Genomic DNA, 109,092 nt, shown 5'->3' on the forward strand with positions numbered 1-109,092 from the left:
GAAGACCCTAAACTGACCAGTGCCGCGAAGCTCGCGTGCCAGGGAGGCCAGATGAGTACGGGAGGTCGCGAATAAGCCCCCTGGTCTGGGGCAAGCACATGCGAGCCCAGGCAGGCGGGGGGCCCTGCCGCGCTGGGAACGCGCTCAAGGAGCCCGCGTGAGAGCGCAGAGAGATCCCAAAAAATAGCTCAGCTCTGACCGAAGGGGCCACAGAGCTGCTCCAAGCAGGAGTCAGACACAGGCATTAGACTCCTGAAAGACTCAAACAAACAACCCAAGGCCCTATAGGGTCTACAACTGACATCATCAGAGGCAAGCCCAGAAAGAAAAGTAAAGGACAAAAATACTTAACAGACTCTCACAAAAATGGGAAGAAAAGAAGTTCCCCTCAAATGAGTGGAAAAGGGGACTCCCCACAGAGAGAGCTAAATGAAATAGAGGCAAGGGAACTATCAGATATGGAATTCAAAACAATGGTTCTAAGGAAGCTCAATGAGCTCAGCCAGCTCAAAGATAACTATGAGAAACTGCAGAGAAACTATCAGGATCTTACAGCAAACTATATCAGCCTGGAAAAGGACATAGAAACTATCAAGAAGACACAAGAGGATATGAAGAATACCATTTCTGAATTGAAGAACACAGTAGAAGGAATCTAAAGCAGGCTGGATGAAGCTGAGGATCGAATCAGTGAGATGAAGGACAAGGTAGAAAAAAGCTCACAGAAAGAACAAGAAATGGAAAAACGGCTCAAAAAGAATGAAGATGCATTTAGGGAAATGCAGGACAACCTGAAACGCAATAATATCCATATAATAGGGGTACCAGAAGGAGAAGAAGAGGAGCAAGGAATAGAGAACCTCCTCGAAAAGGTAATGATGGAAAATTTCACTAATTTGAGGAGAGAAAGGCTCTCATGGATCCAGGAGGCACAGAGGACCCCACTCAAGAGGGACCCAAGGAGGTCCACTCCAAGACACATCATCATTAAAATGGCAAATGTCAAAGACAAAGAGAGAATCCTCAAGGCAGCAAGGGAGAAGGAGAAAGTACCATACAAGGGGGCCCCGATACGCCTAGGAGCTGACTTCTCAACAGAAACACTCCAAGCCAGAAGGGAATGGCAACAAATATTCCAAGCCATGAAAAGCAAGGGCCTACAGCCAAGGCTGCTCTACCCAGCTAGGCTCTCCATTAAAATAGAAGGAGAAATACGGAGTTTCCCAGAAAAGAAAGCTAAAAGAATACATCTCTACCAAACCAGCACTCCAAGATATGCTAAGGGGACTGGTTTAAGCAGATGAAGGAAAAGAATGAGACAGAGAGGAACACAAGTACACAGAGAAAAGATGAGTAAGTTTCTATCAGTAATATCTCTCAATGTGAATGGACTAAATGCCCCAATCAAAAGACACAGGGTAGCTGAATGGATAAGAAAACATGACCCACACATATGCTGCCTGCAAGAGACCCACCTCAGAGCAAAAGACCTACACAGATTGAAAGTAAAGGGATGGAAAATAATATTCCAAGCAAATGGACATGAGAAAAAGGCTGGCGTTGCCATAGTTGTATCAGACAAAGTAGATTTCAAAGCAAAGGCCATAAAGAGAGACCCAGAGGGGCACTTTATCATACTTAAAGGAAGAATCTATCAAGAAGACATCAACATTGTAAACTTATATGCTCCCAATATAGGAGCCCCCAAGTTTATAAGGAAATTGTTGGATGACTTCAAAAAAGATATAGACAGCAACCCACTGATAGTAGGGGATTTCAACACCCCACTGTCAAAAATGGACAGATGTTCCAAACAAAACATCAATAATGATACTGTGCAGCTGAATGACACACTGAACCAAAGAGACTTAACTGACATATATAGAACCTTACATCCCAAAGAAGCAAAATACACATTCTCTTCAAATGCTCATGGCAGTTCTTCAAAGATAGACCACATGATAGGACACAAAGCAAGCCTCAGCAAATTCAGGAAAATTGAAATAATACCAAACTTTTTCTCAGACCACAAGGCCTTGAAACTTGAAATCAACCTCAAAGAGAAACTTCAAAAACTTGCAAACTCATGGAGACTGAACAGTACACTATTAAACAATGAATAGGTCAATAATGAGATAAGAGAAGAAATCAAAAAATTTCTAGAAACAAATGAAAATGAACAGACAACTGTCCAAAACCTATGGGACACAGCAAAGGCGGTCCTGAGAGGGAAGTTCATAGCAATACAGGCTTCCCTAAAAAAGATAGAAACATTTCAAATAAAAGACCTAACACTACAACTTCAAGAACTGGAGAAACAACAACAAATAAATCCCAGAGCAAGTAGAAGGAAGGAAATAGTCAAGATTAGAGCAGAACTGAATGACATAGAGACAAGAAGAACAATTCAGAGGATCAACCAATCCAGAAGCTGGTTCTTTGAAAAGATAAATAAAATTGACAACCCATTAAGCAGACTCATGAAGAAAAAAAGGGAGAGGACCCAAATTAATAATATCAGAAATGAAAGAGGAGAAATAACAACTGATACCACAGAAATACAAAGGATCATCAGAAAGTATTATGAACAATTATATGCCAAGAAATTTGAAAATCTTGATGAAATGGACAAATTTTTAGACCAATAACAGCTGGGGAAATTGAAGCAGTCATCAAGAAACTCCCAGCACACAAAAGCCCAGGGCCAGACGGTTTCCCAGGAGAATTTTACAAAACATTTAAGGAAGAGCTAACCCCTGTCCTTCTCAGACTATTCCAAAAAATCCAAGAGGAGGGAAGACTCCCAGACTCCTTCTATGAGGCCAGCATCACCCTGATCCCAAAACCAGATAAAGACCCTACAAAGAAAGAAAACTACAGGCCAATTTCGCTGATGAACATAGATGCTAAAATCCTCAACAAAATATTGGCAAACCGCATCCAACAATACATTCAAAAGATTATCCACCACGATCAAGTGGGATTCATCCCAGGGATGCAGGCATGGTTCAATATACGCAAATCAGTAAACGTAATACAGCACATAAACAAAAGAAAAGACAAAAACCACATGATCATATCGATAGATGCAGAAAAAGCATTTGACAAGGTACAGCACCCATTTATGATCAAAACACTCAGCAAAATGGGAATAAATGGGCATTCCTCAACGTAATAAAGGCCATATATGAAAAACCTACAGCTAATATCATACTCAACGGGCAAAAACTGAAAGCTTTCCCATTAAGATCGGAAACACGACAAGGATGTCCGCTCTCACCGCTTCTTTTCAATATCGTATTGGAAGTCCTAGCCACAGCGGTCAGACAAGAGAAAGAGATAAAAGGCATCCAAATAGGAAAGGAGGAAGTAAAACTATCACTGTTTGCAGATGACATCATAGTGTACATAGAGAACCCTGTAGACTCTACCAAAAAACTCCTCTACCTAATAAGTGAATTTGGCAAAACAGCAGGATACAAAGTCAACATTCAGAAATCAAAGGCGTTTTTGTACACCAGCAATGCAATAGAAGAAGAAGAAATCAGAAAAAATATACCATTCGATATAGCACGAAAAAAGATAAAATACCTAGGGATAAATTTAACCAAAGACACAAAAGACCTGTATGCAGAAAACTATACAACATTGAAAAAAGAAATTAAGGAAGACACAAATAAATGGAAGCATATACCGTGCTCATGGATTGGAAGAATTAATATCCTCAAAATGTCCATAATACCCAAAGCAATTTATAGATTCAATGCAATCCCTATTAAGATACCAATGACGTATTTCACAGAAATAGAACAGACATTTCAAAAATTTATATGGAACCATAAACGACCCCGAATAGCTGCAGCAATTTTGAGAAAGAAACACAAAGTAGGAGGGATCACAATACCGGACATCAAACTCTACTACAAAGCCACCATACTCAAAACAATCTGGTACTGGCACAAGAACAGACCCATAGACCAGTGGAACAGAATAGAAAGCCCAGAAATAAGCCCAGGTCTCTATGGACATCTAATATTCGACAAAGGGGGCAGAAGCATAAAATGGAGCAATAACAGCCTCTTCAACAAATGGTGTTGGGAGAGCTGGACGGCTACATGCAAAAAATTGAAATTGGATCATCAGCTGACACCATACACAAAAATAAACTCAAGATGGATAAAAGACTTAAATATAAGTTGCAACACCATCAAAGTCCTCGAGGAGAACATTGGCAGGAAACTCTCAGATATACCACACAGCCATTTTTTCACTGATATGTCTCCTAAAGCAAGGGACATAAAGGAAAGAATAAACAAGCGGGACCTCATCAAAATAAGAAGCTTCTGCATGGCTAAAAAAAACATCAGCAAAATGAAAAGGGAGCCAACCGTATGGGAAAATATATTTGCTAATGATACATCAGATAGAGGTTTGATCTCCAAGATATATAAAGAACTCACTGGACTCTACTCCAAGAAGACAAACGATCCAATCAAAAAATGGGCAAAGGACATGGGCAGATGCTTTTCTAAGGAGGAGATACAGAGGGCCCAGAGGCATTTGAAAGGATGCTCAGCATCACTAGCCATCAGAGAAATGCAGATCAAAACCACCATGAGGTACCACCTCACACCGGTCAGAATGGCCATCATAAACAGATCCACAAACAACAGGTGCTGGTGAGGCTGTGGAGAAAAGGGAACACTAGTACACTGTTGGTGGGAACGCAGACTGGTGCAGCCACTATGGAAAGCAGTGTGGAATTTCCTCAGAAAGCTGAAAATGGAACTGCCTTTTGATCCAGCGATTCCCCTGCTGGGACTATACCTGGAGAACACCAAAACGCCAATACAAAAGAACCTATGCACCCCAATGTTCATAGCAGCACAATTTACAATAGCCAAGTCTTGGAAGCAACCTAAATGCCCATTAGTAGATGATTGGATCAAAAATTAATGGTACATATACACAATGGAATACTACGCAGCAGAAAGAAAAAAAGAACTATTAAACTTTGCGACAGCATGGATGGAACTGGAGAGCATCATGCTAAGCAAAGTAAGCCAGGGGGCGAAAGACAAATACCATATGATCTCACCTATAAGCGGAACCTAACCAACAATGCAAAGAAGCAAGGAAAATATGACCAGCAACACTGAAAGGAAAAGAAATCAACAGAGACAAGAGGGAAGGGGGGGCGCAGGGAAAGGGAAGGGAAGGGGAAAGTCAAGGAGCATATAGCAAGGACTCATGGACAAAATCAAAGGGAAAGAGTTGAGGGAGGGAAGGTGGGAGGGGGCAAGGGAAAGAGGTGGGGGGGAGGCAGAGACAAATATATTTTAAAAGTAAATAAATTTAAAAAAAAAACATCAATTACATCATTTAGAAGGAAATTGACATGCTGACAGATTAAAAAAGAGATAAAATAAATATTTAAATTTTTTTTCTCATCATGCCACTGATCAGAGAGTTCAGTTTAATTTCCCCTTATCTTACCTATATCCTTCTATTTAAATAAGTTTAGAGGATTATTGCATATCTTGTCATATGTGCTCCATGAATAATAAAAGCATTAACAAAAGGTTTTATAAATGTAGTTTAGATGTGTAGTAAAAATCTATACCAAAGTGATGGTTTGACATTTTCTCTATTTGGAACCAAGGGAATTAAAGGAGAAAAGCCCCACCAGGTATTTTCTTCCTTAACATGTATATTTGAAAATATTTGTCACTACATTTTCACCTGTTCATGTCACTTAACATAATGATATTTGTTAGTAGTATTTTTAAAATTTATTTATGTATTTAGAGAAAAGGGAAGGGAGGGGAAAGAGAGAGACACACTGATGGGCTGCGCGCCCCAACCGGGATGGAAGCTGGAACCCGGGCATGTGCCCCGACTGTTCAGTCAGCTTTGGTTTGCAGGATGACACCCAATCAGCTAAGCCACATGAGCCGGGGCTGTTGGTAGCATTTTTAGTAAAATATAAGTAAAGGTAATTTTTTGTTTTGGCAACATTTGTCTTTCTAGTATCTCAGAAGTAAGGGCAGGGGAAGATCTACAGTGTCTGGGAAAATTCTGTCGTGGTGAGAGGTGAAGGGTGGGGGTTCTCTTTAGCCCACCCGCGTCCCTCAGAATGCATTTTTCAGATTTACATGTGATAGTCAGGGCTATCTGGTCTATCGAACAGCATTTCCTATCCAGTAAAATATTTATATTTTTTATTTATTATTATTATTTTTTTGCCAAGTAAGCAATTTTATTCTTATCACTATTGATAACATTCTAATCAAATGACATGATAAAGCAGTTCTACAAAATAATGTATTGCAATTTCCTGTTGAAGGAAGATCCCTTCCTGGCCTTTCTCCACAAACTTTCAGCTCCCACAAGTTTCCTGTTGAAGACAGGGATGTTTCACCCGGCCTGTAGCTTAGGAGAAACGTATCAGGAGGAAGTTTCAATCACCTCCTTGTGATTTTCTGCAGTTTTCATTCTTCTACAGCTGGCAACCTTCAGGTGGAGACCACAGTCTGGGGAAGGCCTCTATTTCCTCTTGCGTGTATTCATCCAGGCGTTTGGGGACCTTTCGTGGTTGTGGCAGCTCTTCCACTAAATTCTTAAGAATGTCTCCTGGTACACTCTCATCAGGGAAAAGATGAAACCTCTGCATCATAGTCCTTCTGTGAAGGTTTTTTGGTAGCATGTCATAAATAGCTAGTTTTACAATAGCCACGGGATCCTGCTGGTGAAGATGGGCGGCTCTTACTTGTTTAAACCCACCCGGGTACCCAGTATGTGAAGAGTATACTTTTTGTTCCCATTTGTTTCCAGAAAATGCAATGTGTGTTGTGTTAATTATGACAACGTGATCACTGCAGTCACTCAGCTGGTGATACATAGGTTTATGTAATCCTTGAAGTTTGGTTGCTGCTATAGCAGCAAGTTGCCCCGGGGGGCTGCATTTTCCCATCTAAGAGATACCAAACTTGAGCAAATGTGGCCCATTGCTGGTGCGCCTTAGAGAAACTCGACATCTTTCCCCACTATCCCAACCACGATCCTCAAATACTTATATTTTTTAAATGTTCTTTAGATTCTGAGAATAATGGTGCAAATCATTTTGTTAAAGGTATCTTCCAACCTTTTAAAACTTTATGCCTTACTATTTGACCTTTAATGGATACTTTTATGTAGATTATAATATATAATCTGTAGTTTATGCTCAAGTTAGTACTTAATTATAATCATGTTTAACATTCTTTCATATTTAAAAAAAATAGGATTGTTGTGGCTACCACATAGAGGTGGGATGAACCTTCCCTTACCTCTCTATATTAGGTTTGGGCCTGGAGACTTTTTATGCTATATCTGTACCAAAAGGGTATGAAAAAGCTTTTATTTTATCTTTTTATCATGAAGTAGCTTTTACTTTTATTAAAACAATTTTGGAGACTCCCAGTCAAGACGGCAGCATAGGTAAACACGGCTCGCCTCCTTGCACAACCACATAAAAATCACAACTAAAATATAGAACAACCACCACTCAGAACCATCAGAAATTGAGATGAATGGAAATCTGACAACTATGGAATTAAAGTCTGGACATCCATCCAGACTGGTAGGAAGGGTAAAATGCAGAATGGGCTGGTTCAACATCCATGTGTCATGGATAAAAACTTGGGAGGGATATCTCAGGAGCAAGGAGTCCCAGCCCCACACCAGACGCCCTGCCCAGGGTTCCAGTGCCAGAAAGATAAGTCCCCATAACTTATAGCTGCAAAAACTAGCAGGGATTGAATTGATGGAAGAAATTCCTGGAGTCCCAAGCAGTTCCCTTTAAGGAACCCAAACACAAACTTACTCAGACTCACTCCCCTTGAGTTCCAGCACTGGGGTAGCAGCTAGAAAGGCACCAGCGGCACACAGGGAGGAACTGCAGTGGCTGGCATCTAGGCGAGAGCTGGGGACAGCTTTCTCCCAGACAGAAAGGTAGGTGGAGGCCATTGACCCTTTTCTGAACCCTCCCCTCGCAGAGCCACAGAGCTGGCAGGTGGGTGCCATATGTCAGTCTCCACCAACCTGGCTAACATGTTTGCTCTGCTCTGGAGATCCCCTGAGACTCTATCCACCCAACTTGCAGGCCTACCCAAGATGTGAATAGCGGATCTAGGCTCATGCTTCACAACCTCCTAAATCTTATCAAACAAGCAACAGCCTGCCTCAGTAAGCCCCTAGCCCCCAGCCTCCATACCTGTTGCTAAGTGGCCACAGACCTGGCACTAGCAGCAGCCAGCCTAGGTTGACAGCTTGGTTTCACATGGGAATCTCCAAGCCCAGCACAAGTAGCAGCCATCTCAGATTGTTTTATAGCTCAGGGAGGGTGGCCCCAGGCAGAACTTAGGTGGGGGCTGACCTTGGCCTGCACCACCCAGGAAACCCCAGAACCTGCACACCCAGGGGACAGCTACAGACCTCATTGGAACACCACCACTCTGTCCCTACAGCTGATCCTCCATGGAGGGCAGAGATTGGTGGTCAGTGGTCACAGACAATCCTTTGAACTGACTGGCCTGGGTAAATCCCTCTCATTGATCTGCCAACAGCAACCAAGGCTCAGCTACCAGAGGAGGGTATACTCAGCCCACACAAAAGGCGCACCTTGAGTACCCAGCTTGAGTAATAGAGGAGGCTGTGCCACAGGACCCTACAGGACACCTGCTATGTTAGGCCATAATACTAAGACAGAGAGTCATAGCAGTTCTACCTAATACATAGACTGCCAAAATGAGGAGACAAAGAAACATGGCCCAAATGAAAGAGCAGATCAAAACTCCAGGAAAAGAACTAAACAAAATGGAGAGAAGCAATCCATCAGATGCAGAGCTCAAAACACTGGTTATAGGGATGCTCACAGAACTTAGCGAGAACCTCAGCAGCATAAAAGAGATCCAGTCAGGAATGAAGGATACATGAGTTGAAATAAAGAACAATTTATAGGGAACCAACAGTGGAGTGAATGAAGCTGAGACTCAAATCAATGATTTGGAACATAAGGAAGCAAAAAACAACCAATCAGAACAACAAGATGAAAAAAGGATCCTCCCATCCCCCCGCCGCCCCGCCAAAAAAAAAAGAGAGAATAGTATAAGCAATCTCTGGGACAAGTTCAAGCATTCCAAAATTCACATTGTAGGTGTGCCAGAAGGAGAAGAAAAAGAGGAAGAACTTGGAAATATATTTGAAAAAAACTGAAAGAAAACTTCCCTAATTTGGTGAAAGAATAGACATGCAAGCCCAGGAAGCATAGAAAGTCCCAAACAAGATGAATGCAAAGAGGCCCACTCCAAGACACATCATAATTAGAATGCCAAAGGTTAAAGATAAAGAGAGAATCTTAAAACCAGCAAGAGAAAAGCAGTTAGTTTCCTAGGGAGGAGTTCCCATAAGACTCTCAGTTGATTTCTGAAAAGAAACTTTGCAGGCTAGAAGAGATTGGCAAGAAGTATTCAAAGTCATGAGGCATCTGGCTAAGATGAAGGCATAGGGAGATATGCTTCATTTCCTCACAATCCACACAATCAAAAGAAGGAGAACAACAAATTTAAAAACTAAAACAGCCAGAACTGCCAGAAAATTGACAGTATGGAAGTCCGACAACCAAGGAGTTAGAGAAGAAACATTCATCCAGACTAGTAGGAGGGGCAGAGACAGGCAGCCAGGGTGGAGAGGACCCACAGCAAGGTAACAGCTGGAGGACTGGAGGAGGTGGCTTCTGGCTGACCAGGCAGTCCCGCAGCTGTGTGCAGATACGCCTGGAGGAATAACGGGGGAGTGAGTCCAACCAGGGCTCCAGTGCAGGAAAATAAAGCCTCAAAACTTGCAGCTGTAAAAACCGGTGGCGGGGCGGGGCGGCGGGGGTTGGCAGCAGGAGAAACTCCCAGTCTCACAGAAGAGTCCATTGGAGGGTCTGAAGGAATCCTAGAATTTACACAAATCCACCCACCTGGGAATCAGCACTAAAAGGGTGAAAATTGCTTGTGGGTAGTGGGGGAAGTGACTGAAAGTGAAGCGAGAGCTGAGCAAGCAGCATTGTTCCCTCTCTAACCCCTCCCTCACATACAGTGCCACAATGTAGAGAGGAGGGTTACCCCGCCCTGATGAATACCTAACGCTCCGCCCCTTCCAGGTGTGCGGAGGCAAAGAAATATGGGCCAGATGAAAGAATAGATCAAAACTCCAGAAAAATAACTAAGTGACAAGGAGATAGTCAGCCTATCAGATGCAGAGTTCAAAACACTGAAAATCAGGATGCTCGCAGATATAATTGAGTACAGTTGCAAAATACAGGAAGATGTGAAGACTATACAATGTGAAATAAAGAAAAATACGCAGGGAACCAACAGTGAAGGGAAGGAAACTGAGACTCAAATCAACGATTGGGAGCAGAAGGAAGAAATAAACATTCAACCAGAACAGAATGAAGAAACTAGAATTCAAAAAACTGAGGAGAGGCTTAGGCACCTCTGGAACAACTTTAAATGTTCCAACATCCGAATCATAGGGGTGCCAGAAGGAGAAGAGAAAAAGCAAGAAATTGAAAACTTATTTGAAAAAATAACCAAGTAGAACTTCCACAATCTGGCAAAGGAAATAGACTTCCAGGAAGTCCAGGAAGCTCACAGAGTCCCAAGGAAGTTGGACCCAAGGGAGCACACACCAAGGCACATCATAATTACATTACCCCAGATTAAAGATAAGGAGAGAATCTTAAAAGCAGCAAGGGAAAAGGAGACAGTTACCTACAAAGGAGTGCCCATAAGACTATCAGCTGATTTCTCAAGAGAAGCCTTGCAGGCAAGAAGGGGCTGGCAAGGAAGTATTCCAAGTCATGAAAGGCAAGGACCTACATCCAAGATTACTCTACCCAGCAAAGCTGTCATTTGCTGGACAGAATGGAAGGGCAGACAAAGTGCTTCCCGGAGAAGGTCAAGTTAAAGGAGTTCATCATCACCAAGCCCTCATTATGTGAAATGTTAAGGGGACTTTTCTAATAAAAAGCAGCAGATCAAAAACTATGGACAGTAAAATGATAACAAACTCACAACTATCCACAACTGAACCTAAGAAGCAAAAACAAAAAGGGAAACAAACTAAACAAACAACTAGAACAGGAACAGAATTATAGAAATGGAGATCAGAGGGGGAGGGAGAGGAGGGAGAATGGGGGAAAAGGTACAGGGAATAAGAAGCATAATTGGTAGGTACAAAACAGGCAGGGGGAGGTTAAGTACAGTATAGGAAATAGAGAAGCCAAAGAACTTATATGCTCAACCCATGGACGTCAACTAAGGGAGAGGAATGTTGGAGGGAGTGGGAGTGCAGGGTGGAGGGGGATAGTGGGGAAAATAAAATGGGACAACTGTAACAGCATAATCAAAAAATATACTTAAAAAAAGAAATATTCAAAGTCATGAAAAACAAGGTCCTACAACCACGATTGCTGTACCTAGCAAAGACATCATTTAGAATTGAAGGGCACATAAAGAGCTTCCCAGTCAAGAAAAAACTAAAGGGGTTCATAATCACCAAACCATAATGAAATGAAATGTTAAAGGGAGTTAAGAAAATAAGATCAAAACTATGAATAATAAAATGACAATAAATACATACCTGTCAATAATTGAATCTAAAAAAACAAACAAGAACAGAGACAGAATCATGGATATAGAGAGCATTTTGATAGTTCCCAGATGGGTGCGAGGTGTAGGGGATTAAGAAGCACAACTAGGTAGTTACAGGATATCCATGGGGATATAAAGTCAGCACAGGAAATGGAGCAGCCAAAGAACTTAGAAGCATGACCCACGGACACGAACAACAGCGTGGGGACTGCTGAGGGATGGGGAGTGCTGGGTGGAGGGGGAGCAAAGGGGGTAAATTGGGACAATTGTAATAGCATCATCAATCAAATATAATTTAAAAAACAATTTTATTGAGGTACAATTGACATATAACATTATATTAATTCCCAGGGTACAACAAAATAATTTGATGTTTGTATACATTGTGAAATGATCATCACAGTAAGTCTAGTTGACATGTCACCACACGCAGTTACAAGTATATTTTTCTCGTGATGTGAACGCTTAAGATCTACTCTTTTAGCAACATTCAAATATACAATACACTATTAGTAACTGTAGTCACCTTGCTGGACATTACATTCCCATATCTTAGGTGTTTATAACTGGAAGCTTGTATCTTTTGACCTCCTTTACCTGTTTTGCCCTCCCTCCACCCGTACCTCTGGCAACCACCAATCTGTTCTTTGCATCTGTGATTTCAGTTCTATTTTAAAAAAGATTCCACACATAAGTGAGATGGTATATTTGCCTTTCACTGTCTGACTTATTTCACTTACTACAATGTCCCTGAGGTCCGTCTGTGTTGTTGCAAATGGCAAGATTCCACTTTTTAATGGCTGAGCAATATTCCATTGAATATATAGCACATATTCTTTATTCATTCATCCATACATAGACACATAGGTTGTTTCCAAGTCTTGCCTTTAGTAAATAATACTGCAATAAACATCAGGATACATGTATCTTTTTGAGTTAGTGTTTTTGAAATTAGGGAGCATGATGCCTCCAGCTTTTTTCTTTATTCTCAAGATTGCTTGGAAATTTTTTAAAATATATATTTTATTGATTATGCGATTACAGTTGTCCCATTTTTTCTCCCCTTTATTCCCCTCCACCTTGCACTGCCCCTCTCCCAACCTGCCTATTTTGTACCTCCTACTTATGCTACTTATTCCCTGTACCTTTTCCCCCATTCTCCCTCCTCTCCCTCCCCCTCTGATCTCCATTTCTATAATTCTGTTCCTGTTCTAGTTGTTTAGTTTGTTTCCCTTTTTGTTTTTGCTTCTTAGGTTCAGTTGTGGATAGTTGTGAGTTTGTTATCATTTTACTGTCCATAGTTTTTGATCTGCTGCTTTTTATTAGAAAAGTCCCCTTAACATTTCACATAATAAGGGCTTGGTGATGATGAACTCCTTTAACTTGACCTTCTCCGGGAAGCACTTTGTCTGCCCTTCCATTCTATCCAGCAAATGACAGCTTTGCTGGGTAGAGTAATCTTGGATGTAGGTCCTTGCCTTTCATGACTTGGAATACTTCCTTGCCAGCCCCTTCTTGCCTGCAAGGCTTCTCTTGAGAAATCAGCTGATAGTCTTATGGGCACTCCTTTGTAGGTAACTGTCTCCTTTTCCCTTGCTGCTTTTAAGATTCTCTCCTTATCTTTAATCTGGGGTAATGTAATTATGATGTGCCTTGGTGTGTGCTCCCTTGGGTCCAACTTCCTTGGGACTCTGTGAGCTTCCTGGACTTCCTGGAAGTCTATTTCCTTTGCCAGATTGTGGAAGTTCTACTTGGTTATTTTTTCAAATAAGTTTTCAATTTCTTGCTTTTTCTCTTCTCCTTCTGGCACCCCTATGATTCGGATGTTGGAACATTTAAAGTTGTTCCAGAGGTGCCTAAGCCTCTCCTCAGTTTTTTGAATTCTAGTTTCTTCATTCTGTTCTGGTTGAATGTTTATTTCTTCCTTCTGCTCCCAATCGTTGATTTGAGTCTCAGTTTCCTTCCCTTCACTGTTGGTTCCCTGCGTATTTTTCTTTATTTCACATTGTATAGTCTTCACATCTTCCTGTATTTTGCAACTGTACTCAATTATATCTGCGAGCATCCTGATTTTCAGTGTTTTGAACTCTGCATCTGATAGGCTGACTATCTCCTTGTCACTTAGTTATTTCTCTGGAGTTTTGATCTATTCTTTCATCTGGCCCATATTTCTTTGCCTCAGCACACCTGTTACATTGGAAGGGCCGGAGCGTTAGGTATTCGGCAAGGCAGGGCAACTCAGGTCGTTGCATTGTGGGGAGGGGTCCAAGAGAGAACAATGACATTTGCTCTTGCTCTTGCCCCTCTTTCAGTCACTTCCCCCACTACCCACAAGCAAATTAGGCCCTTCTAGTGCTGATTCCTGGGTGGGTGGGTTTGTGTATGTTCTGTGACCCTGTAGGTCTCTCCAACGGACTCTCCTGTGAGACTGGGAGTTTCTCCTGCTGCCACAACCCCCACGGGTTTTTACCGCCAGGGATTTTGAGGCTTTCTTTTCCCGCACTGGAACCCTGGATTACCTTGTCTGTCTTGCTCCCCGCTGCCCAGTCTGCCAGCCACCGCCTCGCCATGCATCCTCTCTGCCCCGGCTGCCCGTCTCCGCTCCTCTTACTGGTCTGAATGAATGTTTCTTCTTTAGCTCCTTGGTTGTTGGATTTCCATACAGTTCGATTTCTGGCAGTTCTGGTTACTTTTTTGTTTTTAAATTTGTCGTTCTTTTGGTTGTGCAAGGAGGCAAAGTATATCCACCTACGCCTCCATCTTGGTCGTGTATTGGAAATGTCTGTTAAGCACATAGGTGAGGCTTCCGAGGGAAAACATGGCAGCTTCCAAGCAGGTCCAAGGATGGCTTGAGAGGGCAGGGAAAGAAAACTGACTCTGCTTTTATTGTGATCAGGACATGGACCGGGGCTTACACGATTTGAACTTTCCTTCAGTGCAAAGGAGGATGCACTTTCTATCAGCTTGCCTAGATGTGAGGCAGAGGAAAGAAAGTGGTGGGGATTGAGAGCTATCAGCAGTCAAATATCTAAAATGGAGGCAGACTACTATAAGAACTAAAACTTTTAAAGTCTCATGTTCATTAATAATAAAATGTTTAATTTGAAGTTTATTATATTTTCCCCATGGTATTCAATAACATAAGAATATCACTTAAGCACAGTAAAGAATTAGTAGATGGTCTTAGAAATTTTAAGAACTGAGGAAAAGTACTTGAGATAGTAAAAATTAGTTAATAGCATAAAAAGGAATTTCAAACTGGCTCATTCAGAGGTTCCTTTACCCATAGATATAATGTGTATCTATATTTTCTCTATTAAAAAAACAACTTTTCCCTTAAAAAAAGTGAACTAGTAGCTCAGTGTATTATCTTTGTATTTGGCTTCCAAGTTTGAGATATCTAAATTAACTCAATTGCTGAGGACTACACTACTGCTGTGGTTGGGGTTTGTCTGGCCCCAATTAGAATGTGTGCCTTACCAGGGCTTAGGCTTGGAGTCTCTTGTTCACTGCTATTAAGTAGTACTTGTCACAGTAGACACATTTTACGTATTGAATGGAGGATGGATATACATGGTTAGTTCAAGTGAATTGCCACTAGGTGGCAATGTTTACCTGGATCTGTGCTGCAAATCTTTGCATCATCAAAACAGCCTCCGCAGGATCACATCAACTACAAATGCTGGAAACTCCCTCATCCAGTCCCCTCACTGCTGCCTCTTCATTCCCAACTTCCCAAATGCTGCAGGTCAGAGAATCACAAAATTTTTTCTTTGTAAGTAATCATAGATATCAGCTGTTCGAACTCCCCAATTTTTCAATCCAGCGTGGGCTGCCAAGCCTTTAGTGGTAGTGTAGCTCTCAGCAATTAATTTAGTTCAGATGTTTCAAACTTGGGAGCCAAAAAAAAAAAAAAAAAAAAAAAGATAACACACTGAGCTACTGGTTTATTAAAAGGAAAAAAACCCACCAGAATTTTCTGTATCAGAGACTTAACACCTCCACCACTGCAGTTGCCCCATTTCCCGTTCTGTTCTTGCTGGCCCGGAAGGTCTGGCTCTGCAGTCATATTTATGTTTTTACTCCTGGAGAAATTTTCTGCAAATCAGCTAGCTCTGGCATTTTGGTCCTTAAGCCTGACCTGTTTTTCCATTTGTCTTCAGGCCCAGCTGACCTGGCTTTTTTTCCCCATGACCCCTATGGAACTCAGAAGTTTATATTTTACCTAATCTAGCTTTTAAGAGCACCAGACCAGCTCTGCTATATCTGGTTCTGTGTCAGTCACATTCCCATGCATTTTAACAATTATTCTAAATGTACCTTTTCACATCGAAGTAGCACAAGCCCAGTCTAGCCATCATTCTCTCATTTGTTAAACATTTACTACATAGTATCACATAGAACCAAGCTCTGCATTTGTCTATAGAGACAAATAGGGGATTTCCATTCTCAAAAATTAGAAGTACAATCAAAGTACAATAAAATACATGAAAAGCATTGTTATACAGTGAAAATAAATAGCATGTCTTTGGTCAAACAAAAATGAAAAATTATTCTGGAATACAGATCACTGCAGCACTAAGCTTTTAGCTACAAAGTAGGAATCTAATGCCTACCTCCCAGGCTACTGTGAAAACAATGTGATTTAGTGCAGTTCCCTGCCCTCAGTAAGATCAATAAATACTAGTCCCCTTTCCCTTCTCTGTGACAGAGCTATAAACACAATTTTGTGGCATCACTGAGGAAGGAACAGTAACTATAAGAGTTTCTCGAAAACTCTGCAAAGAAAGTGACATTGGAGTTGGGACTGGAAGGATGAATGGGAATTTGGAGGCACAGAGGAAGGAGAAAGTTCCAGGCAGAGGGCAAAGCAAATAGTTAAGGCAGTGCGTCTCCCAACCTCTCCTGTCATCTGGGAAGGAGATGCTGAGTCTGAGTTAGGCGTGCAAGAGGCTTATTCGAAAGCAATGTCTGAAAAAACAAAAGGGACTGGGGGAGCAGCATTGAATGGGAGAGGCTCAGACCACACTGCAGATCTGACACTCTCTGCATCCAACAGGGGGCGCTGGAACAAGGTTTCCTTTTACATGAGTTCTGCACTTGGCAGAAAAATCCAGAAATAGCCATACTCTCCAAGGAAAAGCATGACCTCTGCTAACATGTCACGGAGCCTCAAGGCAGTAACAGCTGGAGGCTGTCAGCTAACCACACTCTTGGCAGCTGAGCAGCAAGATTTTTCCTGAAATGAGATCTGAGGGGCACACCTCCATGTGTGTCACAAGAGGTATTTCGTTCTACTTCCTTCTAAGATTTACAGAGTGCCACTATGCCCAGACACTGTGCCAGACACTTGTTTTGTTATTCTCAGCAGCCGTATGAGACGGGTAATATTTCCACTTTAAAGATGAGTAAAGTGTGTTTCAGTCCCAAGCTGCCGGCCTAAAGCAAGAAGGCCAGTGGCGGCTGCTGTCTGAATCAGCAGATGTTACTCCAGGGCATGGACCTAGGGTGAGATAAGGGTGCAAAGAAGCACAAGCTGAGGATATACTGGAACTGGCAGATTCTAGTTAAAATGGTAGTGACTGTGGTCATTTGATAACCTTGGAAGGAAAAGTTCAAAGGTAACATAAAGTGTAATTAGAATCACATAATTCTTTTATTTAAAACTTTCCATGGTTTCCCACTGGACTCAGAATAAAGTCAGGCAACTTGCTTACTACAGCCTCCAAGGCCCTGCCTGAGGCTCTAACCCAGCCATTCTCAACCAGCAGAGATGTTACATGCCCCATAGGGGACATTTGGCAATTTCTGGAGTTTGTCACAAGGGTGAGGAGTGTGACTGATGTCGTGTGAGTAGAGGCCAGGGATGCTGCTAAGCATCCTACACTGCACAGGCCATCCTAGGAACTAGAAATGACTGAGCCCCAAAAGTCAACAGAGCTGAGCCTGAGCAACCCTACCCAACCTCTTCTGCTGCTACTCTCCCCTCATTCACGACACTTCAACCACACTTCCTCAGATATGCCGAGGGCTTTCACCTTCCTGGGCTCAGCACATGTTGTTCCCTCTTCCTAGAAGCTTGTTTCCAACTGTGCCTAACTTAGTCTTCCCTCAGACTTAGTCTTCCTTCACACGCAACTTTGTCAGAGAGCTCACTGACAAGGGCCCAGGGAACGTCCCTCTTAACCTCTCCTTTCATTTTCTCTGTCCTCGGCTCTCATCACAGTGTGCAAGTCCAGATTTATTTCAATGATTTATTTATTGTCATTCTTTCTCTGCATGCTGTAAACTCCATATATTCCCATCAACTAGCAAAATGCTTAGTGTCTTGTACATGCTCAAAATGTACTTTTTGGATGAAGTAATAACATTATCCAGTAGATGCCTCGGTCTAGGGGGAAGGTAATTCCTAGGTGTATTTATAGAATTAATTTAACGACAGTTTAGTTACAATGTGGTGTTTGTCATTTATTTTATTCTAGATTGTCCCAAAATTTTAGTCATCAAAAAATTTTGGGGGAGATTGTTGTATAATATTTGCCAATGTAGAATATCTCATTATAAAAATGAATTATAAAATTTTAAAATGTAGACATCTTTTCATGACCTTTCTTGACCCCACTCACCCCGCTCCTGTGCTCAGCCAGCCAGCTCAGCCCGGGCTGCCCTCCACACACAGCCTCCCGCTCGCCGAGCCCGGGCTCCCCCCACCCCCGGCCTCTCGTCTGCCCTCCCTCTGTGCAGTCCCATTCCCTAGACCTCCCGCATAGGCCACTCTCATTTCAGGTCCAGCTCCAGTATCAGATATCCTTAGATAATTCTCTAGCATAATCACCGTCCTGCTCTCTTTTCTTTCAGAGCACATCCACTACTTGTTCTTTTGTGCATTGTTTGCTCCCTAACCACCATGCAAACTCCCCAGGGGCAGGACTTTGCCTGTCCTGCTCACCACTGCTTCCCTGTCCCTGAAGTCCCTAAGTAAATATTGTCAAATGGATAGGTGAATGTGAGTTCTGGATATAGAGAAAGGTACCAGTAATAAAAAGTGAACAACCTCTGCATAGCAACAGCTGTCCTTTCTATAAAAACTGCCTTCCCGAAAGGAAGGGGCAGATTCCACAGTTCCCTCCAGGATATGTAGCCGCCGTGTTCTCTGCTATGAAGAGCATGTTTCGAGCCGGTCTTAGAGTAACTTCTCATGTGCCCTGAGGTACCTCTCACTGCCTCTCTGTTGTGTCAAGAGGAGGGAGAGAGGTTACCTGAGCTCCTGGTGGCGAGGAAGATCCTGGAAACATACAGGACGCAGCAAGAGGCAGCTGAAAGCTTTCTCACTTTCAAATCCACTCCTGAGCATGGACCTCCTATAGTCTCAGGCCCGGTTCTCAGGACAATAAAACCCTCCATAACATTTTTCATGTCTTAAGCACATAAAATAAATTTAGGAAGACTTCCCTTATGAGGGAACTGTCAGATTAATTATGTCAAGAGTTCAGAACCGTGGAGAACAAAGTCTTCACAATGGCGTTTTAAACTGTTTCACTGTAATGCAAGGACAGGCCTGCTGCACTGCCCAGGGCAGGGAACGCTAGTGGAAGAAACGGGAGGATGATTTTTCTTCAGTGCCTTCCAGTCCTAATAGGGCCGCATTTTCTTTCTTCTGTGACTAAGTAGGCAATGTCAGATCTTCTATTCTTGTTGTCGAATGGATGTAAATTAGCGCAATACTATCCTATCAGCATTTCTGTCCAAACATAAGACAGTATAATGCTGAGCTGGAAGCTATATAAAAAGTAATTAACCACAAAGACAATTACAGTTTAAGTAGATGTTTAAAAATCTGACACATTGTGAAAAGTTACCATTAAAAACAACCTAAAATTTCCTGAAATATTTTGACCTTTTATAAAAACTAAACTACAATTCATGGTTTCATATCTATGATGAAATTGTGCTCTGAATTGACTTAAAAATATTTTCATTTCTTCTTTGAAGTTTCATGATCTTTGCAGGCTATATTAACAAAAGAAAAGAAAAGTAAAAATATCACAAAGCTATAAATTGTGCTTATGTCTTCTCGCTTTAAAAAACCCCCAACAAACCTGAACCACCATGACCAGGTTTTGCTTTCTTACTGCTAGAAGGTGCTAACAGTGACAGTAAACAAAAGTTCACTGGTCAAGTGTGACCAACTATGTGAAGAAGCCCAGTGAGCCTACAAAGAAATTTATCTTACAAGTTTGTTTTTGAAAAATCAACTGATCATAGTTTGATTTGAAAACACAGCATATAAAGGTCCATTTTTGCTCTAATGGGAAAACACCTAATCATAAATTTTGTTATTAAGAATAGTAAGCCAATTCCTGTTTACCTAGAAAGTTAAATGATCAGATCTTTTTACTGTCTAACTTTCTAAACAAGAATTCATTTACCTTCTATAGATTAATTCTAGCACTAGTTCCCGTGGTGTCAGTATAGGCTAAAGGGTTAAAATATAAACATTATTAAGGTCTGGCATATAGTAAGAGCTCAAAATATGGTGTAGATATAATAAATCATATTGACACTGCACACCACAGCTCTTCCTAATAAAAGATCATTTTTGTTTGGAACAAAGACACTTAGATAAACGTTTGGGTACATTGTGGAACTAGAGCCTCGGTGTTGATTGGATTAGTGTTTTACAGAGAAAAGGAATTGGTGCTTTTCAGTGTAAGGGCGAAGATGAGAAAAGGGGCAGTTGAGGGGAGAAGAGAGAGAGGACCAGTGGGAGAGGAGAGTATGAGAAGTGAAAAGAAGGGAGGGGAGAAGAGGGAAGTGGTAGGAGAAAGGACCTGGGTGGAGGACTGGAGGAAGGGAGTCTGCATAGGACTTGATAGAAATATCCAAGTCATTCTGGGCAGTAGGTGATATAATGAGCCCCAGCAACTCTATGAAGTCTATGCACTTTGGTTGGTAGAAAATGATGAAAAGGCTAGATTTCACATGTCTGTTGAACAGAGATGCTTGGACAGAGACAGCATGTGTAGATGCAGGATTCTTGAGACAAAGGGGATCATGAGACCACATAAATTTCCAGGAATTCGTAGAAATCTTGGACACCCCAGGCCATGAAACTTGGGCTCCAGTTCATTGAGATCTCAAGGGACAAGGGAGGGAGGGCTCCAGGTAGCAGCATCCACGTTACATAAAGATGTGTGTGGTGTGTGCACGTGTGTGAAAGAGAGAGAAAGAGAGGGAGAGGGAGTTAGAAGAGAGAGAGATGAAGACAGAGAGAAAGAAATTGAGAGAGGAAGCAGGTAGAGAGAAGTATCACACATATGGGAAGAGAGTTGAGGAGTGGAGATAGAAATAAGTTGTGCTCATGAAAAAGCCAACTGCTTTTATATCTTTAATCCTGTAATGGTCACCTTTCATGCAAATGACTCTCTTCTGGTTTCCTCATTCCTTCCGAAGAGTAGTTGAATGCATTGCCCAATATCTCTGACTAGCAGATATCTCCAGTCACAGGAAACTCAATGCCTTTGAGGGAAGTTCTTTCTGTGTTTGAAAACTTTGTGTTTAGGAAATTCTCCATGTTGAACTAAAAGTGTCATTCGTTTATTCACCTAATAAATATTTATTGAGCATCACTATGTGCCAGACACTGTTCTGTATATTGGGAATAAAAGGTCCTTGCTCTCATCAGACTTTGTAGTAGGTTCAAAGACTAAATGAATAAAAGAAATACACTATGACAGTTGGAATAATGACATATGCTAAGTATACTATGCTGACAAACACTAAGGAGGAAATAAATAAACCTCGGGGGAGAGTATGGACTAGAGATACTAATTAGTGAGCTGTGAACTCATAAATGCCTTTAGATGATGACTGCAAATGGTGATGGGAAGAGCCCCAAGGCACCCCAGTGAGAACATTTTGGGCGCTGTAGAGAGACTGGCAAAGCAGATATAAAGTTGCAGATTTCTGTAAATTCCATTTCTGTTCATTGGAATAGAAACTCTTCCCCACGAGGAGGGCGGTTTTTATATGTGAAGATCATTATTCTGCATGGTACCATGAAAATTTAGTACTTGCTGATTCTGATGGGAGCAGATTTCTTTCCACAGCCTGGGTGCAGTATGGTGGTGGGCAGTGCAGGAGAGGAGCTGCTGGAACTCTGCCCAGGCAGGAGCGGCAGCAAGGGCAGCAACCAGCAGGGGCAGAGGCCACAAAGCAGCAATGCCAGGTCAAGGCCAGCTGCTGAGGAGAGCTTTATTGGCCCCTGGAAGAAGGGGAATCCACCCAGGGTACCACCCAGGGGAAGGGATTTGCATGAATCTGGAGTTCCAGTAGTTAGAGTGACTAGAGACTGTTGTCATCATGATCCACTGTCCTAGGACTATATGTACTCCTCACACCCCACCCCTGCCCATCCCACACTTGCATGGCCAGGTTAACACAGCTTACACTACAAAACGCACCTCTGCAATTCTATTCTTGAGCTATTTCATGCTTTGGTGAGGTCAATTTAAACCACAAATCTTACCCATTGAGATCTTGAATCCTAAGACTATTATCTACTTACCTGTTTATCAATCCTATATTTCTCCCACTTGCAAAAATGCTGAGCAGTATCGTCATCCAGTCTATTCATTTTATTACTTTTTTTTCAATTACTGGTGACACTTCATAATCAAATCTATTCTTAATTAGAGTCACTAAAATATTGCAAAGGACACATTTGAGATCAGGCCCAGAGGCATCACCTCTTTACACACATTATCAAAATCTGCAAGGAGAAAAGAATCTTCTTAACAAATATCAAGTTCAATTGAACATCAGATACAAATCAATACCACTTATGCTATAATCCAGCCAATTGCTATCCATTTTGCCACAAAGATAGTGTCAGAGTCATTGCCAAGGGCTTTGATGAAATTCAAACATCTGCAGAGTTACCACCAGTCTCTGTAAGCTTATCAAAACAGGAAGTGGGTGTGTCAGATTCAGATTGTTCCTTATGATTGCAAACGACTTCATAACGCTCACTTCTAAAAGCTTACATACTACCCTTTGACTAATTCATAATAGAATCTTGCTTACGATAGTTGTTAGTTTATTTACTCTAAACTGTCTGCAGAAATTCTGTTCTTCTCTTTTTTGATAATTAGGATGTTTACTCATTTCCAGTTCTTCTACTCTTTGTATTTTCAAAAATAATTACATCAATGGTTAAATAATTTTTTTGTTTGTTTTGTAAAAAGTCATTTGTCCAAAATGAGAAATAAGAATTATTTAGTTGCTTTTTACAACCTCCTCATTCAAATTGACCGCTGTTTCCTTCTTATTCATATTTGCCCCATCCTATTCCCACCCCTTTACAGGGGATTCAGGCTGAACTGGAAGAAGCACTAACCGAGGAACTGCTGCCAGAGGATGGGACCAAAAAGCTGAAGCTACACAGCAGGACGGCCTAATTTAGTAGAGCAGTGAGGAAGAGCAAGATTGGTCTAAGCTACTGTCTATCAGGAAGGATAAAGAGTCTAATGCATTGCAAACAGAAGGTCAAAGTAGAGGTTCAAAAGCAAGTTGGAACAAAACAAGTGGAGTATAGTTATTTTAATAAATTTGGTGGTTACTAGCCACACGCGCTCCTGGGCACTTGAAATGTAAGTAGCACCACTAAAAACTGGATTTGTATCTATTTTTATTTTTTAAGTATATTTTATTAATTATGCTATTACAGTTGTTCCGATTTTATTTTTCCCCTTTGCCCCTGCCACCTGGTACCTTCCTTTCCTCCAGCAATCCATCCCTCAGTTTATGTCCATGGGTTATGCATATAAGTTCTTTGGCTTCTCCATTTCCTATACTATTCTTAACATCCCCCTGTCTATTTTGTACTTACCAATTATGCTTCCTAATACCTCTGCCTTTATTCTCTCTCTCCCCCTTCCACCTCCCTGCTGATAACTCTCCATGTGATCTCCATTTCTATGATTCTGTACCTGTTCTAGTTGGTTGCTTAGTTTGTTTTTGTTTTTATGTTTGGTTTTTTTTTTAGATTTGGTTGTTGATAGTTGTGAGTTTGTTGTCATTTTACTGTTCATAGTTTTGATCTTTTTCTTAAATAAGTCCCCTTAACATTTCATATAATAATGGCTTGGTGATGATAAACTTCCTTAGCTTTACCTTATCTGGAAAACTTTATCTGTCCAATTCTAAATGAGAGCTTTGCTGAATAGAGTTATCTAGATTGTAGGTCCTTGCTTTTCATCACTTTGAATACTTCTTGCCAGCCCCTTCTTGCCTGCAAGTCTTCTATTGAGAAATCAGCTAACAGTCTTATGGAAACTCCTTTGTAGGTAACTGTCTCCTTTTCTCTTGCTGCTTTTAATATTTTCTCCTTATCTTTAATCTTGGGTAATTTAATTATGATGGGTCTTGGTGTGCTCCTCCTTAGAGCTAACTTCTTTGGGACTCTGTGAGCTTCCTGGACTTCCTGGAAGTCTATTTCCTTTTCCAGATTGTGGAAGTTCTCCTTGATTATTTTTTCAAATAAGTTTTCAATTTCTTGCTCTTCCTCTTCTCCTCTGGCACCTTTAGGATTTGGATATTGGAACATTTAATGTCGTCCCAGAGGTTCCTAAGCCTCTCCTCATTTTTCTGAATTCTTGTTCCTTCATTCTGTTCTGGTTGAATGTTTATTTCTTCCTTCTGTTCCAAATCTTTGAGTCTCAGTTTCCTTCCCTTCACTGTTGGTTCCCTGTATATTTTTCTTTATTTTTCTTTGCATAGCCTTCATTTCTTCCTTTATTTTGCAAGTTCACTCAATCATTTTTGTGAGCATCCTGATTTTCAGTGTTTTGAACTCTGCCCCTGATAGGCTGGCTATCTCCACGTCGCTTAGCTGTTTTTCTGGAGCTTTGATCTTTTCTTTCATTTGGGTCATATTTCTTTGCCTCAGTACACCTGTTACATTGGAAGGGGGAAGCCTTCGGTGTCCCTCAGGATGGGGCAACCCACTTCACTGTATTTTGGGGAGGAGTCAGAGAGGGAACAATGCTACTTGCTTGGCTCTGGTCCTGCTTTAAGTCACTTACTTTGCATCCCACAAGTAAATTGTGCCCTTTCAGGTGCTGATTGTGAGTGGGTGGGCTTGTGTACATTTTAGGATCCTGTGGACCCCTCCAACGGACCTTCACGTGGGACTGGAAGTTTCTCCTCCTGCCGCAACCCCCACAGATTTTCACTGCCAGAGGGTTTGAGGCTTTCTTTTCCCATGCTGGAACCCTGGGTATGGCATCTGCTTCACTCCCCAGTTGTTCCTTCTGGCTAATCCACGCACAAATGTGGGATATCTGGGTCTGCCAGCTGCTGCCTTGTCACATGTCCTCTCCACCCTGGCTGCCCATCTCCGCCCCTCCTACCAGACTGGATGAATGATTATTTAATTCCTTGGTTGTCAGACTTCTATACAGTTTGATTTTCTGGCAGTTCTGGTTGTTTTTTGTTTTTATATTAGGTGTTACACTTCTTTTAGTTGGTGAAGAAGCAAAGCGTATCTACCTACACCTCAGTTTTGGCTGGAAGCCTCTGGATATAATTTTTCAACTATTTTATTTTTAACACTTTAGTTTGAGAAAAATTTAGACTTATAGAGGAATAATTAACATAGTACAAAGAGTTTCCATCTGTTCTTCATCCAACTTTATCTACATCACTGTGGTACAAGTGTTAAAAATAAATAATAAACGTGTACAATACTATTAACTAAACCACAGGTTTTATTTAGATTCCACCATTTTTTCCATTAATGTCCCTTTTTGTTGTTGTTTAAGCATCTTATCCATGGTACCACATTGTATTTAGTTGTTGGATCTTCTTTGTCACCTCCAGTCTGTGATAGTTTCTCTGTCATTCCTTGTCTTTTTTTATTTTGACACTTTTGTGAAGTACTGATTAGATATTTTGTAGAATGTCTCCTACTTTGGTTTGGTCTGATTTTTTTAAGTAATTAAAAAATGTAAATTATAGTTCACATTCAATATTATATTAGTTTCAGGCTTACATCATAGTGATTAGACATTTATATAACTTACAAAGTGATCACCTCAATAACTCGTACCCACCTGACACCATAGACAGTTACTACAGGTTCATTGACTGTATTTTACATCCCTGTGACTGTTTTAAAAACTGGCAATTTTTACTTTTTAATCCCTTCCCATTTTTCACCCATCTCCCCAACCCCTTAAGGTACGTAGACATATAAACTCAAATTTAAAAGCTAGTATAAAAAAAGCACACAAAAATTTAACAGGAGGAGCTTTTAAATACGGTTTATATTTGTTTCATGTTGTTAAAAAGCACTTCAAATGTACTGCTGGGAAGTTCCTCTTTATAATCGTGCTGGCAGTAATAACAGATTAGAAACTGAAAAAATAATTATTTTTATGGAATTAGCATGCTAACATTGTGATATTAAAACTTACTTGACTCAAGTTGATATATTATAATCTAAAAAAATCTGTTTGATAACCAACAAAGGTCTATTGAATTCAAGTTATGCATGTAAATTATCAACTCTGAGTAGGCATGTATGGTGAGGTCTAGAACCCATCTGGGTTGATGTTAATAATGTACTGGTCCATGCAGTGAAAGCCTCCTTGGTAACATTGTCTTTTGAGCACAGTGCACATGAAAACTAAGCGTTGGCATTCAGTTTTTCAAAGATACACTGCTCTTTCATGTTGTCTGACAGTATACAGCTTCACGTCCATAGATCTTATTCCCAAGAACCAGGATAAGCACATTAGAAATGGTTTCATCTGTCATTAGCGAATTTAGTTCTTTTGATTCTAACAGCCTTGCATGATCTGCACAATTCACCAGAAATACAATGTCACTGACAGCAAGAAGGCAGTTTTTCTACACTATTTTGAGCTGGAATATGTTCACCCAGAACAAAAGTTCTATAGGTCATGACTAGCAATGATTAGTATTTCTGAAGTGGCATGTAATGTGGGGACATGTCCAAGTCTGTCATCTTTCAGCATGTGTAGCAATGTTAAGCATGTTCAGAACAACTTGAGTATGTGATTCTGCTTTTTCAACTTTGAATTTTTTTAAAGCTAATACAGTTCAAGTATTTTTAGCTATTGGGTTGGCCAAATAGTTTATATTTTTCTGTAAAATAAAAGACACATTTTTCATTTTCAACAATAACTTTATTGATTTGGATATTTTGAGTATGTTGGGTATCTCCTGCATGGTATAATGTTGATTGTTCTCAATTAGTGTTTCAATTTGATCGTTATCAACTTCAACTGGTCTACCCGACTGTGGAGCCTCGTCCAGCAAGAACTCTCCAGCACAAAAATATGGCAAACCACTTTTGATACATTTGACCAGTCACAGCACCTTCTCCACACACTGCATAAATCTTTTTTTTTTTTTTTTGCATTTCAGTTGCATTTTTAACTTTCTTGAAGTAATTAGGCATAATATGCCAAAAATGTTGCTTATTTTCTCCCATCTTCAATATTAAAATGGCTACACAGAAATTCATCAATTTTTGTTTTTTAAAATAATGCACACTGATATGACAGTTGTCACAATACAATCTAACAAAATTGTTTCAAATGAAGTTAAAGACAAATAAGCGCTACTACAGCAATGTTATTTCTCTAACTAAATGAACCAAAAATCAAGTGAACTTTTTGGCCAACCCAATAAATTTAGCATCTGAATTGAGATGCGCTGTAAGCATAAAATACACAGAAGTATTGAAAACATAATAAACAGTAAAATATTTTTATATTGATTACATTTTGAAATGTAAATATTCTATATGTATTGAGTTAAATAAAGTATATGACAATTTTGCTGCTTTTTACTTTTTAAATAATACGGTTACTAGAATATTTCAAATTACATATATGGCTCACATTTTATTTCCATTGTACAGCAGGAGTCTAAGGCTCTTGACACAAAAAGTCTAGAACACATTTTTGTACCTACATGGGTACTTCAGCTACTTCAAAGACCCAGAGCCAGAGTAGACAGTTTTAAACCTCCCAGGTTCTACTGGTTTGTCAGCTCAAAACGGGTGCTGTGTTGTGCTGATACATGTTTAACAATTAGCTCTCTGGGGTAAAAAGCTCTTTTTTGTAGTATCTAATTTCCATGGTACAAATACTCGTACCATAGATGATTTCAAGTTACCAACTTGACATCACTGGGAGTTGGGAAGAGATACTGATAACCGGCCCTTGCCAGCAGGTAGCAGCAGTCTTCAGGACACCACTAGTTGGGACTATTTTTCTTCTTTGTTTCTGTAGGATCTTGCACACAGATCAACAAGGAGGAAGTCCTTTTTAAGTATTTGTTCAGGGAATGAATGCTTCTGCTACCTACAAATCTCCTGTAGTTTCAGTTTTTTCCTGATCCTTTAACCTTTTGGAAATGTACATTCCTAAAGTTGAGGGTCAATGTATGACTACACAAGCATTCTCTTCCTTGGCCATGGTAATAAATGGGTTGTACTGTCCAGATTCCACTTTAGCTTTGAGTCACTCATGACCTCAGCTATTTGGAGTATTGTCTACAATCTAGGTTGTAGGTCCTTGCTTTTCATCACTTTGAATACTTCTTGCCAATCCCTTTTTGCTTTCAAAGTTTCTTCTGAGAAATCAGTCCTATGGGAACTCCCCTGTAGGTAACTAACTGCTTTTCTCTTACTGCTCTTAAGAGTCTCTCTTTATCTTTAACCTTTGGCATTTTAATTATGGTGTGTCTTGGTGTGGTCCTTTTTCAGTCCAACTTGTTTGGGACTCTCTGTGCTTCCTGAACTTGTATGTCTATTTTCTTCACCAGATTAGGGAAGTTTTCTTTTATTATTTTTTCAAACAGGTTTCCAATTTCTTGCTATTTCTCTCCTCTTTCTGGCACTCCTATGATGTGAATGTTGGAATATTTGAAGTTGTCTGAGGCTGCTTACACTATCCATGGTTTTTTGGATTCTTTTTTCTTCTTGCTGTAATGATTAAATGTGTTTTTCTTCCTTATGTTCCAAATCATTGTTTTGATTCTTGGTTTCATATACTCTACTGTTGATTCCCTGTAAATTGTTCTTTATTTCAATTAGTGTATCCTTCATTTCTGCCTGAGTCTTTTTCATGCTGTTGAACTACCCACTGAGTTCCTTGAGCATCCTTACAAACAGTGGTTTGAACACTACATCTGATAGATTGCTTATCTCTATTTTGTTTAGCTCTTTTTCTGGAGTTTTGATCTGTTCTTTCATTTCTGCCACATTTATTTGTCTCCTTTGGTAGCCTCTCTGTGTTTGTTTCTGTTTTAGGTAGAGCTGCTTTGACTCTGTGTCTTGGTAGTGTGGCCTAACATAGCAGGTGTCCTGTAGGGTTCAGTAGCAAAGCCTCTCCTATCTCCCAAGCTGTGTACTCAAGATGAGCCCCCTGTGTGGGCTGACTACTCCCTCCTCTTGTACATGGGTCTTGATTGTTGTCAGCAGGTCAATGGGAGGGATTTATCCAGTCCAGACAGCTGGTAGGACTGGTTGTGATTCATGGCCAGGCACCACCTCCCTTCATGGCTTGTGGAGGTGGTTGGGTGGTGCTTCAACATGGTGTGTAACTGCCTACTGGGTGTGCAGGCTTTGGGGTTTCCTGGGTGGTACAGGCCAAGGTCAGCCTCCACCTGTGTTCTCTCTGGGGCCCCTTGGTGTAAACTATAAAGTGATCTACAGGTGGCTGCTGCTAGTGCCAGGTTTAGGAACACTCAGCAAAAGGTAGAGGGATTGGGCTCAGGTATTGCTTGTTTGAGCAGATTTAGGAAGATCTGAAGCCTGTGCCTTGCCCAGCCCTTGACTGGAAAAGCCACTGTTACCAGGGTGGGAGGTTTGCTTGGGTGGGCCCATAAGTTGAATGGGATGGACTCTTATTGCTCTCCTTTTCCACCCTCAACTCAAAAATTCTAAACAAAATTAAATCCAGCAATATGGGTCCAGCACAAATAACGCCCCTTTTTTATTATGAAATCTTTTATTACAAAATCATAAGCATGTAATTCTGTAACATAACAATAACACACTCAAGCACACCATATGACATTTTAGGTGAAATGTTCAAATTAAAACTATAAATTATTACACCCATATTATTACTCTATCAACCACACTCAAGCAGGCATTACTTCTGCCAGACCCTGTATATAATAAGAATATTACCTCATGACCAAGTGTAGTTTATTGAGAAATGCAAGGTGGGTTTAATGCTCATAAATTAATGTAATTCTCCATATTACAGAATGGAAAAGAAAACTCCATGGTCATCTCTGTAAATACAATTTATAATATTTTTATAATTTATAATAATAATTTAAAAAACCTCTTAGTAAAGTTGAAATAGAAAGAGACTCTCTCAATCTGATGAAGAGTATTTATGTGAAATCTATAGTTAACATTAATTTTTCCCTAAGATCAAGAATAAGGTGAGGAGGTTGATTCTAATCAAGTCTATTCACCATTGAACTGACTTGTACAACAAAGCAGGAAAAAAAATAAAAGAAATAAAAATCAGAAAGGAAGAAATATAATTTTTTATTATATTTTTAATATATTTTTAATATATAATAAATATATTTTTAATATATTTATTATATTTCATTGTAGATGACATGATGGTTTGCTACAGGAAATCCAGAAGAGTCTAAGTGACTACAATAAGTGAATTTAGCAAGGTAGCAGGATAAAAACTACTTATACTAAAATCAATTTTATTTCCACATATTGAAAACAAATGACTGAGTGTGCAATTTAAAAATACTATTAACAATTGAAAATTTAAATTAAAATTAGTATTTACAATGGCACCAAAAATCTGAAATACTTAGGAATAAATTTAACAAAAAATGAGATTTTTGTACTGAAAGAAATTAGGGAAAGCCAATAAATAGAGGGATATATCATACTCATGGGATAGAAGACTCAAAACAATAAAATATCAATACTTTTCAAATTGATCTATAGATTGAACATAATGCTAACCAAATTCCCAGCAAAAAAGATATTAAAAAAAAGTTCTAAAAGTTATATGAAAATTTAAAGGTCTTGTAATGGCCAAGACAATTCTGAAGAACAACAAAGTTAAAGGATATGCTATCTAATATCAATGTTTACTATAAAGATACAGTGATCAATACATTGTAGCATTGGCATAAGGGTAGACAAATAGATTCATAAAATGGAATAAAGTCCAGAAAGAAACTCTCAAATATAAGTTCAACTGATTTTTTGACAAAGACGCTAAAGCAATTCAATGGGGAATTAGGTCTTTTCAATAAATTGTGATGGAATAATACTTTGAGAAAAAATAAACCTTGGCCCTCAATTCATATCCTCTGGAAAAATTAATTTGAGATAAATCATCATCTTAAGTGTAAAAGCTAATGTCACAAAGCTTTAAAAAAAATAGAAGAAACTAGGATGTTTAAATAGGTAAATATTTCTTAAATGGCATATACAATGCACTATAGATAAAAAAATTGTTAAATTAGACTTCATCAGAATTAAAATATTCTATTCATTAAAACAAACTGTTCACAAAGGCAAAGTCAAGCCACCAATTTGAAGAAGATATTCATAAGTCACATATCAGAGGACTCATCCAGAATATAAAGAACTCCCTTAAATCAATGATAAAAAGTCAACCAATTCAGTTTATAAATGGATGAAAGATTTGAGCAAACACTTCACAAAAAGTGATATATAAATCATCAAAAAGCTAAACAAAAATATATTAATAAAAATATATTAAACATCATTAATTTTTATACAGAAATAAAAATTAAAAGCAAAATGAGATATCATTACAAACACAAAAGAAGAGCTCAAACTTAAGCAGTTGACAATACTAAGTCTTAGTAAGAATGTTGAGAAACCAAAATTGTTATATATTGCTGCTGGGAGTGTAAAATGGTGTAAATACTTTGTAAAAGTTTTTGGCACTTTCTAATAAAAGTAAATATACACATATTCAATGGCAAATACATGTCCAGGTGTTTGAACGCAACAGAAATGAATTCATAGATTCACTAACAGACTTGAACTGAAATGTTTAAAGCTTTACTGTTCATAAAGGATCAAACCAGGAAACCCAATTATCCATCAGCAGGAGAATGCATAAACAAATTACGGTGTATTCATCCAGTGGAATACTACATGGCGATTCGAAGAACAAACTACTACTTCGCTACAATGGGATGAGAATAAAAACATGTTAGAAAGAAGCCTTTATGAGTACACACCAGATGATTCAAGTTATATGAAGTTCAAGAACAGACAAATCTATGGTGATAAAAATCAGAATCATGGTTGAGGTAAGAGGATGGTAGATTTGATAGGTATTGACTGGAAAAAGGCATAAAAGAATATTCTTGGGTGATGGAGAATTTTCTTGATCCTAGTCTGGTTAATGGTCACCCAAGTATACATACTTGTTAAAATCCAGGAGCTGTTCAATTAAATTGTGTACACTTTAGACTACCTAAATCATGTTGTTAGAGTTATCTAAATTATATGTTACTGAAGAACCATCGGACAAAAATGAAAAGTAAGCCACCATTGCCCTGGCCAGGTAGCTCAGCTGCTTAAAGTGTCATTCCAACACGCCAAATTTGCGGGTTGGATCCCTGGTCAGGGCACATGCAAGAATCAACCAATGAATGAATGCATAAATAAGTGAAACAATAAATCTCTCTCTCTCTTTCTCTCTCTCTCTGTTCTTCTCTCTTTAAAATTAGTAACTAAAAAAATTTTTAAAACTTAAGCCACAATTTACAAGGGTAAACTTCATTAATTGAAAACTGCCTACATGAAAAATATTTATTTGTAAATATCTTCACCAGCACTTGTTCAAGGCTGATGTGGCTGTATTTTATTTGCAAGATAGAAAGTTGCCAACAGACAAAGAAATTCCTGGCATTTGCTCTCATTTTACTTTGGAATCAGAATGGCATGTTCCCTTTGTTAGATTTTACTTTTACTTTCATTTCTAGATTCCTGAGAAGAATCTTTATGTATTTTTTTAATTAAAAATTTTGAAAGTTACAGTGCAATAGCATTAGGTTGGCAGTTGTTACCACATTACTTTTATTTGAAATTTCTTCCAGAGAAAGAAGTTTTTAGCATGATTACCCTCAAAGGGAAAAATACTTTAAAGTCGATTATTTAATAATAGGATATTGACAACATACCGCTGCTAAGAGTTACCAAAATTCCAAACCGGGAATGGAGTGAAAAACCCTCTCACACACTTATACCTTACTTACACATTGACAGTAGAAGGAAACTGGAGAACTAGAGGTAGTAGTGGTACTATGTGTATACTTTGTCACTTTTCTCAAGTATTTCCTTCCTATTTCTGTCTCTAAAGGAGTAATTGGAGAGAAAATATATTTAGGAATATTCAAAGGATTAGAGGGGGAAATGTCACACTATTAAACATTTGGGTACAGTTTTAGAATAAAGTAATCCTAAGTGGATAGATTGACTCCATCTTTGTAAATCAACGATGATTTATTGAGCACCTACTATTTGCCCTGATAGTACTAGTATAATGCTGTGAACAAAATATATACAGCCCTTGCTTATATACAACTTAGAATGGTTACAGGTAAACAATTATTGTACTTTTTAAAAAATCAGCAATTAGAGTTGTGTAAAATGTTGCAAAGGAGACACATTGATCCACTCCAGGTCCTGAAAGGTCTCATCACAACAGTCATTATTAATTGGAAGAGCTTGGGAATCTCAGTTCAGGATTTCTTAGGCCATTGTCTTTAAATTGGGATAAGTGTTCTTTTGGGTACAAACTCTTTATAAAGATTTAACAATGTGTAAGTGGCAATTCAAAAAGGCTTCAGATAATTAACAATCTAATGTAATATTTGCATAGGCCAGTTTTCCACATATAATTTTTCCTAAAATTGATCTGCCTGAAAACAAGAGCTATGGTTGCCAGGTTTCTTCTGTCTTCTTACCAATGTTTTCACAATGATTTTCTCTTAAAAAAAAAATTACTGGCTCACCTCTCCCATTCTTGGTTTTAAAATGGGTATAAAATTTTCTTGGACAATTAGAAATACTCATTGTTAGTGTTGGGAAAATGAATGACTCTAACATCTGGATATAGAGTTGCCAGGTAAAACATAGAACACCCAGTTAAATTTGAATTTCAGAGAATCAATGAATAATGAGTTACATGATTTGTTGATTCTCTCAAGTTTAAATTTAACTAAGTGCCTTGTATTTTAATTTGCTAACTCTGAAAACCTGACATGGAGAGCAAAAGTCTGTTGTTTCCAAGTCACGGATTTAAACTAAATTGAGCTGTCTACTAATAATTAATTACATATTTGGATTAAAGATCAGTAAATGACTTTTGGGCCATAAATCAAATGTTCAAAAAATTGTGAGAAGATTGATATAACAACATCTTCTGGGCCTATCTACTTACTTATGTGAAAAAAAAAATTTCAATACTTCGAATCTTTAGAAATGAGAAAAAGGAACTGAATCTATGTGAACCCTATCATATTTCAGTAATAGGTACTATTTGTGAACACACACTTGAATAAATTGTTAAAATATAACCTGCAACCCCATTAAGAGTGCATTTGTAAAAGAATTTTACTTATCTTTAGGAATTATCAACATTTATAATGATATTGTTTTGACCAATTGTGTAATAAGTATCAAAAGTAATATAAATGATAATGCAACCAAGGTGATAGTTTTCTTTAATACTTAGAGGCTTAGGTCACAGGAAAAATATTAAATTTTAATTTATACATAGTTTCAGAAATATGTGCCAGAGTGATCATGAAGATGTCTGACTATATATATTGAAATTCTGTGGGAGAAGTAAAGTACAATGTTCAAGTGCCAAAGGTAAATAATATAAAATTTTCAATTATTAGATATATTAATTATTGAATGGATGATGGTGGATATCAGGTGGCTATGGTATTTGCAGTCCACTGAATACATTTAAAAGAGAGCTGGACAAGTTTTATTCTAAAATATCTATGTTTACATTTTGTTGTTCCTTTGCAATTATCACAACTTTTATGTTTTAATGTCAAGGTAAAAATGTGTAGGGGAATATAGTTTTTCAAAATACTTTTGGTGAGTACATGATCAAAAGTGTATAAGGACCACAAAATGTTTTCGATCATCTCAAAGGCAAGTTGAAAATGGCTTATAAAGTTTTCACTAAGCAGGCTCAAAAGTGGATTGAAATCTCTACACGATAATCTTTTTTAATAAAATTCCCACTAAAACTCTAACTGGAGCTTATCCTAGCTGTACTGAACGAAATGGGCATCCTTTCTGATGAATTCATGAATAATATTATGGGTTCTGCTTTTGGTTCCCGATTATCTTTGATCTACTGGGAGATAGGAAAATCAAGTGAGTTCTTCCAATTCATCTCTTACCCTGGCAGGCACCGTCCTTAAAGAAAATTGCTTACATAAGGAACGTTGAGGAAAATAGGCAATGCAATGAGACTCAGACTTCAAGTTTCCATGAAAATATCACGGTAATTTAGAGATCTTCCTGTTGAAACCAAAGGTGAAATTTTTTAATAGCCAACTCTACCCCAGTTATAAAAATAACCAACCAACAAAAAAGTTTTAGTGTAGGAAACTAACAAGGTGATCTCAATCTTTAAAACACTAAAAATAAACTGAAAAGGACAATCATGTGATTTTTTTGCATGCCTCTGCATTTTCATTCATGCCTTACTTTCTCAATTAGACCAAAAAGTAAAAATGATCAGAAACGTTTCGCCAAGTTTCATGGGTTTTTTAAAAAAATGCAGATAAGGGAGATGGACCATTTCCAGTCAAGATGACCCATGATCGTCTTCTCTGCATAGGTTATCACTATTTCCTCTGACCCACGAACAATGAAACAGAGCTTATCCTTTCAGTAAATGTCTCGCGGATACCCCGAGGTTTAGAAATAATCGCGCTTTTAGGGTCATGGAAATCCCCAAGTGAGTGATTAAGGGGAAGTGTTTGTGGTTATTACCGCTGGAGTTCCCCTAAGTCCTAAGAGGAAAGCACCAACCACTGGGAGGAGTTTAGGGCACGGGTGTGTCTTGTGTGTAGGTGGGGGTGGGGAGAGCGGAGGTGAAATATTAACAGGCAGTGTGGACCTCTAGCCCTTACGAACAGCCGGAAGAAGCCGGGGCGACGGTTGTCATCGAGAAGACTTGGCAGGCAGGTCTTGCTAGCGCACGTTAGCCGCAGGGCAGCAGGTGGGTGACGAGGGCGGCTGTGAGGCTGAGTGCTCATGCGCGGACGCGTGTACTCCTCCCCAGCCTCCAGCCCGGGCGGACCCGAGGCTTCGGCTGGGGGGCCTAGAAGCGCGCGGGGCCAGCGGCGGCGAACGAGGGTCGGGGGAGGGGGATGGCCCGGTCGTAAACACCGCTGTAGAGCCTAGAGGCCGGCTCCAGGTCGGCTCTCGAGCACACCAGGGATTGGAGAAAGACTGGGTCCTCTGCAAGCCTGCGCCGTCTTTCCGCTGTGCAGTCAACCCTCCGGGAGGCGCTGGGCGCGGGCCGCAGGAGTCCAGGGAGCTTGCGGTGCAGGCAGCCCCGCGCTGCCTTTGCAGACACTCGCTTCGTTCCGCCTTCCTGCTGGATGTTCAGTTCTATTTTACTTTTTGGATGAGCCAGTGGACTGGGGAAGCTTTGATATTTGTTTTGATTTGCTTGCCAAGAGATATCACCAGGTCTTTGAGGATGCCAAATAAGCTTCAGAGCTGAGCCTAAAGCAAAGCTTTGCATTGTAAAAGCTCAGTAAAATATTGAATGAATAAATGTAGGAATATTCCTAAGTGGCAGCACAAAGATAGTTGGGGTTTTTTTTTTTATAGTTTTGCTGATGATCGGAATCGGAATTCTTCAGTATTCTTAATTTAATTAGTAAAGGGCTGGAGGCATTTGTCTGATGTTAAAGTAACTAACAATAATATTAACTTAGTTTGCCTTTATTGCTAACATTAAGTGTTGCTAATACCTAGTATATGCTAGCACCCCCTCCGAAGATTTTAAGGTTGTGTTCTCACAACCTTAAGAAGCAATTACTATAATTAGCTCTATTAACTATGAGGTAACTCAGGCTCAGGGAAATTCACTTGCCCAAGGTTACACACCCTGGTTGGGGAATACTGAATGGCACTGGAAGCCCAAGATGTCTGACTCCAAAGCCTGATATTGAACGGTCACTATTCAGACCTTGTGGTCATAAATATAAAATTTATTTCCTTAATACCATGCAAATTAGGGTATTGTGGTCATGGGGGACTCAGTCAAGTTTGCTAACATTTATCTTCAACAAAATGTCTGAGTGTCTTCATTATAATATCAGGCCAGCTGGATATTGTGTTTGGAAGGGCTGGTACATTGTTGAAACATAGTTGTTATCTGAAGGAGCTCACAGTCTAGGGGAAGGCAGAAAAAAAAAGACAAACATCCTCTACTGTCAAAGACGATATGCTACCTGACCAAGAAGCTAGAGACACCCAACAGTCCTGGGCTCAGGGAGGTTGCCCCCTGGAAATCATAGGAATAAGAATAGAAGATGTTGGGGGGACTTGAGCCAAACTGTGAAGGAACCGCAAGGAAAGAGGAATTCCAATAGAATGGTATCAGAAATCCAAGAGGGTAGAATATTTTTAAGAGGAAATGGGTCCCAGTATCAGACAAAAATTTCCATTGGTTTTGACAAAGAAGCTATTGGTTTTATTATTATTGAGATTAGTTTTAAGTGGTGCTGGCTAAGGCCAATTGTAGTGGGAGACCTTAACCATAGGAACCTGTTCAATTTGCTTGGCTGTGAAAAGAAAATGAGATACAGGATAGTTGCTAGTTTGGAAAGTGGGGTTCAAAGAGGATTTTTTTTTTTGGTGTGTTTTTATTTGAGAGCTAGGACAGACTTAAGTATGTTTGTTGTGTTGAAGGAAAAGAAGAGAGAGAGTCGAACAAATGAGGGGGATGTGGTAAAGAGCACGATTTCTGAGGCAGTGGGAGAGGATGGGACCTGTAAAGGGGCAAGGGTTGTTATCTGAGGTAGCAAGTAAGTTGTGAGCAAAAGGCATGGATCTGAGGATGTTAAAGGATTTCTGCTTGGTAATGTCTCATTTCTTTGAGGAACAGAAGGCAAAGCCATCTACTGAAAGCAAGATGGGGAGCAGTGGAGGAGAAATTTGAGGAAGGAATTGAAGGTTTAGAAGAGTTGCATAGAGCAGTGGGATAGGAAGCTGACGAAGGTTAAGTAGAATTGTTAGGGATGAGGAAGGGCCAGCCAAGGTGCTGCCTGAAGTCGTGCATGCCCCAGTCTGCAAGGTCCCAGATCTTCTCCAGCAGCTGTTGGAAGCCTAGATATCAGAAATGATTAAGACAGTTCGCATTGATCCAGGGTTGGCATCTTGGCATATTTCTGTATACTTATTTTAGAACCATTGCCTAAATATCCACAAACATATGCCTTGTTTCCACACCAAAGCTTCTTTAGGGAAAAGTTTGTGGAAGAGGTTTGCAATCTTAAATGCATAGGGGCCAGGCAGGTGGTATAAATGAGCAGAACTGTGGGTGTCTCTTTTAAACAAAAACACACTTTATTTACGTATGTAGCATGTAGGAATATTCTTCTTTTCCACAAGGAAAAATGGTGCTCTCTTTTTTTCTCTAAACGTGTTCCTTTTTGTCTACCTTTCCTTTTTATTACTTTTGATAGATACAGGCATTAGAACAGTTAGATTTTCCTCATAGTTCTACTGTAAGAAAACCAATAGTGACAGCTCAGTGACAAATAACAATTGACAGTGAGTCTCCATGTCAGGGAGTCAAAGTACAGTGCCACACTGGAAAGGACGTGTCTCCCTAAAAGGTACAGTTGCTGCTCAGAGCTGGCTCGTGTGCCTATGCAGGAATATAGGCCCCATGTGGACTGATTGCTTTTCTTTTTATTAATTGTTTGAATACATTTGTCTCCATTTTCCCGCCACCACTTTCCCCAGCCTCCCACCCTCAATCCTTCCCCACTTTGGCTTTGTCCATGGGTCAGGTTTTTCAAGAGAATAGCTAGAATTTAGAATGTTACAGGAAATCCCTTACTTTTTAATTAACTAAAACTTCTAAAAATACTGTGGTACAAAAGTGTACTTATTTGGAAAACTTGTGAAGTTCATATAAAGCATGCAGATTATTAAGCAACATTGTATCAATGTTAATTTCCTGGTTCCTATTAATTATACTGTGGTTATGGAAGATGTTAACTTTGGAGATGTTGTGTACACAGATGTTGAGCTGTCACTATTGGTTTTCTTCCAGTAGAATTATGAGGAAAGTCTAACTGTTCTAATGCCTGTATCTATCAAAAGTAACAAAAAGGAAAGGTAGTCAAAGAGGAACACATGTTTAGAGAAAAGAAGAGAGCACCATTTTTCCTTGTGGAAAAGAAGAATATTCCTACATGCTACAAAAATAACTGTTATTTTTGTAAGGTTTCTCTAAGTATAAATTAATTTCAAAATAAATAAGTTAAAAAACTTACTAAAATATAGTTCAGTTCTGTGAAAGCCAGACCCAGTACCTCTGCTGGCTCCCCGTCCGAGCGCCCTGGTTTTGTCCGGGATTGCTGGGCCCCCGCCACACCTGGGGCAGCGCCTTGCCTGCAGGGCACGGTCGACAAGTACTAGTGCTCTATTTTGGAGAAAATGCTTTTTAAAAAAATCATTGTGTTACTTCTATGAGTTATTTGACTTTTAAAATTTCTCTCTCTTTTTTTTTAAACAGGTTTTTTCAAAGGAGGTGAACTCTTCTACTTATAAAATTTTCCCCTTTTTTTCTATAAATCAGAACAGCTCAGAATGGAGGCCTAAAACTCTTAAGGGACGTAGTCTAATCTCTGGGAGGTAGTTTTGTGCATGAATAAACAAATTAAGTAGTTAACTAGAGTTTGTAGCATCCAAAGAATGTTATAATTTAAAAAATATGATCTAATTATATGAGGTATAACTATAAAGTAATATTGAGTTTGATTTTGAATTTGGCTGTGGAGAAGGGATTGTACTTGGGACACATTGTTTTAGCACTCTTCAAAATTGGCGAGGCAGTCTACCGCTGGCTGCTGTGTAGAAAAGAAAAAAGTACCTGTGTTTGTTAAAGATTTAAAAATGAAAGACAGTTATCTAAACCAAAAAGTTGATATTCAACCTCCTGGTAAATTAGAGGACTATGCAAATGAGAACTCTGGCTCCTACAATGACAAAAAAATGTCAAGAACAAAACTTTTTAATAGGTACAACAAATTTAAAGAAAGTAGGAAAGATGAATTTGATGATTGGTGAAGAAATTATCTAACCATGATAAGACTATCGGTATTTTAAAAGTCTAAAATTTAGTTTGTTCAAATGGGCTATTATCTCTGAGAATAGTAAGAATAAAAATGATGGCTAGACGGTTATATTTTGGTGAAGGAACAAACTTATTCAGAATGAAAATTTACACAGAGATGATAATAATAAACACCAGAAAGCTTTTTATAACAATGTGTAAAATTTTTGACCAGTGGAAGGAAAGCTGAAGTTAGACATAACTCACCTTTGAGATATGTTTCTATTGCCAAGTGGAAATAAAACATTAAAATCTTTAGTAGAAAATCCCAGCATCCCCCCCAAAGAAAAGAAAGGAAGGAAGGTAGAAAAATCCCAACATCTGCAGGACCAGGAAACCACGTTTGCAAATCACTGCTGGAAAAACCAAAATGACTTGTTTATTGATCATTGCTGATACTATTGTTTCAGATCCTATTACCTACAAGCTAGTCATAATTGAGTTAGTCTAAGTTTTTAGGAGGTCTCTGTTCAAAAGGAATAGATTGTGACAAAATAAATTTATTGTTTTTTGTCTTGATAAATTCCAGTTCAAAGTATGCCACCTGGGAAAAAATTTCTGACCAAAGCCATATTTGTACCATTTGCTTATCCAACTTAGCCTATAGACTCAGCATTCTTGACTTTTGACAGTTTTAAAAATAAATCCACTATCTGAGTAGAAGATTTGATACTGGCTCTCAACAGCATGAAGGCAAATTTAAAAGACCTGTTGAGCAAATATATTCATCTCTGATAATTTATTTAAAATAGAACATCTAATTTGCTAAGATTTAATGGTATCATTATTATGAAGCAACTAGGTTCCTATCTATGTGAAATAATTCTTATTTAATAAATCTTAAAACAGGCCTTAAGATATATCAGTCAATTCTGTTACTACTTAAACTCTATCTGGAAGAAAATTTTAGATTGATTTGTTCTCCCTATAAAAGTGATTGAAGGAAGAAAAAATACTTAATTTGAGCAAGATTTGGCATATTCTGTATTTCATTGAATGTAAGATGTCATCAGTTATAAGGTATATCATTATTCTATATACCTCTGAGGAGTGAAAATGCTGCTAATTAAATATGATACAGCACTTATTGTAAGATGCCCTTCAATACCAGATATATTAAAACATACATTTTATAATCAGTGAAATATGGTAATGCATTCCTTTCCTCTTAATGCTTTTTTCCCCTAGCTACCAAATTTCACAATTTAAATAAAGCAAAATAAACATAGTTTGAATATTTTTTTCTATAGAGTACTTATAGAGCATAACTTTCCACCATGAAAGCAAGCTAGCTGAGTCAGACATTTTATCTTTAGGCTGGCTGAATGTCACTGATGCGTGCTAGCGGCGAAGTTGACCTACCTGTGGAATACCTGACACTAAGTGGCATCGTGATGACCTAAAGCACTCTACACTTTTATGAAGGGTTTTAATTTCATCACCAGGTACTGTTTAGCATCACATTTGCATTGTATGATCATACAAAGGTGCTCTTAACTTGTAATTGTCCCTTAAGATGTATCAGTATAGGATTTTAATCTCGCTGTGCTGAAACCCTGAAGACAGGAGAAAAAAGAACAGAAGATTTCCCATTCTAGGTGTTCAACCTAGTACTAAAACTAACAAAAATCAAAAGTCATGCACAAAACTACCTCCCTAGAGAAAGGCTAGTCCCTTTTCTCCCCATCCATTTCCTTATGAATATAGTAGAAGACAGCAAGTTCTTATCCAATTTGATGAAAAACGCCAACATGTTTGAATTGAAATATGACTTTTCATGTGAACTGTTTCGAATGTCTACGTATTCGACTTTCCCCACCGGCGTTCCTGTCTCAGAAAGGAGTCTTGCTCGAGCTGGTTTTTATTACACTGGTGTGAACGACAAGGTCAAATGCTTCTGTTGTGGCCTGATGCTGGATAACTGGAAACAAGGAGACAATCCTATTGAAAAGCATAAAAAGTTGTATCCTAGCTGTACCTTTGTTCAGAAACTAAATTCAGGTAACATTTCGGGAGCCACCTCCCAGCTTAATTTGCCATTTTCAATAACAACTTCCACACATTCATTACTTCCAAGTTCAGAAAACATTGGTTACTTCAGTGGCTCTTATTCAAGCTTCCCCTCAAGTCCTGTAAACTCCGAAGCAAATCAAGATATTTCTGCCTTGAGAAGTTCCAACCATTGTCTAATGAATACTGAAAACTCCAGATTACTTACTTTCCAGATGTGGCCATTGACCTTTCTGTCGCCAACAGATCTGGCAAAAGCAGGTTTTTACTACATAGGACCCGGAGACAGAGTGGCTTGCTTTGCCTGTGGTGGAAAATTGAGCAATTGGGAACCAAATGATGATGCTATGTTAGAACACCTGAGACATTTCCCCAAATGCCCATTTCTAGAAAGTCAGCCTCAAGACACTTCAAGATACAGTGTTTCCAATCTGAGCATGCAGACGCAGGCTGCCCGGTACAGAACATTCTGTAACTGGCCCCCTAGTGTTCCAGTCCATCCTGAGGAGCTTGCAAGTGCTGGTTTTTATTATATGGGTAAGAAGCTTAATCTGATAATAATAATTTAAAAATTCAACATGCTTTATGCATTTTAGTGGGCCAGTTATATGTATTTATTAGTTTTGGTCCAAAATTAATTTTAGGTTACAATGATGATGTCAAATGCTTTTGCTGTGATGGTGGACTGAGGTGTTGGGAACCTGGAGATGACCCATGGGTGGAACATGCCAAGTGGTTTCCAAGGTAATTGTTTTGATATTCTCTTTGCAAATGGGTTGATTATCATGAGATGGCTTATATATGTGTACCTTATTATCAGCTGTTACTTTCTTCTTTGTTTCAAAAATACATTTGTGAATAAATTTAGGATAGATGGATGGATTACTTAGAAAAATAATTACTTAAAATGTTTTGATGAATATTTAAGACAAAGAAGAAATAGGTTTAGGATTTTTGGTGTAATTAATATATATTTTAACATATTATATGTTCATTAAAAAACCAAATCACATGTTGTAGACACGTACAGAGACAAAAAAATGTAAAATGTCCAGAATTCACAAACTAAAGGTGACTAGTTACTGTTTTAGTGAACATCCCTCCAGAATCTCTTTATGCATATGTACATATATAAATGTATATAATTTTACTAGAGGAATTAGATATTGTATATACTGCTTTGAAGCTTATTTTCAGTTAACATTATGTCTGCATATATTTCTATTCATTTAACATTCAATAATATTAATTGACACAGCTATCAACACCTGAATATAAAAAACAAGTAAACTAAGCAAACAACTAGAACATGAATAGAACCTTAGATATGGAGATCATTTGGAGGGTTATCAGCTGGGAGGAGAAGGGGGAGAATGGGGAAAATGAATGGGGGAGAATGGGGAAAATGTATAATTGTGTAGGTACAGAATAGACAGGGGAATGTTAAGAACATACAGGAAATGGAGAAGCCAGAGAACTTACATGGTTTAACCAATGGACATGAACTAAGGGGGGGAATGCTGGCGGGAAAGGGAGAATTAGGTGGAGGGAGATAAAGGGGAAAAATTAGGACAGCTGTAATAGCATAATCAATAAAATATACTTTAAAGAAATAATTGATCACCTATTGCCAGGCATTGTTCCAGGTTCTTAAAATGCTCAGTGGAACAAAAACAAGACTTCTGGTTTCATAAGTTGATTTTACAGCAGGAGAGGGCAGACAATATAAGCTTGAAAAGTAGGTTATGTAGCATGTTGGAAGATAATAAGTACTGTGGATAAAAGAAAAAAAGAGAGCAGGGTAAGGGAGATCAGAAGCACCAGGCAGGTTGCAATATTAAATTGGTGATTAGGGTAAATAGAGACCCATGTCATCTGTTTTGATTACTACACAGCATCTTATTGTCATGTCGTACACTTGTGATTATTCCATACTTGTTTAGAGCCCCCCCGTTTTTTCAGTCGAAATCAGGTGGCCTATAATTATGTTTTTCATGGTCAAAAGTTGTAGTATTTTTATTTGATTACTAACCTTAGTATCCTAACTTCTTTTCCTTACATATATTTTTAAATATAATACTTCATCTTCATTTATATCAGCTTTGTACTCCTCAAATATTTGAGATTTTAAAAATTGTGAAGATTATAAAGAACACTTTACATAGGTGTTTTAAAAAGTGCTGTTAACTTTCCATTCTGGTAATTTTATGAATAGATAAAAAGAATGGTCAATTTACTTTGCTATTATCATGAACTCATTCAGTACTTAAATTTGACACTGAATGTATATTATCTAGAAAATGTCAAACTTGTGAATATCTACTTATTAGAAAATGTGTCCAGTTTGCTTATTCCTTCTTTTGTCCCTCTTGGTATATTTTCATCTGTTAAACATACAAAGCTTTTTATCAACAATATCAATTATGAGATAACTTTCTACCTGTCTCTTTGTTCTTAATGTTCAGGGTGTTTTTAGGAATGTTGGAATAGTTGAAGAGAGCAGCTAGGAACTCTGAGTGGAGGCAGCCTAACTCATCTACCATAGACTGACAGTGTGTGACTCATATCCTCTTCAGCCTTGGCAGATTACTGTTAGAGCCTTCCTCTTGCTTACATCATCTTTGCCTTTGACTTTGGTATCTCTTACCACTTCCCCTATGCTAAATGAATAATCAAGTGGTTATATGTATATTTATGTTATTCAAAAATATGACCAGTCTACAAATGGCCAGATTAAATTAACTCCCCAAACTTAATTTTGTTTACATTTTAGCTGTGAGTACTTGATACGAGTTAAAGGACAAGAGTTCATCAGTCGAATTCAAGCCAGTTACCCTTATCTGCTTGAACAGGTAGAGACTTTCTTCTTTTTAAATCTCTGGTTAACAACAGATAAATTATTTTCTAATAATTACAGAGAGTAGTATTTTACTGCAAAGGCAAGAGTTGCTTTAAAAATACATTTTCTTTGTTAATGTTTTTTTAAATTTTATTTTTATTTTTGTATTTTTATTTTGATTTAATCTGTATTGTATTTTTTCCATTACCATTCAGTCCCCTTATACCTCTCTCCCCCAGCAACCACCACACTGCTGTCCACGTCCGCAAGTCCTTTCAACTTTTCGCTCAATCCCTCCACCCCATCACGCGCCCCCGCCTCGCTAGCTGTCATCCTGCTCTCCATCTATGAGTCTGTCCCCATTTTCCTTGTTACTGGAACTGATTTTTATTTTGATATCTTTTTTTAAATTAAAAAAAAAGTTTTCTTTTTTATAATAAGCATGATTTAGACTCTACACTTAAATTTGACAAGGGATGTGTGTTATCTGGGAAATGTCAGACTTGTGAATAGCTATGTATTAGAAAATGTGTTCAGCTTCCTTATTCTTTCCTCATTTCATTAAAGTAAATTTTAGGAGGTATTATTCTTAGGATAAAAACAGATCCAGAATTAAAAACCTCCTGAAAAATAATATTTAAGTTATATTTCTCTTTAAATATTTTTCTAATAAAGTTGCAGTAAAATCATTTGAGAAAAAATTAGATGGGATAGTAGAATTATAATGGTTTACTATACAAATTCTTCTTAAAAAGATTTGAGAAAGAATTGTATTGCTCTTTCTAATCTTCCTGGAAAAGCAAATAAGAATTTCTATAGTGTTTGGGCATCAAACACTTTCTAGCCATAGTAAATGGAACTTTAAAGGTCCAGCATATCCCAAAGGATGACCCAGGAAATGTAAGATCTTTGGGATGAAAGGCTAAAAATGATTGTGTCAAAGATCACTGAAAAGGTCTAGCCCTTATCCTGCCTTAATGAAAATAGAATTTATTTGTTAATATACACATACACGAAGAAGCTCTATTAGTTTATGGCTTAGGAAATTACTGCTACATGTAAATAAAATAGTGCTTTTGACATGAAAAATTATATTGTCAATAAACAAGTCAGTTTACAGTAAGTTGAATAAATAGGTCTCCTGATTCTTTTTTTTATTTGCAATGGACAGGATAAGATTTCTGTTTTAATTTTTATACCTTATTTCCCCCTGTAGCTGTTATCTACTTCAGACAATCCAGAAGATGAAAATGCAGAGTCACCAAGTATGTATAATGATAACAGTTGTAACATTTAAATAGAACCACTTGGTACTGTTAAGATTGAAATTTGATAAGAGTTATAATGTACCTTTGTCTTGATTTATAATTTAAAGTGCTTTTTCAAATATAGTAAGTGGGTATTTCTCAAACTTTAGGGTATACCATAGTTGCCTAAGGAACTTTAAAAAATATTACAGATTTCTAGTCTCCACTTCAAACTTCCTTAACTGAATCATAGTATCGAAAGGTGGTGCTTGAGCATCTGTTGTTTTGAGAACTATATACATCCAGTCTAACTCTTGTTCTCAGACCGAAATAGACGCACTATGACTTTCGATTGCTCACATATCCTTTCTGTGAAATGGAAAGGGCACAGATATTATTTCCATTTTGCAATAGTGACCCTAAGGCTCAGAGAGGTTAAGTGATCTGTCCATCACCTTAAACCTAAAAGGTGACAGAGCCAATATTTGAACAAGCTCTTCAACTCTATTATCGAGTATGCAGTCAATTCAATAAATACTTATTGTGTATCTGCTATTCTGAGGATATAAAACAGAACAGGAAAAACATAAGTCCTGTTCTCATGACCTAACTGGTGAAGGGATACAGACAAATGCAAAGACAGGAGAGAGGGATATAGTGGGAAAGCTAAGTGCTATGAGAGTGAATAAGAGACATTTAACCTAGACTCAGAAGATGAAGATCAGAAAAAGCTTCAGATTAGAGGAGGTATTTGCCTTATCACAGAATCAAAGGGAAGAGTAGTAGCAGTTAACCAGAAGACAAAGGGAGGAAAAGGCAGAAAGAATAGCCCATGAAAGACTTAAATGACAAAAGAGAACAAGCACATTGAAGGGTTGAACAGAATTCTTTATGGCCAGATGTAGGATTTGCAGACAGGTAAATGAATGAATCAGGTTGGCAATAAAAGTAGTCAGAACTGCAGGCAGAATTTGTGACTTCTGGGCTAGAGTGCAAAGTGGGAATGAACAAGTGGTGAGAGATGAGGATGAAGATGTAAACCGGGTCTAGATAAGGTGTGAGATCTTACAAGCCACAATTGAATGTTATCCTAAGAACAATGGAATTGTTGATCGAATTTAAGAGTGTGACACAGTCAGATCTGGGTTTTTAAAAAGTCAACAGTTGCAAAGTTGAGAATGAACTAGATGGGCATAATACTGACAGAGGCCATTGCAGTAATGAAGGTGAATGAGGACAATGGTCTCTTTTAAAATATGTGAAACATTTGATTTAGAAAGCTCATTTTTTCATTCAACATGGGAAAAAAAGAACCTTATTCTGTTGGGAGTTCTCGCTGACATTCCATTTCTTTCTCCCACTCATAGTTATGCTAGATAATGCATATGTCGTATCTGAATACAATATTCTATATTCTTATTCTAGTAACTCAACATGTATATCATTATTTTCAATGAATTTTATCTTTATTTTTGATTTTAGAGAGAGGGGAAGGGAGGGATATAGAGAGGGAGAGAAACATCAATGTGAGAGAGCACCCTCACTGGGGACCAAATGTGCAACCCAGGCATGTGCCCTGACTGGGAATTAAACTGGCGACCTTTTGGTTTGCAGGACTGTGCCCAACCAATTGAGCCACACTGGCCAGGCTCATTATTTTAAATTTAACAAAATTAATACAAAATAGTGCCCATATATTTTGGGGGCTTTATACTTTTGATATTGTAATAACTTTCAATTTTAAAAATATTCAGATTATCACAATATATGTTAAATTCTTTATTCCATGTAGTTATTCATTATGGACCTGGAGAAAACCATTCAGAAGATGCAATCATGATGAATACACCTGTCGTTAAAGCTGCTTTGGAAATGGGCTTCAGTAGAAGGCTGGTTAAACAGACAGTTCAGAGTAAAATCCTAACAACTGGAGAGAATTATAAAGTCGTCAGTGATCTTGTATTAGATTTACTTAATGCTGAAGATGAAATAAGGGAAGAAGAGAAAGAAAGAGCAACTGAGGAAGAAGAATCAGGTACACATATTTATTAGTACAGCTTCTATTTCTATAAGAATTTGAAGTCATTGTATTTAAGTTACTGAAAATAGTCAATTTAATCAGATTTTTCTTATGTTCAGTATTCTGAATTTGAATTCTGAAAAACTTCACATTAAAGTATATTTGAATTGCTTAGTAAATTGAAAATGTATATATTGAATGAAAGCATTTTTCCTGCTTTTTCTTAATTTATTTTACTCTGGGTAATTGACTGTATATGTAATTATTCATGGCATATTTGTGACCCCAGGCTAGTTGCTCACTCCCATTTGCTGTAAATTAGGGTGGAATCAGGGACAATTATTAATTTTATTATTAGCCTAACAGCATATCTTAACCTGTAGCTATAAATTAGTATACAAATTATGATTGAGTCTCTCACCTGCCCACCCAAGAGCTAAGTTTCCCTTCCTAGTGTCCCTCTAGTATATAGGGGAGTCCTAGGAGATGCTGTTACACATTCTCTCAAGACAACTACCCATGTCCTTGCATACTAGCTTTGTTGCTACTCTTTTGCCTTTACTATAGTGCATTTCACAAAAACTCTCTTCCTCAGAGCATGTCCCATTGCATCTGGTTGCTCTGATTGCTCTCATCACTGTGGCCTAGACAGAGAGAAGGTTTGCCAGTCTTTCCCAAGCATGGACCAGACCTGAGAGTCCTTTCAACACAGCTAAAAACAGACTGCAATTTTTAACAAGCTCTTGTGGAGATTTAGGAATAACAGAAGGGCACTTGAGCACAAATGGCAACTGTGCTCAGTTGACAACAAATGGTTGACAACTGTGACTATATGTGGCTTCTCTTGGTGCCTGTAAGCCCATCCTCATGAATCTCTCTTCCTAGCTTCTGGTTCATCTCTGCACAGCTCTGGCCAGTTTACACAAATGACTAGGAAAGTCCGAAGCATGTTTTCCTTTATCAAAGCTCAGGTCCCCAAATGTCCACTACGCCCAGAAGGAGAAAAGAAGTTATCCCTTATACTTGTCCAAAGCCATCTGGGATCTCTTTCTTCCTAGGATGATTGCAGTGAGATTGTCCACTCCATTCCTGAATAAACCTGCCCTGCCCACAAAAGTAGCTTTGTCTTCTCGCCAACCCAGGCAAATGTATCTGTCTTTACAGTATCATATAGTAATATACATATATTACTATAGTAATGCATATATAATACATATAGTAATACAATATTATATATTTGCCAAAGTGTGAATTATTCAGCCCTACATACCCCCAATTCAGCAGCAAAATCACCCAAGTTCATCTTTGCCCACCTTACTCAAGTTCTCTTTTTCACTGTGAAGTAAAGATCAGGCTGCGAGTCCTTGCAGTGTTCCAGTCCTGGCCATTGGTCGTCAGTGAGCAATTGCTCAAAGAAGAGAACACCCATCTCCACAATTGTTTATAGGCCCCATGGAGTCTAAAGCCAACGAGCTATAAAATATTTATATTTCCTCCCAAGAAAGTCAACAAAGTCCCCAGATATAACCCCAAGTCAACAATATACAATAGTTTGCATTGTCAAAAAGATCCCTTAGCTTCTCAGCTCAGCATAATATCCATACTACCTAGCTCAAGAAATATTTTTTTGAATGAGTAAATGAAAATACTTCCATTTACTGATTATTTTATATTTTCCCAAGAACAGTGGGTGAGTAATTTCTTGACAGGTGTGTAAATAAAGAAGCAATTAAGGATATTTTCCCAGAATAAAAGAATAATATGCTTCAAAGGTATTTTTACCTCTTATAAGCCAGAATACATTCTATGACTTGGAAATGAGACTTTTTTCCACAGCCACTAGCAATCCAATTTTAGAAATCTTAAAAATTTCAGAGAACTTATTAATTAGGTTAAGTAAAATATAATTAGAAAAATTACTCTTAGATTGAAAAACTAATATACTTCAACATCAGCTGTAAATTATATTTTAATTTTTTAATATATCACTGTTTTCTCTAATACATAATTTAACAGAATAAATTAAGTTCTAATTATTCTCCAGCTCTGATTATCACCTCTTTGTTCCCACTGTTCTTTAAATTACTAAGGCTTGGTTGTTCATTTGTTCAACATACAGTTATTGAGCAATGATCTTGTGCCAAACACTTTTCTGGGTCCCGGTCCTTTTCTCAGTTATGCTCAGAGTTTCAACTGTCTTTAAAATGTATGTCTCTAATCTTTTTGACTAAGCCCTATATTTTATTCTTTATTAAATGGTTCTATTTCTGTGTCCTGTTACTTGCCAAAGTCAGTGTTTCTAAAAATCTAACAATTATCTCTCCCAAATAATTCTTCATTAGACAACCCAATTTCTTTCATTAGTTATTTGATCCAAATAGCTTTATGGATCATTGTAAAACTATATAACTAATTAATTATTAGAGTCATAAGTAATTTTCCAAAGAGATAATAAAGTTTCAGTGTTTCAAAATAGGAAACATTTTACCAATAGATACAAAACTCTAGGTCTTGAAAGAGAATAAAATGTTCCTAAAGGACAGGAATGTGTCATTGACAAGTAGGATTTAGTTTTCAAAATGCTGTTAGTGTCTTTCTCTTTTTGCTGCAAAATAGTCAGGTAATGGTAATATCATGTCTAATTTGGGTAAATAGTAATAATTAAAATTTCATCTTAAAATGGAATTTTAAAGGAATTTTATGGATAAATGAAAATTTAAGAAAAAACGTTTTATCACTTTAATTTTACTTATTTTACTTTTTCTCAGTTTGACCAGATTGAATTGAAATTTTAATTTTATTAGGTTCTAAATTTTATTTGGTTAAAGGCTTAGAAGTATTGCCAAATAGTTAAGAGCACAAATTATGATGCCAAGCTGCCTTGGTTTGACGTTTTGTGTCCTCTGGTAATTTGCTTGCCACCCTGTTTCCTCCTCTGTTAAATTAAGATACTTGCATCTACCTTACAGGGCTGTTGTGAAGCTGAGATGAGTAAATACACATGCAGGGCTTACCACAATGCTCAGTATTAGTCCTTATTATAAGGAGCATTATTATTAGGCACAGGGGATCAGGTACCCCCAAACCTAGCAATCAACTTTAATGCATTATTATGAATTATGGTTGTTTTTCATTCAGTTATATGTGTAGGTTTGGAAGAAAGTTTGTGAGCAGAGATTGAACATGTTTGTGTTTGCTTTCTTTTTTATAAAGATGACCTATCACGTATCCGGAAAAACAGAATGGCACTTTTTCAGCATTTGACTTGTGTGCTTCCAATCTTGGATAGTCTACTAATTGCCAAAGTAATTAATAAACAAGAACATGATGTTATTAGACAGAAAACACAGACATATTTGCAAGCCAGAGAACTGATTGATACTATTATAGTAAAAGGAAATTTTGCAGCCACCATATTCAGAAACTCTCTACAAGAAATTGACCCCACATTATACAAGCGTTTATTTGGTGAGTGCTGGAAAATTAGTTCTGAGAACTTTCTAGGTCAATTAAAAACATACTGTTGTTAATAATTTGTGATTATTGAAAAAATCCAATCCAATCTAATTTGTAAACTATTAATTGCACCAAAGACTTTCATTGCCTTGGCATTATGACAGTTATTTATAGTATTTGGCCAGAGTCTAAACCGTTGGTTTAAAAATATACCCTGCATAGGGTGGGTTGGGTGGAGGAGTGCAAAGGGGAAAAATTGGGACAATTGTAATAGAATAACAAAATTTTTTTAAATTATACTCTGTGACTAAATATTAACCTTTTTGTCATAGTAATGTTGTTTCTTTTTCTCTCTTAGTGCAACAGGACATAAAGTATATTCCCACAGAAAACGTTTCAGGTAAAATAGTATTAATGATTTAAATGAGTAGAAAACATTATTTTTATTTTCTTGGCTTTTCATTGGGGGAGAAGCAGCAAATTGCCTTTTACTAAAAATTTGTTTCTCTTCTTAGATTTACCAGTGGAAGAACAATTGAGGAGACTGCAAGAAGAAAGAACATGTAAAGTGTGTATGGACAAAGAAGTGTCCATAGTGTTTATTCCTTGTGGCCATCTAGCCGTATGCAAAGACTGTGCTCCTTCTCTAAGAAAATGTCCTATTTGTAGAGGTACAATCAAGGGTACAGTTCGTACATTTCTTTCATAAAGATGATCCAAAATTTTAGAATTAGTGGATTAAGTGTATTGTAATTTTAACTTTTATATTAATTTGGTTTCCATAACTTTTAAAATCTACTTAGAACTCAGAAAATTTTGGTTTACACACATATATTTATATTAATATATAGCTAAAACATATGAACATATTTCACATAGCAAGAGAATAAGCTTTTGTTCTTGTGAACAAAAAAATAGGGACAGCACTACAAGTACAATACTAAATCAAAATTTCAGCACTATTGAAGTTGTAAGTGAAGTAAAATTTAAGATTTTTAAATTAATCTTTCAGAATTTTAAATATTTGGGAGTTGTATTAAGAACCAAGAACACGGGTCCTCTGCCTTTTTTGATCAGCGTCCTATACATAGAAGGTCCTGATATTTGTTGAATGACTCTATGCAAACAGTGTTTTTGTAAAGAATTCTGTGAGGAACATTTTAATAAAGCAATCAGAATTACTCTTGTTCTTAATATTTTTATTTCTATGACATTGGATCATTTAGTCACTCCCAGACTCCTCCTTCCTTACCAACTTAAGACCTCTTCAAGACTGTACTACAGTTTAGATCCCTTTCTTCAAGATGCTTCATCACTTACCCTTGTAGAGTACAAGGGCCGGCCATACCTGGCTTTAATCTGTGGGGATTCAATGGGCCATCTGAGATGAAATCAAACGAGTGTTTGTTTCTCAGTGTTTGTTTCTTCATTTGTCTACTGATTCATTGGGAAAGTCTCATGCCAACCCTATCCATTGAGGAAAGTCCCTAGTTTTATTTCTCAGCCCTTTGGTATTAATTCTGGGACTCAGGAAGTACACTGGGTAGCAGCCCTTGGGACCAACAGCTCTCTCTGGTAAATAAATTTGTTCTGTACTGTGAGTGCAGCAAAATTTCCCCCTTTGCAATACTTTTTGGTACCACATCCAATTCATAATTCTCTATCCTTGTCTCCTATAGAGTTATATAGGGCTTTAAAACCAGAAGTAACAGTATAATGGGAAATACTTCGGGGACACGCATAGGCCAATTATTTAAACCAGTTCTAGATGTTTGCTGGGGTTTTATAGAGAAAGATTAGGACTCAAGTAAGGGGGAGAGAATCCACCTCCTCATTCTGACATTGAGAGACTACTTCTTTGGGATGTCACTGATTTTGCCTCTATGTTAAAAGGCTCAGTTGGTTAGCCACATGGTCACCACATGGTCCTTCTCGGGTACTAGGCTGAATTAATTATAATATTGCTTAGGTAATTTGTAATTCAGCTATAGGATAAATATTCAGATAGAGCATGCATTTTTTGCAACATCTATTTTTATTGCATACTACACACAATGTCTGAACTTTTCTATCTTTATTGTAAAACTTTTGTTCATTTCTCATTTTAGTAATTTATAGCAAACATGCTTTTCAAATGTTTTGTTATTTCTCTAAGTACTAATTAAATTGAAATTTTGTTTTGGAAAAAATAAGTCAGTGTAGATAATGATAGCTCTATTTGTTGATAGGTCAGCTACTGTTTTAGGGTGCTTGATGTACATTAATTCATTGGATTCTCTCCAACTTCACTCCCCCTCCAACCTGGCCTTCAGTTCCCAGAACTGAGTAGATAATTTAACCCTCAATATACACTATGTAGTAAGTGTTATAATTCAGAACTTTGCAGCAGGCTTAATTTCATACTTTGGTCATGCTCATTATAACTTCCACCCAGTCTTTTTATTCATTTCCTTATATTACTTGATAATAGCTGTTAAGTTCCTTTGTGGCCACAGGCAATGTGACTCAAGCATGTTCACCTCCTTTTGACATCTTGCACGTCATAGCAGACTGTGGTTACTAACTAAATTCCAGGCAAAAGTATCAGATGTGATGTTTAAGGAATTCACTATTTTAGAAGCAATACTAATATGCTTGAAACAGTATCAGTGAGTCAGTATTGCTCATTATTTTTAACACTGTGCTCACTCCCCACCCTTCTAGTCAACAAGAGTTAGGCAAGGACTAATTCCCAGAGTTTCCATTGTGCAAATAATAGGTATTTTTCTCAAATTGCATGATATACGTGCTCCTTATCAGATTCTGACATGGCCCTGCATAGTATTCAACCTAATTTTCTTACTTCCCCTTACTATTTCCCAGCTACCTTGGTTTTCTTTTGTTTCTAAACATGACGAGCTTTTTTGCTTTCCAGTCTTTGCCTGGAATGTTCTTCCAGTCACTCTTTCCCTGGCAAAGTCCTACTCATTCTTCACGTCTCACTTAGCCCAGACATTACTTACCCATCTTTGGCTTTCCTTGACTTCTTCTACCTAAGTTATATCCCTTAGACTGTCTTTCAAGTGGCCTTTTTATAACACTTACCGCAATTTGTATTTATACGCTTGCAAAATGTCATAATCTATCATCAAAATGAGAAAGAGAACCATCTGTTTTTGTTTACCAAATAAGTAAATGTCTGGACAATTAGTAAATGTCTAGCACCTGGCATCGAATAGGCCCCTATTGAATAAATGAGAATAAGTGACTTTCTGTGAGCGAGGGGGAGGAATGTGAGAGAGATTTCTTCCTCTTCAATTACCACTGTTGGTAAGTTATTAAGGCATAATCACTGGTAGAATACCATGGGCCAAACTTAGATATTAAAAGGAATTTTCAGCCCAGGAAGAAAAATCAGGCCGGTTAAAAAAAGATTCATGTAGGTGGTGGAACTTGGAACTACTTCCGAGTGATAAAGCACTGTATTTCAATTTAGGAAAAAAAAACATTTTAAAAAGGCAAAATACGGCCATTGGAATCTTAATAAACTGACATTTCTTGAACATGCATGTGCTAGATGTTTATATACATTATTTTAGACTTACGGCAATTTAAAAAAAGGCAATACAGCACAGAGATTAAAAGTGCAGGCTTTGGGTTCAGATCACAGCTGAGTAATCTTGGGCAAATTATTGAACATATCTGGGCCTCTGTGTGCATCTGTGTGGAGTGAGGATAATATAGCAGGTCTCATAAGATTGTGGTGAGGATTTAAAGAGTTGATATATATAAGGTGCTCAGAATGCTCAAATATTAAGTGGATACAGTTTTTGTTTTTAAAAGATGAAAAAGCCCAAGGCTTAGGGATCTTAAGTATATTGCCTAAGGTCTCAGCTGGTAAGTGAGCAAGTTGGGAGGAGAACCCACATTAATTATCACCACAAACTGAGAAAGACCTCAGGACTAAGTTCTTTAGCTTGGCCATCATCCTGCCACCAGGATACCTGAATCACCTCTGTAAGGAACCTCTCAAAAAGTGCTCTGTCAGCTTCGCTAATCTTAGTAATAGGGATGATTACAACAGAACTTAAGTCATGCCTGAAAATAGCGATTCATCTACTGTGTCAGGCCAAGTTCTAATTCAAATTAGTTTACATATAATATATCATATCATACTATGATGTGGTCTGATATAATACCATATCCTGTTGTACCACTTTCCAAATATGTAGATTCTGTTCTGTAAAATAAATATACATGAAAAAGCATTGTCAAATTTATTGATAGAATTTTTCAATATGATTTATCAATAAATATTAAAAGTGTCAAATTATAATGTGGGTATCCACAAAATGTTTTAAGAAGTCTTCATACTTGAAAAATATTGGAAACCATTGGCCCAAAATAGATCTGTGCTGTCTAACATCATAGTCCCTGGCCAGGCTATTGAGTACTTAAGATGTGGCTTGGTCTTAACAGAGATATGTGGCAAGTGTAAAATACACAATAAATTTCAAAGACCTTGTACAGAAGAATATAAAATATATCAATACATGTTAAAATGATACTATTTTAGATACAGTGGGTTGTAAATATATTATCAAAGTTTCACTTGTTTATTTTCACTTAATACAATTACTAGAAAATACAAAATTACTTATCTATAACACATTACATTTCTATGGGACAGCAGTAGTCTAGAAATATATAATTTCTCTTAATTTTATTACTTCAAGATATTAGAGATTCATGAGAGCATATACAAGGGTGATATATACGATACAATGTTATCCTCTCTAAGAAGCTTCTCTGTCCACCCCAGGTTAGGTTAAAAGTCTCCCTCATGGCCTGTTATTGTCCCTGTGTTTGACTTATGATAGTATTTATCACATTGTATGAAATTAATTTCTTGGTCTCTTCCCCTAATCTGTAAGCTTCTGGACAGGGACTATTTTTATTCTCTCTGTCCTTAGAATTTATGCATATGGTACATTTCCTGAATGAAAAAGTTAGATAATTTGCTCAAAGTTACATATCTCAAGGAGAAACAGTAGAGATGAAAGCAAAACCTGTTCCATTTCAATGCCCTAGTTTTATTTCTTTAATGTATTTTATTGATTATGTTCTTACAGTTGTCCCAATTTTTCCCCTTTTGCCCACTCCACCCAGTACCCCCATTCCCTCCAGCAATCCTCCCCTTAGGGGTCATGCATATAAGTTCTTTGCCTACTCCTTTTCTTATACTATTCTTAAATCCCCCTGTCTATTTTGTACCTATCAATTTGTACGCCTTAATCCCTATGCCTTTTCCCCCATTCTCCCCCTCCCCATCTCCACTGATAACCCTCCATGTGATCTCCATTTCTGTGATTCTATGATTCTGTTCCTCTTCTACTTGTTTGCTTAGTTTGTTTTTTATTTTTGTTTTTTAGGTTCAGTTGTTGATAGTTGTGAATTTGTTGCTATTTTAATGTTCATAGTTTTGATCTTCTTTTTCTTATATAGTTCCCTTTAACATTTCATATGATTATGGCTTGGTGATGATGAACTCCTTTAGCTTTACCTTGTCTGGGAAGCACTTTATCAGACCTTCTTTGCTTCTAAATGTTAGCTTTGGTGGATAGAGTAATCTAGGTTTTAGGTCCTGGCTTTTCATCACTTTGAATATTTCTTGCCAGACCCTTTTGCCTGCAAAGTTTCTTTAGAGAAATCAGCTGACAGTCTTATGGGAACTCCTCTGTAAGTAACTCTCTGTTTTTCTCTTTCTGCTTTTAAGATTCTCTCTTTATCTTTATCCTTTACCATTTTAATTATGATGTGTCTTGGTGTGGTCCTCTTTGGGTCCAACTTGTTTGGGACTCTCTGTGCTTCCTGGACTTGTATGTCTATTTCCTTCACCAAATTAAAGAAGTTTTCTCTTTTTTTTCCCAATAAGTTTTCAATTTCTTACTCTGTATCTTCTCTTTCTGGCAACCTTATGATTCAGATGTGTTTGATGATGTCCCAGAGGCTCCTTAGGCTATCTTCATTTATTTTAATTCTTTTTTCTTCTTGCTGTTCTGATTGAATGCTTTTTTTCTTCCTTATGTTCCAAATCATGGATCTGATTCTTGGCTTCATCCCAGTTGCAGTTGGTTCCCTGTAGATTTTTCTTTACTTCACTTAATATAATCTTCACTTCTGCCTGGGTCTTTTTTTTCACTGTTGCAGTGCCCAATGAGTTCTTTGAGCATCCTTATAACTAGTGTTTTGAATTCTGCATCTGATAGGTTGCCTATTTCCATTCTGTTTAGTTCTTTTTCTAAAGTTTTTTTTCTGTTCTTTCATTTTGGCCATATTTCTTTGTCTCCTCATTTTGGCAGCCTCCCTGTGTTTGTTTCTGTGTATTAGGTAGAGTTGCTATGACTCCTTTTCTTAGTAGCGTGACCTATCATAAAAAAGCACACCTGTAAATTATATGGGGCGGAGCCATAGGTAATCATCAAAGTGGGGCAGCCCATTTCATTCCTTTGTGGATCTGTGTGGTGGAGGGCTCAGAAATGGGACACATTCTGGAGATTTGCCCAGGTGGAAGCTGCCTCCCGGCACTCGCCCTGTTGCCAGTCACTTCACTTTCTTCCCATATGCCACCTGTCCCCTTCCAGCTGTTGCCCTCGTGCTGAATCCCAGAGGAGTTGAGTCTGTGTAAACTCTAAGACCTTTGCAGGCCCTTGAAGAGGAGTCTCTTGAGAATCCTGCAGTTTCTTCCACCGCTCCATCCCCCACTGATTTTTATAGCCAGAAGTTATAAAAGGTTGGGTGGTCTGGTCTGGGGCTGGGATTGCTCATTCCTGAGGTATCCCACATGATGTGGGACTGCCCATTGTGCTGCCTCCCTGTGCCACTCCCCATCTCTGTGCTCTCCACCCCTCCTATCCATCTGGTCTCTTTAAATCCTTAATTGTTGGACTTCCATACAGCTTGATTTTCTGATGAATCTGGGTGATATTTGTTTTGTACTCTAGTTCCAATTTTTGCTATAGTTGTGTGAGAAGGCAGAGTGTGTTTACCTATGCCTCCATCTTGACTGGAAGTCCAAGAATCAATGCCTTAGTTTTACCTGAAATAAAGTTATGAAATGTTGCATATATTTCAAAAATTAGAATGATTTTGAGCAATCATCTTTTTAAAACTCAATAGCACAAAACCCCCAACAATCCAATTAAAATATGGGCAGAGGACTAGAAGAGACATTTTCTAAAGATATACAAATGGCCATTAGGTACATGAAAAGATGCTCAACATCACTAATCGTTAGGAAATACAAATCAGAAAAACAATGAAATATCATCATACTTATTAGAATGGCTATTACCATAAAAAGATCAGAGATAGTTTTGGCCATGATGTGGAGTAAAAGGCCTTTTTGCACTGTTGGTGGGAATGCAGACTGGTACTACCACTGTGGAAAGCATTATGGAGATACCTCAAAAAATTAAAAATGGATCTGCCTTTTGACCCAGCAATTCTACTTCTGGGAATTTATCCAAAGAAACCCAAACACTAATTCAAAAGAACATAAGCACCACTCTGTTCATTGCAGCATTATTTACAGTCTCCAAGATATGGAAGCAGCCCAAGTGTCCATTGGTAGATGAGTGGATAAAACAGCCATGGGATGTTTACGCAGTGGAGTACTACTTGGCCGTAAAAGGAAGAAAATTTTACCATTTGTGACAGCATAGATGGACCTGGAGAACATAATGCTAAGTGAAATAAGTCAATTGGAGAAAGACAAACACCGTATGATTTTACTTATATGTGGAATCTAATGAACAAACTCAACTAACAAGCAAAAGAGAAACAGACTCGTAGAGAGCAGGCTGACAGCTATGGGGCAGGGGGTTAGGGGGTGGAGGGATAGAGCAAAATAGAAAAAGGTTCATGGACATGGATTGCAGGGACAAGGGGAGTATAAGGTGGTTAAATGGTAATGGAAAAATACAATAAAAATTAAAAAAATAGAAGTATATATTTTCAATTTTTAATATAATCTAGTTTACCTAAGGTGTGAGAACTCAATTTTCTAAGTTACCTAAAGTTTCATTTACTTACTTATTGCACTTAGATGAGGCTTTTGAATGATTCTACTACAGATTCAACTGGTCAGTCTCTCCCACATGATTGCTTTCTGGAAAACAACAGGAAAAGCCTTCCCTGGACTTGCATCAGCTTTTGGATCCTAGAAGTCTTTTATCTTTCCCTGTCTTGACAGGAAATAGTATATATAGAAAAAACAAGGTCCTCTATGTCTTGCGTTGGCCAACATGAATTCTTGTGACTATTTTTCTCCAATGAGGCTCTTCCTTTCGTTCAATTTGAGGATTTCAGAGCCAATTAAAGAAAAATGCACAAGATGGGAGTAGCACACAACTGAGCTTTATTTTGATGGTGCTAGGTAGGTGACAAGAGGTTAGTCTCTCACAGCAGAAAAACTTTCAAAGGCAGAAGTGTGGAGTCACCGCCTGAAGGGAAAGCAGGCAATGGGGGTACAAGAAAGGTGGCTTACTGTCTAGGTGATGTTGCACAACAGCGAGATGGGGAGTCTCTTGAGTCAGGAAGCTTAGAGGGGAAAGAGCAGCTTGGGGTCTTTTACAGCCTGAGGGTCTGCCTTTAGTGGATACTGGCTATAGAAAGCAGGCAGGCTCTATCTAAATGGTTTAAAACATGGTTATTTGGGGATATATTTAAAGCAAGTAGATGTGTAAAAATTTGAGTTTGGAGCAGGCAAGCCTTTGAGCTAATGGTTCTAGTCTGCTGTGAGAAGTAAATATAAAGCCAATACAGGGTTGGGCAAAAGTAGGTATACCATTTTGAGTATGCAAAACAATTTATTCTTATATTATTATTTATTATTGTATTATTTTCTATATGAACAGTAAACCTACTTTTGTTCCACTCTCTATATAAGGGCCATCTACCCCATTTATATAAACCTTTATCATCCTAACTTTTAATTCGTTGATTTTTAAAATTCGAGCTGCTGGATTCTAATTTACATTAAAGTCACTAATTAAGCTTTTAAGTAATATTTCTGAAATTTAAAAAAATCTGATTTCTGATACAGACATTTAAAGCTGTCATCACATCCTTATATGCAAAATAAAGTTTTCAGGTTATTCCTAGTTTCAAAACCTATTGAAAAGATTTTATGGGGAAAAAAAGAACAAAGTCTTAAAACAAATACATGAAATGATTTTTTTTTCCAACATGGAAAGGTAATGCTTGTAAGTAACTAAAAGTTGGGGAGACAAGTTGTGATGTGGCCATAATTTCCAAGTTTTTAATGTGCTGGATTGTGTTTAATTTTAAACTCAGGAAAGTATACAGTTATCTATGTACTGAGGGGTATCAGAATACGCAACCTCAAAATGTGCCTCTTTGGCATATAGGTTATTTTGAGCAAAAGGTCACTGAGAACCAACATGAAAAGCTCTAAAAAGAGGGTACAAGTTTTCCTTCCCTAAGGGAAATTTACGCTTTTAACGTACTTTTTCTGGTCACTTCCCTAGGCTTCAAACCTCTTTTCCTTTGCTGATATTTAAACCCATGTTCTAACTGCCTCTTTGGGTTACTCTTCAATGTGAGTTCTCATCTGTACATGTGTGATGAGCCTGTTTGTCACGAGCATCTGTTTGTGATACAGTCTTTCCTATAAGTCAACCCGGCACCAAGGAATAGACAAGAATCACACAATTCACTCAGCCTTTATTGAATGCAGGTTCATTCAAGGTAGAACATCAACATACGTTAATGTCCTCCTCACACTCTAACAATCTAAGAGAAATATAGCATACACACACAGCAATCAATGAGAGATAATGAACCTGAGTCCCAGAGTCTCAGTCTGCAGGTCCAGGAGGCAGCACAGCGGGCAACGACGTTGTCAGTGTTTTGCAAAGAAGGATCCCCGGAGCCAGGTGGGCAGCAGGGCAGGTGAAACCTGCAGCAGGGTAGAGCCTTGGGCGGCTGATGCCAAGGGAAATCAGCATAGCATGGAGCAGCACTCTGGTGTGTGGAGGTCCACTGTCTCAGCAGTGGTCTGGAGCCTGCCTCAGTTATACTTTAAAGTGGTGTACTCCACCCTTCTGGGTCTTTTCAATAAATGTCTTGGTGTTACAGAAACAGCACCCTTCCCGCACCAAGCATCTTTCTTTCACTATGGTTCTTTGCCCGCTGCCATGTTAGGAACTGCGTCTTTCAATGCCAGAGTTTGATAAAAAGGAAAGGTACTATTTATTCAAAAGTTATACAGGTTTAGAGTAATGGGGGAATGTTGATGTTAAATCCCACTCCCTTTAGAAATGAAGGTACACCTACAAACACACAGTCCTGCCTCCCCTTGCCAAACCAGGGCAGTCAAGTGTACCATATCTCAGGAAAAGAAATAGAAATCCATAGCTCGGCTAGGCCCCTGTTCTGCATCCAAAACCTCATTCCTCATGGTGGGCCGGTGGGAGTCCTGAATCCTTTCGAACTGCTGAGAGAGCTCCACATGGTTGCTCCATCTTGCTTTCCTGCTTCCTAAGCCATGTGGTCAAGAGAGCCCGCTCTCCACTCCCAAAACCAAATGGTTAAGCCCCTGCATGGCTGCCACACCTGGGTTTAAATCTTGGTGGCATGGAGGATCTTCCTCTGTAATTCCATTTCCAACTCCTCCCACAATCAGCTACACCTACTAGCACTCTCGTATTTTCTGCCTTTCTTGGCCACCATACCTAGTCCGGGCATGTGTGGCCCTGTGGCATGGAACAAACCATCTCCAAGCTCTCACACAGGCACTATAACTGGGGGAACTGCCTCTCAGCTACACCGTGGGTCCAAGTCACTCCCATCTCCCTGGCTCCACCGAGGCTCTGAGGCTAGCCTGCTGTTATTGATGTGCAAAATAACTCTCAATCCCAGTGCTGCTGCTTTTCCCCACCCCCAAGCTAGGCTTGTGGGGGAGCTCTGGGGCCTCAGCCTATACCCCGTTAAGCCCACATACACCCCGTTAAACCTACACCCCATTGCAATGGCACCCTGATGCCAAGTGTGGAATTTGCCCAGGAGCCTGGGGGGTACATAGCTATTCTGCTTCTCACCCCTGCTGGCAAGGGTGGAATTTCTCCAGAAGCTTATCTATGGGTGGTCCTGCTCTGTAGATATGGCTACTCTGACCACAAGTGCAGATATCTTAAGTGTGTCTCCTTGCCAGACATGTCTGTTCTGACCATGTGGGCAGATATGTCTCCTTGCTAAGTGTGGTTACTGTGACTTAGATAATTTTCCTCTTGAACCAAAGTGTCATGGCTGACTGATGGCCATTTTAGTTGACATAAGTGATATAGATACAGAGAACATTGTGATGGTTGATAAGATGAAAAGGGGTTTGGGGGAATGGGTGAAAAAGGTGAAGGGATATAGAAGTACAAATTGGTAGTCACAGGGATGTGAAGTATAGCATAGGGAGTATAGTCAATAACACTGTAATAACTGTGTGGTGTCAGATGGGTACGAGATTTATCAGGATGATCACTTAGTTATATAATGTCTAATGTCTGGCTTGTATACCTAGAAGTAATATAATATTGTATATCAACTATAACTGAAAAATAAAAAAATAAAGTAAAAAAAAGAATATTCTGATTACATTTACTACATTTCTTTAGTAGGGAGAAAGGAAAAAGAGCAGGAAAAAACCCCTAGTACTACACCTCACCTACAAAATTTCTGTCTTAAAACAAGGACTGTTAAATATGCTTATGGCATTTTCTCCCATCCCCTTTCCCAGTCTTTATGTCAAAGTGTTTTCTCTTCGTTCATGCTACAGATAAGGTCAGTCATTTAATATCAGTTTCAACCTGTTGATATCCTAAATGCAGAGCATTATGCATTTTGTGGACAGATTATGTACATCTATTGCACATATGTATACAGACCTACATGTGAGAATGAAAGATATGAGGGCATTATTTTGACAGCTTCTAAGCCAACAAAAACTTTGTTCTTAAATGCATGTTTTGTTTTCTCCAAATAAAAATTACCTTTTCTTTTTCCCTGGATTTACGTAAATAAGAAAAAAAACTATACTGAAATATAACTTATCTAACAGACTGGCAAAAAATCAAAAGTTTGATAACATACTTCCCTGGTGAAGCTGTGCAGCAAAGTGGAATCTACATACAGTGCTGGCTGGATTGCAAAATGCTAACATTCCCATGGAGGCGCAGGAATGTTTGGCCATATCTAGCAATATTACTTAGGAATTTACCATTTGACCTAACAATCCAACTTCTGAGAATATATCCTAAAATAAGATTTATGTCCATGACTATTCATTACAGCACTATTTGTAATAGCAAAAGATTGGAAACCACTCAGAAGTCTATCAATCAGGGAAGTAGTTGAATACATATGGTACTAGTTGAATATATTATGGTACATCTACACAAAACAAGACCATATTACTCAGCTCTGTCCATGGATCAGGTTATGAAAACAATGCATCTTAGTTACAATTAGCACCACAAACATTCGGATTTTTGTCTTTTAATACCACTTCCCATTAAAGGAACCAGGGCACTCTGAATAAATGGTTTATTATAGGTAATGGGATAAGAAACATATAAAACCTGCCTGGAAAACTATCAAAGACTATTAGGGTCATGTCAAAGGACTCAGAAACCAATGTGAGTAAGCTCCTATTAGCTTAAGATTAAAAAACAAAAACAAAAAAACTTCAGCACCAATAATGACAATAACTGTAATGGGTTACAACTCACAACATACATTTAAATGCCCAGCTTCATAATGAGAGCTATTCACTTTTAGGGTTTTTATCTACCAGGATTGTTTTTAATAGTTTAGGTCAAGATCTAACTTTTCTATGAAAATAACCACTTATTTAGCATTACACATTGACTAATCCTCTTCTCATTAATACCAGTGTCATATATAAAATTTATATTTATAATATATGATATATCCTATATCTTTATATTTATATATATTTCTTTTCAGGGGAATCCTTATCTTGTTCCTTTGTTTACCGGTCCATTCTTGTACTGAAACAATACTGTCTTAACTACTGTGGCTTTACTATACAACTTATTATCTGGTGAACAAGTCCCTTCAATCTTATTTTCTTCCTTAAAATTGTCTTGAATGCTGTAAATATTTTTTCTACATAAGTCTGAAAAATACTAGGATGGCAATCTTCAGGAGAAAGACACACCTTATTTTTAAAAATCACCAGCAGTTGGAGACAAATGTATTTGAACAATAAAAGAATAAAATAAATAAAAAATAAAAATCACCAGCAGTTCTAAACTGAAAATATGAAAAAAAATTTACTGAATAAATTTAACACCAAACTACAAGGTTATACAGGATTAAAGTTATAAAATAGTATTTATTATACTTGTTATTACATACTTTTTGGACAAAAACGCTAAGGCTTTTGAGTTTTTGAAATTTCAACTTTCCCCTATATTGGAGTATATTCATTATCTTTTTTGGTCAGGACAAGAACTGAAAAAGAGAAATAACCTTGAATTCAGAATGAACAATTCTTGCTATAAAATTTTCCCACCTGTATAAGGAAGATTCTGTAACTTTCCAAGAAAGACTTGAACTAAATACTTAACTACTACTAAAACTCATGTGCATATTTCAAAGTTTTAGTCATTGGGAACCATGGCATTTCTTTTCTCTGTATCACAGTTACAGATAACTTTCTTTTCACTGTTAACGTTGGAACAGAAGACTTCCTGTTCTGTGACTGGCTGGCAGGTAGAAATGACAGACAGGAAATGGGAAATAGTTCAAGGTCTTGGAATTCCCGGCTGCCTAAGTGGCTTGCTATTTGGAAGTTTTCGAAATGTTTGTTCCCTGGAGTTCCCCTGAGAGAGATCGACGTCTGATTTCATGGACAAAGAGTGTCTTCACAGAACCGATTATTAAGAAATTTGTTCGCTGCAATTCAACAAATATTACTGCATTCCACTGCATTTCAGGCACAACTGGAAGGAGGGCGGGGAGGGACAAAACGTCCATGACGAGCAACACCGAGATTTAATTTTTGCAATATTCTATCAGTTCACTACTGAAAACTTCAATAATGAGCTCCTTTGTGGTTCACCTACCATTTTGTATGTATACACACATATACACACACATTCCATTTCAGTCACATTCAGAAAAACATTGGGGGTAAAGCCTGGCTTGAAATACTGTTCCCGTGCTAGCGATGAGCCTTTGAAATAAGGACACTTTTTCGTTAGTGCATATATCGCCGCAACAGAAAACCAAAACACTTTAGTTTAAAAATATGAGACAAGGTTAATTACAAAATAAATATAACCCCTAAAGGATTATAAAATCAGGCCTTTAAAATTAACCTGATGCTGTTCTTTCCAACAATTCCGCTTTTTTCCATTTCCAAGCTGTTGACTGGTTGAATGTTGATGGTAGGTGGCTAAGCACGGAGGAAAAGCGGTCGCAATTGTTCACTTAATTGAAGGAAAAATGCCAGCAGGCTGACCAATCTCAAAGGCAGTCACCTACGTCCAGTGGAGGCGCCAGGTTTGGCCAGGACGGATTTGGACCCGTGCGGTGACGCGGAGAAAAGACGCAAAACCACCCGCGCCAGGGCGTTTCCAGAGGGTTTCCCAAGATCCAAACTCTTCGGCTCCTTTTTTGCCACGTTTCCCTCGGGAAAATGTTAGGGAGAGAAAGGAGCAAACATTAAAAATAATCAAATCGCGAGATTAAAATCTAATATGGATTAATATGCATGTTGTCGCTTCACCCCCAGGATGACCAAATGACGGCAGTTGAAGGAACGTTGAGTCCAGCTCTCCGACCGCAGACTCCCCGGCGCCCTCGCGTGGCAGTGACGCAGCCCCTGGCTAGTCGCGCTGACGTCAGTGTGCGTCGGTCTTGTCCTGCTTGGGCGGGGGGTTTTGGGAGCGCTGGACCGGAGCCGGTCGCGCAGTATCTCACGTTTGCCCTCTTCTCCTGTGTGTGTGTGCGTGTGTGTGTGCGTGCGTGCGTGCGTGCGTGCGTGTGTGTGTGTGTGTGTGTGTGTGTGTGTGTGTGGAGGCCGCTAGGCAGCCGCGCCGTTTCCGTGTGTGTGCGCCTGCACTGAGGTGAGTGCAGCTCCTTCCGGGCCTGGGCCGCGGGAGGCGGGCCGGGGCGCGCGGGCTCGGGGGCCCACGGGGCTCACTTCCCAGAAGCTGCGGTGGGCCGAGGCCAGACAGGGCCTGGGGGCCGCGCGTCCAGTGAGCGTTCTTCTTTCTGTTCTCGCCGAGGCTTTTATTTAATACGGAGGCTCCGACTCTTAAGACTTGAAATCGAAAATAATTTTTAAAAATTGATAGTTTGCCTGCTTTTTCTGGCCGACGCCCATTTTACCCTAGGTATTATTTTTAATTTGTTGAAACTAGGCAGTTCTGTGGCGAGATACCATGTTTCAGATAGTTTCTACTGCCCTGCGCCACTTTAGTAGTCTTTTGTGTGCTGTGAGAAATAACTCTTGGAAATTAATGGGTAAATCCCATGGTTGCTCCTTTTTTCTTCCAGTATGCCCTCCCACCCAGCTACAGTTTGCATAAAGAGGGCAAAATTCACAGTACGACGCTTGTGGGTAGGAGTTTGTGATTTAAAGGTGTGGTATCAGCTTCTGGTGTAACGAAAGCATCAATGCAAGCGGTCATTCGCGTTCCCATGGCCAGTGTTTCACAGGCTTTTGAGCTACGTTTTGTTTTCGAGGTGCTTTCTGTTGCTGTTGCTTTGGAATGGGGAGGGGGTTGCAGAGTTTTAAGGATTTACATTAATGACTTCCAGATACGTTTCGCTCTTACTGGTCAGTTTGCCTAGTCCCTGAGAGATTTATCATTAACAGATAACGTTGCAGTCTAATTACTGTTCTACTGTTGCTGATGGAGTGTAGTTGATCTTTTTCACTGGTCTTCTTTTGTCAGCGATATTATCTTTAAACTATTAAAAGCTGCCACCAGAGAAGGGGGGGAGACCAAGGACAAAATATTTTCTGATAGGGAAATGGCCATCTGCCTTTGAAGTTGGATGTTTTTAAATATATATATTCTTAGTGTTAAGGGAGCTATATTGGATTTATTTTAACTAAAGCTTTTCCAATTAGAAAGTTTAGGTGACAAATTGCTGGAATTAAGATGTATTACCTAAAGTGTAAATCATTTTTAGACTTTATTGAATAAATTGAATGATCTGTAAATGCTCTTTTCTAAAAATAGTTTTCTAAAACAGCTTTTTTTTCCTCCCCCAGATTTACAGCTCTGAAGATACTCCTCTTTTCCCCTCGTTTTTTCCTGCCGCAGTAATAAATCCCATTATGGAGACCCAGAAACGTTATAAAGGGATATAGCTTGAGTTCTGTGGAGTGTAATTTTGTGTATGAATTTTATATATATTTAAAGCATGAAGGGTTTTCGGAAAGAATCTTAGTAGGGTTAATTACTTGTACATTATGTATAAGCAGTAATTCTGTTGGTAATACAATATTTTATTAGGCATTTGTGATAATACTAGAAAGGACAAGCTGTATCTTGATAAATTGATTTATCTTTAATTTCAAAATGAATGATATAGATGCATGATCTTTACATTTTTAAATGCAGTATAGAAAGTTTCTGTTGTGGAAACTTTACAGTTAACTAGTTAAGTTTATGGAGAAAATACCTTCAGTTGACCAAGTGTAATAATAAAGTGATATGCAAAGTGAGGAAGAAAGACGACATAATATTGATGCTCTAGGAAATGGAAACATATTTAGACAATAATTAACAAAGGTGGAAAAATTAACAGTTTTAAGCTAAATTCATTTCTTTTGAGATCATACATAGTATAACAGGCGTAGGTTCAACATAAGCTGAAGTCCCCGAAAGTTGTTTTCTGAAACTAATATAACCCACTTAAGTAAATACTGTGATAATAAGTTGTGTGAAATTAGCCAGTAGGTTAATGTGACCCCGTGAAGGCTTTTTGTTTATTAGCCTAAAGCAAGATTTTTTTGGAGGGAGGGTGGTAATCATATAAAAGTGCTTGTGGAGAAAGAACCTGGCATATAGTTTTTCCATTTTATAGCATAATCAGTAATTGGCTTGCTATCCAGGCTTCGTAGCTTGTAACCAAAAGCAAATTAAAGGTGTAAGTTAGGTATTATATAATTGTTTAGAATTTTGGGAGTATAAACTTCCTTGAAAAGTCAAGTAGTTTTAAATATTTTCAGAAATGTGTCAGTTTCTTTCAGGCCATTATGTTAGTATTATACCAAATAATGAGCACCTGAGTTACCTAAAAGAGTTAATATAACCCCAAAAAGTACAACAGAGTATCTCGGTAATTTGGAAGAGATATTCATCCTCCCTGATTGTAAATTCAGGTGTAAATCCAGTAAAGTAAGTGTAGTGAATTTTAAGTAGGAGTCTATCATTTGATTCTTTTTTATAGTAAAAATCTAATTTAGTGTGAAGAGATGAGAAATTTCATCTGAGAGTTTTTACCTATCAAAAAGTGAAATCACTCATGCACAAAACTACCTCCCAACAACTTATCCCAGGTCCCTCGTATCAAAAAATTAAGAGTATAATGGCAGATCGCACGATCTTGTCAAATTGGACAATCGACAACAAACACAAAATGAAATATGACTTTTCGTGTGAGCTCTACAGAATGTCTACGTATTCGACTTTCCCCACCGGCGTTCCTGTCTCAGAAAGGAGTCTTGCTCGTGCTGGTTTTTATTACACTGGTGTGAACGACAAGGTCAAATGTTTCTGTTGTGGCCTGATGCTGGATAACTGGAAACAAGGAGACAATCCTATTGAAAAACATAAACAGCTTTATCCTAGCTGTAGCTTTATTCAGAATCTCGTTTCTGTTACTAGTTTGGAACCCACCTTTAAGAATATTTCTCCAATGAGAAACAGTTTTACACATTCATTATCTGCCACTTTGGAACAAAGTGGCTCATTCCATGGTTCTTATACCAACCTTCTATCAAACCCTATTGATTCTAGAGCAGTTGAAGATATCTCCCCACTGAGGACTAATCCCTACAGTTATGCAATGAGTACTGAACAAGCCAGATTGCTTACTTACCATATGTGGCCATTAACCTTTTTGTCACCATCAGAATTGGCAAGAGCTGGTTTTTATTACATAGGACCTGGAGATAGGGTAGCCTGCTTTGCTTGTGGTGGGAAACTAAGTAACTGGGAACCAAAGGACGATGCAATGTCAGAACATCGGAGACATTTCCCCAACTGTCCATTTTTGGAAAATTCTCTAGAAACTCTAAGGTTTAGCATTTCAAATTTGAGCATGCAGACGCATGCAGCCCGGCTGAGAACATTTATGTACTGGCCATCTAGTGTTCCAGTTCAACCTGAGCAGCTTGCAAGTGCTGGTTTCTATTATGTGGGTAAGAAACTAACATAGCTCTACATTTTATCTAGTTCATTTTGATTGACATATTAGAATGTATGTATTCAACTTTAGTCTTTTGTTTTCTTAAGGTCGCAATGATGATGTCAAATGCTTTTGTTGTGATGGTGGCTTAAGGTGTTGGGAACCTGGAGATGACCCATGGGTAGAACATGCCAAATGGTTTCCAAGGTAATTGTTTTTAAAGGTATTGCTACACAAAACTGCTTAAAGAAGTAGGCATCCTTGCATGGTTAAGTTTACATCTCAGTATAATAAAGCTTTTCCTATGCTATTGGGGAATTAGCCTTTTAAAACTCCCAGTTTGAACTTGAATTATTTTGATTGAAAATGTTGTAGAATGTTCTGTGTACTTTTTTTTGGAAGCCATATATTCAGGATATAGTTTAACTTGATGACTCATTTACAATCATGGCCATACATTTCATTTACATAGTTCCCATTTTGCTTTAAGGAGACTTGAGGATAAAAGAGATGTAAAAAAGAACAAAAAGAACATAAGTAGCAAGAAGAGAAAAGGAAAACAAGAAGTGACATAAGATAATATAAATGCATATAATAAAATCTGATTGTTGTCCAATAATTGTAAATTATTTTTCTGCACAATTTTATCTTATGACATGTCACATAATTCCTTTCTCTCTAGTAGTATCTCCTATTTTTAGAAAGAATTTAGAGGCAGTGTTGTTGGTGGAATTAGAATGAAAAATTAATTGTTTTTGTTATGGAGTAGCTGTGTGAACTTGAACAAATTGTGTGATGCCTTTGGGCCCCTCTCCTGTAAAATGGGGAAGTTGGACGAGATCATTTATTTTTAAATTGTAGTAAAATATATATATATAACATAAAATCTGTCATTGTAATCATTTTTAAGTATGCAGTTCTGTAACATTAAAAACATTTACATTGTTTCTCGACCATTACCACCATTCATCTTTTCAAACTGAAACTTGTACTCTTTATACTAACTCAGCATTTACTTGCCCATCCCCGCTCCCCCCCCGCCCCCCCAGCAACCACCATTCTTCTTTCTATGAATTTTACTACTCTGGGTTCCTCTTATAGATGGAATTGTATAATATTGATAATGTTTTGATCTGTGAGTGCTTTGCACAATAATGGGGAATTTCTTGAATTCCTTCAGGAAATAAGATCTTTTTGTTTTTATGTAAGATAAAAAAATTGAGTAACAAATATTTTATTATGGATCAGTCCATTGTTAAAAGTTGTGTTTTAAAATTTATCTTTAGTATTCATAATATAGAAGATAAATTTGACTTTCTAACTCTGAAAAATGGCATGTTTTGTCTACTTTAAATAATTTATGTAAAAAAATGTTTTATTGTCAGAATAATTTTTAAAAATATTTATTTACTTATTATAGAGAGGGTAAGGGAGGGAGAAGAGAGGGAAAGGAACCTTGATGTGAGAGAGAAACAGATCAGTTGCATCTTGTACACGACCCAGGAACCAAACCTGCAACCTAGGCATGTGCCCTGACCAAGAATTGAACCAGCTTTTTGCTTTGCAGAATGACACCCCATCAAGTTAAACTGGTCAGGGCTTATTGTTACAATTTTAAATGATGATTATGTTTGACTCTACAGAATTGTGGACATGTAGTTTGAAATTTAACTATACTGTGTGAAAAAAGACAAAACAGCTTTCTAGTTCTAGTGTTTGAATAGCTGTATTTTATTCTTTATAAAACAAAACAAAAAAATGCTTGGTTTATTTCTGTAGCCTGTGTTTTGCTTTAAAGGGTTAAATGAGGGGGAAAATTTGGGGGGGAGCTTTTTGTAAATACTTCTAAAAACAACAAATTTCCATTATAGGTAATCTTTAACCTCATTAAATAAAAAACTAAAATGGATAATTGTTATTACTATATTTTAAATATTTATTTATTTATAAAATATTTGGATGCCTAATGGAGACTATTTTAGATACTAGGATATAACAGTGAATAAGACACAAAAGTTGTCCTCATGGAATTTATTAGAGAAGGCAGAAATATGTGGCAGAATTTATTATAATTCCTGGCTTTACACTTGATCTTAGTCAAAAGGCTGAGAAGTGATTAATTCCTGTCTTTAATCATTGTGAATATAATCAGTCCTAGGATGAAAAATAATTTAAAACTATATAAAGATCAAAACACAGTGACAACTAGCTATGTTATTTTCATGATAAACTTGAGTCCTGAGCATGTCTATGGTCTTTAGGAATTCTACCCATTCACCAATTGAGAACATTTGCGTTATTTCTAGTTTGGTGCAATAATAAATGAAGCTATTCTAAACATTAATAAACATTTGTGGATGCATGTTTTCATTTTTCTTGGGTAAACATGTCCAAGTGTGTTTGGTGAGTTATATGGCAAGTTTTGTTTTAACTTTATAAGAAACTGCTAAATTGTCTTCCAAAATGTCTGTACCACTTAAAATGTTAAATTTCCACTGGCCAGGTATGAGACCTCCTGATGTTCGACATCCTTAACAACCTTTGATATTGTCAGTCTTTTTTATTTTAGCTGTTCTAGGTGTATACGTAGTGATTATCTCACTGTGATTTTAATTAGTATTTCCTTAATGACCAATGATGGTGAGTTTGTTATTCACTTTTTGACAGCTATACATCTTCTTTGGTGAAGTGTCCAAATCTTTTGCCCATTTTTAAGTTGTTTTTTTTTTAAATTAAGTTTTGTGAGCTCATAATATACTCTGGATACAGTGCTTTATCAGATGTACTTTGCAAATTCTGTGGCTTGGTTTTTATATTCTTAACATTGCAGAGGTCGCAGTCAAAAAAATTAGAGTGTGGGTTGTGTGTATCTAAGAGATACTTTCATTACTAGTATGTACTGAAATGGGAAAATTAAAAGGACTGCAATTTTGCATTTATAATATTATTATAATAAAAATACATGATTTTTATTTTCAGTTACAACCTAGAAATTAATAAATATAAAAACATAAAGAATAAACATTTTTCTTTCCAGTAACAGAAACATGGATATTGCTTAAAAAATACAACCAAAAATATCTTTAACATTTAATTAATCAGAATATTCAGTGGTTGACTTTGCAAACTACTTTAACAGTCATCATAAACAATATTGCTGTGCTTCAGGCATAAATACTTCTCATAAGACTTACAAAAATATTTTGATAAATGACTCGTTTCGGAAGCATAGCACCTAACACATATTTTTCTTTTTCTGCTTGTTGAAGGAGATGTGTCTATGTTGTCATTAGAATTTCCTTCAAATTGTGTTTGAAATTGATGAAATTTCAGGTGTAAAGCCTTTATGCACAGCTGTAGAGATTTCTGAATGCATTTTTATTTTTTCTGTCACTGTTACAAGATTTCTAATAAATATTCTGCACCTTATTTTCATATTGCTGTTCAGTCTGAATAGTCTGAGCACTTACTCCTGCAGTATTCAAAATTGTGTAGAAAATAAACAGAGACCATCTTCTGGTACTCCTGGCCATATTGTATGTACCTGTCATTTGGTCCACAGTGTCAACTCCTGACTTCACTTGGTTATAATATGTTCTTATGTCAGGTATAGATGAATCTAAATTTATGGAATCATTGAAATGCATACATGAAACTAAAATTACATTTTTCCCTTTTTGGGCATATGAGATACAAGTGTACAATCTGCACCAAAAGCAAATAAATTGGATTTTTGGGGCCTGTTTTTAGAAGATAAAAATTCAGGGTGTAGTTGGGGTTTAGTCTTAATGAACAGTACCTGCATATGAAAGTTGCTGCTTTTTCATGTTGGAGAGAAGATTTATATCAGTGAAGCAGTTATCTGCTGTAATTACGTCCTGATGGGTAAAGGGGTTCTGCATGTCTCTTGATTACACCTTCTGGTTTATTGCTAATCAAGGAAGGACCTTTGGGCTGCTTACTGGCTTATATTTCAGTATTTCCTGTGTAAAATACTTTTGAATTGACCATAGCAAAAATTTTTATACCATATTTACTGGACTTGGATGGAATGTATTGTCTAGAACTACATTTCCCTCTACATCCAGGTAACACTATATCTATCGTAACATTCTGTCCCATAGAGTAACATAATTTACAGTGGTCTACAAATGCTGGGAATATGTCTTCTCAGCCACTATTTTGCCCACTTTCAGGCATTCTAAGCTGGTGAGTTTGTCATCAAACCTGTTATAATTATGAATAAATCTAAATCTCCATAAATATACCGTAAGTCTATAAAAAATTCAGTTCAACTATAAAAAATTCAGTTCAGTTACAATTTATGTAACCCATAAATCCTGCAATTTATCCAGTTGCTTCTATGTAAACCAGCCAGATATGAGGTCTAAAAATGCTTTCAATTCAGGTTTGTCTATTTGTTTAGCACCTCTCTCTGTGTGTCTCTGTCTCTCTCTCAAACCAGCTCAAGATAGAACTGACATATTTATTTGTATATAACAAGATTAGATCTAAGATAGCATTTATGATAAAGCAGTTCCAAGTTTCAAGTTCTGTCTTGTTTTTTTTTTTTGGCCGAACTAATGGAAGTTGACACAAAATATTCTGTGGCTGTTTTCTAATTTGTTTTTTTACTGGATTTTTCCTCCACTTTGATTCTTTATCCTATCCAAAAAATAATCTTCATTCATGCCTAATTCATTTTCACTAGAAATATCTTGCTCAGTATGCAAATCTTCTGAACAAACTTCTACATAATAATCTTTATCTTCTAAATCACTTTCATTTTCACATTCAACTCCATCATTCTCACCATCAGACTTGAGTAGCATTCACTGAAGTTCTTCAACATCTCTTGGATTATTGAATCAATATAGTTTTCCAGGCATTTTCAATGGTAATTGAAAAGAAAAACCACAACACTGATGTTGAAGTTCATGGAAAAAAAAACTATACCAACACCAATTTCAGAGTTCATGGTATTTCTCAGATACAACTTACTATCAAATATCACACACCCTTAGGAAACACATGCTATAGCCAAACCAGTGGCTCAAATGTTATAGCTTAACATTAAGTCACATATAAATGTGCAGGTAGCCATGACCTTAAACCTACGCACCTGATGTTTGTAACAATATTTAAGAAAAGAATTGGTGTGTTTTTCTCAGATCAGCCGTGACCTCTGCAGCGTTAGCAGTGTCTTTTGATGAGCCGACTTTTTAATTTGATGATGTCAGTTTACCAGTTTTTTTATGGATTATGCTATAGTATCTTAATAAATCTGCACCTAACGTGAGGATAGGAAGATTTTCTCCTATGTTCTCTTACATGTTTTATATTTTACATTTATGTATATGATCTATTTTTAGTTTATTTTTGTGCATAGTATGGACATAGGTTGAGGTTTATTAATCTTTGCATATAGATATCTAGCTGTCTAACACTATTTGTTGAAAACAAAAGGAGTAAAATGGAAACAGATTTTATGTGAACTTCCTGGAACACCTTTGAGAAACCCTAGTAGTTTGAAAATAAGTATTTGGAAAACACTCACATTATGTATAGATGAAAATATTTGATTCAGTATTTTTTGGAGAGAGGGTTTGTGCTTAAATATAATGGAAAAGTGGACACTGGAGAAAGATAAGCAGTTACGATATTGTGAAAGATCACATTTTATGAATACTGTATTATAGTTTCTGAAACTGTTAAGCCCTAAAAGTAAATTGTCTAGAACAGCATTTTTCGAGCCTCAGTTTGTGCTCTTTTGTAGGTCTAGACCATTTTATTGTTGTTATTGTATTAATGGAATTAAAGAGAAAATACCAGAATACATTAACACATAGTAAGAGTCTATTGTATTATGAGAATTTTGTTCCTCTTAGGTTTGTATGTGTACTATGTTGTGATGTCAATTGTTTATATTATGAGGTACAAAAAGTCTGAAAGCCACTTTTTAGGATGATTAGGTTATACTTTTGCTATAAAACAAAGTAATTTTTCTCATGTTTTAGGTGTGAGTTCTTGATACGCATGAAAGGACAGGAGTTTGTTGATGAGATTCAAGCTAGATATCCTCATCTTCTTGAACAGGTAAATAAATTTTTATAATGGACAACATCGAATTCTCCTAAATAATGATTACAGAAAATATTATTAGAAGTGATAGTTATAGGTTTTGTAACTATATTAATACCTTTAATTTTTATTTTTTTAACTACCTTGTTGAAGGGCTTAAAAAGAAAAGATTGTCTTTTGTTTTTAGTTTTTTGAAAAACACTCAACATCCTATTATATAATTTGTGGTAAGGTTGGAGGAGGATCTTTAGTGTCTCCTCCATCTTTTCCAGAAAAGAAAATATAAAATACATTGTCACAAATTTGGAGCCTTAGAGAATGATCCAGCTGAAATATGACTTTCTAAAAGGAATGAGAAATGATTAATACTTTTTGCCACTTTCCTGAAACTAGAGAAATACTCGAATTCTAATTTGGAAGTAGGTAAATTTTAAGGAAATTTTAATGATAATTAAAACAAAGCTAAGCAAAATATTATGTAAATTACCGAGTTTTCAAAAGAGTATGTACATTATATAAGGGAAACTTATCTTAATGTTGTTTTGTGCAGGTTGTTTGAAATTTCTGATTTTATCTATTAATTTTTCTCCTGTTTCATAGCTGTTGTCAACTTCAGACCCTCCTGGAGATGAAAATGCTGATCCACCAAGTATGTATGAAAGTACTTCAGATATAGAATGGTAATTTTTATAAGTATGTTGGGAACTAAAGTATGTAAACAAAGGATTTCTGAAGTCATAGGAAAAAAAGCTGGAAGTTAACTAATAAATATTTTGTTTACCAAGATTCATGACGTTGTTAGAGGATTCTTAGAAGTACACTAGTTTTACTAAAAGTACTGACATTCAAGTGGGGAGGCAAGATTTATGTAGAAGAAAAAGAACTGTAACAAATAGCTCAAAGAATACTAAAGAAAAATGCAAAGAATAAGCCCTCCAAGGAGGAAAAGTTGTTTGCTATAAGCTCGCATATTTGAAAAGACCCAGTTCACATATGATTGAGGAATTGGACTAAATGTTAGGTATTTGTCAAGTATATAGTATATTAGTGCAAGAATACAAAGTCCTTCTTCTGGTTAGTACTTAATTTTAGCCACATCTGTCATTTAATTCAGGGGTCCCCAACCTGCAGGCCATGAACTGGTACCAGTCTGGGCCTTCCAGAAACCTGGCCTCACAGCAAGAGGTGAGCTTGAACATATAATGCACTTGAAACATCCCGAAATCATCCCCCTCCCTCCGGCCCAGTCTGTGGAAAAATTGTCTTACACGAAACCAATCCCTGGTACCAAAAAGGTAGAGGACCACTGATTTAGTGTGTGTGCGGTATATATATATATATATATATACCGCACACACACGTGATTGGGTGTCCAAGATAGCAAAGATAATAGTTCACTAATTTCTGTACTAATCATGTTTAGAAAGGGGTATTCTGTACTTGCACACCATTTCAAAGGAATACTGGCAGATTTGTAGCAAGACCAGAATAAGATATATGTGTCCTAGGAACCATGGCTCAGGAAGATTATTGAGGATTTGGATGGTAGTATTTGACCTGGAAAAGAAAAATAGTTGCTTGGGTATATGATAACCATCTCCTGTATAATAGAGTTAGAAATAAAATGACAGTAGTGCTGACTATTCTTACTTTAAATTTATAACCACAGCTTTCTAGTGGGCTGCCCTGCAATCCTTTTTCAGTTCCCTAACAGAATCACTTTGCTAAACTTTAAATATCTGTTGCACATTTTCTCCTTAAGTTTCTAACATTGTTTCCTACTTTATACTCAGCTCATAACCTTGCTCCTCTGAGAATGAAAAGAATCAAAATAACCCCTTCATCTGCTCATTAACTACCAATCTACATAATGTACCCACACACTCTGCTTTGTTTTCTTTTATAAAGGATGCATTGCCCTTGCCTTTATCCCAGTCCAACCCTTCCACTTACTCTCTTTCCTTTGAACCTCATCCCTCACTGACAACTTAAGAACTTTCTTTGGCAATAATCTACCCTGTCTCACATCATGGATTTTGCTGTCTGTCTTGACTCATTTATTTCAGCATACATATATAATACACTGTTACCAGTCCTAAGGAAACCTTTCCTTGAATTTATGTCCCCTTCCAGCTGTTGCCTCACTTCTTTTGCTTCTGATTACAACAAAATGCCTAAAAAGATATATCTGTGCTTTCTTATTCACCTTTCATTTTTGCTTTAACTCGTTCTGCTAAACAGTGTTTCTGTCAGGGTCATCAAGAGCTACTTTTTTAGCAAATCCACTACTTGACCTGTTATCCACGCTTGAAGCAATTGAGTGCTTTATTCTGCCTCCCCTGCCACTCCAGCTTTATTGAGATAGAATTGACATACATTATATAAGTTTAAGATGTACAGTGTCATGATTTGATACACATACTGCAAAATGATTACCACGTTAAGGTTGGTTAACACGTCTGTCACCTTACGTAATTAAATTTACTCTCTTAGTAACTTTGAAGTATGTGATACAGTATTGTTGACTATCATCACCATGCTGTATTATTACGTCTACAACACTTACTCTTAGAAGGTCTAAGAAGGTCCATCCATGTTGTCACAAAATGCAAGATTTCATTCTTTTTATTGGGTAAATTATGTATATGTATATATAATTTATACCCTGTATGTATATACTCACATTTATACATACATGTGAATATATGTGGAGAGTCGCATTTTCTTTATCCATTCATCTGGTGATGGACACTTACAGATTGTGTCCAGTGGACATGAGGGTACGGAATACCTCTTCAAGATAGCAATTTATTTTCCTTTAAGTGTATGCACAGAGGTGAGATTGTTGGATCATATGGAAGCCCTATTTTTAATTTTTTTTAGAAACCTCCATACTGTCTTCCCTAATGGCTGCACCAATTTATATTCCCACCATGGTGCCAAGGGTTCCCTTTACTCCACAGTGTGGCCACCAGTTTTCTCTGGTCTTTTTTAGTAATAGCCATTCTAACAGGCATGAAATAATATGAAATAATATCTCATTGGTTTTTTTGATTTACATTTCCTGATGATTAGAGCATCTTTCCATGTACCTAATGGCCATTTATTTGTATATCTTTGGGAACTGTCTCTTCAGGTCCTCTGCCCATTTTTTAATTGGATTATTTTGTTTGTTTTGGTTTTTTTGCCATTGAGTTGTATGAGTGCCTTATTTATTTTGGATATCTCAATTTTGTGATACATTGTTTGAATTTTTTTTTCTATTTTGTATATGCCTCTTCATTTTGGTGATGGTTTCCTTTGCTGAGCAGAAGATTTTTAGTTTGATGTTGTTGATTTTTGCTTTTGTTACTTGTGCTTTTGGTGTTATATCCAAAAAATCATATCCAAGGCCAATGCCAAGGAGTTTTTCTCTTTTCTTCTAGGAGTTTTATGGTTTCAAATCTGAAGTTTAATTTTTTTTTTTTAAATCCATGGAGTTAATTTTTGTGCATGGTATAAAATCGAGGTCCAGTGTCATTCTTCTGCATGTGAATATCAGTTTTCCCAGTAGAATTTATTCAAAAGACTCTCTTTTCCTCATTGAGTATTCTTGGCTCCTTCATTAAATACTAATTTTCCTTATGTGAAGGATTTATTTCTAGTCTCTCTATTCTGTTCCATTGGTCTGTGAGTCTATTTTTTATGCCAATACCATATTATTTTGATAACTATAGTTTTGTAATATAGTTTGAAACCAGGAAGTGTGATGCCCCCAGCTTTGTTCTTTTTTTCTGTTTGCTTTGGCTATTTGGGCTCTCTTGCGGTTCCATATGAATTTCAGAATTGTTTTTTCTACTTCTGTGAAAAAGTACCATTGGAATTTTGATGGTGGTTGCATTGAATCTATACATGGTTTTTGGTAGTATGGATATTTTAATAATATTAATTCTTTTGATCTGTGAACATGAGATATCAAGGTTTTTTTATTGTTTTTAAGTGGAGATATAGTTAACTATTTTTATGCTATAGTAAATGGGATTTTTTTTATTTCTCTCAGATATTTCATTGTAAGTGTATAGAAATGCAACTCAGTTTTATGGGGTTTTTTTACAGAATTTATTGCAGTTTCACTGAATTTGCTTATTCTAACAGATTTTTGGTGGAGTCTGCAGGGTTTTCTATATATAAGTTCATGTCATCAGTAAACAGATTGTTCTTTCCTGCTTGGATGCCTTTTTTTTTTTTCCTTGTCTAATTGCTCTAGCTAGGACTTTCAGTGTTAATGTTGAATAAATGCTGTTGCTGATGTTAGAGGAAAAGCTTTGAGCTTTTCTCTGTTCAATATGATGTCAGCTGTGGGTCTGAAATACTGGTCTTCATTATGGTGAGTTGTTTTTCCTATCCTCAATTTGTTGAGAGCTTTTTATCATGAAACAGATTGAATTTTCTCAAATGTTTTTTTCTGAATCTATCGAGAGGATAAGTTTTTATTCTCCATTCTGTTAAAATAGTTGTTCATGTTTATTGATTTGCATATGTTGAACCATCCTTGCATCCTAGGATAAATTCCTCCTTATCATAAGTATTATTCTTTTAATGTACTGTTGAATTGTTTATTAGTATTTTGTTGAGAATTTTTATATCTGTATTCATCAAGAATATTAACCTGTAATTTTGTTTTAGGTAGTATCAGGGCAATGCTAACCTAATAAATGATTTGGGGTTTTCCCTCCTCTTTAATATTTTGGAGGCATTTGAGAAGGGTTGGCATTAATTCTTTTTTAAATCTTTGGCAGAATTCACCAGTTAAAAATGGTCTGGTCTTTCTTTGTTGGGAGGTTTTTGATTACTGCTTTAATCATCTTAGTTGTTACTGGTCAGTTCACATTTTCTATTTCTTTAGGACTCAGTTTTGGTAAGTTGCATGTTTCTAGGAACTGATTCATTTTGTCTAGACTATGCATTTTTTTTTTTTTTGCACTTTAGTGCTGGTTGTTTGTAATAGTCTCTTACGATACTTTGCATTTCTGGTGTTTCATTTGTCATGTCTTCTCTCTCATTTATAATTTAAGTCTTCTCTTTTTTTCTAGTATAGTCTAACTATAGTTTTTCAATTTTGTTTATTTTTTTGAAAAACCAAGTCTTAGTTTCTTTTTTTCTATTTTCTTTATAGTCTCTATATAGTTTATTTCTACTCTAATCTTTATTATTTCCTTCCTTCTGCTAACTAAGGCTTAGTTTCTTTTTCTGATTTCATATGTTTAAAGTTAGGTTGTTTATTTGAGACCTTTTTTTAATGTAGGCATTATTGCTTTAAACTTCCCTCTTAGAACGGCTTTTCCTGCATCCTCTAAGTTTTGGTATATTACGTTTTTGTTTTTGTGTGCTTAAAATTTTCTGATTTCCTTCTGATTTCTTTGATGCGTTGATTGTTTAGGAGTATATTGTTTAATTTTCCTGTGTTTGTGAATTTCCCAGTTTTCTTCCTGTTGTTGATTTCTACTTTTGCGTAATTGTGTTAGGAAAGGATACTTGATATGATTTCAGTATTCTTAAATTTGCTAAGGCTTGTTTTGTGGCTTGACACATGATCTCTCATGAAAAATGTTCCATGTGAGTTTGAGAAGAATATTTTCTGGTGCTATTGGATGGAATGTTCTATGAATGTCTGTTAGGGCCATTTGGTGTATAGTGTTATTCAGGTTTGCTGTTTCTTTGTTAATTTTCTATCTGGATGACCTTTCCAGTGTTGAAAGTGGATATGGAAGTCCCCTACTATTGTTTCTCTTTTATTGGTGTTAATAATTACTTTACTTATTTAGGTACTCTAATATTAGTTTAGTGTATGTATATTTATAATTGTTATAGCTTCTTGATGCATTGATCTCTATCTAATGACCTTTTGTGTCTTGTTACTGATTTTTTCTGAAAGACTATTTGATGTAAATATAGCCACTTATCATCTCTTTCGGTTACCATTTGGTTGAATATCTTTTTTCATACCTTTACTTCAGCCTGCCTGTTTCCTTAAGCTAAAGTAAGTCTCTTGTAGGCAGCCTATGGTTCAATCCTGTTTTATTCCAAATCCATTCAGGCATTCTGTATCTTGTCAGAGAATTTAGTTTGTTTATGTTTAAATTATTGATAGTTAAGGACTTACTATTACAATTTTAATTATTTTCTGACTTTTTATAAATTCCAGTGTTCATTTCTTCATCTCTTGCTGTCTTCCTTTCTGATTAATTTTTCTTTGTGTTTACCATGAGGCTTACATGAAACATAAGTCTGTTTTAAGCTGATAACTTCCCTTCAATCATATGCAGAAACTCTACACTATTACTTTTTCTCACCATACATTTTATACTATTGATACATTTTTACATCTTTTTATATTATTAATGCATTAGCAAATTATTGTAACTATAGTCATTATTACTGTTTTTTAACTTTTCATACTAGAGGTAAAGCTGATTTACACACCATTGTTACAATATAGGGTGTTCTGATTTTGACTATATGTTTACATTTACCAGTAAGCCTTATACTTTCATGTATTGTATACTGTTACTTAGTGTTCCTTTATTTCAACTAGAAGAAATCCCTTTAGCAGTTCCTGTAAAGCAGGTCTCATGTTGATGAACTACCTCAACTTTGTCTGGAATGTCTTACCTCTCCTTCATTTGTGAAGAAATTTTGCATGGTTGACAGATTTTATCTTTATGCACTTCCATATGTATCAAGTCAGTCTCTCCTAGTCTGCACGATTTCTGCAGAAAAATCTGTTGATAGCCTTAGAAGGTATGTGAGAAGTTGTTTTCCTCTTCTTTGAAAGAGCAACTCTCTGTCTTACATTTTGATTGTTTCTTGGAGTAACCTTTGGGTGATCTTCCTTGGAGTTTTTTGAGCTTACTATTCCTGGGTATTCATAACTCTCCTAAGATTTGGTAAAATTTTCAGCTATTCATTTTTTATTAAAAAAATATTCAGTATTTCTGCCTTTTCCAGTGTAGCTTAGTTGGTTGGAGGGCTGTCCCATAGACCAAATGCCCGTGGGTTCAATTCCTAGTCAGGGTGTTTGATCCCTGTTCAGGGTGTGTATAAGAAGGCAACCAATCAATGTTTCTCTCTCACATTGATGTTTCTCTCGCTCTTTCTCCCCCCTACCCCCAGTAATTAAAAAATTTCCTTGGGTGAGGATAAAAAAAAATTATTATTTCTTTAAATAAGCTTTCTCTCCTTTTCTCTTTTCTTCTGGGACACCCACGAAGTGAATGCTCATGTATTTGGTAGTCTCCCGTAATTCATGTGGACTTTTTTCACTCTTCTTAATCTCTTTTCTTTTTGTTCTTATAACTGGCTAATTTCAAATGATCCACCTTCAAGTTCTCTGATTCTTTCTTCTGCATGATCAAGTATGTTGTTGAATTTCTCTGTTTAATTTTTCAGTTCTGTCATTTTATTCTTTAGCTCCAGACTTTGTTTTTTGTATTTTTATGGTTTCTCTTTATTAAACTTCTAATTTTGTCCATGTGTTGTCTTTCTCATTTTATTTAGTTGTCTATCTTCTCTTGAATTTCACTGAGATTCTTTAGTTGATTATTTTTAATTCATTTCAGGCAAATCATAGTTATCAGGTAGATTTTAGGTATTTCTTTGGGATTGGTTAGCAAAACTTGATTAGTTTCCTTTGGTGGTGTGATACTTGCCTGATTTGCATGATACGTGTAACCTTGCCTTAGTGTTTGTGCATTTGAAGGAGCAAACCACTCTTCCAGTCTTTATAGACTGGTTTTGGCAGGTAAAGACCTTCTTCAGTAGGGTCCCCTGGCTGATGGGATTGCCTCTGGATGTAGTCATGTGTGGTTGGAACTGTTATAAGGCTGTTGCTGGGTTTGTGGTAGTACTCATGGTTGGTGGGCTTGTTACTGGGGGCTTAGGCTGGTGTGGATCCTATCTGGTCCCTTGGTGGATGGGACTGATTCCAGGACATTGTTCAATAGGATGTTGTTGGGACAAGGGTCTGCTTAAGTGTCCACAGTTGGGCTCCAGATAGTGTGTCTGTTACCATACGTTCAGGTGAATGTGGCTCCCTTCACTGGAGGGGCTCCTGTCTGGTCACTGGATTTGTCCCTTGATGGGAGCTGTTTCAGGTTCAGCCAAGATTGTGGTCTGTAACCCTGGCCCTGGAGGCATGGATCATATCTTGGAGGACTGGACTGCTCCCTAACTTGGCTAGAAGGCTGGAGTTATTTCAGGATCTGCTGAGATGCAGACATGAGTGTCTCCTATAAGGTCCCTGTGCTAGAAGTACTGCTGTGGATGTAGCTGAGAGGGACTAAAGCTGAGTATTGGACCTTTTCAGGACCTTCAGGTGCTTAGCTGGGAGTGTCTCTTGCTGGGCCCATATGGCAGCAGGACTGTTTGTGGACTTCAGCTGGGATGGGTTGGAACCCAGTTACCAGGCCCTTTCAGAATGTACTGTCTGACAAGTTCACCTCCAGTGGTTCCTGGGCCACGGCTGGATCTGGTCCATAGGCAACTTCAGTGTCCACAGCTGAGAGTGAGATCTTAATGCCTTGTACCCAAAGCATAAGCAGGAATGGCCCCTCTCCATTTTCTTGATGTATGGTGTCAGGGACAGGACCAAGTTAAAGTGGATTGTAGCCAAGTCATGAAGTGTACGTAGCTGTTTCTGGGTCTGTACCTGGGACCATGGTCAGTGAGTCAGCTGCCTGGGTACAGGCCTGTCTTCTCAAAATAGTTCTCCTTGGTCTTGGGCTGCTAGCAGATTTCATAACCTTCAAGCTGGATTTCAAAGGCCCTTTATTTTATTTATTTATTTTTAGAGAGAGGGGAAGGGAAGAAGAAAGACAGGGAGGGAAATATCGATGTATGAGAGAAACATCAATCGGTTGCTTCTTGTATGCCCCCAACCAGGGATCCAGCTCACAACCCAGACATGTACCCTGACTGGGAATTAACCAGCAACTTTTTGGTTTGTGGGACAGTGCCCAACCTACTGGGTCACACCAGTCAGGACTTAAGACATCATCTTTTGACTTCCCAAACACCATATTCTTGTTTTAACATGAACAATCTCCTTTTGACAGCTCCTTTTTGAAAATTCTCAATGATGGAATACCTCTCAACACTCAAGCCATGTTTATCTCTCCATTTCCTGAGCTTCAGGCTGCCTTGTACAACTACACATTTAAATCTCTACTTAGCTATATCAATTTTCTCCCCTGTTTTTCATCCCTCATATCTGCACTTTATCTGGTCTTCCCCGTTTCAGTTAATGGTACCCACTCGCTAAGGTCAAAAGTTGACTCAGGTAGGTATCATTCCTGATTCTTCTCTTTATCTTATATATTTATTTATGGAACCACAGAAGATCCTAGGAAGAACAAAGTTGGAGGAATCATGCTACCTACTATCAAATTATACTGTAAGGCCATAGTAATAAAAACAGTATGGTATTGGCATAAAACACATAGATCAATAGCGAGCCCAGAAATAAACCCATGCCTTTCCAGTCAATTAATATTTGACAGAGGAAGCAAGCAATACAGTGAGCTAAAGATAGTTTATTCAGTAAGTGGTATTAAGAAAATTGGACAGATATGTGCAGAAAAATGAAACTGGACCACGTTCTAATGCCACACACAAGAATAAATCCAAAATGGATAAAAACTTAAATGTTAAGACCTGAAACCATTAAAATCATAGAAGAAAGCATAGGCAATAAAGTCTGGACATTGCTCCTAACAATATTTTATTTGCTATATCCCCTGAGGCAAGGGAAACAAAAGAGAAAATAAGCAAATAGGACTACATCAAACTAAAAAGTTTTTGCGCAGCAAAGGAAACCATCAACAAAATAAAAAGACAGCCCACTGAATGAGGTTCAGCAAACGTATTTGCTGATACATCTGATAAGGGGTTAATACCCAAAATTTATAAAGAACTTATAAAACTTAACACCAAAAAATCCCAAACAATCCACTTAAAAAATGGGCAAAGGATCTGATAGACAGTTCTCCAAAGAGGACATACAGATGGGCAATAGTCATATAAAAAGATACTCAGCATCACTAATCATCAGAGAAATGCAAATTAAAACCACAGTGAGATACCATCTCACACCTGTCAGAATGGCTATCACCTATAAAACAACAAACAAGTGCTGGTGAAGATGTGGAGAAAGGGGAACCGTTTTGCACTGTTTGTGGGAATGCAGATTGATGTAGCCACTGTGAAAGGCAGTATGGAGATACTTCAAAAAATTAAAAATGGAACTGCCTTATGACCCAGTGATTCAACTTCTGGCAAAGTATCCAAAGAAACCCCAAACCCTAATTTGAAAGAATATAAGCACCCCTATGTTCATTGAGTGTTATTTACAATAGCCAAGATTTGGAAGCAGCCAAATTGTTCATCAGTAGAAAAGTGGATAAAACAACTATGGGACATTTACACAATGGTATAGTACTCGGCTGTAAAAAAAAGAAAAAAAAATTTACCCTTTGCCACAAAATTCATGGACCTGGGGAACATTATGCCAGGTGAAATAAGCCAGTCAGAGAAAGACAAACATCATGTGATTTTACTTATATGTGGAATCTAATGAACAAACTGAACTAACAAGCAAGAGACAGACTGTAGACAGAGCAGGCTGACAGCCTCGGGGAGGGTGGGGCAGCAGCAGGCGCTGTTAGGGTTGGAGGGATTGAGCAAAAAGGACTTATGGGCATGGACAATAGTGTGGTGATTGCGGGGGGAGGGAGGTATAAGGGGAATAAATGGCAATGGGAAAAATGCAATAAAAATAAATAAAAGATTCTACACACACACACACACACACACACACACACACACACACGAAGTCCTTTCATCTTGTATATGTATTAGAAGTCATTTCATCTCTACCTTTGTAATATGTCTCTGATCTTACCACTTTTCTCCACTTCCACCCCTATCAACCTATCCAAACTGCCATCATCATCTATTACAATATCCTAACAGGTCTCCCTGATTCCATTTTACCTCATTTTAGTTTATCACTAGGTTGCCAGAATCATTTTTTGAAAAAAGAAATCAGGTTTTATGAGTTGCCTGCTTAAAACCCTCCTAGAATATTCTGGCAAAATGAAATATAAACTTCTTGAAAGGCTGTACATGATCTGGGCATCATCCTCCTCTCTGACTTTGACTACCTTCTTTCTGTTTTTTGAATATATCAAGCTTTACTCTTGACTTAAGGTTTTACACTTGCTTTCTCTTTGCCTGAAAGGCTTCTCTCAGTTCTTTCTGTGGCTCATTCCTTTTTATCACTTAATATTTGTTCTGCTGTTACTCTTCAGACAGGGCTTCCACATATGTTTGAGCAACAGAGCACAGTACACATTGTAGCTAATTTCTATTTATATATTTATTATTACAATTATCCAGCAGATGGCAGTGTCTTGAAAAAGTATGTCTGTAATTTTCATAAAATGCCTTATTGGCTAGCATCGATTCATCCTGTTATCAGAAAATGCTTCCCTGATGACCTTATTTCAATTGTCCTCCTGCTTCCTAGTTTCTTTTAGTCACCTTACACTGCTTTATTTTCTTCAGGGCATCTGTCACTGTCTGAAATCATGTGAGTTTGTTTACTTCAACCATATTTGTTTATATCATTAGACATTTTACATGAACTAGCCTTCCATTTTACTATACTTTGTCTTTGCTTGTTACTCTCTCTCTTTCATCTGTTCATCTCTTTATAGATTCTGTTTCTTCACGTCTCAGCTATAATGCCACTTTTTTCATGAAGTCCATGTAGATGCCCCCTGCTTTCCTGTTTAAAGTGAGATGATTTCTCACTTTGAAATTTGTATAGCATATTGGTTTCTAAAAATGACTGTACATCGGAATCACTTGTTCTAAAAGACACAGGTTTCTAAGCCGCGTCCCTACTCTCTCATTAAGTAGGTCTGGAATGTAGCCTGGGAAGTGGAAGTGGTATTTTTTTAAAAGTACTGCATATGATTACACTCTCATTTGATCCTGATCAAGTTTAAACTTCTGTTGGGAGTTATAGGCAATTGGCGCGTCTAGCTCATTTCTCCTACAGGGATATTAGCAGCATGAGAGTAAAGGATATGTCATAGATATCTTTCTACAAATATTTGTGGAATTTAACTTTCGTACATGTCTTTTCAAATAGTTGTTCATTTTGGACCTGGAGAAAGTTCTTCAGAAGATGCAGTCATGATGAATACGCCTGTGGTTAAAGCTGCCTTGGAAATGGGCTTCAGTAGAAGCCTGGTAAAACAGACAGTTCAGAGTAAAATCCTGACAACTGGAGAGAATTACAAAACAGTTAATGATATTGTATCAGCACTTCTTAATGCTGAAAATGAAAAAAGACAAGAGGAAAAGGAAAGACAAACTGAAGAAATGGCATCAGGTATTTGGGAATGTTACTCCGCTGCATTATTTCTCAGTGGGCCTCATGGGATTGTCTCATATGTTACAGGACAGTTAGCATCCTCATCTGTCCACTAACTGCTGGTAGTAGCCTCCAGCTATTTCCAAACCGCACATCCCCTTCTCCACTGAGGACAGTGGACTACACTACTTGAGGACTATTGACTGTAGCCCTTTGCTATATGTTTATTTTCCAGTAAGATTCCCTGATACATGCTAATCAGAGAATTTTAGCATAACTCTTGAGCTCTGTTTGCTTAGAACAAATTTAAGTTGTTCTGAAAAGCAGGATTTTAAAGTTGAATGCAGGTCTTTTTTTTCCCCTCTTTTTTAAGTTCTTTTGAATCATGTTTTTAATATGGTATTTGACTTTCTAATCTTTATACAAAAAATAGAACTGATGATGAAATCATAGGACTTGGTGAGATGCCCCTGTCCAATCCAAAGATACTATAATAAAAATTATGTGAATGTCTTCGGGGCCATTATTGGGTAAGGTTGTGGTTAACTTAAACACAACTACTGCAATACTGTGACAGTTGATCTAATAATCTAGTCATTACTGTGTGGGTAGTGTATACAGCATGGGTACACTGGACAAAGGGATTTTTTATATCCCAGCTGAGAGTGAGATTTCATCACACTGCTCAGAATGGTGCACAATTTAAAACTCATTAATTGCTTATTTCTGGAATTTTTCATTTATTGTATTTGGACCATGGTCGACCATGGGTGTAACTGAAACAGTGGAAGGTGAGACCGCAGGTAGAGGAGGTGTGCTGTACTGTTTCATAAGCATGGAGTTGAAAAGACCACTAGGAGACCTGGGTCTGCAACTGACTTGACTGTGACTTTGGACAGGTTCACATTTTTTCCCTGAGTCTTCCTATTTGAAAATGAGAAGCAGTGATCATAACCTACCTTACAGGATCTTTGTATCAAATAAGACAATTTGCATGAAAGTACTTACAAAAGTAAAGTGATATATATCTTTTCGAATTAGTGTTTTCATTTTCTTTCAATAAATACTCAAGTAGAATTTCTAGGTGGAATGCTATTTCTGTTTTTAATTTTTGGAGGACTCTCCATACTGTTTTCCATAGGAGCTGCATTAGTTTGCAGTCCTACCCTGAGTGCACAAGGGTTCCCTTTTCTCCACCTCCTGGTCAACGTGTGTTCTTTGTTGACTCTGATAGTAGCCATTCTGACTGGTTTAAGGTGGCATCTCATTGTGGTTTTGATTTGCATTTCTCTGATGATTAGTGATGTTGAGAATCTTTTCATTTGTCTGTTGACCATCGACATGTCTTTGGAGAAATGTTTTTCATGTTTTTTGCCCATTTTTAGTGGGGTGATCGTTGTAAGGTATAAATGTCTAAATACCATGTTGTACACCTGAAACTAATATAACCAATATAAAATTCTATATCAACGATATTTAAATTTTAAAAACTTTTTAAAAAGTAAAGTCATATAGTACAAGTATCGTGTAAAGGAGTATTACTAATTCTCTGGGGGAAAAGTACAGAGGTGGGAAATTTTACTATCCTATAAAATTATATGCTTTCACCCGAATAAAGGAAAAACAGGCTTCTAAGCATATAAATGTATTGACTTAAAAAAGGGACACAAACAGAGACTCTATGTGTACACTTACGATATTCCTTAGCTAAATCTTTTAGAAGTTTTTCAAATGAAAGTTTGCACATTAATGTGCAAACAACTAATCCTTCCTTTTCAAGTTCCTATTTAGTGTCAGAATTGCTTGTAGGATTGATATGAGTATAATTGGAGCAGTTTAAAATCTAATGTTTTTTTTTTTCTTTTTTCTTTTAAATGAAGATGATCTGTCATTAATTCGGAAGAATAGAATGGCTCTCTTTCAACAGTTGACCTGTGTGCTTCCTATCCTGGATAATCTTTTAAAGGCCAATATAATTAATAAACAAGAACATGATATAATTAAACAAAAAACACAGATACCTTTACAAGCAAGAGAACTGATTGATACTGTTTTAGTTAAAGGAAATGCTGCAGCCAACATCTTTAAAAGCTGTCTAAAAGAAATTGATTCTACATTATATAAGAACTTATTTGGTGAGTTTTTTTAGTAAAATTATTTTAGAAATACTTGGGATTATGTTCATTTTTGTATTTACAACAAAATTAATTTAATTAGCAAACTATAGTCTATTATTTAACATGTTCTAAAAAACTGAAGTTTTTTATTGCCCAAGTAGTATGGCTAAATATTTTCTGATAATATATTTACCTAGAATCTCCGTTCAATAGATACTAGGTAAAACAGATAGGTAGTAGGTTAAGCAGTGTTGTATTTGATGGTAATGCTTTTTTTATGTTTTTTCTTTCTATAGTGGAAAAAAATATGAAGTATATTCCAACAGAAGATGTTTCAGGTAAAACAAAATTAAGACAAGACCAACAAGAATCATTACTCATATTATTTTTTTAATGGGAGCTAAATTAGAAATTCAGTTTCACTAAAGATTTTTGTTGTTACTAGGTCTGTCACTGGAAGAACAATTGAGGAGGTTGCAGGAAGAAAGAACGTGTAAAGTGTGTATGGACAAAGAAGTTTCTATTGTATTTATTCCTTGTGGTCATCTGGTAGTATGCCAGGAATGTGCCCCTTCTCTAAGAAAATGCCCTATTTGCAGGGGTATAATTAAGGGCACTGTTCGTACATTTCTCTCATAAAAGAAAAGTAGGCTATTTGTTAGTCTGTATGTACAAGTCTTTAAAATATTGTTGAACATTTTTGAAGCAATCTGAAGTAAAAAAGGAATATAGATTCTTTAGTCAGTAATATTTGTGTTCTCCCCTGCTTTGTTACTAGCAATGTTGTTTGAAAAAAATATAGTATCATATATCATATTTAATCTTAATCTCTGTTATATCAAATGGAAGATTTATGTTTGGTGGGCTTTATTACTGTACATGTGTCAACATAGAAATTAAAGGCACTCAGTGCTCTTATGTATCATTTCAGGGGTGACTGAATTTGGTATTTCTGAAAGCTTTGAATATTGAGTACTACATTAGAGTGTAGTTTAAAAGAACTGGAAACCAGGAACACTGATTTATGAAAGTTAATGGTGGCAGATTCTCTTTGGTGTTTTTCACTTGTGTTGTAAAATAAGAATTATTTCTTTTACTGGTAAATAAGCTTTTCAGTAGTTTGTGAGAAACATCTTAGTGAAGTTCTTTAAAAAGCGTACATTACCAAACATTTTTTCCCTTAAAAAATAATTTTCATATGTCTTCAAAGGGTTATAAGGATTGAATGAAATAATATACATAAGCATTGTCCCTGTCACATCGTAAACACTCATATGCTAACTTAGATAGCATTTAGATAAATTAGATAAAATTGAACTCATGAAACAAATTACTAAGAAATTTTTAAATAGTGATGTGATTAATGAATATTCCTTTAGATAACATTATTTGTCTAGTTACTTTGTATATTACGGATTTAATTTGAAATAAAAATTTATATCAAAAATTCTTTTACTTTTTAAAAAAATTATATTTTATTGATTATGCTATTACAGTTGTCCTGATTTTTCCCCCTTTGCCCTCTGCCAACCAGCAGCCCCCATTTCCTCACACCCCGCTCCCATCTGGCAACCATCAAAAACACTCTGTATCCATGGTTCTGACTCTCTGCTTGAGTTTTCTTTTTTTAGATTCAGTTGTTGATAGATGCATATTTTTGCCATTTTATTCTTCATAGTTTTGATCTTCTTTTTCTTAAATAAGTCCCTTTAACATTCCATATAATAATGGTTTGTTGATGATGAACTCCTTTAGTTTCTTTTTTTCTGGGGAGCTCTTTATTTGCCCTTTGATTTTAAATGATAGCTTTGCTGGGTAGAGCAATCTTGGAGGCAGCTTCCTGCTTTTCATGACTGAATATTTCTTGCCAGTCCCTTCTAGCCTGCAAATTTCTTTTGAGAAATTAACTGGTAGTCTTATGGGAACTCCCCTGTAGGAACTAACAGCTTTTCTCTTGCTGCTTTTGAGATTTTCTCTTTAACTGTTGGCATTTTAATTATGATTTATCCTGGAGTAGACCTCTTTGCATCCATCCTCTTTGGGACTCTCTCTGCTTGTTGGACTTGCATGTCTATTTCCTTCATCAAATTAGGAAAGTTTTTTTTTATTTTTCAAATAGATGTCCAAATGCTCTTTCTCTTCTCCTGGCACCCCCATGATGCAGATGTTGGACCTCTTGAAGTTGTCCCAAAGACCGCTTACACTGTCTGCATTTTTTTATTCTTTTTTTTTTCTTATTGTTGTGATTGGTTGTTTTTTCTTCCTTATGTTCTAAATCATTGACTTGGTTCTTGGCTTCATCCACTCTGCTGTTGTTTCTCTATAAATTGTTTGTTACTTCAATTAGTGTATCCTTCGTTTCTGACTGGATCTTTTTTATGCTCCTGAGGTCCTAAGTTCCTTGAGTGTCCTTATAACCAATGTTTTGAATTCTGCATCTGATAGATTGCTTACCTCCATTCTGTTTAGTTCTTTTTCTGGAGTTTTGATCTGTTCTTTCATTTGGTCTATGTTTGTCTCCTCATTTTGGCAGCCACCCTGTGTTTGTTTCTATGAATTAGAGCTGCTTTGTATTAGAGCTGCTTTGACTCTTTCTTGGTAGTGTGGCCTAATATAGTAGGTGTCCTGTAGGGTCCAGTGGCACAGCCTCCCCTATCATTCCAAGTTGGGTACTCAAAAGTACAGTTTGTGTGGGCTGAGTACACCCTCCCCTTGTAGTTGAGCCTTGGTTGCTGTTGGCAGATCAATGGGAGGGATTTACTGAGGCCAGTCAGCTACCTGGAGTGGCTGTGACCACTGACCACCAACCTCTGCTCTCTGTAGTGGATAAGCTGTGTAGGAGCAGGGTGGTGGTACGTGAATGTGGTCTGTAACTGTCCACTGGGTGTGCTGGCCCTGGGGTTTCCCAGGTGGTGCAGGTCAAAGCCAGCCCCCACCTGTGTTTTGCCCAGTGCCACCTGCTTGAGCTGTAAAGCAATCTGAGATGGCTGCTATTTGTGCTGGGCTTGGAGATCCCCAAGCCAAGGCAATCTGCGAATCTAGGCTGCCTGCTGGCTGTTAGTGCTGGGCCTGGGCCTCACTGAGGCCAGCTTTTGCTTGTATAAGAGGATTTAGGAAACTGTAGTCTGAGCCAAGACCAGACATTCACATGGAAAAGCAGATTGGGTGAGTCTATAAGTTGGGTAGGGCACAGTCTCTGGGGATCTCCAAGGTGGATTAATCAGTGTTAACCCAGTTGATGGAGACTCAGATATGGCACCAGATTGCTGGCTCTTTGGCTCTTTTGGGGGAAGGATTTAGAAAAAGGGCAATGGCTTCTGGTTGCCTTGATGACAGACACTTAAGTTTCTCCCAAAATGTCACTGGTACCTTTCAAGCTGCTATCCTGCTGCTGGAGCTCAGAGGCAGTGAGTCTGAGTAGGCAAGTCTGTGTGTAGGTTCTTTAAGAGGAACTGCTTGGGGCTCCAGAAGTTTCTTCCACTGACTCAGTCCCTGCTGATTTTTGCAGCCAGAAGTTGTGAGGACTTATCTTCCTGGCCCTGGAACCCTGGCTGGGTGCCTGGTATCGGGCTGGGACTCCACTCCTGAGACATCCTCCCGAATTTTTATTCACCACACATGGCTGTGGGACCTGCCCATTCTGCATCTGTGCCCCTCCAGCCAGTCTGGGTGAACGTTGTCTCCTTAATTGCGTAGCTGTCAGACTTCCATTCAACTTGATTTCTGACAGTTCTGAATGATGGTTATTCTATATTTTTGTTGTAATTTTGATGTGGTTGTGTGAAGAGGCAAGCCATGTCTGTCTCTGCCACCATCCTGACTAGCATAGAATTAAAAATATTCTTAAAAGTAGATACTCAATGGATTTTTAAAAAATGGTTTTACCACTTTGTTACATAGGTGTTGGTGGGATGAGGAGATGGGATACAGGCAGTGGTACCTATCTCCTTTTGGAACCCAGTCATGTTTGGCCTTTCCCAGATTTGGGTATGGCAGACTTCTGAGGCCAAGTGGAAAGAGGTCTGATATTAAAAACTCCATTTTTCTTACTGCCCTACAACGCCTTTAGATTCCTTTAAATAGAGAATACACTAGGAAGAGTGAAAATTGATCCTTCAATTTCCTCTCTCGCCTTTTCTCCATCTCGATAGTGCTGATTATGTAAGTCCAAATGCCTACATCTTAGGTGCAAGACCTCATGTCAGTGAGGAAATTTCTTCTCTGTCAAGAAAGTATCCAGCCATGTACTTGAAAAATAGAGACATTTATTGAAGATACAAGAAATATTGTACATGGGACAATGATGCCTGTCCCTTCAGAGTAGGTACCTTGGGATCTCACACAGCACTCCCAATCACCATCAGCTGCCCTGATACATTTTCCTGAATCTCAATGATAGTCTGAAATCTCTTCCTTTCCAAAGATGATTTTAGTTTTGGGAAAAGCCCGAAGTCTCAGGGTGTTGAATCTGGGCTATAGTTGGACTGAGTCACCTGGGTGATTTGATGATTCCCCCAAAAAACTGCATGAGACATGATGTATGAGCAGGCATGTTGTGATGAAGCTGCAAATACCAGTTGCCCATAGCTGTGGCATTCAGCATCATCCAAATAGCTTCTGTGGAAGAATGTTTAAGCTTAATCCAAAGCAAGGCAAATTTGTTGCTCTGTTCACTCAGTCATTTTGAATGTGACGGCCACATAGTACACATGCTCACTCAATGGTGTCTACCGCACCCACTGACTAGTACAGCGAAGTCATCGTTGTCCACTCATGTACATTCTAGTCCACTCTCCTTGGTTGTCAGGTTACATCAATACTGCACAAACCCTTCTTGTTACATTAATGTTCGGACTTTTTCTGGACAGATCTTGTATACAGAGGAAATTCTTCTAGAATCGTGTGCTTGCTTTGGCAGCACATATACTAAAATTGGAATGAAACAGAAGATTAGCATGGCTCCTATGCAGGGATGACATGCAAATTTGTGATGCATTCCATATTTTCAAGAAAAAGAGGAACACAGGTACAAAGGGAAAAAAATGAATAAGTACCTATCAATAATAACTTTAAATGTAAATGGATTAAATGCCCCAGTCAGAAGACAGGATAGCTGAATGGGTAAGAAAACATGATCCACCATATGCTGCCTACAAGAGACCCACCTCAGAACAAAGGACCTACACAGATTGAAAGGGATGAAAAAAATATACCAAGCAAATGGACAGGAAAAAAAAAAAAGTAGCAATACTTATATCAGACAAAACAGATTTATAAACAAAGGCCATAAAAAGAGACCCAGAAGGACACTTCATAATACTGAAAGGAAGAATCCATCAAGAAGACAAACCTTGTAAATCAAATGCACCCAACATAGGAGCACCCAAATTTATAAGGAAAACTTTGGAGGACTTCAAGAAAGATATAGACAGCAACACATTAATAGTAGGGGATTTTAACAGCCTGCTGTCAAAAATGGTTAGACCTTCCAAGTGAATCATTAACAAGGATAAAAAAATAAATTCTTTTAGAAACTTCTCTAATTTTTCTTTTTGCTTAATAATAGCTACCATATATTGAGGATCCACTGTGTGCCAGGTACAGTGCTAGATTCTTTAAACAATATATGTTATGGGCTAGATTGTGCACACACAAAATTTGTATGTTGGAGCCCTAATCCCTAGTACCTTAGAATGAGACTTTTGGACATAGGATCTTTAAAGAGACAGAGTAAAATAAAATTATATGAGCCCTAATCCAATATAAGTGAGATTAGGACACAGACACAGTCAGGGTGAGAAGCCCATGTGAAGATAACCAGAAGAAGATAGCTATCAACAAGCTAAGGTGAGAAGCTTGAGAAGAAACCAGATCTTCCAACATCACGATCTTCGACTTTTAGCTACCAGAACTGAGAAAATAAATTTTTGTTTAAGTCACCTACCCTGGTACTTTGTTATGGCAGCACTAGCAAAGTAATACAGAGTGCTAGATACTTCAGAGCATATTAGCTCTATTCCCTTCAACAACTACAAAGTAAAATTTGAACATGAATATACTTGACTCCTTAACTTGTGCTTTAGGAAGAGTTATCCTATGAATCTGTATTAAAATTTTAAAAAACGGCTATCATCTAGCATAAGAACTATAAATTTTTGAGTTCGGTTTATTTGAGAGTTTATCTTTCTGGTTTTATTTAGCTATTCAGTTTTAATAATGTACAAGAACTTTGCTGATTTTTTTTTTACATTTAGTAAAAATATTGCATTAAATAGAAGTAAATAATAATATAATTAATATTTTATCTTCTTGCTGAATTATATGTATCCAGAGTGTTGGGTTTGAGTTTCTTACTCTCTTTGTCCTCTTCATGATAATAATAATGTGTCATAAGAGGTATTCATTATGTTGAACAAAAAGATACAAGATAATTACATTAAATTGCCTTATTTAACTCTTAAAATCCTAGGAGACATGTTATCCCTTTTTTGCATATGTGGGAATTTAGGCTCAGGGAAATGATGTAGGTTGCTGTAGATAATAGGTGGTGGACTGTTTTTTTTTAAATCATGTTTATTACAGTTGTCTCAATTTTTCCCCCTTTGTCCTCCTACACCCATTCCCCCCACTCCCCTGCGCCCACAGACAATTCCCACACTGTTGTCCATGTCCATGGGACATTCATACATGTTCTCTGTCTAGTCCCTTCCCATTCTTTCCACCATTGTCCTCTTTCCCCATCCCCCTTGGTCACTTTCAGCCCGCCCCATGCCTATGTTTCTGTGCCTATGATTTATTTTGTTTGTTAGTTTATTTTGTTGAATAAATTCCACTTATAGGTGAGATCATATGGTGTTTGTCTTTCACCAACTGGCTTATTTCACTTAGCATAGTATTCTCCAGTTCCATCCATGTTGTTGCAAAAGGCAGGAGTTACTTCTTTCTTTCTTTTTCTTTAAATGCAGATTTTTAAAACTTATTTTTGTAAATGTCAAGATCTATTATATTTAAAAATTTAAATCCATTATAAAGTCTCAGCAATTAAAACAACATGACACCAGCACAGAAATAATCAAGTAGATCAATGAAATAAAATGAGCATTCTAAAAACAAACATACATATCTGTCTAAAAATGGAATATATGATTAAATTGATATTTCGTATCAATGAGAAAATAAGGCTTATTCAACAAATAAGGTGCATGGACCAATATTCCCTGAAATAAAACAAATATAGAGTCTTATTTTACACATTATACAAAAAGTATTCAGGTGAGTTAAAAATCAATATGTAAAATCTAAGGAGATTTAGGAGAAAATACCAAATAATATTTTTCTTACCCTGAAGTAAAATCTGTAAATCCAGAAGCTATAAAGTAAAATATTGACAATATGACTATATTAAACATTTAAGACTATACAGTAATATACATATTAAAAAAGTTAAGGGACAAGTAATAGAATAGGAAAGTATTTGCAACACATCTAAAAAGAGGGTTAATAGGTTATTTTAGGAAAAAAATTCTACAAACATTTAATCGAAAAATGGATAATACCCAAAAGTCATTAAAAGCTTTTTAAAAATAATAGAAATAGGCAAGAAATATATAAAAAACAGGTTTAGTTTCAACAATATAAAATACCAATTAAAATAACATCGTCACAATCAGATAAGTATAAAATCTTGGTAATATCAAGTATTGGTGACTGTGAAAGGAACTGGGTATTCATAGACTCTTTTTCTTCATCTTAAAGCAGTCCTTTTAGCATATCTTGCACCGCTGGTTTGGTGGATGTGTATTCTTTTAGCCTTCTTTTGTCTGGGAAACTCCTTATTTTGCCTTCCATTTTAACTTAGAGCCTTGCTGGGTAGAGCAGTCTTGGTTACAGGCCTTTGCTTTTCATTACTTGGAATATTTCCTGCCTTTCCCATCTGGATTGTAGTGTCTCTGTTGAGATGTCAGCTGCTAGCCATACCAGAGCTCCCTTATATGTTACTACCTGTTTCTCCCTTGATGCCTTTAGGATTCTGTGTTTGTCTTTGATATTTGCCATTTTAATGATGATGTGTCTTGGAGTGGGCCTCATTGGTTTCCTCTTGAATGGGACCCTGTGTGCTTCCTGGACTTGTGTGACTATTTCTCTCCTCCAACTGGGGAAGTTTTCCATCATTACTTTTTCGAACAGGTTCTCTATTCCTTGCTCCTCTTCTTCTGGTATCCCTATTATGCAGATATTACTACATTTCAGGTTGTCCTGTATTTCTCTCAATGCCTCTTCATTATTTTTGAGACTTTTTTCATTTGCTTGCTCTTTCTGGGAGCTTTTTCTACCTTATCCTCCAGCTCGCTGATTCAATCCTCCGCTTCATCTTGCCTGTTTCCAATTTCTCTTACTATGTTCTTCAATTCAGAAGTTGTATTCTTCATTTCCTCTTGTCTATTGTTGATAGTTCTTATGTTGTTTTTCCTGCTGATGTAGTTTGCAGTAAGTTCCTCATAGTTTCCTTGTAGTTCTTTTTAATTCTCTCTGAGCTCACTGAGCTCATTCAGCTTCCTTAGAACTGTTGTTTTGAACTCAATATCTGATAGTTACTTGCCTCTATTTCATTTAGTTCTCTTTGTGGGGATTCCTTCTTTCCCTTTGACTGGTGGTGTTTGTCTTCCCATTATTTGTGAGACTCTTTTTTGCTTCTGTTTCTTAAATTGATGTCTTGATTTCCTGACCTTGTGGTTTGAACTTCAATGGTAGGAGACCACTGTTTTTTTTCTTTCTGGATCTGCCTCTGATGATGTCAGATATTGACCCTATCTGACCTTAGGTAGTCCGTTTGGGACTTTCAGGAATCTACTGTCTGTGGCTATCTCTTTCAGTTGTTAATCTAGTCACTCTGCACGCAGCAGTAAGGCTTAGACACTACAGGACGGGGCAGAATCCCTCCTGGGGGCGGGGTTATTGGGTCTTCTCACACTGATGCCACTCAGGGGAGTGGTCTGCCTGAGCCAGATGTCTGCTGCTGTACGGGGGAGGAGTCAGCACTGGGATCCCGCCAGCTACTCTGAGTTCTTTCCCCAAAACCTCCTTCCCCAGTCTCCCCTCAGGTGTTTCTAGCCCACTCTGCCCCCGCCTTTGCCGGAAACCAGAGTAAGTGGCTGCAAATAAGAATTTATGCTTTGGCCCTTTAAAATGCTCTTTGCGCCTCCAGCCACCTGCCTCTGGCAGAGAGCAAACCTGCTGCTTTTCACAGCTGGCTGTTACCTGTGTACTTTTTCGGCTCTGGTGCTGTAGGCTGTAGATCCCTGCTTATGGTTTAGACCCCACTCTTCTCATGCAGATCCAACTGGCCATTTTTATATCCTTATGGTACGGCTGCCCAAGGGCACTCTGCCCGCCTTCTTGAGTCTCTATTGCACTCCTTACCAGTTAGGTTGTGCTAAAGCTGATTCTTCTGTCTGTTCGAGGATATAAGGCTCCTCTCTGGCTATTGTTCAGTTGTTTGTTCTAGGTGATTTCTCCACAATTTAGTTGTAATTCCACATTGGTCCTGGGAGGAGGTCAGTGTGACTTTCATTCTCTCTTCTGCCATCTTGATTTTCCCTGGACTGTGAATTGTATATGGTCTAGGTGGGAATGACTCCAAAACATTTACCTTTTTCAATTTTAACCTGTTAAACCACACTTCAGTTTTTCACTTTCTACTTATATTTGGAAATAATATTATTTACTCTCATCATAAATTGGGGGAATTATGTAACATATCATTTGTCAGGACTCTGGCTTCCACCTTGTTTTTTTTTTAGTGTTCTGTCTTGAAGACAGCACAAGTATTGGAACTTTCCTCTTCCACACTAACAAATTAAGAGTTCCTTCATTTGTTGACTGCCATTTCGCAAGTCAAAGGACAGCTGGCTGTCTGCTTTGAAGACAGACCTAAGTTTTTTTCTACCTTTTCATTTCAAACCAGTGTAACATTTCAACCAATATCCCCTACTATACGTAAAATAAATCTATTAGTGCATAGTAACACTTCTTAAACATTTTGGTCTGAGAATATTTTACAGTTCTAAAAATTTTTGAGGATCCCAAAGAGCTTGTATTTATGTGGGTTATACATATTTATATTTACCTTGTTAAAAAACATTTTAAAAATATTTGTTTATAAAAAAATAAACACATTACATGTGTTTTTAATAAAGCAATGCTCATGTTAAAGTAGCACTTCTTATGAAAAATAATTATTTAAAATATGTAGTGAGAAGAATTGCCTTGTTTTACATTGGGGCAAAGTTCTATGATATCCGGCTCAGTGTAGAAGACAACTGGATTCTCCTATCTGCTTCTGCATCTCATCTTTTGTAAGTATGTTTTTTCAGTTGAAATATATTGTAGATAGGAGAAAGAAAATTCAGCCTCTCCGAGTACGTTGTTGGAAAAGAAAGGAATATTTTTCAGGTACTATGGAAATTCTTTTCTGATGCTATATCAAAACATGACAAGTGGTAGATAGTTCCTTAAAGGTAGTTGGAATGTGGAATCTAAAATCATCTTAATGATCTTTAAAATTTTTTAAAATTTAAGTTTAAAAAATTTATTTATACATTATATATTTCAGAGTAATTTTAGGTTCACAACAAAACTGAGCAAAGTACAGAGTTCCCCTCTACCGTCTTGCCTACACATGCACAACCTCCCTTACTATCAACATTCTTCACCAGAACAGTACATTTGTTATAATCAATGAATCTACACTGACACATCATTATCATCCAAAAGTCGATAGTTTACATTAGGGTTCACTCTTGGTGTTTCGACGGATGTATAATAACGACATGTATCCACCATTATAATATACAGAACAGTTACACTGCCCTAACAATATTCTGTGCTCCTTGTCTTAATCCCTTCCCTCCCATCTGCTCCTGGCAACCACTGATCTTTTTACTGTTCAGTGATCTCTTTGTTTTCTGTTATATCAAGATCCATTGGTGAGCCTTGCACTTGGAATGGGTTTTTTACCTGTGCATAACTATACCATTACGCGTTACTCATTTGGGAAATATTGTTTACTGAAATATGCAGATCCCCTACATGTTGACACATTTCATTACTCAGTATCAAAAAATCATATTTGTTCTTACCATTTATATCTTAGGGCAAGTCTAAGAATTGGATGCTCTCAAGCTCATAGTGGTAGATACAAGTTTCTAAAATTTTAATTTTTGCTGAAAAGCTTGATTTTTATCATTAGCTATAAACATTGTCAGTTGTTTTCTTAGACTCACTTCAAGAGAATGACTGCCAAATACTTAAGTCTATCAGTATTATTTTTTCTGAGTTAAAATTTTTATTTTTTAAATTACAGATGACATTCAATATATTAGTTTCAGGTGTATAACATAGTGGTTAGACATGCATATCACTTAGGAGGTGATCCCCCCAATGTCTTGTACCCACCTGGCACCATACATAGAATGTTTTTTTGTTAGTTATTCTTTTAAATAAAAATGTTATGAAAAAAGCCATTTCAGTTTGCAATTCAATCATACAAATGCTTTTCTTTGAGACATGATACTTTTGTATGTAGCCTAAGTACTTTATGTATACTTCCAATTTTGTCACATAGTGTTAATGATGTCTACCCAAGGTCAGATTTAATAAAAATAATTTTACTGCTTCATCAAGAATATTTTTAAATAGTCTGACTTTTCACTATCGGTGAAAATGGAAAATAAGTATTATTTTTGAATTTTTCAGTGCCCCCAAAGCAGCGATCCCCAACCTTTTTGTCACCAGGGACTGTTTTTGTGGAAGACAATTTTTTCACAGAGGGGGGGTTGAAGGTGGGAGGGTGGGGTAGGGTGGGGGCGGGCTGGTTTCAGGATGATTCAAACACAGTACATTCAGTGTGGCCCAGCTCCTAAAAGGCCCTGAGCAGTGCCCATCCATGGCCCAGAGGTTGGGGACCCCTACCCCAAAGTGTCTCAGGTACCCCTCAGAGATCCTTGGACCACCCTTTAAGAACCACTGGTATATGGTAATCACTGGTCTTATTCTTTACAAAAATTAACCCATGAAAGATTGTATTAAGGGATAACATTTAATCTTCTCTTTTGAGGTTTCCTTCAGTGTAGACGGTGTTTGCTTTGCTCCTGCACTTACGTTCTTAGTGATTTTGGGAGAGAAACTTGAGTATGCCTAGCAGCTCATTCCTATCTTTCTTCTTTCTCTCTGGGAGTCAGCCTGCCTGCAAAGAGCATACCCTGTTCCTCTGTGATTTTGGCATCAGAGGAGCTGGCCTTGGTTTTTCATTATTTCCAGTGACTGAGTGGTGAAGCTTTTTCATTCTGGGACTCAGAATTAGGAAATCTATACCTAAGGTTTGTCTCCAAAGCCTTTGTCAGTAATAAAGGTGATTTCTATATGATGACTTTCACCCTTTATTGGTCCTGAACTTGTGTAAAATTGCAAGTGTTATTTACTGGGCCCCATGAACCCCCCCATGGATTATGTTGACTGGTAGATCTGTTGGGATATGCATGATTAGCGCAGCAGAAATGGAAAAATCATGGTAATAATTGATGATTATGCTAGGTCCTGTTGTATTTCTTGTGTGTGTCCAGGCAGGTTTTAACCAGTGAGTCCTTGGAGCTTCTAACCCTCAGCGTCTCTGACAGTAAAGGGTAGTAGGTACTTAATCAAGTTCTAAGGCATGTGACTGTGTTGCTTAGTGTCATTTAGGAAGAGTGCCCAGAATTTAAAATCCAAAGCCTTTGCCTTTAAGCTTAGCTCTACCATTTAATAAAGCTTTCACCAAGCCCTTTCTCTCTCTGATCCTCAGCTTTTCTTTGAGGGTCAGTTTCAGCCCTACTTATCCCTTGCTAGGCTATAGTGGGTTCTACTGTGGAACTGCATATAAGAACTATGTTGTTTTTTTTAATCAGTAGGAGGTGCTAAATGATAATGGCATTGGTCTGATGGCCACGTCGCGAGCATCTTGTTTCATGTCTGACCTGGGTGAACTGAGTCATGGCATTGTGTTCCACTTAGTGTTTTGTTGTTGTAGTAAAAGTTTTAAACAAGATTAGTACATAAAACAAAGTGTTCTCTTTCATTTCTTCCCACCACTACTATCAATTTCTTCCCCAGTGGTAATCACCATTAAATTTTCTATGTATTCAGTATGTGTATGTATACATACATGTACATAGCTACATGTGGTTATGTGAGTATTTTCCAGGTTACTTTTTCACTCAGCAGGATGCCTTGAAAATCTTTATCTTTTTATGTCCGTGGGTAAATACCCAATGATTTTTCTATTAAAAATGTACATTGTCTCAGTTTCAAAGTTACAAGAAAACTAAAGATTTTTCTCTATCTGGAACATATAATCTCTATAGCATTTAAATGATGATTACATGTACAATCTCTGTTTCCACCAGAATTCACTCTCTCTTGAGGAAGCTTATCCATTTTGAGAGTTTTATGATTGCTAAAGTAATTCATAGTATAGCATACTTTGGAGTAACCGGGCTATACTTTACAAACACCAAAGGTGAAAAACCATGGTGGTTGTAAAGGTTAGCGATAGCTTTGGCACATGGAAGGGCACACAGAAGCAAAGGAATAAGCATTGTAAGAGACCAGGGAGATGTCCCACAATTTACTCATTTGTTTTACAGATTTGGGATACTGAGGTTCTGAGATACATTTTAATCCAAAGTAGAAAATAATTACCATAAAAGAGATTCAAATTAAAGTGCTATGGGGATTTTTTTCCAAATATTTTTAGTTAAGATAGTAATCACTGGATATTGAGGATTAAATAAGATTAGAGTTAAAGAACAGAGGTACTAGGTAGTATTTTCCAGGCAGAGGGAAAAATATAAAAAAAAGTACATGAAGCATTGAAAAAAATGAATAGTTGTAGGGTCAATGAAGGTGAAGAATTGGAAACAGGGTGGAAAGGTAGCATGGGGCCCAGGATTAAGAGGACAACAAATGCATTTTGCTGTTTAGACATTATTCCATGGGTAAAGGGGAGTTATTGGTTTTTGTTAAATGATCATAGCTGTTATTTATAAATAATAATGTAGAATCAGAATTGGATTTGTATATAAAAAGCAGTTTGGGAAGGCTAGTTGATTGGACTTGAAGTGAAATTCATAAGCATCATACATAATATTGAAAAAGCATCATTTGTCAAAAAATGGAGAAAGAGATGCAGGTTATAAAGATGGCTAAAGTTCTCTTAAATAACCAATGGCCCTACTGCCTCTGGGGATGACAAGGTGTAAAGTGTATGGGATGGCAGGACTAGGAGTGGAGATGTCTAAGGGATTTTTAGTAGTTCATTCATGTCAAATCTTTCTTTCCTTGTATTCTTGCTTTAATTTCCTAGAAGTGCTTTACTAACCCTAGAAAGGCTTTTGGTTTATTCCTCCCAACTCCTTTTTAAAAATTGAGATGAAATTCACCTAACGTAACATGAACTATTTTAAAGGGCACAATTCTGTAGCATTTAGTACATTCAGTGTTCTACAACCACCACTTTTATCAAGTTCTAAAACACTTTAATCACCCCAGAAGAAAATCCTGTGCCCTTTAAGTAATCACCCCCTAGCAAACACCTTTTGCTTTCTGTCTCTGTGGATTGATTGATATAAATGGAATCATACAGTATGTGGTTTTTGTGTCTTCTTAGCAAACTGTTTTTGAAGTTTACTACATTGTAACATGTATCAGGACTTCATTCCTCTTATGAATGACAAGTCCATTGAATGTATGTATCATTTTTTAAATGTATATATCATTTTGTTTATCCATTTATTCACTGAAAGTTTTCAACTTTTGGAAACGAGCCAGGTCCATCAATGAATATACATGGATAAACAAAATTATATATACATCCAGCTATTGTGAATAGCGCTACTATGAATGTCCCTGCACAAGTATTTGTTTTCAGTTCTTTGGGGTATATACCTAGGAGTGGAATTGCTGGGTCATATGGTAATCTGTTTAACTAACTGAGTAACTGCCAGACTGTTTTCAACAGTGGCTGCACCATTCATTTTATATTCCCACCAGCAAAACACAAGGGTTCCCATTGTTCCACATTCCCTGCAAACACTTTTCTCTCTCATTTTAAAATTGTAGACATCTTAGTTGATGTGAAATAGTTTTTCATTGTGCTTTTGTTTTGCATTTTCCTAATGGCTAATGACATTTAGTATTTTTATCATGTGCTTTTTGGCCATTTGTATAAATTTGGAGAAATGTCTTTTTATAGTTGGGTTGTAGGATTTTTAAAATATATTCTGAATCCTAAACCCCTTTCAGATATATGATTTGCAAATATTTTGTTGCATTCTTTAGATTATAATTTCCATTGCTAGATAATGTCTTTTGGTGCAAAAGTTTGGTTTTTAATTTTGATTTAGTCCAATTTCTCTAGTTTTTCTTTGGTTGCTTATGCTTTTGGTGTCATATCTAAGAATCTGTTGCCAAATCCAAGGTCATGAAGATTTTCCCCTATATTTTAAGAGTTTACAGTTTGGCTTTTATGTTTTAGTTATTGATTTTGAAATAATCTTTGTCTATGTTGTGAGAGGAGGGTCTCAGTCTATTCTTTTGCATGTTTGTGCTGGGACTATTGGATACTTGGTAAAGAGACTATTTTTTACCTCACTGAATTGCCTTGGCACCCTTGTCAAAAGTCAATTGGCTATTGATGAAAGAAACTGAAGGAAAAACAGATATCCCGTGCTCATGGATTGGAATAATTAATATTGTTAAAATGACCATACTACCCAAAGCAATATGCATAGATTCAATGCAATCCCCTTCAAAATGCCAATGGATTTTTCACAGAAATAGAAAAAAATTATAAAATTTTTATGGAACCAAATTTCCAAGTCAATTTTGAGAAAGAGCAGAGTTGGAGGCATCAAACGTCCTGATTTCAAATTATATTACAAAGCTATAGTAATCAAAACAGTATGGTATTGGCATAAAAATACATAGATCAATGGAACAGAATAGTGAGCCTAGAAATAAACCCAAGCCTGTATGATATGGTCAAATAATTTTTAACAAGGATATCCAGAATACATAATGGGAAAAGGATAGTCTCTTTGATAATTAGTGTTGGGAAAACTGGACAGCAACATGCAAAAAAATGAAATTGAACCCTTATCATACACCATATATAAAAATAGATCAAAATGGATTTAAGACTTAAACATAAGATCTGAAATCATAAAACTCCTAAAAAAAAAAATAGGGGAAAAGCTCCATGACATTGGCCTTGGCTATTATTTTTTGGATATGACACCCAAAGTTCAGACAACAGAAGCAAAAATAAACAAGTGGGACAACATCAAACTAAAAAGCTTCTGCACAGAAAAGGAAACTAGCAAAATGAGAAGACGACTTACAGAATGGAAATAAATATTTGCAAACAATATATCTGATGAGGTTAATGTCCAAAAAATGTAAGGAACTCATACATTTCAGTAACAAAAACAAAAAACCAAACAACCCAATCAAAAAATGGGCACAGGACCTGAATAGACATTTTTATAAAGAAAGCATATAAAAGACAAACAGGAATTATGAAAAAGTACTCAACATCACTAATCATCAAGGAAATTCAAATCAAAATCACAATGAGATATCACCTGACATTTGTTAAGATGCCTATTATTAAAAAGATGAGATAAAACAAATGCTGAAAAGGCATCCCTTGTACACTCTTGGTGGGATTATAAATTGGTGTAACAATTATGGAAAACAGTATGAAGACTACCATACTGCTAAATCATACTGCTGAATCAATCCCTGTCTGGGTATACTCTCATATACCCAAAGGATATGAGATCAGTACCTTGAAGATACTGTGTTCCCACATTTATTACAGCATTGTTAATAGGTAAGATGTGGAAACTATCCAGTTGGAGAATGAATTAAAAAACTGATACATCTGTATCTGTATCTACAAGTATATCTATATCATCTATATGAATATTATTTAGCCTTGGGGAAAAAAAAGAGAAATCTTGCCATTGTGACAACATGGATAAACCTGGAGGACATAAAGCTAAGTGAAATAAGCCAGATACGGAAGAAAAAAAAAAGCATGCTCTCACTTATGTATAGAATTTCACATAATCAAATACATAGAAGTAGAGAGTAGAACAGTGGGTACTAGGGGAGGGGAAATGGAAAAATAGGGACATGTTAGTAAAATAGCACAACATTGCAGTTATGTAGGATGAGTATATCTAGATATCTAATGCACAACATAACTGTAGTCAATATTGTACTGAATACTGGAAATTTGCTAAGAGAATAGAATCAGGTGCTCTGGTCACAAAAAAACAAATGGCTAACTATATTTTTATATAAAATTTAAACATTAGGCACGTGCCCTTCAGTGCCTAGAAAAAAAAAAAGTATAGATTATGGGTTTATTCCTGGTGGTCAACTCTATTCCATTGGTCTTTATATTGGGATGTGTAATCCTCAAACTTTGTTCTTATTTTTCAATATTGTTTTGCTATTTGGGGCCCCTTGTGATTCCATGTGAATTTGAGGATAAAACTCTTGGAATTTTGATAGGGATTGCATTGAAATCTGTAAATTGCTTTGGGTAGTATTGCCATATTTACAATATTAAGTCTTCCAGTCCATGAACACAGGGATTTTTTTCCATTTAATTATGCCTTTAACTTCAGCAGTGTTTTGTAGCTTTCAGTGAACAAGCCTTTCACTTCCTTGGTTAAATTTCTTCCTAGGTATTTTTTTGGATGTTGTAAATGAGATTATTTTCTTAATATTCTTTTGGATTTTTCACTGCTAGTGTATAAAAACACAACTGACTTTTGTGCATTGATCTTGTGCCCTTGAACTTGTGAATTATTAGCTCTAGGTTTTTTTTTTTATTTGTTGGAAATTTCTATATTAGGATCATGCCATCTACAAATGTACTTTTACTTCTTTTCCAGTTTGTTGTTTTTCTCCCACTTAATTTCTTTGACTAGAACTTTCAGCACAACGTTGAAGAGCAGTGATGAAAGTGGACTTCCGTGACCTGTGCTTGATCTTGGAAGCAGTGTGTTTTACTATTGAGTACATTAGCTGTGGGTTTGTTTTTATTTTTGGTTTTTTAAATAAATGCCATTTGCTAGGTTGGGAAAGTCACTCCTAGTTCTAGTTTTCTGAGTGTTATCAGGAAAGGATGTTGGATATTGTTAAATACGCTCTCTGCATCAAGATGGTCACATCCTCCCTCTTTGTTTTA

At 37.2% G+C, this 109,092-nt stretch overlaps 2 protein-coding genes, 1 non-coding gene and 1 pseudogene across 7 annotated transcripts; 3 read left to right on the forward strand and 1 right to left on the reverse strand.

Moving 5' to 3' along the window:
• Positions 1 to 6,451: 6,451 nt before the first annotated feature.
• LOC129085870 (39S ribosomal protein L13, mitochondrial-like) lies at positions 6,452 to 7,037 on the reverse strand (annotated as a pseudogene).
• Positions 7,038 to 35,878: 28,841 nt separating this feature from the next.
• BIRC3 (baculoviral IAP repeat containing 3) lies at positions 35,879 to 52,892 on the forward strand. Its single transcript, XM_054592252.1, has 9 exons — positions 35,879 to 36,013; positions 39,557 to 42,703; positions 42,811 to 42,910; positions 44,940 to 45,018; positions 46,222 to 46,270; positions 48,045 to 48,287; positions 51,486 to 51,740; positions 52,087 to 52,128; positions 52,244 to 52,892. Exons 2-9 carry the CDS (start codon positions 41,854 to 41,856, stop codon positions 52,435 to 52,437), a joined length of 1,812 nt encoding a protein of 603 aa, XP_054448227.1. The 5' UTR covers positions 35,879 to 36,013; positions 39,557 to 41,853; the 3' UTR covers positions 52,438 to 52,892.
• A 13,635-nt stretch (positions 52,893 to 66,527) lies between these two features.
• On the forward strand, positions 66,528 to 92,241 carry BIRC2 (baculoviral IAP repeat containing 2). Of its 5 annotated transcripts, none has more exons than XM_054592448.1 (9): positions 66,528 to 66,651; positions 68,035 to 70,191; positions 70,286 to 70,385; positions 76,196 to 76,274; positions 76,860 to 76,908; positions 88,453 to 88,695; positions 90,558 to 90,812; positions 91,091 to 91,132; positions 91,240 to 92,241. In XM_054592448.1, exons 2-9 carry the CDS (start codon positions 69,294 to 69,296, stop codon positions 91,431 to 91,433), a joined length of 1,860 nt encoding a protein of 619 aa, XP_054448423.1. In that variant the 5' UTR covers positions 66,528 to 66,651; positions 68,035 to 69,293; the 3' UTR covers positions 91,434 to 92,241. The 5 variants fall into 5 exon arrangements, with proteins under 5 accessions (XP_054448423.1, XP_054448421.1, XP_054448419.1 ...); XM_054592446.1 differs by having other exon boundaries at positions 66,608 to 66,657; XM_054592444.1 differs by lacking the exon at positions 66,528 to 66,651 and adding an exon at positions 66,754 to 66,877.
• Positions 92,242 to 95,696: 3,455 nt separating this feature from the next.
• LOC129086181 (U6 spliceosomal RNA) lies at positions 95,697 to 95,801 on the forward strand. The gene has a single exon (XR_008530785.1). It is a non-coding gene; the product is annotated as a U6 spliceosomal RNA (small nuclear RNA).
• The last annotated feature ends 13,291 nt before the right edge of the window (positions 95,802 to 109,092 follow it).

This window comes from Pteronotus mesoamericanus, unplaced genomic scaffold (genome assembly GCF_021234165.1).
Source record: "Pteronotus mesoamericanus isolate MK-2021 breed Mesoamerican mustached bat unplaced genomic scaffold, CSHL_Meso_final scaffold_36, whole genome shotgun sequence".
Lineage (NCBI taxonomy): Eukaryota > Metazoa > Chordata > Mammalia > Chiroptera > Mormoopidae > Pteronotus > Pteronotus mesoamericanus.

What these genes read in the sequence shown, in the direction of transcription:
- BIRC3 (XM_054592252.1), top strand. Translation starts at nt 41,854, where the DNA reads ATGAATATAGTAGAAGACAGCAAGTTCTTATCCAATTTGATGAAAAAC. An exon ending in CATGCCAAGTGGTTTCCAAG is followed by an intron (nt 42,911 to 44,939) that starts GTAATTGTTTTG and finishes TTTACATTTTAG; the next exon opens with CTGTGAGTACTTGATACGAG. An exon ending in TCCCACAGAAAACGTTTCAG is followed by an intron (nt 52,129 to 52,243) that starts GTAAAATAGTAT and finishes TTCTCTTCTTAG; the next exon opens with ATTTACCAGTGGAAGAACAA.
- BIRC2 (XM_054592448.1), top strand. Translation starts at nt 69,294, where the DNA reads ATGCACAAAACTACCTCCCAACAACTTATCCCAGGTCCCTCGTATCAA. An exon ending in TGCTGGTTTCTATTATGTGG is followed by an intron (nt 70,192 to 70,285) that starts GTAAGAAACTAA and finishes TGTTTTCTTAAG; the next exon opens with GTCGCAATGATGATGTCAAA. An exon ending in AACTGAAGAAATGGCATCAG is followed by an intron (nt 88,696 to 90,557) that starts GTATTTGGGAAT and finishes TTTTAAATGAAG; the next exon opens with ATGATCTGTCATTAATTCGG.